Below are 136,484 nucleotides of genomic sequence, written 5' to 3' on the forward strand. Positions count from 1 at the left end.
CGCCTGTACGGCGGGTGGGTTCTTACGCGTCGCATGGGCGCCACCGTTTCGTGCGCCGCATCTGTGTACGGTGGTCAGAGTGGCCGGATGGGCGCACCACCTCGCGCATTCAAGGGCCAATAAAAACTGGACCTTGCCGTCCGCTACCGTGCGTTCAGTTCGTTCCAGATCGAGCGGAATGTTCAGCGCGCGTGCTATATATACTCTAATGGTGATGTACAGTACTTACTACTTCCGATCTTAAATATATGCCGTTTAGGACTTAAATTTCAAAATCCTAAATGTCGTATATTTAAGAAATTGTCTTGTTCACAGAAAAGAGGGAGGACAAATCATCTTTTTATGGAGAAAAAATTGAGGACAGCTGTGAATTTTCGAACCGGAGAAAAGTACACAAAAGCTGCATGGTTCTCCTATCCAATGTAAGGTGCCAAGAACTGGAAGCTTATCCCCCATATAGGAATAATAATCTGACGTAATTTTAGGTAGTGAGAGGAATACAGTTCCATTATTACACCTTTTTCACGACACAAAGGGTCGCAGTTGCTATCGAGATTTTTCACCGGATTATTCTCGCGCGAATATAAATCAAGGAACATTTGCAGATAATAATGCAAAGATATTCTTGTGTTCTGCACGATCAAAACGATTCCAAGAATTATTGCTGGTGTATATTTACCCCGTTGGGAGCAATGGGAACATCATACTCCAGGAGTGGCGATCTCCAGATAATGATCATGTGGTACACATAGGTTTTGCAAACCGGTCCATTGGGATCAATCCGGTTATGGCATTATACTCGGGGAAATTCTTCGTATCCTTACGTGCACGGCATGGTCCTGCTCCCTGATCGAAGACGATGCCTTACGTGGTGATGCCACCAAGAAATTCTCATCGTGATAATTATGACATCTTATGCACGGGGCCCTTGATTTTACGGCGCTGGATTCTTGAGGAATAGCATCCTCGTGTATGGTTCATCGGTCATCACTTTAGACCATGGCACACGATTCTTGAGGAAAGATCCATCACATGTTCTATACATACATACGTACCTAACTTATGCAAGACAATAATGTACTGGTCTAATTGCACAATAATATACCGTTCTAATTGCACTAAAAGAAAAACAATATCCATATAATCCTTGAATGAGCCACAACCTCCATCCCCACCGGACGAGGAGGGGGAGGGGGAGGGGGAGGGGTGCTTACATGCTTGTGGAGCCATGGCTTCCCGAATAGATATTGTGTTATTTTTTCGTGCAACGGTGATGGTGGTGGATTTTTGTGGTTGTCTACACTGAGAACCCATGGGTGGTTTGATGCACTCCTTTTTGTCAGCGGAGGGCGGGAGGGGAGATGCGAGTCATCCCCATTTGGGGTTTGTTATAGTTCAATTGCGGGCGGTATTACCAGATTACCCTAAATCTGATGTTTCAAGGAGGCTGATGTTCAACCAGCAAGGTAAATATGGATGCTCCACCATGTGTTTAGCTAGATACGTTTTATAGGGTGTTCCAGAGTGTTTGGTCTTATAAGATATCCGAAATTTATGATTGATCAACGATTCCTGTATGGGAATTGTTGCATGGTAGTGGTTTTCGCCCAAGGCAATCCAAAGTGCAGTAGAGTCCACAAGAGGTGAGAGCAAAATGAGAACGGGGTCTTTTTCAATGTAGCTTTTAAATTTTTTCAGGTTGATTCATGTCATGTAAGATGTGCTACTATTCATTTTTATAATATAACCCCCTTCCCTTTGAGGACCAGTGACACCGTAAATCACAGCTTCAAGAATGAGGAAAAAAAATGAAATAGCCACAGCCCACAATATCCTATTCTTTTCTCACCCAAATTGCAAGGTCAACCTCTTCTTGATGGTACCTACGGCCGCCTATCACCTCCTATTCCTTTATCTAGGACTTTATGCCCTCAACTCCAAAGATTTGCATGCCCTTGTTCAATATTGTCTCTTGTTGGATCAGCACCAAAAAGCTACACAACAGCACCAACTTTTTTTTTCCTTCCTCTTTCGTGCTCGCTTACGTTTTGGTTGCTCACTGCTGCTATGGATGAAGGATCGGTGGTGGAACAGTGAAGCGCAAGCTTAGCACAGAATAATGCCGGGAAGGATCGATCAGGCATGCGAGGGAGAGGATCCGGCGCGGGCGTGGATGTGGAGCCATCGGGTTCACAGGAACGCATGTGCCCCGCGAAAACGATGGGGTTTCATCCGATTCCTTCCTTCCGATGGAGTCAAACTGCAAAGGCTTGATCTGTGTTATGGCATCGAGGAAGATGATGACAGTAGGGGTGGCAGATGGTTCTGGTCCTCTGGCAGTAGAATACTTGATTCTGCCTATTATGGTAAACTAGTTTAGCATGGTGCAACCAGAACTAGCGCTCCTTTCCATTACAAATAATACTCCCAATGTTTTTATTTGCATATCGTACTTATCAAACTTTGATCAAAATTTATAAAAAATAATAATAATATTTATAATATCAAATTTATTTTATTGAATCCATCATAAAGTACATATATTGGATAGTATTGTTGTTGCTATATTTTTCTATAGATTTGGTCAAAGTTAGCTAATTTTAACTTAGGACAAACCTAATACGACGTGTAAATAAAAACGGAGGGAGTAGTTGACGTGTTGTTCAATGATGCATCTCTAGGTGTAGTTTTGAGCGATACTTTTATTTGATATTTTTGTAAAATCCAATAAATATGTGTATCAAAATTAAAGTGCTTTCCAGGAGGAACATATGGGTATGATTTTTGTTTTTCCAGTAACAATGTATTCAGCTCTTTGGCAGCCCAACATGATAGGTCGAATAGCACTGATATTGTGTCTTTTTGCTGAATTATTGAAATTAAAATTTTACACTCCATGGAGAGGATACCAGTCACTCAAAAAGCGAGCAGCAGGGTTCAAAAGTTTCGCTTTTTTTTTTGCAGATTCCGGATTCTCTTGGTCCCGAACTAAAGAAATTTTGATGCAAAATCTCATCTGAGTCCGCAGTTAACAACTCGAGATGGGCTGGTGTGGCCTCCCTGCAACGCTGCACAGCCTTCAGTGTTTTTTTTCTTGACACGGCACAGCCTTCAGTTGCCCTACCTTTCAGCCGTTACCTGCTCGCATTTGTCAAGTTTGTCTGCTCAAACTTGCAGCAACTCTGATCTGCATTGCCAACCGAGCTCAGCTCGAATTAAACACTGGATGGATGGACAGCTTACCACTGCATCAGTGGCTTCAGTATAGTTTAACATTACGCGTCATCAAGAACTTTTCAGCAGCACCATACTTTTTTTTTCAGGTGTCAGTCAGCAGAGGAACCTGATAAGCTACGCCCGGATGCTCCACGAGGACAGATCGCGTGGCACATGTGCACGCCCTCGTGACCGGAGATTTTTCAATTTCTTTTTCTACAGAGACTGGTCCCCGTGGGGCCCACAGCATCTTGTGGCAGCGTAGGGTACACGTGGTCGTGTGGAGCGGGATGGGCCTCAGGATATCTGCTTGGGCCTTGGGCTCCCTTGTCAGGCTGCAGAATAGAAAATCCATTTTTTGTCAAATTACTTACGAAATTATTATCATCCCTACGTTTGGATGAAATCTAGTTTGCCCTTTTGGCACAAACGACTGCTTATTCGTAGATGAAAGTTTTTTTTAGTATCGGAGATACAGGTGTTTTTTATAATGGAGATGAAGGTGTTTTTTTAAATAAAATACACCGCGGACCTTAAATTTGGTCTGAGATGTCATCTAGATCTCCAAACTTTTAAAATGCATATTCAAATCCTTAAATTTGCTAATTGTATCATATGAGGTTTAAATCATAGTTGCTTAAGCTAAATCGAAAGTTATATAATTTTTTTCAAATACAAAATATATACAAATATGTTCAAATACAAAAGATCTGTATAATAATTTTGTAGGAAAATAAAACTCATATTACAAAATTTGTAAAAAAAATAGAAAATAAAAGAAATAAATGTTGGAGGAAATATTAAAATAATATTTGGACATAAAGTTTTGAAATAAAATTTTGGAGAAAAATTTGAAAATATAAGAGTTAAGCGTAAAAATTCAAAAAATAAACTTAGGATCCACACGTAAGTTCCACATCGGTATAAATACTTCTATTTTATAACTTAAAATAATAATTTAAACTTCAATGATATAATTAGTAAATTTATGAATCTAAATATGTATTTTAAAAATTTGAGGATCTATACTACGAGATAAGTTTGAGAACCAGTCGCATATTTTACTCTTTTTATAACGGAGATGAAGGTTTAGACAGCTAGATCCGCAGTAAGCACAGGTATTAATGAGCCCTCTCGCAGCTGAGGGAAGGAGCACTGGAAGAGAATTAATAAAGAGCACTGCGCTGCGGTGGCCATGGCAGCGTTGCGTCGCCAAGGTTCCCCTCCCCGCATGGGCAGCACGGCCGCGTCGACGACGAGTGCCCCGGCCACGAGGGCGCTGCGCTTCCTTCCGGTAACTTCCGCCGTTATAAATTGCGCCGGGCGCTCATTCCCACATGTTAAACTGCCACACCCGCACGCCTCCCCAGTCAAACACAGCTCAGCTCAGCTAGCGAACTCCTCTTATCTACAGTCCCCGACGCACGCCCTGATCCCTCTGCTTCGCTTCCCTTCTCCCTCCTCCCGCTCGATCGGTTTCACCGTTCGGCGTTCACCGTCCGCGCTCTCCAGTCTCCACGGTCAGTCCGATAGCGCCGTGCTCCTCCGAGTTAGGCGAATTGTACTGGTGGGGAGACGGAGGCTAGCGACTAGTGTCGGGAGGTGAGAGAGGTGGGATTGATTGCAAGTGGGAGGCGGGGTGGGTGATGTACGGCTCGCCGGTGCCCAAGGACCTCAACCTGCCAGCAGCCCAGCCGCAGCCGACCAGGACGCCGCCGCCGCCGCCGCCGCAGATGAGCTCCCCGGGTCTGCTGCGGTACAGGTCGGCGCCGAGCACGCTACTCGGCGAGGTGATGTGCGGGGATCAGGACTTTTCCGGGGCGGCGGCGGCGGCCGGCGCGGCAGGGCACTGCCCGGAGCACGTCGCCGCGGACAACGTCCTCGCCCGCTTTCTCGCCGGGCACCACGCCGAGATCCCGGACTGCAAGCCTACCTGCCCCACCGCGGCCGCCCACTTCATGGAGGACGCCGCGTCCATGGCCGCCTCACAGCAGCAGCTCATGTACCAGTCGCAGCAGCAGATGTCCGCTATGGAGGGGCTGTACCGCAACGTCAGCTCCGGCGGAACGGAGCACGGCGCCGCTGCTGGCGCCGGCGGCAGCAGCCTGCTCCGTCAGAGCAGCTCCCCCGCCGGCTTCCTGAACCATCTGAACATGGACAGCGGTAATTGGTGCTTCTGCCTCCTGCTTCGCCCTGTACCTTTCGTTGGTCTCTCCAGAAGTAGTAGCATTCCAATCATGAGCTAGGCGCCTAGCTTTCCGTTTCTGGAACTGATCGTGAGCAATCAATGCGCCGCCGCGGCGCGCAGGGTACGGGAACATGCTCCGGGCGGGCATGGCCGGCGGGTTCAGGAACGGCGTCGTCAGTGACGCGCGGCTCAAGGGGCAGCTGAGCTTCTCGTCCCGCCAGGGCTCCGTGATGTCGCAGATCTCCGAGGTGGGCAGCGAGGAGCTCGACGGCGGCAGCAGCCCCGAGGCGGCTGGCAACAACGGCGCGGCGCGCGGGTACAGCGGCATCCCGGGGTACCCGATGGGCGGCTCGTCCGGCTCCTGGACGGACGAGCAGTCCCCGACGTCGTCCGGCGCGAAGCGCCCCCGCGACTCCGGCCCGGCGCCGCAGAACGGGCAGCGGCAGCAGCCGCTGGCGCCGCAGCTCAGCCTACCCGGCGGCAGCAACGGCGTCGGGAAGCAGTCCTCGGCGGAGATGGCGGCGATCGAGAAGTTCCTGCAGTTCCAGGACGCCGTCCCCTGCAAGATCCGCGCCAAGCGCGGGTGCGCCACCCACCCCCGCAGCATCGCCGAGCGGGTGCGTGTGCCCAGCAGCACTCCTGGCTGCAACTCCCTTCCAGTTCTCGCTTGGTTTTTCCAGAAAAGAAAGCTTGGAAAGAGATTCATGTCGCTGTCGTTGTCAGGTGAGGAGGACGAAGATCAGCGAGCGGATACGGAAGCTGCAGGAGCTCGTGCCCAACATGGAAAAGGTAACCAAACCGAACCAAAGTTCCCCAAACCCCAAGAAAGATCCATAGAACAGTGAACTGCCAAGCCTTTTTTTTCCTTTCCTCCCCCGGTTGATGCAATGCAACAGTGCAAGATGAAATGTTTGGTTTTTGTTCGTGACTGCAGCAAACCAACACTGCCGACATGTTGGATCTGGCCGTGGACTACATCAAGGATCTTCAGAAGCAGGTCAAGGTATATGCCCCCATCCGAAAACCGTTCTTTTCAAGCCACGACTGTTGACAGTAACTTGAATGCACGCACGATTGGGTCGCCGGGTCGCCCTGAGCTATCAGGATGCTTCAGTCAAGCAGATTTGCCCTCTGGTTGACGGCAGGGGTAACTTTGATAAGGCTTATCCAAATACATCCTCCGAAACAAGTCAATTCAGGCCGTGTTCCTGTTGGCATCTGCATTCTTGATTAGCTTAAGAGATACAGTAGCTCGGAACTTCGATTTGCTCATGGTGGTCTCTCGTTCGTCCCAGGTGCTGAACGACGGCCGCGCGAACTGCACCTGCTCCGCCGGCAAGCTGCTGCAGAACCAGTTCGCCAGCTGAAACGGCGGCCGCCTCTCACCGCAGTGCGCCATGGCCGCAAGGCCTGGCCGGAGGGGGGAAGCTTCTGCACCGGCAGCTCGTTCCTCCTCCTCCTTTGGTCCTACCGCTGTACTTGTCAGTGTATAATCGTATATGAGGAGGTGAAACCGTAAAAAAAATACGGAAATGAGATTAGTCTGTACATGCAAGGCTTAGCAGGCAGGGCCCCACGTGTTAGTGATAGCTTCAGGCTGGGTTACATGGTTGGTTCTTGCTGTAACTGTAAAGGGTGGTGAAATCACTCATCAGAAATGTTACAGGCCTCGTCTCGTCTTTATTTGATCGTTCGTCTCCGTTACGCCGCACGTCCATGCATATGCATGACCCCAAACAAGATCCTGCAATGCGACTGTGTCGTCCAATGCATCCATGCGTTTCCCGTTATGGCATGCCTGCAGGTATTTAACAGCAACCTACTCAAGTGCTCACCAATCATCCTCTGCGGCCGTTGTCTCTCAGCCAAAAATGAATTTCTCCTGGACCAGAAACATCGCCTCCTGTTCCTTTCTTTATGGCCAAGTTGTTCGCTGCCTTTTTTTCTTCTTTTCTGAAATTTTGGGGGCGACAAGCAGAAAAAAAAGGCTATTTCGAGTTTTACTCAGTCGAATGGACCAGAAAGACAGGTTCAGTGAACAGTTATAATTGCAGTTGCAGCCGACCCCTCCGTCCTGTCTCTACCGTCACTCGTCGCCGTCGCGTCTCCTGCTGCGGCAAACGCAAACCGCATGCCCGTCGCCGCCGCGGGAAAAACCGCGGGCGCTTGCGTGGCGGCGCTAGCCCGTTCCCACGTCAAGCCGCCTCCGCCGCCGCCACGTGACCTCGACGGGAGGAGAGGAGTCATGGAACGAGTCGTAACAAGTCGAAACGGCGGCGGGCCGGCGGCCCTGGCCCCGCGAGCTCTCTCGTCGCTTCCGCGCCGTGGCCCCCATCGTCGATCGTACGATTTGAAAGGCCATGCCGTAACGGTTTCTTCAGCTTCTCGCTGACCGGAGCCGGAGGCTCACCTCACCTCCTCTTCTTCGTCGTCGTCTCCTTTTTTAATTTCTCTCTTCTGACATGTAGGTTGGGTTCTGAATGCGCGGCTTCTTCGATTACGTACTTTCCTTGCTAATCATCATCGTGCAAAGGCAAAGCAAAGGGAAGTATGGCACTAGATATCATGGAATTGCTCGCTTTTGTTTTAATTGGATTTTGTATGGGTGCTTTTGGAAAGGATGGTTCCCTTTCTGAGGGGGTTGGCCCGGGATAGATACTGCATCTGTTCTGAATTACATTTTCTACTTAGTTTTTTAGAGATCAAAATTATAGTTTTTTAGAGATCAAAATTATCTAAGTTTAACCAAACATATTTTTATTTACAATACCAAATAAATTTAACACAATCGTAATTAATGGTGAATTTAACGAAATTTAAAATGTAGATGTTTTTTCTCTATAAACTTCCAAAGACGGAGAATGGAGAAGTTAGACTTCGACAAAGTTAAAATAGATGGGGAGTAGTGTGGAATAGAAGCACATCACAGCGCTTTGTCAATTGCTTCAATCCATCAGGATGACATACACGTGGATTGTCAACAGCCAGCGATCACGATGCGTTGATGCCGCTGTAACTTGCAATCCGTGCGGCGCGTGGCACTCTGGGCTGGTTGGTCCGTGGCACGCCGTCCCGCACCTGGTTGCTGGTGCTGCTGCTAGCTGGCTGCTAGCACGTACAGGTTTTTCCTGCAGGCGCTACTGCTCCCGAGTCGAGACATGTACAGTGAGGAAGAGGAGAGGAGACGGAAATGGGGCGAGCGAGCGAGCGGCGTCGATTAGATCCGTCAGGGCCTCAGGGATGATGTCCACGTTGCGTCGTCGTCAGAAAGACGTACGCTGCCACAGACCGACGACGGCTTTTCTGCCGCGCTGCGCTGCCGCCGACCATCGACCGACAGGCCGCCCTTTTTCGCCGCCCCCAAGGGGCAACGGGCGGGCGGGCGGCCGGCGGCCGAATCCCGCGCGTCCTCCAAACGTCAGCCATAGGGATGTCAACGGGTATAAAATCGATGGGTACCACTAAACTAAACCCATACCCATATGGAAAAACTTATACCCATATTCGTACCCATACCCTGTTGCGGGTAGAAAACCTACCCATACCCTTACCCATCTGGGTAACGGGTACCCATGGATATTCCATACCCGCCAAATTTAACTTTCAACGACAGCAAATAATTCAACAACAGCGAGTAATAGTATACATATTGTAGCAACTAGCAAGTCTTAAATCATACGAATTTATCAATACAAACATGTCCACATGTCTAGTGTCGATACCAACAACAACAATATTAATTGAGCAAAAAGGAAAATTGCTGAATGTTGATTGTCCCTCTCCGTCAGCAAAGTGTAAGTCCCTACAAAAGGAGCAAAATAAACATAAGCAAGTTGGTGATAAACTATTAATCCTTAATTGATGTTTGATCTTATAGAACATCACCTCAACTTTGTCCTGGATCTCTTGAAGCCAAGTCCAAAATAATTTAGATCTTTCACCATTCTCAATATCTACAAAAGGTAATAAGACAATAAAATTGAAAGTTGAATAGAAGAGTCTTTACAAAATTGAAGAATAAATTATATCTTGATACTTGTTTCGCAGCCAAGCTTGAGAACACATGAGCGCCTCCAATATGTCTGGAGTAAGCCGGCTGCGGTGCTCACTAAGAATTCTACCACTAGTGCTAAAGGCGGATTCAGAAGCAACAGTGCTAACTGGAATAGCAAATATATCACATGCTACCTTCCTCAGTGTAGGATACCTTGTTCCAGCCACCTTCCACCAATCAAGGATCTGAAAATTCTCTGTTTCAACTGGAATCAACTCATCCTCTAAGTACCTTTGTAGCTCACAATTAGCTCTCATAACTGTTGGCCGTCTTATTGCAACACGAGCACTAATTGAGGACAAAATCCAGAATTATCAAGTGGAGGAGTTGCTGATTCTGTGTTACCTAGATCTTGATCCTCTTCCACTTGATACTCACTCATCAACTCATATAGTGTGTTTTTAACTTCATGAACTCTATCCATACACATTTCAGTAGGTTCAAAAAAAATATCTCAAAGAAACCAAGAAGATAATCAGTTTTAAAAAGAGGATCAAGAATAGTGGCTATACCCATTGGTCCATGAATATCCTTCCAATACTTATCAAACTTCTGAATCATCTTTTCTGATATGCTTTCTATAATGGAATGGCCACAAGAGGACCAATCCTTAATTTTCATCTTAGCCTCACAAATTTTGAGGAGTTGAGCATTTGTAGTGACATAGTTAGTTCCAGAAAAAACAGCCGTTATATCATTGAATATCTTGAGCCTTTGAACCACATCTCTAGCAAAAGCCCATTTGTCGGAGGAAATCTCCAGCCGGGTGGCGGAATGCACCCGCCTAATCCTAGTTAAGGATGGGTTTGGAGGAGACTTAGGAGCGCTCGATCGATGGACAGATGAACACAGGAGGGACACGAAGATTTTAGAGTGGTTCGGGCCGCCGGAGCGTAACACCCTACGTCCACTTGTGAGTTGTATTGGCTGCGTGAGCTTGAATGGAAAGCAGCATAAGCTTGTGTGTCTGAGCCTTGGGTGTTGGAACCTATCCTCTAACGAGTGCACTCTCCCTTTTATAGTTCAAGGGAAGTGCTTACACTGAGTGGGGCCCCGACAGGTGGGCCCGGCCAACAGGAGCTGTTCTATGGGAGATGTGGAGATCTTCATCTCCACCTCCTCTCCGTAGTCTTCTCGATCGAGAAGTTGATGTGCGTATCTTTAGCCAGGATATGGCCGTGTACAGCCTTGTCTTGTACAGTGTCCGGCGTCAGCGCTGCATAACAGTGAAGCCGTGCTGTCACTGTTAGGATGGGACCTCCCGTCAGGCGGTGAAGCAGCGCTGACCCGTTGCGTGTGCACTGTTACAGCGCACGCCTTGGCTTTGCCTATTACAGACCATCATCACGCGCGCAGCGCCGTGACGGGACTGTACACAGTCCGCGCACTGTGCACGGTGATACGACGCGCCGCCTTCAGATTAGGCAGGCTTACCGTGGTGTCAGCCTACCTGCCCCGTGTGTCAGCGGCAGGCCGCTCTTTTTGACTTGGGCGCGCCCGGCCCAGCTACCGCATTAAATGCTGGTAGGTGGGTTGGAGACCCGCGAAGGGCCTTCAGCCGCAGGCACGTGGCAGGGCCAGCCCCGCTCCCTCTATAGGACGGCACATGGCGGCACCAGTCCCCTTCCCCGGGGGGATGGGGGTCCGGGCCCTCCGAGGCCGGTTGTAGCAGTCTGGCCCGTGATGGTCCGGCCTTCACACGTAGCGGCCCCGGACCCCCTGGGGAGTCCGGGTCCGCGGGGGCAACCCGTGAGCCCTCCTGCCCTCCTGGGTGCGCAGAGGCCCCGGACCTCCTAGAGCTCCGGGAGGGTCCGGAGACCGTGGTCCCAGCTGTCAGGCCCGGGTAATGTGCCTCGTCACCCAGAAGGCGAGGGGGAGATTATGGATTATGAGACGCCAAGGGCCTGGACACCATAGCAGGAGGTACCCCTGTCTGTATGTACCGACACCATTCTTCTCTACTTGGAGCACAATTATAAAGTTTCTCAACACGTGTTGCACGATTAAAAACAGCCTCATAAGGAAGAGCAATACTTAGCATTTGGTATGTAGAATTCCACCTTATTTTGCAATCAAGAGCTAACTTATGTTCCATAGAAACTCTAAGGTACTTGGCAATTTCCTCAAATTTTTCTACTCTTTTAGGTGTAGCTGTCCAAAAAGCAATACTTTCACGAATTTTGGCAATAGCAGGCTGTATTACCTCTAAACCATCCTTTACTATTAAGTTTAGAATATGGGCAGCACAACGCATATGAAATAGCTTTCCCTCCAACAAAAGTTTAGTCGCACCAATATTCCTAATAAGATTAGGAATTACCGCATCATTTGTAGTGCAATTGTCTAGAGTGACAGTTGAGATCTTCTCATCAAGATTCCATTCCACCAAAGCTTCATATAGTTGCTCACAAATCACTTCAGCAGTATGTGGAGCAGGAACATATATGAACCTGCTTGTTCCCATCAAAAAATGCAATTCAGTTATGCAATCGCCTCATAATTATTTGAATTTGATTGAACTAAAGAATTGAATTCAGATATGCAATCACCTTATAATGATTTTTCTTAAAGTCCAAGAATCGTCAATAAAATGAGCTGTGATAGCCATATAACCTCTTCTTTGGTTATCAGATGTCCACATATCTGTAGTAATAGCCACTCTTGATTTTGCTCCAATCATATATTGCAATGCCTTTCTTTTTTTCTCCTTGTATGCATCCATTATATCCTTCCTATATTAGCAGTATAAAGAGTCAAATAATGCATAAACAAGAAATAAAGTAAGTTGTGACTAATTAAAAACAAAGAATGGCTGTTCTTACCTAATAGTGTTCCTAGTCACCATCTTGAACAATGGCTGTAGTGCACTTACAAATCTTCTAAAGCCAATGTAATCAACAAGATACAAAGGATATTCATGGAGTACAATCATAGAAGCAAGGGCTTTTCTAGCTACATCTTGATCAAATGTGTAGTGTTCTATAGACATTTTTCCTCCTTCAGATTTCATCCTTAGAGACGATTGTGTTAAGGTCTTGTTTGTTTTCAGCCCACCCAACTTGATCTTCCTCATGGTGCATGTCCTCAGATGGGCATGGAGATGGTTTGTTCCACTACCTCCTTTAGCACTCAATTTTTTTTTACAGTAGGTACATTGGGCCATTGATACACCTCGAACTTCTACCTCTTTAAACTCCTTCCAAACAACAGAAGTACGTTTCCTCTTTGCTTTTCTGCAATTCTCATCTGCAGCCTCTACATCTTCATCGGTGCCTTCATCATCAACTTGGATAGGCTCATGTGATTCAGGAAGGCTACTACTCTCCGTCGTGGTGAAACTGAAATTTGAAACTAATAAGTTTCCAACTGAAATACTAACACATGAATAACACATGAATGCAGAATACAAATTATAACGAAACATACATCGTAAAACCTGTACCAACTGGAGGTGGAGGTGGTCTACATGCAGATGCAATGGGATGAGGTCTACCACCATCACCAGTTGATGGTACAACAGCAAGATTGTCAGTTGTAGGTGGTGGTTGGTTCAGGTTCGCGTTCCCAGGTGTTAGTGTGAGACTACGCGAATGATGGTGTTAGATAGGTTAGACAATAACAAAGAAGATATTAAGTTGAAGGCTACTACCTGTGGCTGTAATCCTCGTCGAATCGAATATGCGAATTGCTTGAATCCACGGCATCACTGTTCTCAAGGTTCAAATCCATGGGCTGCGGCGCCGCGGGCGCGGTAAGGGCAGCGGGGAGCGAGGTCAAGGGCAGCGAGGGTGGCGGGCGGCGAGGGCGGCGGCCGCTGGGCGCGGGGCGGCGCGGGCGGCAAGGGTGGCGCAGGGCGGCGGCCGCTGGGCGCTGGGCGGCGCGGGCGGCGGGCGGCGCTGGGCGGCGAGGGCGGCGGCCGCTGGGCGGTAGGCGGCGCTGGGCGGCAAGGCGAGGGCGGCGACAGGCGAGGGCACAACGCCAGCCGCCAGCCGCCAGGGGGCAGGCCCGCAGGGGTTGGGTTGGTCAGGGATTAGGGGAGTGAGGGTTAGGGTTTAGTTTTTCTTTTTATATTCGGGCTTGTTGGGTCAGTTTTTTTTATTTGTTGGGCTTGTTAGGCTAAATTAACATGTGGGCTAAAAATAAATAGGTGGATGGGTAAATGGGTATGGGTACCTGGTCCCCGTACCCATACCCATCGTACCCATTGGGTACAACTTCATACCCATTTTTATACCTATGGATTTAAAATTTTTCCATACCCATACCCTAATGGTATTTTTACCCGTCGGGTAACGGGTAACGGGTACCCATTGACATCCCTAATCAGCCAGCATCCGGACATCCGGCGCGGCAGGTCAGCGCTAAACCTGCCAGGCCTGTCCAGCATCACGTCCGCGCGCCGGAGGCAAAGCCACCGAGCACGCGTGCTACGACTGGGCAGGTGGCTGGCCAGCACTGTACCTGTACCGGCCAACCAGACCTCGTAGCCAACCGAGCCCACTGTACTCCCCCCCTTGCACTTGGTGTCGTCTCGTGCCGTACTTGCATTCTCCAATTAGGGAGGATCGGCCGCCATGCTCTAACGGTTTCCTTTCCCTTTTAAAACTTGAGACTCGAGATCGAGGCTGGGATCTGGACGCGCAGCTTCTTTAATACTCCTTCTCGGTAATCATCATCATCATGCAAAAGCAAAAGAACTGCAAAGAAAAGGGGGAAAGGACACGGATCGTTGGCACCAAAAGACACCACATCTGTGATTTTCTGATCGTTCGTGTCGACATCCCATTTCCTCGGCCAGCATGGAGCCCGTGAACCGATCAGTAGTAGGAACGCCCGGTACGGCCCGCGGCTGCCGAAAGCGAGCCCGATGCGTGCGCGCCCAACACGGCAACACCAGGGCCGCGTCGCAGCCGAGACAATCCGAGCCCCGTGGGTGCGGTGCGCGGTGGGGGAGTGGAGGCGGACGCCGCCAACCTCGTGCGCGCCGCGGCGGCTACGGCGGAGCGCCCCTAATCATTGCCGTACCCCTGCTTCCAGGACCACGGCACGGCAGCGCGCAGCGCCGTGCGGCCGTGCAGGGCCTGAGCTTCCACCCAGCGCGCGCGGCAGACGACGGGCGCGCGAGAGGGGTCCCCGTACGCGTGCCCGCAGTGCGCCGGGGCGCGTCCGTCCTAATGCGATCGCTGCAGTCGGTCCGGTTCCAGCCGCAACCGGCTCTGGGGCGCGACCGGCGGCTCCACCTGATCGTGGTGGGACTGAGCGCTCGCGGGAAGCCACGCCGTACCGGGGACACCCAGTGTCTGTATCCCCGGAACCGTCGGGGTTGCCAAGCATCCTGCGAGGGCGTCTCCTAGATGAGAACTGCAACATCGAGCTCGAGCGGGCGATCTACGTACCCTCCAAAGGCTTGCCAGGCCGATTCGTGTGGACATAGCACTACAAGATTCTACTCTTGCTGCTCTTTTCTCGTGTAGTACAAGCACTAGCACAAGAACCTCACCTTGCCTACTCGTTGGATAGGCTTGGTCTGGGGCAGACAAATAGTGGTGCTAGCTCCAGCTGAGTTGAAATGCGCAGCGTGGCAACCTGTCACAAGCGTGCTACGAGTGGGCAGAGCTGACCGAGAAAACCACTGCTACAGGCTACAGCAGCAGTGGAGTCCAGGTAAAAGGGCTCGTCTCCGCCGCATTTCGGCAGCAAAGTTGCCACGGCCACCACCGCCAACAAGCGACAGTGTCCTGCGATAGTCGCGATAGCTTAAACAGCAGTAGCACAAGAGCCGGATCCACAAAGATACCTTGGCTTGCTGGGTCTGATCGGGGAAGAAAGGGACTGCGACAGCGGCACGGGATGAAACGGCTCACCCGATGGAACATCGAAAACGCAATGGATCACGCATGGCGGCAGTGCCTTCAAAATCACCAATGATTGCCTCCACTCCAGCCCTCCACCATGGGATTGGGGATTCTGCATCTGAAAAAGATCGAGATTCCAGGCCGTTAGGTGAATGAAATCTGAAAAAAAAAACAAATCTACTTTGAACTTTGATGCGCACTTGCACCTGTGTCGTGCAAGAGCCAGAGAGGCCATCTTGCAGAGGCAGAGCGGCGTGAAGGCGAAACATCACCTTTGCAAGTAAAACATGAGAGATAGACTACGCCACGTTAACAAGGGGCTACAAGCAGAGGAAGCTGAGCTCTCTGTATAGGATTTCGAGAGCCTGAGCTTCCAACGGTATGGTTCTTCCTACCCATTGGCCTCTCAGCTCTCTGAATTTTCAGAGATCATAATTAGCATACAGTACTCAGAAAGAAGGCGCTATATCAGGAGCTGGCGGTACCTTGAGTTCGTGGCAAGGGGTGAAAAAGAATCTGATCAGCTGAATTCGGGAACCTAGCAGAGAACTAGGTAGAGAGGCAAGGGTAAAAGAAGGGAGAATATGCAGAATGCAATCCTGGACAAGCTGATTCAGGGATCCACCCCCAACCACCAAAATATTCTCCAGGCAGTCGGGCACTATTCAGACGACATCATTTCACCTTACCCTTCTCTAGGAGTAGGGCAACTCTCAACTTGTTCTTCCCATTACTCGCTGGTCGAATCGGTGCGAGTCAGTCACGTAATATTCATCCATCACGTGGCCTTCTAAAACTTGCCTGCTCATTCAGAGAAGAAATGACCATGTTTTATTCCTGATCAGACAATATCTGACTTGGAATGGCTACGGATCAGTACTGCAGTTCAGAGTCATCGAGTCACGATCCACGGACTCAAGTCTAGTTTGGCTAGCTTATTGTAGAGTGGAGTTAGCAGCCACGGTTCGAATCTCCTTGTGCACAGATTTAAACCATCTTATATGGTTGGGGTTTAGAATTCTATTTTTTAAAAAAATATTGGTCGACCAACCGCGAGAGAAAAAGGCTCCACCTCTGTACATTTGCGATTCAGACGGAAACAAGTTTTTTGAAACTTCCGATACAAGCGTCCATAAAAGTTATGCGATGCTCCTATAAGTAATCCGTATGCTTTCTTTTGCTGACTGTGGATGACCATGAACTTCTGCGCAGTGCTGAGTGCTGGCTTTTTCAAACTTAGAACATTCTCAAAATCTGTAGTCAACAACTTCATAGCAAATCTTTTTTTTTAAAAAAAAAACTTCATAGCAAACGATACTATACATAAAAGATAGGTAACTGTCAAAAGTGGCCTAGCGATGAGATGTATTCATCTGCAACGGGGCAGAAATTTTCTTTTTTCCTTTTATATGTGCCTTGCTATCTTTGGGCTCTGGTTAGATCTAAGCATTGGAGGAGTAAGAGAGCTTAGCTTATTCCTCCAAAAAGAAATATATAGCTCAATGCACACGGACAGCTCGAAACATGTCCAAGCAGCAGAAACAAAGATCGTAGAAGCTAGGACGGATCATCTATCCTATAATATAATGCCTCCACTAGTCCTCTACTGTGGGGATTCTGCATGTGAAAAATATCGAGGTTCCAGGCCGTTGGGGAAGTGAAATCCGAAGAAAAGAAGCCAGCTTTGATGCCAACGACACACCACACTTTGCACCTACATCTTGGCAGAGCGCGAGGCCATCTTCCAGAAGACCAGAATGGCACGGACACAGGGAAAATGTACCTTTGTAAGACATGAAAGAGCGAGTAGCCGAGCACAATACTCGACAGTAACAGGGACAAGCAGCACCAAACAAAGTTGTCAATGCAAGGTATTGAAACCCTGAACTTTGGACGGTATTGTTCTTCCCTTCCACGGCGCTCTCTCTGAAGTCCCAAGTTTCAGAACGAAAATGCATTGCCGAATGTACGTTCTGAGTGGTGTCTATCTGGACCGTTCATCTTGCTCTCTGCATCCGTCCCACAAGCTCTCTCTCCACTGCATTCAAGTCGTATTTCTTTTATTTTCATTGTATAGATTCAATGCGGGTCCCATGCATCTGTACTCTCTGTCTCCCGTCTCCCCCTTCCCCTCCCCAGCCTCTCGAACCATATCCTCGGTCTCCGCCCCCTCGCCATTACCGCCGCCGCACCTCCGACGAGCTGTTGCTGCCACTCCAGCGAGCTCGCCAGCAGAGGATCCATTGATATCTTCACCGATTCCTTCGATCTCGTGCACTCACTCCAGCGACCTCTGGGACATCGAATCCGGCTAGCTTCTCGTCCAATCACTCCGCCGAGCTCTTGGACAGTGAACTCCGGCGCCTCACCGCCGTACACACCCCTGCTCCCTTTGTTGAGATCTCTATTATCCTTTCCAACTCCCCTTTTATTTCCAAACAATGCAGATGCACGCTCTTGCAAGATATTCATATTTCCAGGTTTACGTAAAGAAAACATTTTAGCAGTGACATTCAATCGAACAATGTTTTCTCCACCAGCAAAGCAACTTCTAGTTCCAAGCCAAAATAACATCCACTGGGAACTAGCCAATGAACATCTACCTATCTACAAACAAGTAACCAGACATACAAAAGAACCCTTCCTTTAGAACAGCTACAAATCAGTAAAAAAAAAATGGAGTCCTCGGAAGGTCCAGAGACAGTAAAACTAGCATTAGGCCTTCCAGCCACCAAAATATTGCCACTTGATTCACCATTTGTATCAGCCTCTCCTGAAAACAAGCCACGTTCCAAACATCAGAGCTGTAGTACTGAATGGTAAGCTCAGATCAGTCAAAGAAATCGTCAGGGCAACTTACAAGCCATGCTGATCAGGTGCAGGCACAGCAATGCAAAACTTCCTGCTGCTTGCTGCAAGTGCAAGAACACCACCTGATTTGGAGGTTCCACTGTGGATGCCTTCAGAGTTATTTTCTGCACATTGGATCAAAATTCATGAAATAAATTGTATGTCAATTAAAAAGAAAGGAGTGGAAGCATTCTGTAATAGCGGTTTGATAAAGATTTTGACAGAGATGAGTTTATTGCCGTTTAGCATTTTAATTAATTTTATAAAATAAAGTAGTTCTGTCAAGTCTTGTTAATTCTATGTGTTGAAGTTAATTCAAATGAAAAACTGACCTCCTCTTCCGAGCTGCTGGGTTGTTGTCTCCTGCAATTAGCTGGGTCATGACATGCATGAATGGATTGCCCTTGATACAAGGGCGTTCTTCTGTCTCCGCACCTACATTAGAATCTGAACACCTAACCACAGGTCCTGAATCATTGTATCCATGATCATGTTCTTCAATTTCTTCATTGTTTTTGCTTCTTTTTCATTAGAATCAGTACCAACAACAGTGTCGCAAGATCTTTGAAGGTTATATTTAAAAAAAATTTATAAGGCATTCTACTTCCACAAGATACTTAAATAACTAACGAAGCAATACACATTATTTGGAAAAAAAAAAGACTCACCAAAGCTCTTCAACGTTATTTTGTTCAACAGTGTAATTCTCATCGTCGGATACAACGTCGTAGACAGATGAATCAGAGCTGATATAACCAGACTCATCTATATGATAGATTTGACTGTTTTGGTAGGATTCATGTTTCTCGGTTGTGTCAGGAGTACAAACGAAAGCAACACTGGGGTCATTGCTGAGCAAACTAGCATGGAAACCATTACCGTTGGGTGGTACTCCTTCCGCGCAGCTGCATAAAAGGGATGCTTTTAAAACAAGCTAGTATTCATCCTCATTGGTGCATAATCTGTGATTTAAAAGCATCCCTTTTATCTTGCTTTTTGTCTGATCCTAATTTTCGTGGTGATTGCTTTCTATTATGCTGGATCATGTCTTGATGTCCTAGAGTCATTTATCAATCAAATGACTTGTTTACTTTTCATCTACTTACATGCAGATAGCTGTTCTTGGTCAAGTTCTACTGAATTGATTTTGTTACTTATGGGACTGATGATAGAGGAAAAGGTATTTTTACCAAAATATGGGTGCATTAAATGTCGAAAAACTTGGTTCTCAGTTGGCAGCATTTTCATTGGGCACATTTTTGTCAGTACTACTTTGTAAGGCTTACTACATTTACCAAGCTAGTATATGCACTGTAGTGTTGCAGGTATGTTGTGTCCTTTAACTCGAAGCAAGAAATGGCTGTGGTCGATCGGGTCAACGGGCATGTGCTGTGTCACAAACCCGCCCTACTCCTTGTCTTTGGTACTTTTTATGTACACCTTATATGCCGTTGGAACTTTTCGAGCATCTTATTTGGGGCTGTTATGTCCCTAATCATGATCATGTCAAAAGTATACGCTCAGGTTATGGATAGGAGAACTTGCATCTTTATTTTTTGCTTCACGTATATGAATTTTGATTTTACATATATAAATCTTGACCGAAAGGTTCTATACCTTTTATTTTGGACCGCCAAAAAGTATGAAACCTTTCACTATATGCAATGTGAACTAGAACAAAAAATATAGTTGGGTGGTACAACTTTATAGGTACTAATTCAAACGAGCTTGTAGTCTTGTACTCCTGCGCAGCACAATACAAAGCAATCACCACGAAAATTAGGATCGCACGAAAAGCAAGATAAAAGGGATGCTTTTACAACACAGATTATGCACCAATGAGGATAACTGATCAATTATCTACACAGCATGTGCAGCAATACGAAGTTCCTAGGTATTATTCCACAGATACAAGGCATAGGAAACTCGACATTGAACTGAAAATGTTGTAATGGCTTCTGTTTCTCTCACTAGTCCAAAGCTACCCCATATTATATACCAGATAACAGTTGTACTTGCTTCTATTTCTCCTACTAGAGCCTTGATCTTCTTTTGTTCATCCAAGTCGACACTGAACTGAAAGCCAACATCAAGAGCTAGTACTAATCGAAATGTTCTGGTAATACTACAAAATGTGTGAAACAATGGTGCCAGTACCACATCACAAAATTCTGCACGATACTGAAACAAAATTGTTAATAGCAGGAGGCAAAGCATTGAACTGATCATAGCGAAAAGAAAGGTACAAGCTTATAATGCATGAAAGTCTGCACTATGGAAGCACATTTAACAAGATCAAATACAGTCATAACAAGCTCACATAAGGTATTGCATCTACTACTCATTTCATTGTGGTGCATTTGATAAAAAACACATGATCTATGCTGATGTGTATAAGGAGTAAAACAAAATTCCCAACCTATTGCCATGGCCTAATCATTAAAACAGGATGGGAATGCATTAAGACCAAAAGAGAGATGCATTATGTGTAAGCTCAGCAAGAGACTACAAAATAAAGCCGATTTGCGCAAAAGAGAGGTTGAAATGTTTTCATTCTTGAGATATGCGCTGACAACTAGAAAGTAATCTAAGAACAGGGAAGACAAGCTTGCACCTTGCAGGAAAGACTTATTGGTGAAGAAAAGAACCAAAATTGAAAAGAATCTATGTGCCTAACAAACTAGAACGTTACGACCATTTGATTGTAATTACCACACCAAAATGTCAATGTCAAACCAAATATTCCGGCTTAGCAATCAGTCTCATGTGTATGAGTTAAGAAAAAAAGGTTGCTGCGTACCAAGGACTGAGTCCAAAAATCAGGATGTGCCCAGAATTGGAAAAAATGTACTTCATACAGATAGCTAGACTGAATGAGCCTATTGGTGAACATATGATTCCAAGCTATGGCTAATTAATTGAGTTGGTGTAGGATAACTATGAGAAATCCATACTATGCACTACCACATACAGACCATTTTATAGATGTAACATCTGACTGAGGAAATGTATACTGCTCAACACTGACTAAACTTGAATGACAAGGCTGCTTGTGCAATGTAATTATACTGACCTGACCTCAACATGCTAGCATGGAAACCATTAGCGTTGCAAGTTTGACTGTTAATAGTTTATATATGTTCCAAAACAAGCTGCACTATGCATTGTTGGAGTAAAAGAATTAAGAAAATCTTGAAATGATCCAAATACCCCTACTCAGTGTTAAAATATCACATGAATTTCAGTTTAGCATTCATATATTTCTAAAAGAAAAAAGGTATGCACTAAGATGACAAAGAGATTTGTGTTCAATACCTGCTGAAGATGGAAATTTATTATTCTCCATAGACAAATTTGCAGGCTCATCTGCGGTGCTGCCATAAACTGCATTGAACATAACTGTCAATATAGAAAGATATGGAAAAATAAACATTTTGGTGTAGATCCAAGTGGGTAACAAAACTGTTAATTCCGCGTTTTCTGCTAACTGCAACACCAATAATGACAAGAGGGCAAACTTCAAATACTAATATAATGTAACACAGTGCGAAAGAGACGACAAGCAGGATAACTAGAGGATTAACATGGCGGCCATTAGAAGGAAACATATTTGAAATGGCGCAAGGAACTCACCTTTCGGAATGCATTATACTTCTGATTTAGCTACCTTCATTGAATCAAGCAACCTTCCTTCGCAGGGGAGCAGCACGAATCTGACCTGAAGTGCAGCCGAAAATGGGGGATTCGAAGGAAGGTTTGCCATGGCTGAAAGCGAGCTGACTACAACATACAGCCGAGGGGAAGGGAAGGGATGAAAAGAGAAGGAGAGAGAGAGAGAAGAGGGGGGCCACCGTATGTACAACTTAGAGATACGGTATTGCTTTTGGGGCAGGTGAGGGAAACGATAAATAACTGGTTGCTGCAGACCGAGCGGATCTGACGGGAGGTTGGATGGACGGCTCGGATAGTAACTGTTCAGAGCATTTGTGTAGGTAGTATGACTTTCACACATCATTCAGACATCATTTCACTATTCCCTTCTGTAGGAGCAGGACAACTCTCACCTTGTTCTTCCCACTACTCGCTGGTCACAGACATTCACCCATCAGGGTCTTCCAAAAAGGGTTAAATTGCCTGCTGACAATTAGAAAATGCCTGGAGGCTACGTATCACATATGCTACAAATTCTACATCATCTGAAGGATATTATTTAGAATGGCTTAGTTTTAATTCAGCCCAACAATTAATTTCAGCCCAAAAGTCCAACCACAGTACAAACAAGTCGTCGGGGGTTTAATTAGCCCAACATAGGAATTCGAATTCCGTGTGACGCGCTAGCTAAACCACGCTATATGCGTTGCTGTTATTTCCTGTACTGGAAGCCGAGTAGCAACAAATATCTTTTTATTTTATTTTTTTCTTTCATTTCATTTTTATCTTGTGTTTTATTTTTTATTTTTTCTATTCTTTCTTTTCTTTTTCTTTCTCTTTTCTCCTCTCTTCCTTTTGTTTTCCTTTCTTTTATTTTATCGTTGTATATTACCTTGTTTGTCGTGAAATATTTTTCTGTTGATGAACTACCGTGAAATATTTCATTATTTTCTTTCTTATTTCACTATTTTTTATTTAGTTCATATTTCTTATCTTTTCTATTTAGGTTTTTTTTGACTCAATCCGCTAATAAACTTCATTCTCCTTCCTTCCTCTTTTTCTTTTTGAGCCCTCATAACTTTTTTTTCTTTTTTCTATATTTATTTTGTATTCTTATTTTTTGTCCTTTCATAACTATATAGATATTTTTAATTTTTATATTCTATTTTTTCCTTCTAATTTTAAAATTTCCTTTTTCTTATAATTCTTCCATACATAAATATGGTTATTATTCCAAAACATAATTTCTAATTTTATCTGATTTTTTTTCTTATTTGGAATACTTTTCTCAAAATATTTTATTTTAATTTGATTTATTTGTATGTGAATATGTTTTGTTCACTCTTATAGAATAATTATACATCGCATGTGTGGTTAAAACCTTTTCTCCTAAAGCATATATGCTTTACGTGTGTATACTGTGGTGAAAATAGCTGACTAATTTATTTTCCATACGGACTCATTTAGTACGCATATATACTTTTAATTCTTCATGTAAAATTATTCATCCGTATGTAATTAATTTGTCCATAATTCCAAATTATTTGTTCCTATTGTAGACTGAATTATTCGATGATGCTGAATCATTTGTTCGCGATATTTATTTTTTATTATTTATCCTATACAATCAAATGTTCGTGATGTTTAATATTTTATTTGTTGTATATTATTATTTATTCGTTATGTTTAGTTTTTTTCATATAAAATAATTATTTATTCATGTTGTTAAAATATTTGTTCTCAGTAGCCGAAAATAATTATTTAGCACTTAAAAAATATTTTTTTAAAAAATACGTGCAAACATATGTAAGTATGGTATTATTTTGAAGTTCTTATCATAAGAAAGATAATAGTGCAATCGAAATTCAATTTGAATGCATGGTTTAAAATTTATAGATTTTTTTAGTATAAACTCCCTTTGTATATGGGTGATGTCATCAATTTATCTCCATTTGCATGCATTCATTTGTTAGTTTAACGGGCCTGACATACGACCAAAAATATTATCCCGTCCAAGGAGGAAAAATTAATCACGCTTCATGTGGTGATTTGCCAAACCATCACCTCAGATGACCTCAGAGGAGGCCTAATCGCATCCCAGAAAAATGATTGTTTTTTCCTTATCTGACGATACATGCGACCTGACTTGAAGTCAAAATATTCTTGAGCCTTACTCGGTCTGGGCTGGCCCAAGCAGGTTATTTCTCACGTTTGTTTTATTCTCGATAAACAGTTTTTACTTGGAACAACAGCTTTTATATTTTATTTCTGAAATAATATTGACCTACTACTTACCTAAAGGAATAACGTATATAGACTTAGGATGGTAAAGGGCCTACAAATTTAGTCTAAAAGTTTTATGAATTGAGCTTAAAAAGGACTGGACTCATATTCTATATAATTTTGAATCAAGAATAATTGTTGAGTTAGATTATGAAAAATGCATTAGAGCCATAATCCATTACTAATTGTAACGTACTGTCTTGTAACTTGAAACGTGACAAAAAAAATCCCAGAAGAAGTTCGGATCTAGGAAAACCCAAAATCTCAATAGTTTACCATGTATCTGGCCCATCCAATTATCGGGCTCCTTCAGCCATGCAGGCTGCCCCCAGGCCTGGCCCAAATAGCCTGCCTCACCGCCTCTTGGTCCTCTATCCATAAAAGGGCCATTACGCCACTCGAACCCAACCCACGCGACGCGACCTCGCCATTTAGGGTTTCTTCCCCATCCCCTCTCGTCTCAACCCACGCGACGTCGCCGCCGCCGCCGCCGCCCCTGCCGTCCCCGAACTCCAGGTGAGCGGTCGCCCTCCCTCTCCTACGTCCAGTCCATCCTTCCAGAACCCATCGCCCTCGTCGCGAATCGTCCCCGCCGGATCGGTGGTTCCTGGCGCCTTGCGTCCAGCGAGCCGTTCCTGTTCCCGCATCTCGGTTTCTTTCGACAGGGCCGAGCAATTCGTTCAATCTCGCGTATGTGGTTGTATATGCCCCTTTTTTGTCTCTTTGAATTTTGCCGGTAGATTCTTAGGTTACACTTAGATCCCCAAGTCCCGGAATCTTGTGACGTGTTAGAGGTTCTGAGGCGAATTGATTCGTGTTGGTTCTAGCCCGATGTCAAGAGTGGGAGCTCGGTTTGCTGTCCTCGTTGTTAACTTGTGCTGAAAATTTGTTTTTGGGCTACGAATCTGTCGTTCCATTTAACTCGGCGTATCACGCAGTGGTGCTAGGCTCAGAGCATGTTTTTATTGCTTGTATGGAGATCAGCTAGCGTAAACCGCAGCATTCTTGGCAGATCGATGTGTTTTTCGGTTGGGCAAGCTCCCTTTAATTGTCAAGTGTCTATTGCCGAGGTTATCTTCTGTTTCGTAGTTATTGTTTCTTCTGTAATTTTTGAAGGATTTAATGAGATTTTATTTCAAGTTTGGACTCGAGAATTGTTTTTGCTTTCCTTCACCTTAGAGTTCAAATGCATTTTTCATTATTCATTCTATTTTATCATAATTCAACCTCCTTGTAAACTTTGCAGAGCTTGAGCCAAGTCGAAGCAAAAGCAGCAGCAGCAACCATGCAGGGATCCCGTTTCTGGGGACAGGTACTTGCTTTCTCTCTTGCAATGACCCCAGCATGGCGGCATATATGTTGTGTCCATACTGCAGTTACTGGTACTTAGTGTCATCGTTGTCGTTGGTTGCAATACTTACTGCTTGGTTCTTCGCAACTTCAGGGGGACAGTGAATCCGAGGAGGAGGAGGAAGAAGTCGAATCAGAACAGGGCAGTGATAGTGAAGATGATGTAGTTCACGGTGCTGGGGGGCGTGGAGTCCAAAACCGCTACTTGAAGACCCAAGAAGACGATAGTGATGAGTCTGATTCAGGCCACCGCGTGATTCGCTCTTTGAGGGACAAGCGCAATGAGGAGATGAGATCTATTGTTGATCAGATGCGTAATGCTATGAAGATCAATGACTGGGTTAGCCTGCAGGAGAGCTTTGAGAAGCTCAACAAACATCTTGAGAAGGTTGTACGTGTCAATGAATCAACTGAGATTCCAAAGATGTATATCAAGGCACTTGTATTACTGGAGGACTTCCTTGCTGAAGCCTTTGCAAACAAAGATGCTAAGAGGAAGATGAGCAGCAGCAATTCGAAGGCACTCAATGTGATGAAACAAAAGCTTAAGAAGAACAACAAGCAGTACGAAGAGCAGATTCAGAAGTGCAGGGAGCATCCAGAGAGCTTTGAAGATGAAGCTGCTGGCAAGGGTGAAGATGAGGATGATGAAGATGAGGACAGTGACGCAGAGATTGAAGATCCTGAGAAGATTGTTACGTCGGAATCAGAAGCGGATGCAGAAGATGAAGGTGACAATGATGGTTGGATACAGAATAAGTCCAAGAAAGATAAGATGCTGGACAAGCAGTTCTTGAAAGATCCAAGTGAAATCACGTGGGATATTGTTGATAAGAAACTCAAGGAGATTGTTGCATCAAGGGGAAAGAAAGGTACTGGAAGGATCGAGCGTGTTGAACAGCTAACATTTTTGACCCGTGTGGCCAAAACACCTGCTCAGAAGCTTGAAATCCTTTTCCATGTGATATCTGCACAGTTTGATGTGAACCCTAGCTTACTTGGGCACATGCCGGTCAATGTGTGGAAGAAGTGTGTTAACAACATGCTTCTTGTGCTTGATATACTCCAGCAGTATCCTAATATTGTAGTAGACACTTCCCTGGAGCCTGATGAGAAAGAAACTCAGAAGGGTGCAGACTTCAATGGAACAATACATGTTACCGGTGACCTGGTTGCATTCCTGGAAAGACTGGACACTGAATTTTTCAAGACCTTACAGTGCTCGGATCCATACACAAAAGATTATGTTCAGAGGCTTAGAGAGGAACCCCTATTCTTGGTTGTTGCACAGAATGTCCAAGATTACTTGGAAAGGGTTGGAAACCTCAAAGCTGCTGCTAAGGTTGCACTGCGTCGTGTTGAGCTAGTGTACTACAAACCCCAAGAAGTATATGATTCAATGAGGAAATTGGCAGAGCAGCCTGAGGACAGTGTGGAGGAGGGTGATGCAGAGACTGGTGATGAGCATCAAGCGATGGATGCCAATAGGGGACCACCGCCATTTGTTGTGATTCCGGAGGTTGTGCCCAGGAAGCCTACCTTTCCAGAGAGTGGTAGAGCTTTGATGGATGGATTGATGTCCTTAATTTACAAGTATGGAGATGAAAGGACCAAAGCCCGTGCAATGCTTTGTGATATATATCACCATGCAATCTCTGATGAGTTTTCAGTGGCTCGTGACTTGCTTTTAATGAGTCATTTGCAAGATGGTGTTCAGCTTATGGACATATCATCCCAAATTTTATTCAATAGAGTAATGGCACAGCTAGGGTTGTGTGCTTTCAGGGCTGGTTTGATAAATGAAGCTCATGGCTGCTTGACTGAGCTCTACTCAACTGGAAGAGTTAAAGAACTGCTAGCACAAGGTGTGCAACAAAGCCGCTACCATGAAAAAACTCCCGAACAGGTAAATCTACTCTGCTTGGCATGTAAATGCTGAGTACATGGGCCCAAATCACAATTCACACATGCAAAACACTGATGGTTGGAAAAAATGTCAAATATGTTTTGGTTGTTAATATTCGCATAGTACTACCTTGCCTGCTATCTTTCTTCCGTTGCTCTCTATAATATGTTAATATGATACTTAATCCTATTTTACACAGCAATTCTTATGTTGATTCCAAACTTTGGCACTTTTTCTCCATATTGGGCTGTGTTTATATTTTGATAACATGGATGTAGTTGCTTCACAATATTTGCAGTGAGAAGGCTCTACTAATATTTAGAGTAAACTGCACTTTAGTCTATTTTTTATATTGATTTAATTATAGACTTCAATTGGGATATTTTATACAAGGATAATACTTGATTTGTGCTTTTGATTATCAGTGCTAATGATTTAGCCACTCTAATTCCTGCAGGAAAGACTTGAGAGGCGAAGGCAGATGCCTTACCATATGCATATAAACCTGGAGCTTTTGGAAGCCACACACTTGATCTGTGCGATGCTAATTGAAGTCCCCAATATGGCTGCCAGTACTTATGACAAGCGGAGGCCTATGAGCAAAACTTTCCGCAGGCTTCTTGAAGTGAGTGAAAGGCAGACTTTTGTTGGGCCTCCGGAAAATGTGAGGGATCATGTAATGGCTGCCACAAGAGCCCTCAACAAGGGTGACCACCAAAAGGCTTTTAGTGTCATAAGTTCGCTGGAGATCTGGAAGCTTTTGAGGAACAGGGAGCATGTTCTTGAGATGCTGAAGCTCAAGATCAAGGAGGAAGCCCTTAGAACATATCTTTTCTCGTACTCCTCTTGCTACGAGTCCTTGAGCCTGAACCAGCTCACCACCATGTTTGATCTCAGTGAGCAGCATGCTCACAGCATTGTTAGCAAGATGATGATGCATGAAGAGCTTCATGCTAGCTGGGACCAACCAACAAAGTGTATTGTTTTCCACAGTGTGGATCAAACTAGGCTTCAGGGGCTACTCTTCCAGATGGCAGATAAGCTCTCGGTCCTGGTGGAGAGCAATGAGAGGGCATACGAGGCAAGAACTGGTGGTACTCTTGAAGGGGTACCGCCCAGGCGCAGGGGCGACGGTCAGGACTCATCCAATTTGGGGAAGTGGCAGGACAACTTTGTGTCCTCACAAGGGAGGCAGGGTGGTGGCAACCGGTCTGGATATGCTGGTAGAGGTGGAGGTGGCCAGGGTGGTGGATACCAGAGGGACAGGGGAAACCAGGGTTCCCGTGGGGGCTATAGCGGCGGCTCACGGTTTCAGGATGGAAGGGGTCGCAACCAGTCTGGTTCCTCAGCGAGAGGTGGTGATGGTGGTGCACGGATGGTGAGCCTTAACAGGGCCGGTAGAGTTTAGGAGTGATAAATTTCAGCCTGAAGGTCTTCCATCAAGGTCTCCAGTTTTGAAGCGCTGCTTTTTCCATAATTTAGAAACTTGCAGTTCTAAACTTGGGTTGTTTGCTATATTTTGCTGTAGCCTATTGATTCAAGTGTCTGTGAGAAAATCTGAGACTTGGTACTCTGGTTTGTGTCATGAGAGTGAGGATTATGTATTCGTTCCTATATTTGATATCTACTTGCGACTATTTTGCTTTTACATGCTATTCTCTGCCATTTATGCTTATTCCCAGTGTGTGGAATGAGTTCGATGTTTGAGATGTAATCGTCGCACCTTTTTCACTATTTTAGCTACAACTTGCAAGTATATTTCTTATAACAAAAACGTGCAAGTATAATCCTTTTTTGGGCGCACAACACAATAAAATGAACGACAAAAAGAAAATCACTCCTCTGAAGTCCCGTTCCTACCATCTGCCCTCCCCGGGAGCGTCTGAGTGCGCGATCGATTGTAGCGTGGTTTCAATCGTTCATCTTCACCAGAGCATCCGCACCAACTTGGAAGCGTCACCACGCACGCCTTGCTACTGCTAGTAGCGTCTTCTGCGCTCGAGTACCGAAGCATCACATACGTGAGGTAGCTGAGCTGCGAGCAGAGGATGATCCATCACTGAAAGGCGAGCATGGGGTTGCACGGCAACGGTTACGGGCTTGCGGCACCCCTCTGCCGTGAGCAAAACATGAAGACAGAGTACTAGATTCCACGGTAACAGGGGCACCATGCAAAGGAAGCTGTCCACAGAGGCACAGACGATTTTGAAAAAACCTGAACTAAGATTAGAGCCCGGCCCATAGATTATTTAGGCTAAAATTTAAGGCTCCTTACCACCGCTATTAGCAGCTGATAGTATTGTGCCAAAATAGTGAGAAAGAATCTGATCAACCGAATTTTTGAAACCTGGCAGAGAACTAAGCAAGATTGCAAGAGTAAGATTAGGGAAATATGCAGTCCAGCACAAGCTGATTCAGGAATCCACTACCATCCTCCATTTGAGTTGTATGACCACCGGGCACTATTCAGACATCATTTCACCTTGCCCTTATGTAGGAATAGGATAGCTCTCAACTTGTTCTTTTCCAGTTTCCACTGCCTTCTGGTCGAGTACAATGCGAGTCAATCAAGGAATGTTCATCCATCATGACAATCAGAAAATAGCCATTTTTGTCCTGATCTGACAATAGATGACTACCTGACTTAGAATGACAATTGACATAGGTGCACACGAAATCCAAGAGGTTACTAGAGATCCACACTGCAGTTCCGAGTCATGCCACATGAATCATATTCACCAACCAAAAGCGGCAAAAAAGAGAGACCAAAGTGCGCCTCAAGCAACATAAAGTAAAAACAAGTTATATTTTGGCGAACCATACGAAAAGAAGTCTTAAAAACTTCTGATACTAGCATCTATAAAGGTTAGAGAGCTTTGAGAAGCTCTTATGATTAATCCATGTATTGTTCTTTTCTGAGTGTGTTTGACTACCCTGCAGCGCTGAGTGCTGACTTTTGCAAATTTAGTAAAATTTGCAGTCAACAATTTCCTAGAAGATGTTACATACAAGACAGCTAGCTGTCAAATTGGCATTTCAATGAGATGTTGAGATGTGTTCATTTGCAATGGGGCAGAAAAATAGTGGTCGTTTTTTTATTTATGTGTGGCTTGCAGCTTGCTATCTTTTGGGATCTGCTTAGACCTATGCATTGGAGGAGTAAGCTCTCCAACTTCATGCTGGGATTTGCCGGGAAATCACCCAAGCCTATGTTAATTTTGCTTGGCTTTGGAGAACTCGAGACATGATCTGTTCCTGGAAAGATTGATTACTCATCCTACTGGACCTTCATTTCTGTGTGTGGGTCCATGAAATGTTTCATAGGTAGTGAATGCCAAGAAGATGGTGAGATGAGATGAACTAGATGATTCTCTAGGAGGTATAGTTCGTTTTCTGTGATTAAATAGCTTCCTTTTTCAAGGCCTGAGAGCAATGATCCAAAGCATGCACAATATTCAAAGCCATGCTCAGTTGCTCAGACAGAAAAGGACATCATTACAGTAAAAATTGCTATTCATTTTTTAAATATCCTATGTGCTTGAAGATTGAACCTTGCTTCAAATTTTTCCAAGGTAGAAAGGTACAGACCTTGAACATGTCAGATATTTTGCTTCAATAAACAGTTGGAACAGAAATACTATCCATGGAAAACACAGTAAGACATGATAATCTATCTATAAGAGAATAAGGAGTGCTCATTTCACCGCAGCTGGATTCTGGCACAACCACCCTAGCCCTGAACATATGCATATCGCAGAAAAGGTTGGAGTAAGTACAGTTTTATTAAACAACTACTGAAATGTAAAAAGCAATCCTAAAAGGAACATTAGCTGGTTAATGTGCACTATTTGATTTTAGCAATGGAAGAACATTAGCTGGTTAGGTCTGTTTAACATAGCTTCAGCAGTAGTAAATGCACAAAATCTTTTCTTCCTCATCTTGAAAATCAGTTTAGACAACATTTTGACAGTCTTGCAAAAATGTAAATATCTTGAATGTATTTTTCTAAGTACACACAAATCAATGTGTGACACTAAAAGATAACTATTCTCACTATTTATGTGAAACTTTGATGCTCACACCGAACTCCATTGCATATTACATTCAGAAAGCTTCTAGGGAATAGACTGTAGGACCCTGAATTTTACATTAAGATGAATTATGTTCACTGCATAATGCGCATAATAGATGCACCCTCTAAAATCTATGAGTGCTCAACTACTGACACTGATCTTATCAAATAAAACACTACTTGCGTTCTATGAAAGTTTCATCATGCTCAAAGTCTCAAACCTTGCATAAACTCCTAGGTAAAAGGACCAAACTCAGGGGAAAAGAAAACTGCCATCTTTCTTGTTCGGGGTTTCCTTCTACTAAATGAAATTGAAATGTCATTCAGTATTACTCAAGGAGATGATTTGGAACTGCAAGGGATCTACAAGTAACTTCTAGTAACATTCCATTAAAATTGGACCGAATAAACGTGTCACACATCACACAATTATGTTGAGGTAATGCATTACAAGCTGCACCGATCACTAGCTCACATAGGCAACTACAAACAGTTACTCGAAGAAACAGGCGAACCTGCAGATCTTCCCCATCGCACATCATGAATCCACGAATCAATCGAAGACAACATAAACAGGGAGTGTGATCCGATAAAGTGGAACCTAGATCAGAAGTAGAGCCCCATCTGGACATTCTTCTCCTCAAAGCCGCACTTGGCGTAGAACCCCCTCAGCTCCGTCGTGCAGTTGAGTATGACCTTGTAGCAACCCCTCCCTCTCGCGTGCTCCACGAGGCGGCGCACGAGTCGCTCCCCGAGCCCCCGCCCCCTCGCGGCAGCGTCCACCACCACGTCTTCCAGGTGGCCCACGAGGCCGCAGCGCCGGATGAACTTCCGCTCAACCAGAACCGCCCCCGCAGCGGCGAGGCGGCCCGTCGCGGCTTCCTCCGCGACAAGCACCAGGTGGTCGGCGCCCAGCGCCGCGAGCTCGGCGAAGCGCGCGCGGAAGGCATCCTCTGAGAGCGGCGGAGAGGGGGAGAGCTGTGCGAGAAGCTCGCAGAAGCCCTTGGAGAGGTCGGAGAGCTCGAGCGGCCGGATGGTGTAAGCGTCGCCGGCGGCCTTCGCGCCGGCGCCGGCCTCCGCCGCGACTGGAGCGTGCGGCTGTTCCATGTGTGTGTTCGTGGAATCGTGGACGCGTCGGGAGAGGAAGGCGGGCGGGCCTGACGGATCGGACTATCGGACGATCCGATAATTAGATGGGCCGAGCAGATCGCGCGATTTTCCAATGGGCCGAGATAGTTGTGGATGAGATCCAAAATCAACCGTTAAAAATAGAACAATTTTGATTGTTTTGAACGCCGAATAAAAAAGATATTAAGAACCCCGCCCAAATGCACAAAAGTCCCCAACTCAAAATTCCAATCCCCGAACGGCCAAACCCTCTGCAGTCTCGTCGCCATGGTCGCCGCCGTCGGCGAGGCGACCCCGCCCCCAGATCTCCCACCTTCCCGCGTATCCGTCTCCTCGCCCTCGCCTTATTCCCGCCGCCGCTGCGCCCTCACGAGCCGCATCCGGGAGCCGGCGGCCCCGCGGCGGCACGCGTGGGTCTCCCTCCAGGGCCGCCTCGTCGGGGCGGAGGAGGCGTCGTCTGCTGCTTCGGCGGCCCCAGGCCTCCCGCATGATGAGGCGGTGGCGTGGGAGCTCTTCAGCCCGCTCCACCGCGTGCTCCTCGTCGCCACCGTCGCCGCCGCATCCTCCCGCTCCCATGCCGCCCGCCGGATCGAGCAGCTACAACGATCGATTAATCTTAGGGTTTGCCTCTGCTGATCTCCTCGATCGTGTCTATCTCTGGTTTGGTTATTTGCTGACCAGTCCCGGTGAATGATGTTTTTTGATGTGCAGGATGAGGTGCTGGAAGACATGCAGCAGAAGCTGGATGATCTGCTCGTCGAGATGAACTCCTTGCAACAACACTACGTTAAGTGCGATAGTTACATTTCCACTGAAAGGGGAAAGTATGAGATTGTAGGCAGCAAGAACATAGGAGATGAGGAGGGATCTAGATGTGTGCGCGCGAGGCCAGATGCTGCTCCCACTCCTCAGAAGGCAAAGGTACAACCTATTTACTTATTTCTTTTGAAAAAGAGAACGTGTTCACTGAAGAGTATGCACCAACTGTACAGGATCTCTGTGGGACGGATGATGCTAGGAGCGATGTCATTGATAGATCTAGTCTATCTTTCGTGGATCATGAAGAGCGCCGTATGTCAGACCTCTCAGACCTCTGCTGGAGTGTTGTATCATCAGTTGATAACCAAATAAATGGGGATAATCAGGTAGACAAGCCTACACTTTTCTGCGGTTAAAGCATCAGTTCACTTATACCTGATTGTATCCATGTCATAATTCTTGACAATGCATTCCATTTGGCCTTTTTAAGTTACTTGGAAACCTTTGATCAAAGTTCAGAAACTTTTTTTCTTACCTTCAATTGTGTTGTGTGGTGACACCCTGCTAAATTGTTATCCAGCTAAGTTTCTTGGCAGCAGATCAACAATTGTACAATCTTCAGAAGGAATGTGAAGAAAAGGACGCGACTATCAAGGAACTAGCTGCAGCTGCACATGCATCTAGTGCTGCTGATGCCAAGGTAAATAGAATCTCGTTGCATGCTAACATTTCAAGTAATATACTATTAGAGTGTTAGTAAATTCTTTGTTCCTTGTTTGCATGTAGAGAATTGTGGAGTTACAGGATGCTCTTAAAAGGAAAAACAAGGTGATCTCTAAATTGAAAAAAGACATGGCTGCTTTGAAGCAGATGGTAAAGAGTTCTTCCAAGTCCTTGCTGATTGTTTGTTGTCAGGCGAAGTGATAACTTATGTTCTTTCGGTAGGTTGTGGAATTATCAAGGGCTAAGAGACCATCTTCTGCCATAGGTCCAATCTGCACTGATCTGCCAGTGATGTCAAACAATGTTCTGTATGATATGAGCAATTCTAGCCCATCATCATCAGATTCTGAATCTCCTGTTGCACCGAGGGAATACCTTGATGAGTGTTTTGTTGATAGCGCTTCAGTAGGCAGCAATTCCAAGGGGAGTTGTGAAGTTTCTGTAGCAGCAACATCTCTTCCATCGAAAGTGTCATTCTCTCACAAGCTGCGCTCAACTAGCCCTTTAAAAGAGATCCGGATTAATCCGAAAGTAGAAACAAATGCATTTGGCAGACAGAAGCAACCTACATCCTCTAATGGAGATTTTAAAAGGATTAGAAGACAAAGTCAGCAAGATTCAAGGAATAAAGCTACAAGGAGATGGATGTAGTGTTTAGTCATCAAGAAGACATTACCTGATAGGTACACTTCTTGCACATTAAATTGGCCTGCTGTTCTTGTGCTAGCAAAGCAATCAAAGATGTTTGGTTCAGTTAATACCTGTTGAATTACTCTACCTATTTATTAGTTTTTGCTGCTTGGCTGGCTTCATCATAGGCATTGCTGCTTCTGTTCATCACTACTGTATTCAACATAAAAGTTCTTTTAAAAGAAAAGGGAACATGATAAGTAGAAACTAATGCACGAACTTCTCCTTCTAGGAATCTGAAATAAGGGTGAACTATGTGCTGAGATGCAGTTCTCTGATATGCTATATATTTTTGTTGTTCCCTGATGCTTGCCCCCTAAATCCATTAGAGATGTTTCCCAAAGACTTTTATGGCATGTTTATAGATTACACATGCAACTTTTTTGTTAGCTAGTTTCTAGGGATCAGTCATATCTCAGTTAGTGATGTTTGTTACGAAGTGTTTCTCTTAAAGGTATTATGTTGAGATAATCAGAAGCTTCATTCCCCCTTTGCTGCAACTTATGTGCTTTCTTTCATTTTTAAAAAAGTGGCTCACAATAGTGATGAAACTATTCTCTTGCCATTTCAGAGTTGGAAGAGATGAAGCTGATTGGTGTTGTCGATCTTGAATTCTTGATCGATGAACTGTCCAAGTGATGCTTCCTGGCTTCTGGCTCTTTCTGGTAAAAACAGTATTGGCTGCAAGTTGTTTCATTAGTCTTTTTAAGTTGTGGCTGTCATGAGATGGACCATGTCGTGGTACCTAGCTTCAACGTTGGTATCTTCCCCGATGTATAGTATGTCATTTGGATCTCAACTGTCAGCGTCTCCTCTCTCTTGAATCTATCGGTTATATTTAATCAGTGGACTAATTTATCCGGTGGAATCTTGGAGTGCATACTTCTGAAATAGTTTAGCATACTTTTCGTTTGTTCTATGACCTAGTATGGTCCCGCCTGCTCCCGTTCCCGTGGGAAAATTTGCCATGGCGAAATCATTTGCTATCAGCTTCTGTCCAGGAGATCACCAACTTGCAGACATTTACCAGTTGGGCACAGTGGAGATCAAAGCATCTAATTTGTTACGGTCTGATGGTGACTGAGAAACTCTCGGTTCTCCTCGGATGCAAGGTGCAGTTCATCCAGGTGACGTCCAGGCCGTCCTACTGGCTACCCGAGGTAGCAGTCGACGGATGTGCCAGCTATTTTCAACACAGCTGAGGCCAGCGTGAGGTTCTGGTCGTCCAGAACTATTAGCTGAAGTTGGGACCGGTTCCTCTGAACGGCGACTAATTTTTAGCAGGCGGTGGGGGCGTGGGCTATGGCCTATAAGGGGCCTTCGATCAACTTCAAGCTTCAAGAGTCGATGGAGACCTGTTTGCGGGCTGTACGGATCGCTGTCGAATGCCGGCGTTGGAAACTGGAGATAGGAACAGGGTGGGTGATCCACCTGTACGGATCCGGACAATCAGTGCAAAATTGAAAGAGAACTCTTGGACTGGACCCACGCTCTGCCGGCCAAAGCTATTTCAAAAATTCCCAAGATCAAAAATCCAAACGGTACGCTGTGTCCGCGGCAAGTACAAAGCGACGTTCACTTCAAGACCAGTGCGCTCCTTGTATTTGCTGTAATGTTTCAAATGGTTTTCTCGTGATTCATAAGAACTAATTTCGCTCTCCTTGCAAAAAAAAAGAGAGAAAAACCTACTTAGCTTTCAGAAAAGCGAAACAATCCGAGGAAAAAAAAAGAAACTGGCCTTTGTGCATGGGCTCGTGTTCGCCACATCCGCAATCGCGATGAACGTCGCAGTCCATCAGGTCGAGCGCGCACGCAACCGGTTCCGGTTCCCCACGCGGGCCCCGCATGGCAGCCGATTGACGCGCGCGCGCGCGGCTGGCTACTCCCTCCTTGGTTCGGCTGGTAGCCGCGCGCGCCACTGGACGCGACGCGATTGGCCGGCTTCGTCCACCGCGACGGCGACCTGCCCGCCGGCCCCCCTGTTCCTCCTTTAAACCTCCCGCTACGTGCAGCGAGGAGGCGAGGCGCTCCTCTCCAGCCATTCGCCAGCGCCGTGGACCCGAGCGAATAGAGTACGAGGAGAGCAGGCCGAGGAATCTGGGAACGTGCGCGCTCGCAGGTCGCTGCCGATCGATCGATCGATCGGGGGGCTCGAGCTCGGAGCCGAACCCGCCGCGCCGTTTTGTATTCGCCCCGTGGCGGCGCGTCCGAGATCCCCGTCACGAGCGGAACCCTGCCGCGGATCCCCGGGCGTCGCCTCGCGGTGTCACAGGCGGCACGTGGGGGCGCGTCCCCCCCCCCCCCCCCCCCCCCCCCCCGCCGCCGGCCGCCGCCCGCGCGATAAAGCAGCCCGTGGGAGGTGATCCTGCGCAGGGAAGGGAGGGGGGAGCCGCTGGGAGCCATGGCGGAGCAGGAGGACGGGAGCAGGAGGCGGCGGGAGGCGGAGGCGCCGGTCGTGGCGCTGGAGTGCGTGGCGGGGAGCTCCAAGGCGGAGGAGTGGGGCGGCGGCGGCGGCGTCGTGCAGGAGGGGGACGTGGTGGAGGCCGTCCGCGTGGGGCGCGGCTCCGGTGGCGGGGGCGCCGCGGCCGCGCTGGAGCTGGAGGCGCCGTTCAAGGGCGGCCGCGCCGGGTTGCACAAGGCTCTGCACGCGGCGTTCAAGCGCGGGGACACCTCCGTGGAGGTGCGCGTGCGGGGAGGCCGGGAGCTGCAGGCCTGCATCGTGCCGCACCATGGCAGCCCCGGCGGCGGCGGCGGAGGGGGCAGGAAGCAGTACGTCCTGCGGTCCCTGCACGACCCCAACTACTTGCTCGGATTCGTCGACCGCCTCGAGAGCGAGTGCCTCGTCCTGCAAGGTAACCAAGCACGGCCTGCTATGTCTGTCCACCACTCTGAACAATTGCTTCTTCATTGTTGCTCTGCATCCTCATGGAAGCGAGGGGCGCCCCGGTCATGTCCATTTTCTCTCATCTTCTGGTTTGAATCGTGTGCTCTGACCGGTGGCTGTGGTCCGAGACCGAGCGTTGAGGCGGGTGCTGAAACCTCGAGGTCTACGGTGAGGTCGAGTGTGGAGAGGGAGAGGCCGCAGAGAGACGACAAGGACTCAGGCCGTGGCCGCGTGGCCATGCTACGCTGACTGTATGAAAGAGGTAGACTATACACGTTTCACGCTACATGTGAAAGGGAAAGTTTCCTGTCAAATCTGAGGTTCAAACTAGACCCAGAATATTCTGATAACCTGATGTCTCAATGCATGATTGCAGGCCGTCATTCCTAGTTAATTTCTGCACATATATGCTTATTTCTTTTGCCTCTGCTCTGAGAAAACTAAGGAGCTTATGGTTATCAGTTATCAGAGTGACAGCTACATAACGACCATGAAAGGTAGCAAAGGAATGGAAACAGTCATAATCTAGGGAGAATGGAAAGACATCTCTGTAACAATGCCAAGTGCATTGCTGTCGTAGAAACTGGTAGTTTGTCTACGGTGGCGGTCAATTCTTCATTTCTTCCATAGTGATGTTCACTCGTTTTCTTGTCTTTACTGGGGAATATGGTATTGTTTAGTTTGGTAGACTATTGACATCACCCAAAGCCAAAGGACGCTAGAAACAGTCATCATGTGCTGCTTCCAATTTTGTTTGAACTTTTCTTCTGCAATCCTAAAAAAAACTTCTCTTCTGCTAGAAACTGGCATCTTGGTTGAAGCCATGAATTGCTTGTCTCAAACAATTCGAGTCATGAATTCCAGAGTTCGCACTAAAGATCTGTTTTTCTTGTGTAACTGTTTGTCTTATAGTTTAAAAAAAATGTTGTCTTACAATGGAAGCTTTTCTGATTTCTTGATGAGTCTTTTGACCATGCTTCTGATCACAGATGATGCTTTTATTTCTGAATGTTCTTTCCACATACAGTACGACTAAATCACGAGCATGCCAGGTTTTTTCTTGTCAACTCTAAACTTTCTATATAATCACAATTTGGCATCTGTATCTGCCTTTAGGCACGAGGAGCACAAGAGTTGCATCAGCATTGAGCAAGGCACAACTCCAGGATGGGTACGTGGCATATCCATGGGAGACGAAGATGCGTGACACACTGCGCTTGCCCAACTCTAGCTGCTACCTCTCGATGCTCGTCCTTCCCAAGGCTCTGGACTCCAACGCTTGTCGCTATGAGTCCTTTGACAACACACTGGCGCGTGCCAGTGCATGGCTCTACTCGGCGCAGGCCTCGGGCATCCCCGTTGATTTCATGAATGTGCAGAGTGAAGCTCTTCTCACCAAGGTGCAGATACAAGCTCTCTAATTCAACCATGTCACAATTACTAGAATGAACCTTCTGCTGGTTTGACTTTACCTAGAAACCTAAGCCTAGAAAATGGACACTCAGTTTGTTGTATTTCATTATGAAAGATCCTACACAAAGTTTAGCTTCACACTTTCACATTCTGAAATATGCAGATATCCGGAGAGACAGCGTCTTCAACTGTCAATTCAGGTTCATTATCTGATCTGTCGAATGTCACTAATGCGACGCTCTACGGTTTCGAGGATTACCATGGGGTGGACATTGGTGTGGTAAAGGCAGCACGGCTGTGGTACAGCTGCATAGGAGGAGAATTGCTGCTGGAGATACCACTTGAAGAATGTGACACGAGGCTTGGCTTTGCCATCAGCCGAACTGAAGAGGTCCCTTTTCACTATCAATTCTGCACAATGCTGGCAATTATGTTCCACTTAAGCCATTAGAACTATCATTGGAGCCTTCTGGTATATTTCTTTCTGTCAGGGTTTTATCTACATATCCTCCGTGGTTGTCGACGACAAAGAATGCGAGGCACCGTCATCGCGATCCGGGCTCCGTGATCTGTTCAACCGGGCCAAAGAGGCGTCGAAGCTGCTGGTCATCTCAAGGGTGTCCAACGAGAAAGTCCTTCCCTGGATGATCTCCACTTCAGGGGCAGTCCGTTGCTTTGACACCATCTCCCTCAGCCAGAAGCTCTCCTTGCACCGCCTCGCGGTGCGCCCTATCCAGCTGCATTTTCTCGCATGGGAGAAGCCTGCTGGTCCAGTGGAGAGGATCATTCGTTCACCGAAGCTACCCCCGCCTTCAACGCTGCTCCCTCAGCCACACCAAACCCTCATGGTGGAGAGCGTCGAGCCTAGACTAGATGCTGAACAGGACTATGTGGGGGATCTGTCGTTTCGGCTCGATGATCTCTCATTTGAGAGCAGCTGGGTGTGATTACAGATTTCAGTTTTTTCATACAGCCATCTGATGTGCATATGTATGTTTTGCTCTTCTCTAGTTCTCTAGGGCGGTATGCTCAGTTTTGTGCTGCAGGAATGCAGACGCCTCCTTGGAAATGTTCAGAACCTTTCTGGGTTCCTGGCCAAATCAGGGATGAGGCTTTCATAGCATCTGAAAATTATGTTGTGAGTGGAACACTTGTCGATTATAACACAACAATGGAGTAATCAATCACTTCCACTTTTCTCTGGGGAGTCTCACAATTTCACTTTGTTAGTTGTTTTACTGCAAAATCTACGGCAAACAAATGGTTCAGCATATCTGAAATTACTTTACTTTGGTCAAGACAAAAAAGAAAAAAGAAGAAGTTACACTTGGAAGTTGGCACCAGACAAGCTGTTGGTCAAATAAAGCTGAGATATGAGACATTTATGAAGCTGATCATGTAGTGAGGACTCTGCACTTAAGCACTCTATCTTGGACATAAAACCCTGGCATCACCATGACCTTCACTTGACACGGACTCTGCACCTGTTGCCTGTCTTGCAGGATGTCCTCCATGTACATCTGATCAAATGCGCGGCCGTCTTCGATGCGCAGGATCGTCAGCGGCGGGCCGAAGGAGAAGGCCAGCAGGTGGAGCAGCCAGACGCACTTGGCGGCGACGAAGAAGCACTGCAGCAGCTGCTCGGGCCACGGCCGGGACCAGCTCAGCGTTGCCACGACGCCGCTCATCTTCCGGTCGCAGAACCGGCTGAAGTCCTCGCTGTAGTACTTGGTGCCCTTCCTCAGCACCTCGTTCCAGCTTAGGTTGCGCAGCGCCACGAAGGCGGCGAAGCTCTGCCGGCGGTCCTCCGCGGGGTCGAGGCACCTCGGCGCGCCGTTCCGCTGGAACGCGGGGTTCTCGAAGTCCTGGTACATGGCCTGGTTCATGATCGCCTCGAGGTGGTACAGCACGACCTTCGAGCAGTGCTTGCCGACGCCGCCGGCGAGCGCGAGCTGGTACGGCCGCAGGAGCTGGTTCAGCTTGTCGGACAGGCCGTCGCCGGCTTCTTCATTCACCTGCTGGATCAGCGCCTTGCAGAGCTGCTTCACCGAGAGCCGGGCCTCCGACGCGATCTGCAAGAAGCCTTCCACCATCACGTCGTGGCTCACCGGCATCGGGAGCTCTCGGCTTGCCTCGATCGATCTCGTCGATCTCCGGGAGACGGACGGCGAGTTGGTGGCCTGCCGCAGCGCCTTCTTGAGCTCCGTGCAGTACGCTTCCACGCTCACCAGCTTGGTGGCCAGCTCCCCCAGCGACGACCTCACCTCCGCGGCTTCGCGGAGCGCGGCGTCACGGTGAGCGTTGGCCTCCGCGAGCTCCTTCTTGAGGGACTCGAGGGACAGCGCCCCCCACTCCGTCAGAAGCTGCGACATGTTGCCGCGCTCGATGGCGGTCGGCGACGTCATCTCCGGCGGCTTGGCTTTCTTCCTCGACTTGGGGAAGAGCCACGAGAGGATCTGCGGCGCTCTGTTCTTTGTCCGGGAGTGCGCCGACGGGGGCGGCATCCTGCTGCTGCTGATCGTCGCAGGCCGGATCGCATTGTTGCACGTCGCCGGCGGCAGCTTGAGCTCAGACGTGTGGCCCGCCCGGCCGGTGGACAGGAGGAAGCGGTCGGCCGAGGGCGCGGAGTGCATGAAGGCCGGGTGGATCTTGTACGCCGCGCCTCTGTTCCTTAGGCAGGGGTCGTTGGAGGAAGGGAAGAGCACCTCGCTGTTGGAGGACGAGAAGGCGTTGAGACCGTCGTAGTCAGACAGGGCCGCGTCGTTGCAGCCGCCGTGGTCCAGGGCGACGCCGGCCCAGTTCTCCGACCGGCTCCGGTTGTCCTGGCAAATATGGTTCAGTGCAGCCGCGGCCGCGCACTCCTCGTCGTCGTAGACCTGGCCGAGCACGGCAGCCAAGCAATATAAGAGACGCCATTGTCAGTGACGGTGAGCTTGAGGCATTAAGGCCGCACAGCCATGTAACCAACACTTGTTTTAAGGAAGCTAGCTCACCGGAGTAAACACGGGGTACTCCTCGTCCGCCGTCCTGGAGCGCGCTGGGGACGCGACCGGCGGGAGGCGGATGACAGCCGGGCTGCGGCTGGCGCCGGGCCCGGCGCGGGCATTGGGCGCGCCGCGCTGGAGGAGGGCTGCGTGGAGCTGGCGCAGCTCGACGGCCTTGGCGATGGCCGCCTGGACGTCCTGGCGCGAGGCCGGGGCGCGGGACGGGGACGGCGCCGCGGGGTCGAAGCACTCAGTGCCGGCGCCGGCCACGGCCATGGCGGCGGTGGCGGGTCAAAGGCTGGGATGCCCCTTTGGCTCCAAGGCTCCGCACGGGAAGAGTGAGGAGAAGGAATGGGCGAAGAACAGAAAACAGTAGCAGAGAATTCTTGAGAGGGGGGAGAGGTGGGTGAAGTGGTGGAGGTGGAGGGAACAGCACATTTGAAGAGATTGACAGTGCCTGCAGCGTCTTCTGGGCATTTTTTTTAATCTTTGCTACAATAGTAAACTCGACAGTTACTTTTGATTTGCGGCATGGCAGTAAGCCTTGTTTAAAAAAACCGAAACAGAAAGCTGCTGCCTGAATCTGTGGAAATCTAACTTCTTTTTTACGAAATTTCGTCATTACAAACTACTGGTAGCCATATAGTTAGCCGTGTAGGGTTAGTGCTTCCATAACTTTAGGAGTAGTTGGCAGTTGGGGGTGGGCCAAACAATGGTCGTGCTCTCTCTTCCCCATTGGTTATGAAACGAGCTGAGTTTAATGAACCTGCTGTGGTGATGGTGATGCCCTGCAGGCTTTCCTGCGTTGCTGCCTGCCTGGCTGGCCTGTTTTTGCTGATGCTGGGCGTTGGCCAATTACGGTTGCTGAAGCCCCAGAATTCAGAAGCTCTGGACGTCGTCGTAAAGGTCCCAAAAACTCCCTCTTCAATTTGGTACCTGGAGAAGCTCACCGCCCATGGTGCGTTCCCTAATTGAGAGGCCCCTGCAAATTGCGTTTCTCCCCACTGCTGACACCGCAACAATACTCTTATTTTTTCAGGATAAAAAAGGTCCGTTGCACAAAAACATTCTTGTTGTTCCTCATCAGTTTAAAAGAGCTCCAAAGTTCACTTTTTCTTGGTTGTCTAATGCAGGGGAGGATCTCTAGGAGCCTGTTCTTCCTGACACTGTCTTGAGCCAAGCGATTAGTCAAAAAAGGTTACCGCAGAAAGCTAACGAGATCCCAGGCCAGTAAGTTCAAATTAGAACCTTGGAACAAGGTTAGTTCGTAGCAGATGCAAAGCTCAAGGTCCTAGCTGTATCATATGGCCAATAATGCAAAAGAAGTTTCACGGATCACAAGTCAGGCCAGATAAGTTAAAGGGGTAGGTTAATCATGCTTACCTTTGGTCCCTTACCACCCAATGGAAAACTCTGATCAGCTCTAGGCAGCATTATCAGAGATCAGCGATTTGGAAAGGCCTCGGTTAGAGACGGCACAACCAACAAAAAGGTGATCTATCCTTTCGCTTTCTCTTTGCAGCTTTGAGAGCTTTTCCAATGGCGCCTAGCTAGATGGATCCTACTAGCGTGCATGGGGAGAACAGGATGGGACGTCTCTTTGTCAAGCCACAGTCCACAGGACTCTGGCGCTGGTAAAGCCTAGATACGGTCCTTAAACCAAAACAAACCCTTTCAATTATTTGAGCATATCTTGAAACTCAATTCACACCTGTTTGGAATATGAAGATTTGTAAAAAGTTAAACACACCATCCTAAAATTTTGCACCTTCAAAAGATTATGTGGAATATGTTTATATAAAAAAGATAAGTCTTAGGGGTCTAAACCAAAGACCTTTGAGCGTATCCTGCCCCTTTAAACTTTGATGCACACCTTTTCCTTTGTCTTTATGTCCCTTTTCTATCCTCCATTTTGCTCTTTTTTTAAAGGTATGTGCAGAGAGGCCAGTGAGCAAGAAAACGAAACCAGGTAGGCACCCCCCCGGGATGCCTTTGTCTCGGCACAAAGCAAGAACAAAATAACAGCTCGCAGAGCAGGCGGAGCCATGCAGAATGTTCAGAGCCTTCATATACCTGGAAGGATGTCTGTCTGTTCTAGCCCTCCAGGACGATGCATGCATATATGCTTGTACAATATACTAATCCCACTGGTCTCCTGTGCTATACCACCCACTAACCCATCCACTACACTTGGGCCCTGCGTCTGAATCCCTTGTTCTGGATGCAGCTAGGGGTGATGATGCTTTTGCTAATCTTTTTTTTACAAATCACAACAAGAACATGTAGGCCTAGAATACTAATTTCTGTATGGGCTGCTGTTCGGGATCACAAGGTGCCAATGCGGTAGTAGAAGGCTGGTCATTAGCTCTTAAACTAGTTGAGCATGTCAACAGATGCATGTGAACGCACAGTCCTTTCTGTCTACAGTGGGTCGGATTAGGTTACGTTAACCTGCTCCTTCAACCATCATTCATCAGTGTTACTTTTTTTTTGTGAAAGAATTCACCAGTGTTGCTGCAATGCTGCTGCCGGAACTACACCTGCTATGTGCTAAGTAGGAATTTTCTAAAACAAAACAAACAGCGGCCGAACATTGCATGAGTCACACACGAAACAAGCTAGAAAGTAGAAACCAAACGAAGTGCGCATCGGCCTGTCGTAGCAGAAACCTGTACCACTGCAAAGCTTGGACCAGATGGACCAGAGGCTAGTGTGCTGCAAGAGACGGTCCTAGCGATACGAGTCCAAAGCCGGATAGCGAAGAGCGTGCTCGGAACGTGCGGGTTTTGCAGAAATTTTGCAGGACTGAATAGTGAATACAGCTGCGGCCACAGGAACCCTACGAACAAGAGCAGCGTGACCTGACCACCCACTGCAGACCCTCCTGCTTCGCACGCAGCGACGCTGTTGCGCCTTGCGCGTGCAGTCGAAGAAAGGAAAGATGCGGTAGCGCGGGCGAGAAGCCAAGCGGCGGTGCCGCGCTGCCGCGGGTGACAACCGCAACGGCGCCGTAGGGCACACGGACACAGGCATCGGCGTCGCCGCACCGGGTGCTATCACAGCACCAGATCGACGGAGCGGTCAGGACGGTGGTGCCGCGCCGTGCAGTACGGCGCCATGGTGGGCACGCCGCACGCAGCGCCGCGGACGCATCGGCAGGGCAGGGGAGGCACGGCCGGGCTCGGGCAGCTTCTTTTCCGTGGCGCCATTCGCGGCTGTGGCTGGCTGGTGGTCCAGCAGCAGCAGCGACGCAGGGAGGGCACAGTCGCGGGAAGTTGCTGGGAGATCGACGCCAAAAGAATTTGACGTTGATGCCTGTCTTTTTGCAGGCACATATGCCTAGGCTGCTGCTACCGTGCAGTGCTCAAGGTACTGGGCTTTTGCTGTATGGTATGGGCCTCGCTTTGCTTCGATTCCATGTGTATGTGTGCAGCGTCTCTTTTCTTTCTCTTTCTCTTGCAGTGGTTGTGTGTCTCAAGGACAAGGACGAAGGTTCAGTGCTTTATCGGAAGCGGTGAGGGGATTGCAGGTAAACGCCGGAATGTCTCGCCGTTGACTGTTGCGGCTTCGCAGTTCTTGAGGTCACCAACCAAGATTCGCTCCTGCCCTACCAAGGTTTCATGTTACACAATTATCTTTAGGCTCTTAACCAGCGCTTTAATTGAGAGTTAGTACATACCTGACGGAAGTGTCGGGTGCCGGGTAGACTCATGATCCCATCTGAAATTCCGTATACGGCTATACGCTGTGCGCTTGTCCAAGCACGTACCCCATGCGAGCCCATGCCACGAACTATTGCAGGGTTAGCCTGGAGGGCACAGATGGACATTTTGCACAAGCCAGGGCACCGAGTAGGCGAGCACAAGCAGTGCCTGTGATTACAGGCAACTGACATGCAAATGGGCTCTTCGTACAGAAACGGGATGTGTGGTTGGTATTGGTAACGAGACAGGTGACACCAACAGTAAGGCAACCTAATTTGGAGAAAATGACACTGGGGAGTGGGGACTAGTGCACCCCTTCAACCTCAACTCTCATGAATCAGATGGTAGCGCGATGGTCGATCATCGCATTGTTACAAGCAGCATATGAGCAGTTTCAGTATCTGAATCACAGGTAAAACTAACAACGCCACATATGTGATGTGTGCCTACATCCATTAAAAGAGGATGTCACCTGAAACGAAGGGTCCTGTCAGGTTTCTTTAGTCTTCTGCAATCTGACTCCAGCGAGGGAGAGAGAGAGAATTGACGCTATGAACCGCCTGAAGGTTGAACTGTTGCACGCCACCAAAAGCTAACCGAGAAACTTGTGGAGAGAGATCTGACGTAGTGCCACCATTTTGGTGGGATGTAGAGCAGTTCACCGTCCTCCAGTATGCAATCCATGAATTCCAGGTTTTCGGCCCTAGGGAACTCCTTCAAATCGATGTTGTCAAGATCTACCTGCATAGACAATTATTAGCACGACAGCAGTGCATTCTAACTACAGCGAGCAAAGCCCAACAAGATTTGGAAACGAGAATTTATCAAGATAATTTGGACCCAGGAATAAGAATGAGCAGTCCCAGAAAGTAATCACTGATCGACTGGCAAACATACAGTAACTATCAGAAATGTACCGAAATAGAAAACAAATTTATAAAAATGCTAATAAGCATGAAGGAAACCAAATGACATAGAGAGTGGAAAGTGGAAACCTTTTGTATGCAAAGCCATCAAAATGCACTAGCAAGTTGGTCCAGTTTGCAATACCATTGCTTGGAGTAGTGAAGACAGTATTAACAATACAATCCAGAAATTCAGTATTTCAAACTTTTAGCTGCCAGAACTATATGTAAAATCATGACGATCTGCAAATGGTATCTCCGTGCCTTTCCTCATAAATACATATCTAACTGAATAGATATACGTACCTGACTGGTATTGCTTAGCATAGTTTCTGTGTGTGGATACAACTCTTCAGATATGGAAGCAGGATAGAGTCTAATATACTTCCTGCCCAAGACCTGTAAAAACAAGCATTAACCATTGCTGATAAAACTTACCTAATGAAACAGATATCACTATGAGAAAATGTTAAGCTACAAACATCTACAACCACTCAAAACAGGCAGTTGCCAGCAAAAGCCTTTTGCCAAGATCTTTACCTGGTATATAATTGAATTTAACCGGTGATTATGCCCAACTTTCTGATCTATTCATTATGAGCACTCGTAGATGTCACATTGAGATAGCATCTAATTCCAATGCATGAAAGATTAAATGGGCATAGCTAACTGATAACTAAAATAGAACATGGTTCACCCGTTAATAAAGTAAGATAACAGAACGCTGCCACATTACAAGATTTTTTTTTTAACTTGGCTATGTTAAAATATCTTATCTATTACAAGATATTTTAACAAAGCCAAGTAAATGGTTGGGGATATATCCTTTTTCAAACTACAGCTTAAAAGGTTTCTGGCATTTGTTCGCATTTTCTCAAATTGTAGGACCACCAGTTTTAAATTGATGCAGGAAATTGACACGGGAAAACATGCTTTACCTGAGCTAAAATGTTGTGATGTGGATCATGGTGCAATGGTGTAACTGTTCCGTGTGGGCCAAACCAAGCATTGAGTGACTGTAGTTCACCTCCACCAGCATAACAGTAGTCAGGAACTATTATGTCTTCACTGAGCTCTTTTATCTGCTCAATCGAATGAAGTGAAATCCACAACTGAACAAAGCCAATCTACTACAGAATCAACAGTGACAGATTGGCTACCTGCTCAAACAATGGATGCTGAGCTAGATATGTCAAATTTGATGGACAATCAGTTGACCACATCCTCTCGAGGAACTGAGAAAATGTGATAAGCTCCTGCTTCCAGAAACTACACACATAGTTTTTTCCAACCTGATGAAAATCAACTTTATAAGTGAACCAAAAATAATCATTACAAACAATAAAAAACGTTTGGACTGCTACTTTATTCAGATAACCGGCAATCCTAAATAAGAAGCAAGCAACTGTAATAACATCCACCAAAACATGTGTGTCTTGTGAGTTGGAATATCTCAGTGAATTGCAGTTTGATATACTTCCTCCGGTCACAAATACTTGACATTTTGACTAAGATCCAGACAAACTTTTGAAACTTTGACCATCAATAGCTTAAACTATTTAAGTTGGAAACAAAAAAAAAATGTGTTGATTACTAGATTTGTCTGAAAAATACTTTTATAGCCTCAAACATTTATCAGATAGTATAGCTATATTCTAATAAAAAATAGTGGACAACGTAGCATCTCAAAGACAATGACCGTGAAGAGTCGATGGTGCCAAGTATTTTTAACCGGATGGAGTAATATTTCAGTCCTTTGGATATTACATTATGCAGTGAGAGCAGTTTCAAAGAGGTTCAATTTACCTGGTGTTTTTTAAGGCAGTTTACCTAGTGTTTTGGCTGCATGTTAAAAGATCAAAGTTTCACATCTGAATAGCATCAATGGTACAACCAACACAAATACAGGCTACACTCTGTTTTACTGTTAATTACTGCTACTTGATGACAAGGCTGATTGAGATAAAAATCCGATTTGAACAGCTTATAGAAACAAGTAATAGAATGGAGCATCATGTTTAGATACACTTAAAAGGCCATGGAAATGAGTTCTACTTCTGTAGTTTATTTTCTTGGCCTTTTAAATGCATTTGTCAAGCACAAAAAAAGGCAAATACATACTCAAAGTGATAATGCGTTAAGTTAATGGAATATATAGTCTGCTTCCAAAGTCTTTCAGCATTTAGTAAAAGAGAAGCATTTACTTCAACAGGAACAGTCCGATCTCCAGCAATCTTCTTGAGGTATTTAATGTCCTTCCATTTTGTCCTTGCAGGCCAATGATCGATGGCGCCACTGATTATGACAGGGGACTCACGTAAAAAGTAATTACATATAAACTCCTCCAAGGAAATGTGTGATAGCCTCTCAACTTTCTTACAGGATAAAGACTTCACAGGAAGAATTTTGAGTGCCTGAAACAAATTATTTGTCAACAGCATTACAAGATGAGGGACAAGAGCTGAATTAGAAACCTTTCCATCAGCAAAACAAATTCAGTAAACAACTAAGCAATCAGTTAACTAGAGGAGATATTTTCATTCAATACAGCCTGCAATTATCCTTCCATGAATAATAGCCCCACAAAATATGAATGATCCTAGGTAAGTTACCCCCAAAAAATATTATGATAGGATTCACTGTAGCTTTGTCCAAACAATCAGAACATATATGTAACCTCTCATTTCCCATAGATTCTGGCATTGCATCACATGCCTGGTGTAGTTACACTGAGTTCTCAAAGAATCATGAATTATCCAATCACGTATTCTAAGCAAGCCCAGTTTCGTCTCAAATTCCCAACACTTACTGTAGTTCCAGTGTTCAAAAAGTGAATTCAGAAATGAAAAAAAAACTATTCATACTAGTACAACAGCCCCTTGAAATCTCAGCGCAATTCGGACACACGTGGACACCAATGAGCTCATACACAAACAGGAAATCTTACAAAAGCAATAGCGATCTCACATCAGCGATGTCTCGGTTCCTGTCGAGCCCGTCCCTCCACCTTTGGTCCTCCTCATCGACGGCCACCGCGCCGTCCTCGCCGCCGCACGGCTCGGCGGAGATGCGCGCCAGGGCGGCCTCGAGGTCGGCGCGGAGCAGGTTGCCCCCCATGATGAGCCCCATGTCGAGCGCCTTGAGCGCGGCGGCCCGGTCACCGCCCGCGCGGAGCCGCGCGACGTGGAGGCAGGCGAGCGCGTAGGCGTCCCGCCAGGCGGCGCCCACCTCGCTCCAGGGGCCCGAGTGGAGCTGCTCCCACGCCATCTCCCGCGCGGCCTCCGCCGCGCGCAGGTCCCCGGCCCCCGCCGCCGCCTTCTCCGCCGAGGCGACGAACGCGAACCCGCCCTCCCCCGTTATCTCCCGCAGCAGTGCCGCCACCCGCTCCGCCTCAGCCTCGCCGCCGGCCATCGGGGACGGACGGGGCGGCGCCGTGCTGGTGCGGGTGGGGGGAGAAGAAGAAGAAGAAGAAGAAGAAGAAGAAAAGGGCGCAAAAGCGCAGGAGCGGAGCGGAGATATTTCTGGCTCTGATTGCTCTGCTCCGGATGCGCGTGCCTTTGCCTCTTTCGGTGCGATGATGCGCTCGAAACCTTCCCCATTTGGCGTAACCGTGATTTCGTCTCGTTTCCCCGTTGGAGTTGGGCAACTTGTGATTGAGGGATGGGCCGGGTCGCCAAGCCCAACCCTTAGCGGCCGAAGAGGGGCTTGATTGGGCTAAGAGGCCCCCAGGATGAGGAGCGAATGGTTTTATTGAGGCCCATTTGTAGATACACAAAAGAATAGCCTAGAGATGTAGGCCGAGTTCCAGGCAGGGGCAACAGGCTTTAGGATCTCTAGAGTAGGCTTGTCTTAAGTCTCCAGAGAGCATGCTTGGATGGACTAAAATTAAACTGTAATCATGGCTAAAGTTTAGATGCTTAAATTTTAGCTGGTTAAAATTAGCATTCTCTTATTTAGATACTTGAGCTACACTTTAGTTGTATTATTATAAGGAGAAGTCACTCACACCCATGTGCCAAGCACGATGGAAGATAATAACGTTTAGAGGAGAGTATTTTGGTATTTTGCTATCTGTTATTAGAAATTAGTTCTTATTAGCTGGATTTGGAGAACCAATGGACTAATTTTTAGCCTACATTTAGCCTACCTCTTTGGATCATCTAGAACTAAATTTTAACCGGCCCTAAATCATAATACACCTAATCTACCTCACATAAACGAGCCATTCTTCCTTCAAGCACACGAATAGAACCCAAAAATGGATGACCCCAAATATATCTTCTAAGTCATAATCTTTCCTCTGTACTGACGGGAGCAAAAAATAAAGAGCCTCGAGTATTAGAAGAAAAGTGCCTAGACCTAAGTACCTAACAAAATTACAAAATTTAATCAAAACCTGAAATTGTATTGCAGTGATTTTACTCTTATTAATGGTCACTGTATTTTATTTGCTCCCAAATGCGCTTATTTTTATTGTCTTTCTGGTTTTATTTCTACCACCTCATATTCTTAGCTCTTTTTTCAGCATGGATGCCACCTTGGAAAGTTTATTAATAAGATTTTACAGATATTCCTAGGGCTTTCAAATACATTAGCCAATATGAGGCGTAAACATGTTAGTCAGCCACGTCTAAAATCCACTTTTAATTCAGTCTTATTGCTTTCTTTTTAGTCCTAAAACTTTTTGCAATACATAAATAAAAATAAAAACAAAATTAAGTGAATATTTATTTTTTATATTTGCAAACATAATTAAGAAATGGAAAATATTCTTCAAGAGTTTCGGTCGCGTGATAAATGCTACCGAAGCTAAGATCGCGGAGGAAAAGGGACATGCCTACTGTGAGCAGCCGAATCATCCTAGCTACTATCACACAGATAGATCTAATGGCCTAGAAAATGATTAAAAATCCACCAATAATCTCAACTCTCATTCTCTCGAGCTATACGTACAACACGCTGCGCAGTGTTGTCAAGCTGAGCTGGATGCTTGTTGGCGTTCGTTCAACAGTTCGACATGCATGAGGCGATGATAAAAGCACAACGGGGATTGCTGGCATATATGCAGTTAATTAAAACGCCTCATCATCTCCAAAGTCGATCATAAGCAGATTACTAGTTAAAAACATCAATCAGACGCGTCGACTGATGAGCAGCCGACGACCGACCGATCGATCACACCTAGCTATAGCTAAGCTCCTCCACTTGCATGGTCCAACGAGTACAGTCGTCGTCGCTAAGATTAACATCCTTTTTGTTGATGACGATTCCTCGACCTCACTCTCTCCCTCCTAGCAAGCTACTACATACGACTAGCTACCTGCAAGCTGGTCTGGGTCGTCGATCTGCTGGGTTTTTCACTTCTTGATGAGAACTGGCGATGAACGAGCACACCATGCATGCGTCCATGCATGCCCCATATATGCATGCATAGACGCATGCGTGCGCCGCCGCCGCGGCCACTAGCTGTGGCCCTGCTGCTGCTCCTGCGGCGCCCTGGGGCGGGTGACCCAGAGCGAGCTCAGCGTGCGGAGGCGGTGGAAGTAGTCGGAGACCGCCAGCAGCGACCGCGCCATCTGCCGCGTCGTCAGGATCTGGTGCAGCCGGTGCAGCGTCTGCTGCCGGAGGCTCTCCGCCTGCATCATCGTCATGCATATCATCCATCCATGTGTTCATCAGAAACAAATCTCGATTATATTGTAACTAAACAAAAAAAAACACCACACACAACACAAGCTACAACAAATTAAATTAGGAACAGATCATTATTGTCAGTACTATATCTGACGTTTTGCCATCGTCACACCAGAATCAGCCTGCAGCATACAATTTGCAGCGGCCCTAATCGATAACAACAGTCCACGCACGCAACTCCGTTTGTGGCAGCCATGGGCAGGTGAAGGCAGCCTAAACAAAGCCGGCATCAAGGTTCACCTACCCGACATGGAAAGCTGGATGAGCAAGCAAAGGGTTTGGCACTGTCCTATCTACTAGCATCCTAAAACAACTGTCTGCATCGATCGATCTGTTAGCCCTGGGAGAACGTACGATTTTTATAGTATACCGGGTCTCCATTTCTGGGATGGCGACAGTTGGGTGCTTTTTAGTAATGTTAACTCTGAACCTAATCCCTGCGTCTGCTCTGCCGGCCTGCACCTGGCGTGCAGTCCGTGCTAAACATATCCAACTAATAAACCATTTGTTTAATTAGTCGCTGACTAATCAGCCGCATTGTCGATCTCAAATTAATTAGGTGAACCATCCAAGCCGATCCAGTGTACCTTGCTTCAAATAATGATCGAATATGTATCGATCGATCTCGTTGCGTTGGTTGAAGCTCTAACTAACCCATTACAGCGACAGCGATCGAATTAGGAGGAGTAGTGATACTGAAGCGAAGCTGCTAGCTACCGGTGCTTGCATTGGTTACTTACTTGTCTGACGAAGCCCTCGAGGGTGGAGAGCTTGTTCATGGCGGCGGCCATCTGGCCCATGTAGTTGGCGACGTTGGAGGGGCAGCTGAGCGCGTCGGAGACGACGGTGTCGGAGAGCGACTGGTAGAGCGCGTCCAGGCCCTGGCTCAGCGCCTCCTCCGTCTCCAGCGCCGACTGCTGCAGCCCGTACACGCCCACGATCTGCTGCTCCGTCAGGGGCTCCACGTGGCTCAGCAGCATCTGCATGTCAGCATGTGTCAACAATGTGAAAACATTAAGCAAAGTAAGTAACATGATGATGTTCACATATACGTGACCAGGAGCATGCATGCTTATGCAGAGCACACTCGTGTCCGGTTTATGCTTAGGTCCACAAACATAATTGTAATCACATGCAAGTCCATGAAGTTAATAAGTTTTAATCAACAGCTAGCAGAATAAAACTTAGGGCATGTTTGGATCTGGGTGACTGAACTTTAGTTAGTTCCGTCATATCGGATGTTTGGATATCAATTAGGAGTATTAAATATAGGCTAATTATAAAATTAATTGCATAAATGGAGGCTAATTTGCGAGACAAATTCATTAAGCCTAATTAGTTCATGATTTGCCTATGTTGTGCTACACTAAACATATGCTAATGATGAATTAATTAGGTTTAATAAATTCATCTCGTGAATTAACAATTAGTTTTATAGTTAACTTATATTTAGTCTCTCTAATTGGCATAAAAATATCCGGTTTGAACTGGACTAAAAGTTAGTTCCTGGATTCAAACAGCCCCTCTTAAAGTTCTAATATATATATAACTTCTCACTTTTGGTGATAAAAAATTATGTATAATTTTGAATAATGTTTTCCACTCTACACTAGTGTGTGTGTTGGTTGGGGGGGGGGGGGGGGTTGGTTAGAGAAATGTATCAAACTCGTGAGATTTTTAGAAGCATCTACCAGACTACCAGTTCGTCCAAAAGTGTAGAGCGAGAAAAGGTGGGAAAAAACTCAATAAACAATTGATCGATCGACCACTAAAATTAATGCCTATTATATGTTGCCTCCTACGTTCATGCCAGTTTCAGAGCAGTCATGGCCCCCCATTTCCACAAGTGGGAGAAAGACAGAACGGCGGTTTCTCATCTCCGTCTTCAATGTGCCCGAGGCCGAGGGATTCACGCCTAGCTAGATCGCCGCCCATCTCGGGGGTGCGCCGCGAATATGGCGGAGCATGCCTGCACGGCGCTCGATCGACGGAGATCGACGAGGGTCCCGGCGCTTCAATGCCGCGGAGATCGCCTGGCCTGCCTCCCTCCCATTTCCATGGGGAGCCTTCATGGGGAGCGGCCGTGGAAGGCGAGGCTGCCCTTACCCATTTCCGGCAACCACCGTATCGGAGGATTTCGGCTGCTGGCCAGTTGCTACCCGAGGTATGTATGTGCACCAATTACCAACTCCACCTGCACGGCTTGTTGCATCACTTGCATGCTGCTGCCTGCCATGACTAGGATCAATTCTTGTGCAGTGGGACATTTTTTTTTGGTGCATGTGTACGTGTCGCAATCATGCTGCTGCTCTTAAGTTATATCTTGCTGATGAAAGCTGAATTTTTGGGGGTTTATTACTTTTTCTAACGACATCATCAGTAGAAAAGGAAACCTAACTTTTAGTGCATATATATTATTTTGCCATGTAAAAAAATTATTCACATTTTTTTCTATGTTTACATTGACATCCCCTTGCATATTCAGTTTCAAACTATTCTAATTATAGAACTTCCTTTATATATGTTTTTCCCCTACGGTAAACATATCTGCCTTGACCACCTAGAAAAAAAGTACCTGACAAAAATTGGGGATTTTTTTGCATTAAATTAATGCCATGAATAACTACAGTACTCCGTAGCAATTAAACCCAATCCTAGGTGGGGTAGAGTTTCGTAAATGTAGTCCTTGTATTTTTGCACGGACTGAAATTGCTATATCATAGGTTTTAGGGGGTTTACAGGGATAATACGGTCGAGTTTCTAGAAGCAGCAGTCTTCGTCACCGATGATGATCCACTGACGTCGCTGTAAGTGCCATGGAGAGGTGGCCGTCAATTACCGACGGCAGCTATTGACTCTCTCTAGGGTTAGGGTTAAGTCACGCGGGCTCCCAGGTCATGAAGGCCGAGAGAGATGAGAGATGACTGATGCAGCGCTAGCTAGTAAGGGAGGGACACGTGTCCGTGGACGACGCACCTTGATGACCTCGGAGGGGCGGAAGCCGCCGAGCCAGAGGAAGCAGCGCTCGGCGGGGCTCCTCCAGACGCCGGAGATGAGGTGGAAGACGTCGCCCTTGATGGCGCCCTCCTTGATGCCCATCATCTCGTCGTGGTGCGCCAGGCAGCTCTCCACGTACATCTGCAGCTCCCCCTCCGGCAGGTGCTGCTGCAGCGCCGCCCGCAGCTCGTACATCAGGCGGTAGTGCTCCTCCTGCCATCGCCCGTACTCCACGTCGAACATCGCCGCCTCTGATCGAATCCATGATCGATAGCTTAATCAGCAAAACAAGAAATGTCTCCGAACTTATCAATGGAATGCGAAGAGGTTCGAGAGCTGGTGTACGTACCTGAGCTGAGGCCGTCGATGCCGCCGATGGGGACGCCTTTGCCGGCGACGCCTTGGTCGGCGAGGAGACCGCTGTTGGGGAAGAAGACTCCCTGCAGATTTGTACATATTTGTGCAGAGATCAGTTCAGGTTCAGGCTTCAGAAAAGGCTCAATGGCTATGTGCACTGCATTTCAACTTTATCTTTTTCGTCTGTGGTGAAATCAGCTATATATCCAATTACCTGAGCTCTTGCAGTGTGCAGTTCTTGTTCGAGCTGAGCTAGCCTGATCCTGCTGGACTCCAGCTGCTGGATGTAAGCCTGTTGCAACCAAGAGAGGTTAAATTATTCTGCATTGACATTGGCATGATGGGCAAAAAAAATGAACAATGTTAATGTTTGGTTTTGATTTTTTTTCCTTGTATTTTTTCGTTTCATGTTGGTGTTAGTCAGCTGTCAATTCACTCACCTTCTTCCTTAGCCTGCTTTTCCTTGCTGCCTCCCTGTTCTGGGCCAGCCTTCTTAGTGTCTGCACGTGTTAATTGCAGCGTGATGCCAAACAGTAAACAAAATTAGTGAAAGAAATTGACTACTACTAGTGTTCTTTATCTGTTCCCACAATTAACTAATTCATCAAGAATTGAGGCTTGAGAGTATCATAACCCATTACTTTCGGATCGCGTTCAGAGGTCGATGTGCCCCTCCTGTGATCCTTCTACAACCACCAAAAAATGGGGAAAAATTAAGCAAGACCATGGAAAACAGCTACAAGCACAACGAAAATGAGCTTGTGTGCATGGACCAAGCCACCGAATTCATATTCAAGAGGAGCACTAGTTAACCACTCACCTTGGTCAGTGGCTTCACATCCTTGATCATCCCGGGCGCTGCAGGCTCCGCCCCGGCAGCGGGGAAGGGTTGGTGCTGCAGGTGGTGGTGCTCCTGCTGCAGCCTCCTGCTCCCCGCCAACTCCTCCATGGCGGCCTGCTGGTGATGGTGATGGTCCGGTGACCTAGGCTGCTTGGATCCCACCGGCGCCGGGGACAGGACTAAACTAATCTCCCCCTACCAATCGCATCAGAGAGATCATTGGTCAGTTAAACAACCAAATAAGTCGAAATCATCTATCGACGGCAGCAGCTGCAGCATCTGAAAAGACAATGAGTGCCTCAACAAATCTGAGATGCGTGGCTGCCTTACCTTCGGCGATGGCTCCACATGCATGGGCTGGGAGGGGAAGATGTTGAGTGTCTCTGCATCCATGAACAAGACAAGGAAACAAAGCAACGGCCTGGTGAGAGTCTGTAGCAAGCTGGAGCAGGGCAGCATGTACTCATCAGACATCACATATATATATATATCCACTGAGCTGAGCTCTGAAGAAGAAGAGCTTGAGAGAGGCTGTGGCCTGTGGCGCTGCATGCAGCACGCAGCAGGAGTTGCAGTCCTCAATCATGGCGGTACTAGCTGGGCGCCGGGCAGTGCCAGTATGCAGTACAACAGGCAGTGGCACGAGAAAGCTGGAGATACGGGACAGCAGGGATTCGCACAGCAGCCATAGCTAAGGCGTGCTTGTACTGAAACCGAAAGGGAAGTGGATAGGATCGAGTCAAACGTGCATGCATGTACAGATGCTGCTTGCACTGCTGTAGAGGGGAGAGGGGAGAGACCGAGAGAGGGAAGGGCATGTATGAGAGAGAGAAGAGAGGAGAGAGAGAGGGAGATCAGTAGCCACTAGCCAGCCACTGGCGTACTGGAAGAGATCGATCATCCCCTCTGCGTGTACTGTTCTGCCGCGGGCACATGGAGCTCGATCGCGGCGAAATCATTGAGCAGTCCTGTCCGTTACATGTCACAGTCCGACCGGCCGGAGGTAGGGGAAGAGAGAGAGAGAGAGAGAGAGAGAGAGAGAGAGAGAGAGAGAGAGGAAGAAGACGGGAAGAGAGAAAGGAGAGGAAGCAAGAAACAAAAAGGCAAAAAGCTAGAGGGAGAAGCTTTCTTGGCTCCATGCATGGACTTTGAGCTAGCAGCATGTATGTTCTCGCCGATTCCCTGGCCTGGCCCTCCAAAGCGCTGCAGATTTGCAGCAGATCCTGGTCAAAAGGGGTACCTGAGAATCTGCTGCGGCCCGGCCGGCCGGCCGCGGCCGTATCGCCGTTCTTGATCTCACATGCCTGACCCCGGAAAAGGATGCGCGTTTCTGCACTGCATCTCTGACTGCTGCACCGATCGAGACGAGAGCATCGTCGGATCGGAGGAATCCCTGCAGCTAGCTATCCAGTCCACACCACGACGCCTATCCATCCATCCATCGATCACATATATTTCTGGGCCTAGCTATGTTTCCATTACTGTTACTACCGCTACTAAATGCGGCCAAAAAGAAAAAAAAACTACTAGTAACTGATAGGACTGCCCTAGTCTACAAGCGTTACTACCGCTGATGATCAGTTGCATTTGACTTCCCGCAAGCAGAAAAGGCAGGCAAAAACATGGCAACTGCAGTTGAATTCCGGTCGGAGGGCTGCATGCATGCCTAGCTAGTACACACTTACGCCTTTGCTCCTGGTGCGTGGCGCCATGGCCGCTGCCGTGATCCAGGTACATGAACAAGGCCTGGTCCAGCTCCCCCAGATGGTCATACGCCCCTGACGCCTCCTTGCCGCTCCTGCTTGTGTGCGCAACAGAAAGATGCATATATATAAATATATATAAGTAACAAGTGATGACGCTGTAACATTTATGCAGCAGATGCGTTTGCACAGGATTTGAGGACTGATGAAACTCTGAAAGGCACCGCACCATACATCATCATGAAATCATGCTGCTATAAGCTTGGCCTATGTGTGTGTGACTGCATGGTGCTAGTCATTATCTCTGGTCCAACCTCTGCAGGATGGGAACAGGAGAATAATATGGAATCTTCTCTAGCTTGTAGCATTTATCTGGCAACCCAGAAAAATATGGCTAGCTACGTGTAGTCTCCAAATTTCATGTGTGCAGGCTATACTCACTGAAAGGGGAAATAAAAGAGAGAGAAAGCAAACAATATATCAGCTGCCATGCATGTCCTAATGTAAACTAATATTCTTGTCCTTGTTCTGAAAACATGCAATAATTAGTGCAGTTGGATCCAAGATTCAAAAGAAAGACAAACTGGTGATTTGTTAATCAATTCACAGCAATTCAACTATCTGGCACCAATAACAAATGAAAGCACCGGGTTTTAAATCCATAGTTGGTTTAGTAACCATCTACCACACTTTTGTCCTCTTGGGAGAAGGAAGGAAGAAGAAGAAATGGAAGAATCAAATCCGGTCGCCAGGCATATCAAAATCAGAAATACTCCAACAATCACACTCGCCAAATGATTTTTTAAGGGGTAGCAGGGCAGCGCTGCTAGCTATATGGTTTTATTGCGGAATCAAAAGAACCGCAAGATTTCAGAAAGGGAAAAAAAAAACAAGCTCGGTGCAAAGGCGATAAGTAGTAAATGCAAAATTCAGTGCAAACACATGAAGCAGAAGCACAGGAATTAAAATTTGCATCAGCTAGGCAAAGGAAAAATCACCAGCATGCAAAATTCAGTGGTGCAAAAGACTGCAACAAGACGGCCGGTACCCTACCCTTCCAAGCTAGCTAGAAACGGGCTTCCGGATTTGCCAAGAGAAAAGCATGAGAAGGAAAGACCGGAAAGCAAGCTCAAAACCAGGCAAAACCGAAGCAATCAGTCAATCAGCAAAGAAAGAAGATCAAACAAGGCACGAGCAACCAGATCAAATCAAACCCCATGGAAATGGAACCGATCATCGACCGATCGATGGAGAATTCAAGAACAAGCCACCAGAGCAGCACAAACAAACCAGAGCTGAAATCGAAGAAATCGACAGCAAGCAGGAAGAAGAAATAGAACTTTACATGAAGCTCGCGGCGGCCGCATGCATGGAGGATGAGGACGACGAGGACGGAGGCTGCTGGTGGTGGTGGCCGTGGTGGTGGTTCATCATCCCGAAGGAGATGTTCATCTCCTGCTGCTGCTCCCTGACGCTGCTGCCGCCGCTCGCCATGGAGGAGATGAGAGGAGCCCTGGCCGGTCGACCGATCACTGGCGAGGCGACCGCAGGCGCACGCCGACACGGCCTGCGCGCAGGCGGCGTACGTGTGTATATATCCCCGGCCGGGCTGGCCGCAGGGAGGCCCTAGGAATACGGTTTGACTCTAGGGGCCGGGCCGGGGGAGAGGGCTAGCGGCCAAGGCAACACCTCTATCCCTCCACACTAGCGAACCACCTCATGACCAAATCTTTCTAGGACGCTAGTCATTTGTGATGGACCTTGGAGCCTAGCTATCTAATACTAACAAACCACTAACTAGTAGTTGTGTTCTAGTGCTCTTCCTTCTACAGTTTCTCTGTCTATCTCTTGCTACAGTCTCTCTCTCTCTCTCTATCCCTAAAGCTCTCTTGCTGTTGATGATCGGTATGTATCTCTGGGCTGGATTTTGTGCAGATGTGCCTACGGATTCCAGGAAGGAAGGTGATGACCTATTAATGGCGAAACAGACTTTCTGTTTGGCGCCATGCTCGCTGCATCTAATGAGGGCGATGCAAACAGCCCGGCTTTTCTCCCTCTCTTCCTCGCCGTTCTTCCCTTTAGAGAGAGAGGGGGGGGGGGGGGGGGAGCAGGTGAAGAAGACGTTGCCGCCTTTAATTTCCTCTCCCTCTTTTGCACCGACACCCATCTATTTCCCTCATTTGCATTTTCCACCCTGACAGAAGCGTATCCAGTGTATTCTCTGCTTTTCTTTCCAAAAATAAGTTTTGACTGATTTCAATTTATAAATTCTACGGAACACGGAACAGACCGCATATTAGTAGATGGGACAGGGGACTGATATGCATATTGCTGTTCTTAAAGATATCGGGTCGATTTTTTTAGGAAGGGGACAGGACAGTTGCAGCCCGTCCCGTTTTAATTTTTCACTCCCGGTGAAAGTCAACCCGTGTTCTACGCAGCAGAACAACAGTTTTCAAGCCGGGCGGTTGCAAAAATGGTTGCCTGGAAAGCCAGTCATGGAAGGCACCTAGCTAGAAGACACGGTGAGGTAGGACCGGAGGAGTGAAAGAGCAGGGCAAGGCGAGTAACTGGCCTCGGCAGCTTGACCGGATCGAGTATGCCGGCGGGCCACGACAAGAACCGCCTGCCTGGCCGTGGCCTGGTCCAGAGCCGAGAGCACCTCCGGTCAGGCAGGCCCGGAGAGAGAAGAGAGAGAGGAGTGATCGGTGGGGAGTTTGTATGTGAATGCTCCTGTTGCGTGCAGTGCGGTTGCGGCTCTCGAGGCACGCGCACCGTCCCACCTCCCAAAATCATCAGCCTCCTGAGGCGAAGTGAACCCTCCCCTCTCCGAAATTTACGTGGCCGCATCCCCTTCCGTTCTCTCCCAAAATCCTCCAGAGATCAGTTCAAAAAAAAACCTCCAGAAATTGACTTGCCAAATGCCAAGGTGTGGTGCTCGGGGTACTAGTGCGGAATTTCACAAGAACTGGCGAGAATCGTTTCGATTCCGTCGAGGATTCGGGGAGGATTCTCACGTCCCGGAACGCGATCGGTTTCTTTTCGTTTTACCGTAGCTTCGTGCAAAGCGAACGGAGCTGTGCTTGAAGAAAAGTATGAGCCCCCCTGGCATGGCGCGGAAGGGGAATTCAGGACTGATGGGCGAGAGGGGAGGAATTCTGGAGGAGGAATTGAATGGGGGCGCATGCATGACATCTTGACATTGGCGATCTCGAGATGCCCAACTCTCGCCCTGCGACCACAATTATTCTTCTCCTCCACCTGGTGGTGCGGTGTAGATCGAGAATTGAACCTCTCTCCGTCGGCGTACAGAATAGTTGGCGCCCATGTCAGCTGGAGACCAGCGACGGAGCGTCGTCTCGTCAGTCCGGGTGGTGTGTGTGGTCGCGACACGATGCCTGGACTCGCAGCATGTGACCCCGGGTGAGAGCGGCCGTACGTCAAGCGCGGCTGCCCGACGCCGAGGAAGCAGGGGGATTTCTTTTCGTCAGCTTGCTACAAAACATCATCATGTATGGATGGTGTATCAGGAAGTTGTGTGTTCAGTGAGATCATTTTGGAAAGTTTGCAGTAGTAGTAGTAGCTCGTCTTAACGATAGTCAGATTCAGATATAGATACAGACGGGCCTGAATTTTAAAAGGAAAGATCATGTCTGCTAAAATGTTCAGTCAGCTTGGAGAAAGCAATGAGAATAAGTGATTCGGTGAAAAGATGGAGCAGATACAGAAATTTTGCGGACTAGGTCGTCGGCTATTTCTTTACCTGACGCACAAAAAGTAAGAAGAAGCGTTGACGCCTTATCCTGAATATTCAATGTCCAAACCGAGGTTCTTTTTTTTTTCCGCCAAGGTTTGGAAGAAAGAAGAAAGACCATTCAAAAAACAAAAAGAATTGGAAGAAAGAAATTTTGAAGAAGTCTAGATATATCTACTAACATTTATTATTCTAAGAAATACCCCATACGCTACCATTTCTGCAGTCGCCAAGGCACAGGGACTCGACTCGCTAGGAGGTGGGAGATGCCCTTTCGTCACTGGAGCGGAAAAGGTTCTGCTGCTCTGGTTTTTCCCTGCATCTTTGGGTGAACCTGTTTTCTTCATGGTAAAAAAAACACCATGCATGAAACTACGGCTGTCGACGCGAGCCAGTAGGCAGTAGCCCAGTACTGCATGTCCCGGTAGAAGTCAAACGGTTACCTGACATCCCGTTTCACGGCTCGATATTCTGCTCGCCAGAGGGCTCTTTTTCTGGTCCAGTCTTTCTGAATTCTGAATCTCTGATCGCTTGAGATGCTGCAGGCCTGCCATGCATGTGACAGAATTGCTGCAAAGGGATTATGATTAGAGGACCCCACAAGTGCTGGCTCCTGTCAATTTGTGCACAAGGAGGCAGCCCGCAGTCCAACAACACCCATGCTAAGAGATATGAATCTTGTATCTTTCACGCAAAAGAACATAGCAAAAGGAACAAAGCTAAAAACACCCAAATCAGACTGATCCCAAATAACAAACGAAGACAGCAGTGAAAATCAGAGGATAAACCCAAGGCTCCACGGTCAAGGTGAGATGCATGTCCTGAGACTTAAGTTGCTGAATTTAACATTGAGCTGACCAATATATAAATTGTGGAAAAGATGTATCATTGACTTCCAAGTACAGAAAATATCTCGTACCAGTGACTGCTCCAACATGGCCAGAGAATGAGTTTTCCTTATACCTTTCATGAAAGTAAGCTATTATAACAGTCTAAAAAGACAAAATGCCTCTATCTCAACACTCCAGTTGGGGTTTCAAAAGAGTAACAATCACAGTCATGGCATCGTTTGATCTCTACCCTTATTACTGATACTGAACAATAACAAAGCTATGCCAACTTAGTCACTGGACAGTGGTAAGCAGGAAAATCGAGTATTTTAAAACTCAAAATGCCTGATTCTCTGAAGAGTATAAGAGCTTACACTTAACTGATGATAATGGTAAAGCTTCAGTAGCAAACGTAAATCAATAAACGTATTTCTTTTATTTACTTGACAACAAAGCACAGTTGCAGGCCTTGCATTTTCTTTACAGAATATTTATCACAATCGTTCCAACTTCAGACAACTACTCCCAACTTAAGTGCCCTTATGTTATTCTAGCGTCACAATCAAAGTTGTTAAACGCTATCTGCTTATGTTTGGACTAATGTATATCAAAACTGAAGAAACACCTACTTGGTCCAATACAGTGGTTATTATTGGATTAGGTGCATGCACCCAAAAAGACGAAGACTTGAAGCAACACAGTTAATAAATTCTCATCTACAATATATAAGAAAGAAAATGAAAAGGTAAAATATACTGTTTCAAGTCTGACATGTACCCATTTAATTGGGGCAATCAGCACCATACGACCATAGGACGAAAAATGCTAGTAGCCAAACTGAACCAGGATCGTCTGTTGTGACCATTTTTAGCCCTACAATTTAAGATGTTATTGATACTGTGTTTCCACAATTCTGTTCTCTGTAATTAATGCAATAATGCTTGCTTATGGTAGTCTGACTTGCCAGTTGCAGCATAATTAATAGTTAGACATTCTAGCATAAGCTTGTCAATGGTAGAAAATGTTATCAACCATAAATCATATATATCTTAGTTTCACAACTGTTGATAGTTACGGTTTCAGCAGTCGTCCATTTCATAGTATAACTGGAGCTTCCACTAACACCATAACTCCATTCATCTGCAGGAGAGGACATGACAGAAAGTTACCAAGTATAACCAAATAACAATAACAAAATTAAGAGACCCTAATAACTCTAGTTTAAGCAGAACAGCTTAGATCCATAACCTGCTGTGCATACCACCAGACCTGGGAGAGTGGGAGTGCGTACAGATAAGCATTAGCTCTGTCAGCGAGACCAGTGGTCAAGAAATTTTGAGAAAACCTTCAGAGGAGACCAAAGCACTGAAAAACAATAGTATACTTACATTACATCACACAAGGAGGCCAAGATGCATGGTTCCTTATTATGTAAAACAACACTGGGACCTGATTTTGCATTTCTTCGAGGACTATATTTTTGTACAAAATTGAGACAACTCATGAATAATTGAACAAACAGCCCATTCAAATCAGTGCATACAAACAGAAGGTCATTCCATAAAGATACAGTACAGTTCATCAGTGTGAGTGTGAGTGTGTGACACAAGACAACTTAAATGACTGACCAATAAAAACATGTATTGGCAAAGCTGAAACCAATGTATTTACATAATGAGAGAATCAATTTAAGTTACCAGCTCAAGCTGGAAGATCTCTCATCTTAAATCTAAATCAGCTAGGTAACACTCTGACCAAGAGGTCAGCTGAAGATTTAGATTTTTTTTTAAAAAAAAAGAGCTCCGATTCTTATGTGACTGCCTGACTTTTACTCCCTCTATTTCCTTTTGATGGGTGTGTTAAGATCGAGAAGAAATTTTGTTTTGCAAGGCATTTCAGTTTACCAAGCAAGTATTCTCCTCTTTCTTCCCATTCTACCCTCATCTCGTCTACTACTAGCCAGGCTGCATACAGCCGAAGAGGCAGCATTGATTGCACTTTTTGTTTTCTGCCAACAGAATAGCAAGGTTAGCATTTTCCTTTTTGCTTGTTTGACAATAGTTAATGCTCCTTAATCTTTGAGCTGAGTGCTAAATCACCTGACAAAAAGAAATGATGGGAGTAACTATTAGTGAGTGTAAGATAGTGCAGGCACGTTATATGAGGAGAAACTGTTGATAGGGGTCCCAGATTGGTGGATTCAGCAAAGATCACACACTTTGATTGTCCAGTGGCAAGATTTCCTAAAAAACGATTTACCAAGTAGAGAAAAAAAATGTGAACTATATGTTGTTTATCACAAAAGAAAATTTATAGGAGAAAAGAAGGCACCTAGATACAGAGCATAAACCTAAGAAAGTAAGAGGCCTAAGAGCACACACTTTAAGTGTCCTATGGCACAATTTCCGAAAAAGATTTGACAAAAAGAGACAAAAAAGGTGAACCATATGTTGTTTGTCACAAGACAAAAATTATAGGAGAAAAGGCGCCTAGAGACAGCATGAGCCTAAGAGAGTAAGATGCCAAACTTTTATGCTGAATGACTGGAATCAGAAATCAACAAACAAAACTGTCTCAAAGACCTCTAGTAAAACATATAGGTCTCCAACACAAGAAACTATGTGTCCTAAATTCTTATTAACATTCGGATGCTTTGTTGCATGAACAATTTTGAAAATCACAAGTCTGGCAAGCAACTTCTCGCAAAGACTGAATCTGAACCACCAGTCACACCAAATGGTCAGCAAAGCCTACCGTATATACTTTAAGGGTTATCTATTGCTACTACATTGAGATACCTCTGAACTTTAATATGCAAAGGTGGTTATTTCAAAATTAGTATTCTTGCAGAGTAGCAACAACAATTTCCGCTTTGTAACTACAATCAGAAAACGACAGTAGCAGTGGAGACTTTGTTATGCTGCAACTGCAACACCTCTTGTTAGTACAATAAAATCAAACACAAAAGAAAGATATATATAGAGGGGTGCCTCAACTGAATTTTTTTTCATTCCTTATTGTATATACAGTGTTGGATTCCCGATGTTTATGTAGATGGCAAAAGGCCATAGAGAAAGAGAGGATGCAGAACAGCAAAACACTCATATCTCACAGATTCTAAAATAACAAAATATTTCCTTTCTTCACCAGAGATTATCAGACCATGTTCACCTTCCAAATGTACAACTCTGTCTCTATACGATACATTATTGCCAAAAAATGCAAGTCATCGCTCAGCATACTACAGATGGTTGGTCTCAAATAACAAGACTGGCAAGAAAATGAGAAGTTTAGCCTTCCATACTCAAGTTAGGATGATGATTCTGGCAAGACAAAATGGATGAAAAACAAACGTTATTGACCTCATCCTAACCTGAAAACGAAATGAAATAATAAACCAAATGATCAAAGAGAAACAAGTAGCAAGGAAAAGGATATGTAATGAAATTACCTAAGGTTATGTCCCCAAGTATTCCATTAAATCGTCATCATGCAGCAAGTCATCAATATCTGGGATTGGGCTACTGATACTGATATAGTCTAAAGGCAATCCCTCGAAGGAACTGCCAACAAACTTATCTTGTTCACCATAGAAAGGAAAATCTATAAGCTGCTGCATGTCTCCAGGAACAGAAGTTGAATTTCCACCTAGTATATGGCCACCATAAGGAATGTTATCACTGGGTGCCCTGATACCCATGGGAACCACATGATGATCCATCATAGATAGTGGTAGTGATTGTTTCAGTGGCAAGGTATGATAACTGCTGGGCAGATCATTTAAACCAGGATCAGCATCCACTGTAAAATTATTTTCAGATCTTGACCTGGCGCTGTCACTATTTTGATAAGGTAAATGCTTCGCTCCCACGTATATGCTTATAGGAGTGGCATCTGCAGCAGGGGCACCATCGAAGTTATTACCCTCAGCACCAGGAAGATGGACCTGTACTTGAGTGTCTCCTTTGTGGTGTAAAACTTCACTTGTGGTGCCCCCATGGTTGGAGCTGACAATCTGGGTAGCCATGCCTTGGATTTCTACTTGATCCAGTTGGTTCATATCAGGAATCAAATTCCTTGGGTTTTCTGGTGCCTCATCAACACTTTGTATATCAGGCTCAATACCAGTGGAGCTGTGACGCGCTCTTTTCCTCTTTGGTGGTTCTTTTCTCCCTGCCTTACTAGGAACAGTCTGACTAGGGCGTTTATTGTAGGCCCTTTCCCTCCCTCTTTTTGGGACATGCTCCTCAGCAGATTGTGCAACAGGAGACAGATCTTGTTCATCATCTTTAGATGATGTAGAAAGAGGAGCATCCTCAAAACCATCAACATCATACTCATTACTGCTGCTGATTGTTTCCCCATTTCTGTCTTCTAGCAAACTGTGGTTAGAAATCTCTGATACACCATTGTCAATTCTGTGAACAAGCCTTTCTTCTCTCTGCAGAACACCAAGCCAAATTAGGCTCTCTTTTGCGGTCATTTTATCCTGCAAGCATTTTGATTTGCGTACATGATTTCTGATCTTATCAAAGTTGGGGGACATGTGCTTGATTACACCTGTAAGCACACCAACCTTCCAAACCTTCTTAAGATCATGTGGTTTCTTATAAGGAGGTATTTGACCACTGGGAAGGCCCAAGGCAATCCACCATTCCTCATTCCCCGAAGGCCACCATGGGGGTGGAGTGCCCTTCTCCAGAGGGTACTTGCGCTGCGGTGGATTACAATGCTGCATCAATGATGAAAGTAGAGAACCCAGAGTGGCATCTTGGAGATCCATCAAGCTGTGCTGGTTCTTAATCCCACCGCTCTGCGCATTAGCAGAAACCAAGTTCTCAGATTCGTACTTCTCAATCGCCGCAGGCCCGTTCTTGTCAAACTTGACCTTCTCCTTCCACCAAGCTCTGATATTATCTGAAGCACCGCTGACAGGCTTCCCCTTATCAGGGATGATCCCGTACACGAACCCACGCGCATTGCACACCTCCATCAGCTTGAGCATGTACTTGAGGATCCCGTCCTGCGCCCTCGACATCTTTTTGCGCAGGGCCTGGTCGGATATCGGCTTTGGCCTCGACTTCTCCAGCGCAGCCTGCTGCAGCGCGAGCTTCTGCTGCCGCTCCTTGATCCTCCTCAGCCTGACCCTGTCCTTCCACATCCGCCGCGCCAGGTCCTCAGCCTCAATCTCCTCGTCACTGACGTCATTCTCTGTGAGGTTCTGGATTCCCTCGACCTCAAAATCTGACGAGTCAACCAACTCCGTCGCAAGGATGGCAAGTTGATCCATAAGAACTACCACTTTGATAGCCCGATTACATCAAACCCAGGAAACCTCCCGTCGCAAGCTGCACTGTGCCATTCAACAAATGATCACAGCAGTCAGCAACCTGTCCACCGGAAACCTGGGCCCCATCAATCAAAGCCCGAAAAAATGTTGTCAGTACTGCAGGCAAAAACAGACCGAAATGGTGAAACACTACAATTCCATCCACTCCGCTAGCCATTTGCTAATTTTGCATCCCGGAACAGGAATCCATACCTCACACGTTTGACCCTACCGTCGGTATTGAGGCGCCAAAACTAATCCGTACCAGAAACCAACCCTAAAAACGGCGACGAGAGGACACGATTAAGCGCAAAATTCTCTCACCCACTCCCTCTAATCCCCGAGAACGCGAGTATAGGAACCCTAATCAGAGCAGCAATCAGTAATCACAAACCGGGAGGGGCTAGTGCTTCGTACCTGGCGGCGAGCAGGGAGGGTGGAGCGGCGGCGATGGGCGAGAAATTATCGCCGAATAGATTTGCTCTCGCTGGAGTGAAGGAGGGATTTGCTCGGGGAGATGGAGGAGAAGATTCGCTTTTCTTCTGGTTATTTATTTCGGATTTGGGAGTCCAATGGAAAGTGAGAAAAAAAGGAAGGAAGCAGGAGGGGAGGAAGAAACGGGGCAAGCAGGAATGGACGAAAGCGAACACGAGGCCTCCGTTGGGTAATTTGGTGGATCCTCTGCTCCGTTTGTCCTGTACGGCATCGTGTGGAAGAGCCGCCAGGTGGGTTGGCTCCAGCCCGGGCTCTCAAAACTTTTGCATAAAAAATTACCAAACGAAGCCAGTTTACAAGGAAAAATACAAAAATATTTAAAGGTACTGATTTCCTGGCTCTTAGAATGATATTCCGGTAATAAAAGGTCGAATTGATTTAATCAATATATCATCATGGTTACGTGGTAATGATATTCTATTGGAATGCTCTTGAAGTACCATTGGTTTGTGATTCACACAACTGGCCAAAATATTCCTTTAATCTTGTTGCCACTGTCCACTTCACAGTATGTTGTTACTCAACTTAAAATACAATTATAGATATCAAATGGGTCCTTCCGCTCATCGGTCCAATCATAATTTTATATTTTATCGATAAGAAATACGTATGTTAAGATATGATGTGAAAGGTGATATGTCATAATATATAATATAGGTAAAGTCAAACGCTTACCTCTACCTTTTTTATTTTGACAAGGATCCACTTGTTGAGTCAAGGGTTCGAGGTATAGGAGGGTAAATTCAATTCAAATATGTTCCAGTTCTTGTAAATGTTGGCTTTGTATGACCATATAAAAATTTAATACATAATCATAAAAGGGACAAATTCAAGAGATGTAAAAATTTATCACTAAACAGGTCAAGTGCGGATAAAACGATGCTTAACTTTCTGCACCGTTTATATTTTATAAAAGAGCAGGCAATTGCAGATGTTCTCAACACACTTGCATCCTTTTACAAATATTCTGACTTTCGCCTAAAAACAAAAATTTTCGCCTCAAAAGAAAACAAATATTCTGACTTCTGTCTCTCTTTTTTATCAAACCGAGCAGGATGTTCTGACGCTTGTTACTTGTTCAATTATCCCCGTCAGTTGTCACCGTCACAGGGCCACGGCCATCTGCACTACTCTATCACCATCCGCACCGCGCCGCGCCCCGCCCACCGTCGCGTATCCTCAGACAGAGCATCTCCCGCACGCTCCGCAGGGGCCACACGGGTGCCCCCTCCACCACTCTCCGCAGAAGGATCCGGATCCCGGGTCAGCAATGATGCAGCGATGCTCTCTGTCTCACGAGCCACGACTCGCGGCTGCGCTTTTCCGCCCCCGTGCGTGCCGATCCCCCGTGTTCCCCCGAGGTGCGCCGAGCCTTTCCCGCCCGCAGCACCGCCCCGTGCGTGCGTCCCGGTCCCACTGCTCGACGAGGGAGCCACTGAACTTTCAGCGCCGCCGCACTATCCTCGGTACGCCGCGGCGCAACTGCGCAGGTGACCAGTCGCGTGGACGCTGCTACGAACATTCGTGCCCCGCCGGCGCCGGAGACCGTGGTTGCACTCTTGCACCTGATGCCAGCAGCTCACGGCAGTCAGGTCATGTCTTTTTTAAAAAAAATTTAGACGAGCCGGGAAAAAAGCTTGCTCGAGGCCAAGCACATGCTTGCGCAGGTTTATGGCGTGTTTAAGATGATAATCTAAGGGCTTGATGGGCGGCCCGAGCCTGCAGCGAAGAGCCAGTGTGAAGCGTTCGTGTCGTGCATGCAGGCCGCGCGAGGAGGCCAGTGGTGCTCGGGCAGGTTCCCTGAACGGGCAGGTTCATTGAACGTGGACCTCCTCCCCGTCAAACGCCACAAGCGTCCAGGTTCAAGGTACTGTAGGCACCAATGGCGAGTAAGCGTGATTCTGTTGCGGCCCAGCCCAGCTCTGACAGAATGGGCCCTCACGCTATCTTGTTGTTGGCATGGTGGGTGGGAGAGAATTGGAGAGGCCGTGAAAGAGGCAGACTGGGCCGGCGAACCTCTTCATTTTCCGTTGGAAAATTCCTCAATTTTAGGACGAGTCTGCCTCTTCGGAGAGTCCGCGTTTTCTTCTTATACAGTTAAACTGTCCGTATGGACTCTTTAAACTCACGATACCGGACACGTGACCTCTCTGTTTGGTTTCTCTCAATAGTTTGCTTCTTTTCATTTTGGTTGAATCTTTAAAAAAATCATAGTAAATAAAAAATCATAAAATGGAAATCCAATTTTGTCAGACTCCGCATGCTGCATGAGTAAATCTATACAGTGAACATATGATATGATATAATTTAGTAAAAAATTTTGTTGTACTTTTAAATATATATTTTTCTATAATTCATTCATAGCTACAGTTTCGTGATCCAATTATGATAAAATTTTTATGATGGACTAATCATTATATGCTTGAGCTGTAGTAAAAATTTTATGTTCATTTTTGCTTGAGCAACTAAATTCCAAGCTATACGAGAGATTCTTCGGTTGCTCAAGCATACATGATCCAATGAACATGGATTTTTTACTAAAGCTCAAGCATATAATGATTAGTCCACCATAAAAATTTCACCATAATTGGATCACGGAAACTGTAGTTATGAATTAATTACAGAAAAGTATATATTTAAAAGTATAATAAATTTTTTTATTAAATTATATCATATAATATATTCACTGCATAGATCTACTCATATGGAGTCCAACAAAATTATATTTTTTATTTTATGATTTTTTATTTACTATAATTTTTTAAAGATTCAGCCAAAATAAATATAAAAGAAAAAGAGCAAACCACTGGGAGATCATGTGTCCGGCATCGCGAGTTTAAGAAGTTAAGGCGGGCGGTTTTATCGTCTAGGAAGGAAATGTGGATTCATCCCAAAATTTAGGGAGGTAAAAAGAATATTTTCTTTTCCGTTTGAGTGCTGACCGGCCAAAACAAACAGCTCGGGCTTCTTCGTGCACAAGTCAGCCCAACGCAAGCCAACAGAGGAATGAATCCACTCAAATTCTGTTCAAATATGGCACCCTCAGTTTAACGGAATGCCAAATCGCTTGTCGAACATGTTCATCGAAAGACCCATCCCTGAAGGTGTGACTAACTCTCAGAACTGTTAACATGATCAACTATAAGATTTTAAAATTTCAAGCGCTTGCAATATAGGAGATGTGAAAAATATGTGTTTCTGATTGAAACGTGCACAGCACGTGTTGGTTTATTTCGCTTCAGAAGAATCGAATTACATTACCCAATTGAACTGATAATAAACTAGCTCGACCATGAGCTTTATTTGCACTCACTGGGCTCTCAGCGACAGCAACTAGAAACAGTAAAATACAGGCAGCAGACAGCAATCACTCTCTGAAAATTAAAATTCCCGGCCCCTCAATCACTCTTCTACGGATAAATTAAACACGGCGGGATATATATTGATCTCGAGGCCCAGCCATTCCCGGGCGCTGGAGCACCAACTAATTAAAGCCGGCGATGGAGCTCTCGATCATCAGTAATGCGTCTTCCCCCTCTTGAGGAAGCTCTCGATCCAGTAGCTCGACTGCTTGCGGTAGCGCTTGAGGCCGTTGAGGCGGTCGATGAAGATGAGGCCGAAGCGGTCGAGGTACCCGTCCCCCCACTCGAAGCAGTCCATGAAGGTCCAGGTGAAGTAGCCCTTGACGTTCACCCCGTTCCTGATGGCGTGGTTGACGAACTGCAGGTGCTGGGAGTGGAACTTGATCCGGTGCCCGTCCCTGAGCGCCTCCCTGAGCGGGATGCGTGCGCTGTTCTCCTCGGCGATGCCTGCAGGACACACGACGACGGAGTAGTAGAGCAGGTTAGATATCTCCATGGCGCGTTCTGCAACGGTCGGATCGAGCTCGATCGCGGCGGCAGCAGGGCAGGGCAATCGATCGCGTACCGTTCTCGGTGACGTAGATGACGGGGTTGTTGTAGCGCCGGGCGGTGTAGAGCAGGAGCTCGCGGAGGCCGGCCGGGGAGTTGAAGAAGATGGGCACGAACTCCGGCTCGCCGACGGGCACGCCGTCGCGGAACCCGGAGGTGTTGGCGCGGATGTCGCCGTCGTAGGACTGCGCGAGCCCGTTGGGCGCGGGCCTCGCCGAGGTGAAGTAGGTGGTGTAGTAGTTGACGCCGATGAAGTCGTAGGAGCCCTTGACCAGCTTCATCTGCTCCGGCGTGAACCTCGGCAGCCGGTCGCCGAGGAAGCTGGTCATGGTGCCTGGGTACTCGCCGCGCACGATCGGGTCCAGGAACCAGCCGTACATGAAGTCCAGGCTGCGCTGCACGGCCCTCCGGTCGGCGAGGGTGTCGGTGGCGGGCACGAACCAGTGCGACACCGCCGTGATGCCGATCTGCCCGCGCTGCGCCGCCTGGTACCTGGCGCGGTACAGCGCCACGGCCCTGGCGTGGGCGAGGAGGATGTTGTGCGTCACGACGTAGGGCTCGCGGCCGGAGTCGCCGGGGGCGCAGGACTTGGAGATGAACGGCGAGCACCGGCCGGGGGCGTGCGCGCCCGTGCCGTAGCCCTGCGACGCGTACGTCCAGGGCTCGTTGAACGTGGTCCAGAACTTGACGCGGTCGCCGAACTCGCGGAAGCACACCTCCGCGAAGTCCACGTAGTCCTGGCTGCACAGTGAACGTAGCAGTAATGAGCAAAGGTTTCTTCCTTTTTTTTCTGACAAGAAGCAACTGCCCGGTGACACGTAGCAGACACATACATGATGTTCTCGCTGAGGAAGCCATGGTACTTGCTCTCGAGGGCCTGGGGCGTGTCCCAGTGGAAGATGGTGACGAATGGCTTCAGCCCTATCACGAGATTAGTTTTTTTTTTATTATGTCGGTGTCATCGTTGACGATGGATATTTATATATACACATATAATACTAAGCTGCATGGATGGCAAGGAGAGTTAGTTAATTGATCAAGGACTACCATTTGCTATGACCTCGTTGATGAGGTTGTTGTAGAAGGCCACCCCTTCCTTGTTGATTCCTCCGCTCAGGGAGCCAGCTGCAGCAGCAAAGCAAAAGGATGTGGTGACAAACAACTCAAAGCGAAGAAACTCAGTGATCTGAATGGCCAGATGGAGCTTTATGTGTTCAAGGCTCGTCATTATTAGTAGCACACTCATTCAGTATGTACTCACTTGGCAGGATCCTGGTCCAGGCAATGGAGAACCGGAAGGCGTCCATGTTCATGTCCTTGAGGAGCTTCACGTCCTCCTGCAAATTGGTCAGATTCCATTTACCAATCATCAGCACATATACTACTAAATATACATAGCTCGACTCAGCAATGTGAAATTGATCGATGCGATCGGAGCTAATAATAAGAAGTAATCCAAGCAATCACCTTGTATCGATGGTAAAATTCATCAGCTACATCGCCGGTATCATTGTTCTTGATTTTACCTGCAGCCGTTCGCAGATTTTCGGCATGTCAGTTACTCAGTACCAGTCTATCACTTGTAGTAGCTCATATTCAGACATAGGGACTACAAGAGAGAACTGAGAACGCATGTAATAAATTCGTATAGACCTGGTATGTGACTGAAAGTGTCCCACACGCTGGGACCTTTGCCTCCTTCCTTGTAGGCGCCCTCGTACTGCAAACCAAAAATGCAAGGCACCAAAACTTGCTCAGATGCTTGCACACAGGGTCAGTAATAATGTGCAGTGCAGCAGAGATGAGCATCGATCATCACCTGGTACGACGCGGAGCCGGTGCCGAAGACGAAGCCCTCGGGGAAGCTGTGCCTGCCGAACTTGGCGTACGCGACGTCGCACGCCAGAGCTGCGAGAAGCAGCGCGGAGAGGGCCCGCCTCGCCATTTCCGAAGAACCGGAGCCGGAATTGTTGCCTTGTTGGTGATGAATTGGTGGTGCCAGCACTGTCAGTTCCGAGCGCTATTTGTAGAGGGAACGGCAGCAAGGCCCATCTCCCTGCTATCCCAAACGATTTCTTTACACATCTCCTGCAAGTACCACGGCTACAATTTTTTTCTAGATAGAGGGAACATGACTTCAAAATTGAGAGGTTGAGAGGATTCATGCGCTGCACGTTGCGAGCGAGACAGGTCGTCGGTCTCGAGTTCTTGATCCGATGAGCTCACATTCTCGCCAGGCAAAATAGCCGACATGATCCCTAAACTTTTATCTCAGGTTCAAATTCATCCCTCAACTATGAAATTGGCCAATCTAATCTTAAACTTTCTATTTGGGCTCAATTTCATCCCTAATCCTATGTGACATGCCATGTTGGCATGCCTAGTCAACATGCAACCTAAAGATGAATCAATAGATATAAATAAACTCTTGAACTTTTGATTTTTCCTCATGTTCAATGTCTCTAAAAAAATAAATATGGCACAATAGTTAATTAGAATGCACAATTAAACAAAAGTGCAAACCTTTTATTCATAGACATAAGATCAACAATAACTTAATTTTTGATATATTAATGAATTATAGGTTAATATAGCACTTAAATTGATACATATGTTGCACTGGTAAGGTACCGAGAACTTTACACGCATTTTGGGATGACTTAGCATGCCATATCATGCCAGAGTTGAAATTGGGCTCAAATGAAATGTTTGAGAACTAAATTAGTCTTTCTAATAGTTGAGAAATGAATTTGAGCTTTTGAAGAAATTTAAGGGAAAGAAATTTAAAGGATGAAATCGCCTATTTTATCTTCTCACTACGCGAGGTGCGCGCGCGCGCGTGTACGGGATGTCCAAATTGGCAGATGGGATAGATTTGTTTAGCTGCGTGAGGTACACGCCGTGACGCTGACACGGCGATGCGTTTCGTGTACGCGCGCAGATTTGCGTACGTACTTGATTTGATGGCGGGTTGACTCGGATATTGCGGGTGCGGGAGGTTCAGATGTGCACATCGATCGGAGTTCAGAGTTGAGAACTTAACCGGAAGGGACAATGATGGTGGATTTGATAATGCGGATCAGAGAGTTGAATTCAGGCCCACTTGCGGCCAGACCATTAATAAATAATAATAATGGAAAATGCCGCATGTGAGTGAAAACTAGCTGATGAGAGCGTACGAATAGTAGAAGGGTCATGCGGCCACAATTTGGTTCTTGTGCAAGGGATAGATGTCGTTAAATCCTACTTTGGCTAAGTAGTTGTCTCTGTGGTCATGGTTTAGCTTAGAGCTAGGATTTGAGCCGTGTTATTTTTGGGCGAGCTACGACACGATATTTTGGTACGACGCAAAGCACGACACGGCATGTAAAATTTTAGGCTATGCTATATCTAGGATTTCAACGTGATAGGTTGTATGGCATGGTCCGCATTTTAGGCTGTACTTGGCCGGCACGGGAAAAAAATGACCCATTGGCCCGCGCGTAGTTAATGTTGCTTCCTAATTAACAACAGTCACACGTAATTTTCCTACCATGCATAGTTTATGTGTTTCCTAGTTGAGATATGATGTCTTCCATATGCATTGTACTAATGTAAAATCAAATTAATAAAACATATTTTTCCTCAATTTTGTTTCTTCTCTTTTTTTCTAAAGGTTACTTATTTTTGGTTTGAACAATTTTTCTCATTGTTGGTAGTAGTAGCAACGTATACACGTAATAGGTTAGTCATAACCATCTCTTCTTGTAGCGACGAGTATATAAGTTAACTTCAAGTAGACAGAGGATCATGCTTGGACCAGCATGGAACCAAGATGTGTCATCGTGCCGTGGACTGTGTTCGGACTGGTAAAACAATTGTCGTGCCAAGCATAATATGCTGAACGTGCCTAGAAATCTAGGCTCGACACGGCATAAGTCACGAGAGGGCCGGGCCGGGCCGGCATGACACGGCCTTAAATCCCACCTCTAGTTTAGCCGGGTTGTCTTCAATTAACCAGCTATGGTAGGCTTTTGCATGCTTAGTCTTCTTAAAAACAAGACCGTTGACTTGAGGATATGCCACACTTATCAACTATCAATGCAATTCAAATGAGGATGCTCTCTGCTACTAAATATAAAAAAACACCATATGTTGATAGGGGTGGTAACGGATCATAGTTCTAAACTTCTAATGCTCTCTTCACAATCCAATTTGGCCCTTAATATTTTAGCTCAAAATTATATAAGATTAGAACCCTCTTAGATTATCTAGGCTAAAATTTGAGACCTTTTACCACTCCTAGCTGTCGCTGGTCGTCTCATGGAATATGGGTGTTATGATGGAACACTTGTTTAGGGTGGTTCGGTGGTCCGAGGCTTCGCCGAACAACTTGAGAATTAATGCCACGGCAATCGCCTCCTAGGATGAAACTGTGGATAGGAACTGATCCAGTTGCGCCTTATTAATTTTTTTCCAAAAGAACATTGTGACTATTTGGATTTGTGCTGAGTTGTTCGAAGTAGACACCTGAGATTACATTGAAAAAGGTTTGAGAAAGCATTTTTTTTGTCCTGAATAATACAACACATTTCTCCCTTTACATGGTTAACTATAAACTGTGACCACTTAGAACTGAGCAATAGATTATATGGTTACTGAAGGTGGCTGTGCCTCCAACCCACAAGCCCTAAGTTTGACACCTTGTGTGTGTTATCAATGCTATTTATTTCTATCAATGATAGATTATGTGCTCGTAGATTGAGAGGTGTCTGTGATAATTTTGTACATCTTAATATATGTTAGTGCAATCCTCCAAAGGCGTTGAGGGATTTCATAAGGCAACTGTGCGTACGTGTAAGCAACAACATCAGTATTATGTTTCACTTGCTGTTAAATGCTTGAAATTGGCTTATAATAATTTTGTACCTTGTGACTAGGCGCTGATTCACTCTTGTTTGCGATCCATAGATTTATTTTTTGGTCCATATCACAAACGGTTTCCTTTGTGCTAGGGCTTGATGTGTGTAAGGGGCGACACGAGGCTTTGGTTGTTGTCCACCGTGCGAAGTTGGAGCTGCTCGTTTCCTCTGGTGACGAGCTCGACTAACGATGACGAACGGGTGGGCTTTGTCAGTGTTGGTTGTCGTTGTGTTTTGCGTTAGTCGTTAGCTAGGGTGCCCACGCTTTAGGTTTTTTGCCAATTTTCTTTAATTAACCGTGCGTGTACGGTTTTCGGGTCCAGTTTTTCTTATAAACCTCTTTAAGTGAAGTGCAGGAGCTCCTTGCCCTTTTTGAAGGTTTTTCGAGAAAAAACAATGATTAACGTCATTTAATAAATACCGTATGCTGAAAGATAACAGTTTGCTTGTAGACGTTGTGCTTGAGTCGCCACTTATCTATTGTTACCTATGTTTGAGTTTTTTTTTCCATTTTCATACGTGCTGAGACATTATGTGGCTTCAAGGCATCCATGTTTGATACAGCAGCTCACACAATATTATTTCTTCACAGAAAAAGACACGACCCTCGTAGAAATAGGCGTCTTTGAACTTTGAAATAGTCACCACATGCACCAAACAGAGATTAAGTAGCAAATCAATTGATCAAAGCCTGCTCACAGCTGTACTTGGTTTATTCTGGTTGATGAGAGGAACTGAACTACAGTACACGTACGTTCGACTGACAGATAGCTCCGAAGTGAGCTTTATTTCCCTCTCTGCAAGCACACACGACGACAGCAACAGCAACCCATAGTAGACTACAGACCCACAAAACAGCAATCCCTCTCTGCAAACAAATACACCCCGGCCGGCCCCTCGGCAACGAGCTAGAAGATGCTATGGCAGCAGCAACGACGTGGCACCAGCAGCTAGTCGAAACTCGAAACAGGATGAGATCGACATGGACGGACCTCGTCGTGACCAGTGGGCTGCAACTCGTCTACCGCTTCAGGAACTTCTCGATCCAGTAGCTGGACTGCTTGCGGTAGCGTTTGAGCCCGTTGAGGCGGTCGATGAAGATGAGGCCGAAGCGGTCGAGGTATCCGTCCCCCCACTCGAAGCAGTCCATGAAGGTCCAGGTGAAGTAGCCCTTGACGTTGACCCCGTTCTTGATGGCGTGGTTCACGAACTGCAGGTGCCTGGAGTGGAACTCGATCCGGTGGCCGTCCTTGAGCGCCTCCCTGAGCGGGAGGGTGCTGTTGTTCCCCTCGGCGATGCCGTTCTCGGTGACGTAGATGACGGGGTTGTTGTAGCGCCGGGCGGTGTAGAGCAGGAGCTCGCGGAGGCCCGCCGGGTAGTTGAAGAAGATGGAGACGAACTCCGGCTTGCCGATGGGCACGCCGTTGCGGAACCCGGAGGTGTTGGCGCGGATGTCGGTGTCGTAGGACTGCTCGAGCCCGTTGGGCGCGGGCGCGGCGGAGGTGTAGTAGCCGGTGTAGTAGTTGACGCCGATGAAGTCGTAGGAGCCCTTGACCAGCTTGATCTGCTCCGGCGTGAACCCCGGCAGCCGGTCGCCGAGGAAGCTGGTCATGGTGCCCGGGTACGCGCCGTGCACGATGGGGTCGAGGAACCAGCCGTACATGAAGTCGAGGCTGCGCTGCACGGCCCTGCGGTCCTCGGCGGAGTCGGTGTTGGGCACGTACCAGTTGGTCACCACCGTGATGCCGATCTGCCCGCGCTGCGCCGCCTGGTACTTGGCGCGGTACAGCGCCACGGCCTCGGCGTGGGCGAGGAGGATGTTGTGCGTCACGACGTAGGGCTCCCGCGCCGAGTCGCCGGGGAAGCACGACTTGGAGACGTGCGGCGAGCACCGCCCCGGCGCGAACAGGCCGACGGCGTATCCACGCTGCGCGTACGTCCAGGGCTCGTTGAACGTCGTCCAGTCCTTGACGCGGTCGCCGAACTCGCGGAAGCACACGTCGGCGAAGTCCACGTAGTCCTTGCTGCACGCACATACACGATTCGCGGTTGCTTGCTTGGTTAGCTAGGGTTACAGTCACCCAGGCAATTAAGAACCTTATTATTACAGTGATGACAGGCACTTACATGATGTTTTCACTGAGGAAGCCTCCGTACTTCTCCTCCAGGGCCAGGGGCGTGTCCCAGTGGAAGATGGTGACAAATGGCCTCAACCCTGGCGATGAAAATGAAGTTCTTTTGTTAATGTTATCGGCTTGCCATTGACCAAGGGTTTGTATGGATGCAGAGGGTGATTAGCCTATGAAATACCTTTGGCTAGGACCTCGTTGATGAGGTTGTTGTAGAAGGCCACACCTTCTTTGTTCACTCCACCGCTCAGGGAACCATCTGTGGAAAGCACGTGACGGCACGTGACACAGATCAATGATAGTAGATGAGCATAACTATTACTGGCTCTGGTCAGAGATGGTTGCTGATTTTTTTTAATTGTCAACACTTTTATATTTTGAATGCCACAATTTCTTTGAATTCATTAAAAATAGATATTTTTTTCAAAAAGTGGTTTAAAATGTTTCATGTCATAGATCCTGACCAATGCTTCAGTATCCTGGGGACCATGCTGGGTTCATAAACAGCAGTTATTATTGGCAATGGGTGGCTGTTCACTGTTCAGGCAGGCTGGCATGCGTTGAGAATTCAACAGTGCTCACTTGGAAAGATCCTGGTCCAGGCGATGGAGAAGCGGAAGGCGTCCATGTTCATGTCCTTGAGGAGTTGCACATCCTCCTGCAAACAGTTTCAATCTGGTCAGTTCCCCTGGTAGATGGACGCACCGTTCCGTTCAGCTGATTCAGAAAATGCTCCGACCGAATGGTAGGTCAGTGTCAGTCACCTTGTATCGGTGGTACATGTCATCTGCCACGTCGCCGTTATCGTTGTTCAAGATTTTTCCTGCAAATCGATCGTTCACAAGTGTTTTCAGGCTGATGTCAGATAGTGGCCGGTTCGGTGTACTTTCAGAGACCGGGAAGAGAGAGGGAGCCGTCGAGACCTGGGATGTGAGTGAAGTTGTCCCATATGCTGAGCCCTTTGCCTCCTTCCTTGTAGGCGCCCTCGTACTGCAAGGCACCATGTAACTTGTTCAGCGAACAGTCCGTGACCGAACACGAGTACTTGCAGGCTTGGCAGTTAGGAAGGAAGGTAGAGTGGAAACGTGCTGCAGGGTCGGCGGCACCATCTATCACCTGGTACGCCGCGGAGCCGGTGCCGAAGACGAAGTCCTTGGGGAAGCTGTGCCTGCTGAACTCGGCGTGGGCGCCGCCGCAGGCGAGAGCCGCGACGAGGAGCACGGCGGCGAGGAGCCGCTTCGCCATTCCGGTCCCGACGGCACCCGATCCCCAGGAGCTGGCGGGCACCGGAACGGCTGGCTCCGGCCTACTGCTGGAGCCGGATTATTGCTGCTGCACTTCCAGGGGACTAGCCGCGGCTGCCATTTTATAGGCGGGACGAGCTGCAGGTCCCTGTCCCGGACGATCCCTTGCTATCCATTTACCGTCACCATATCGACGTACGTGGAGCAGCGGTCGGGACACCACACCACAGTGGACAGCCCCGGAAATCACCGGTCCCATCCGGCGATCTCGACTCGACGGGTGAAGTAGACGCGCCGGGGACCCTTTTTTTTATCGCCAATGAGGTCCACGTTGGCGCTCTGGAACAATTTATTTTGTTCACACGGCTGTGCCTGTACTCGTCGCGAGCTCGGTTCGTTTTCGTGATCCGGCCACGGCCACGGCCCCCGGCGAAGGCTACGCGCGACGTACCCCGGAGTCGCGAGCTCGATCGCGCGCTGGCCGGCCGCCGGGCCAGAGGACAGCGGTGGTGGTGCGCCAATGGATGGACGCTGGCGAATGATTGGTGGGCGAGGCTCTGGGAGATCGGGCAGCTACCGCGGTGCCGCGGTAGCGCCTGCGCTGCGCGTGACTCTGGGGAGCAGCCCGCCGGCAACCGGCATGTGGCGGGCGCCGCGCCACCGACGGGCGTCGACGACGCAGTGCGGGGTGGATGCGGCAGAATTGGAATGGAAAGGGCAGTGTTCTTGGATTTGACATTGCTGTTCTGACTTCTGAGACGGATATGGAATTGGTTAGGTGGTGAACTTGCTCAAATTGTACACCCAGAACGTACCGCCCGAATCGTAACCAAGTCGTCGCCGTCGGCGGCGAGGGGCCGTCCGACCGGACGCCGGCCGGCCATTCGGCCATCGAACCAAACAGTGCATCATCTTGCACTGGATCCGGAGGTTCAAGCAGGCGCTTCGCATGGATTAAGGCCAAGCGGAGACAGACGGCGACCACACGGGATTTGGACCTGACAATACGATTCACCCGGACAGAGAACGATCGATGCGTGCTGGCAAGTTGATCTCTCACATAGAAAATGCGAGCCAGCGACGGGAGATAACGGGGGTTTATTAGGTGGGGCTGCGTCGGATTACGAGCGCGGAGAGCCTACGTGCCTAGCCCAAACCAGGGCCTCGCCGGCCGTCGATGTCACCGGCGGCCGCGACGCGTCCCTGTCCAGCCCTGAGCTGCCGTTCGTCTCGCGAGCCAGCGTTGTTTTCCCTTTAAGAGAGAGGATAACGATAGCACAGTTTCTAGACGTACTAGTTCGTAGAGTAAGATGCATATCACCATCTCTATGAATAATGGTCCATTGTATTTGCTAATGTGTTTTCAATTTAGCCATTATACTCATGAGAAATATAAAATCATGACTATTATGCTCCGACTGCGCCTACACGGCCATGGACATCTTAATCCTACGTATGTGGATGATGTGGCGCATGTATGACTGATAATTGACAGTCCGGTATGGCCAAATCGCAACAAACATGCTTTCTCTCACATTTTCACCTTTCATGGATATTCCCCTTTCTGGTGTTTTTTTTACTACCTCATTGTAGATGAGGAAAATGGAAGAAAAAGGACAACGAGAAGATAGGAGACTGACTGGACAAAAGCAATGAATGGATACGATTAATTTTGGAGCTCCATGAGACATGGGAAATTGAACTATCGGGCCATCTACCAGCACGGTTAGGATCCATGATTTGGACGTGCCAGATGATGATCATGTTGGGACAAAGGCAATAACAATGCACTTGTTAAACCCTCATCTGTGGTGAACATGAAGAAAAACATCTACCAACAGAGATGCAGCGGAATAATAGAGAATCACATGCATACAAAGACACAAAGATTTATATGGAAAAACCTCCTCAAGGTGAGAAGTAAAAACTCACGGGATCAATCGGTTCACTGCAAGCTTACACTATAATCAACAAATACAAGGTGAGGAGTTGAAAGTCATCTAGGCCCCTTAGTGGGTTTTGGTGATAGATGACAAAGCACATGTATATTTAATCGTGTTCTTAAGCATGTGTGCAGGTGCTAAGGGTGACTGAGCAAAGCATATAACGAAGCATGAACCCTCAAAAAGGATATGAAAAGCGGTGTTCTCAAGTGTACTAAAAGACTAGATTTTATTTTTGAAATTGAGTATAGGAACGCCGTACTATCAAGAGAAACTTTGATCCACAAGCGTGGACGTGGTAGTTGTGCTCAAGAGAATCTACAAAAATCATGAGAAACAATTCTACCACTTAAAAAGGAACTTCCTGTGAAATTCGCTGTCTAACCCGGAGTGTCCGGGTTCCAGTCCGGAATGTCCGGACAGAGTGTCCGGAGTATCCGGACGTATACCCGGAGTCTCCGAGTTACTGTTACCGGTCCGCAAAACTCACTGGCCCAGAGTCTCCGGACACCTATGTCCGGAGTATCCGGACATATGCTCGGAGTTTCCGGGTACCTCTCTCCCAATGGCTAGTTTCTGTGAGAGGGGGTATAAATACCCCCATACCCCTTCATTTACCTCTCTCTTTCTCGTTTCGACTAGAAGTGCCTATAAGCAAAAGAGAGCCCTCTCACTTCCCATTTGCTCCATTCTTGAGTGATTTTCTTAAGGGATTGAAGTGAGATTGTTGCAAGAGTTAAGATTTGTGCAAGCAAGCCTTGATTCCATCTCTTGAGCACATCATCCAAGTCTAGCCTGTGGATTCTAGTTTGTTACTCTTGGAGCTTCAAGCTTCTAGACGGCTAGGCGTCGCTTGTGATTGCGTGATTGAGTTGTGAGCATCACAGCTAGACGGAGACGTAGCTCCTTTGGGAGTGAACTTCGAAAACAAATTCTGTCGCACTCTTGCAATTCTAGCTTGTCTTTGTGGTTGTTTGCTTGTGAGACTAACTTTTTAGGGTTTAAGGATGATCTACTATTACACAAGTCTCAGGAGTAAGACAACTGGTGAGAAACACTCCAAAGGTACCACTAGTCCCTCTAAATTTACTGGATCTAATTTACACCATCATTATCTTTGTTTTTGTGTAGCTTGTTTCATACCCGGATAATCCGGACATTATCTCCGAAAACTCCGGACTCGATATCTGGAGTATTCGGATATACTCCGGACATCTGTGTTACTAACCGTGTTCAAAGTGTTTTAAGTTTCAGATTAGCCTATTCACCCCCCTCTACGCATCTTGAGGTCCTTTCAATTGGTATCAGAGCGAGGTTCTCCGTCTTTGAAGTTTAACCGCTTGGAGAATCAAGATGTCAAGTGACACTTCTGTGACAGTTCGTGTACTTGTAATGCTAGACATATATTTTGTTAGTGTGAAGTATGTGCTTGTGAGTGTAAAGCTCATGTGTGTTTATGTGAAACTTTTAAAAATTTAAAGTGCAAGTAAAAAGGGTATTTTTATAATTACAGAAAAACCTAGGGTTGATTTGCAAAATGTAATTGGATAGGAGGTATTTTCAAAACAAGTGAAGGGTAGTTTTGCAAATATGTTTTTCTTACTTTATGTCTTGTAAAATTATATATTTATTCAAAAGTTTTATTTAAAATGTGTGTGTTGAAGTGTGTAAAAGTTTGGGTAAAGTGGTAAAAATAAGGGTATTTATGTAATTTTATAAAAGTACAAGTCCTTTTATGCAAGTATTTGATTTACAAAAGTAACTTTCAAAATTACTCAGGACTAAAGTGTAAAAGTGCAAGTCATCATGACATATCTATCCAATCATTATGACGACTCTATCCCGTCATCATGACGTGTCATAAATGCTTGCATTTAGGTCCTGAATTTTATAAAGTTTCATTCTTTGGGACAAAAGCAATTCAAATCCAACTTTTGTTCAAAACTTCACGCGTAAAAATATAAATTTTGAGTTTTTGAACTTGGGCCCTAAAGCAATGTTATAGAGTTTGAAAAACTCTCCAACTTTCGTTTTGGGCATTTCTTCATTAGGGTTTTAAATCAATGGAAAATTTTGCTTTACAAACAAATCCCTGCAGTTTTCTGAAATTGCGCATAAGTCCTTGGGAAGTTCTAATTCCCTTTCTTCCCTGTTCTTCTTCTCTCTCTGCCTTATCTCTTCACTGGCGTCTCCTTTCTTTCTTCTCCACCAAGCGGCGCTCCTTTTCCCTGTCTCCCTCCCTTTGCTGCTCTGGGCCGGCACGGAGCAGGCGGCGGCATGCGGCGCGTGCGCTGGAGCGGCGGTCCAAGCGCTGGTGGCAGCGACGCGGGCGGTGCGCTGGCGCGGGCTGGGCGGCTAGCGGACGTTGGTGCACGGCACGCGAGCGGGCTCCAAGCGGCTCGCCGGCGGCGTGCGGGCCCGGCGCAGGTGCTGGGCAGGAGCGGCAGCAGGCGGTGCGGCTCCAGGCAGGCGCGGCTCCAGGCAGCGAGCGAGCCCGAGGTGGCCGCAGGCGCGGTGGCGACGGGCGCGCAGCGGCTCGGCGCGGGCACCGGGCGGAGGCGAGCGGCGGGCTGGCACAGGCGGAGCGCAGGTGCGCGGTAGCAAGGGGCGAACGCCGCGCGGGCGGAGCGGGCGCTCAGGCTGGCGCAGGCGAGCGAGAGCTGGTGAAGCGCGCGGGAGCGGCAGCAGCAGCAGGCGCTGGACGGCCGGAGCAGAGGCGCGCGGCCATCGGGAGGCAGAAGGAATCGGAGGACACGGCGACATTGGGGCCTCAGCAACTATGACAAGCTGAAGGAGTTGTTGCACAGAAGTGCAAATCGCATTTGTGCTGACTGCAGCGCGCCTAATTCCAAATGGGCGTCAGCTAACAGTGGGGTATTCATTTGTGTAAAATGTTCTGGCGTCCACAGAAGTCTTGGTTCTGTCAGCAACACTAGATAAGTGGACGTGTGTGTACAGCAGAAGCACACGCAAAGGAGCAGAGGAGCGGAGAGGCGGTTATGGTGTGACGAGCTCGGAAGGAGAAGCGGCGAAACGAAGGCGGTGGTTATAGCGCGATGAACTCGGAGGGAACAGCTGCGCAGCAGCAAGACGGTCAGGGCAGGAGCAACGCGGCGCGGGTTCGACGCGCAGTGCAAGACCGGCGACGGTGGTAGGCCGGCCCTGATGGCGTCACAGCAGGTAGCTGGTGGAAAGGCGACGGAGTTACAAGACCTGGAGGTCCGAGCGGAATTGAACCGGCACATTCGCGAGTGCGAGCGGGAGTGTTCTACCGGTGGCCGGCTTGACTCGTTTCCGCAGGTGTGAGCGCGTGCAAGGCAACGGACCACGCGCAAGCAAGTTGAGGGCCAGTGGTGTGAGAGCAGAATCGAAACAGCGCAAGAGATGCGACTAGGCGTGGCGATGGTCCTGCCGGAGGCTACGCAGGTGTGCCGACCATGTTTCTGCAGCACACGCGCGTGAGCAGTGGAGGTTTAACCCGTGAGCAGGAAAACCCTGAGGTTCGCGAAGGTGTTGGCATAGCGAACCAATCCGGCTGTATCGTCTCGTCCCAGGGGTCCACGACATCCAGCAGCCCCTATCTCTCGTTGATCGTCCGAGCAAGACCACAACACCTCAAGAAAGCTCGTGAACCCTCTCATCGAGCTCTTCTCATCGTTGATTCTGTTCATTGCGGGAATTCACTTTCCGCTCATTCTCCTCCACAACCAAGGCTACCCCAAGGTTTGCCCTGATCCACTGAATCTTCCTAATGCCGGCGATTCCTTTGCCGCAATATCATCGTTATCTTCCTATTCTTGTTTTCCCCAACCAGGGACTTAATTGCTTCAATTTAAAAAGTTTAAGGGTGTTCCTTGTAAAATTTCCAAAGCCTTCTTTGTTTTAAATCAGTGAACTTCTACATTTCATAGAATTTCGTAAGAAGTTCATAAAAGTACAAAATCAGTTTTGTTTGAAACTGTAGGTCAAAATCTACAAGTTTTATGTTGTGATCTTGAGTGAAAGTCTTTGATTTGTGGTCTAGGTTAAATGTTAGAGAATGAATACTTTATTTGTACCTTGTGTTATATGCATGTACTGTAGCTGAAAGGTAAATCATAGGATGTATGTCTCAAGTATAGATGTGTGATACTTAGTTAATCCCTTCACCCGAGTGCTCATATCCCTGCCATCAAGGCATTATCCTCGTCTTGATTGCAGTTTCCTTAAGGTCCTTTTCATATAAAGATTCTTGTTAGTTCGTTTGTATCTGCTGCTTAACCAATACATCTCGGCAGCTATGCTTCAGCGTCGGCTATCAGCTCAGCCGCTAAGCATCTGTCTCCTTTGAGTCCGTGATGTTTCTGTGTAACAGCTGTCAGCCGATGCATTTCTTTTGACATGTTTCTACCATCGGCTGGTTAGCCGATACGGTTGATATCTCTCTAATATCGGCTATTGCCGATACAATTCTTTTGTTCTGTCCTACGTCGCTGCATATAGTTGATGTATCGGAGATGCACACACAATCTTAGAATTCTTGCTATCGGCCGATCCAAGCCGATTCTAGTGGTTTTCCTTATCGGTCAAACATGGCCGATCAATCCTTAGTTTTCCCATCCTTATCCATACACTTCTATCAGTCAATTTATCGGCTGAGCAATCGGCTATCTACTTATCGGTCACATACCCTCAACCACATTCTAATCGACTATACATCACTCAAGTGTTGTGCTGACGTAATCGAGCCGACACAACCACACCTAGTTACCTAGGATAACACTTAAGCACATCTCAGTTAAGACACAACTGCTTTAGGAATCATCCCTCTGCTAAAGTAACCGATGCTTTCATCGATCAATTAGAAAACCGATGTACCTTTCTATCGGCTAAACCCCTTTTGTTTCTAATCGACTCTGCTGGAGTCTTCAACAAATAGCCGATCTTAATTAGTTGTCCTCCTAAAGCTCTGTCTAAGTTTAGATCAGATCTTCTTGATTGTTATATGAGTAATATGTGAAATGAGTATTGGATTGCAACTTTATTGTGAAGTAAGATAGTTTTATGTGCATACTTTGAATGTAATGTTGCATTGCATGTAGATACGATTACTTCCGCAGACGGTACCTACAAGATCTCCCCGGAGTCTGCAGAGGATATTTCTGAAGACCAAGTGAACATCACCAAAGGATTATCTGAAGCCCCGAACCAAAGTTCGGAAGATAACAATACTAACATCCCTGACTTCAGTCCCACCAATAAAGGCAAGCCCCGATGCATATCCCAGTATTTCAAATTATTACCATTTCACTTATGTATTATATATTTTGCATTATGTCTAGGAGTTGAAATGAAACCCTAGTTGCATAAGATCTTAGGAATCCAATGTATTGTACCCGAGTCCTTATCGCTTAGATGCTCTGCTAAATAGGGCCGGTAAAAGTCGGGTGATTTCTTGTCACTCGCGCGATATAGGAATTGCATGTTTACAATTCTACAATCACTATAAGGATGATGGACAGGGTCATGTGTTGTACCATGATCTGAAGGTTTACCCTGTCTGTTTTGTTAAAAAGTGACTAAGGTCGCAGCATGTGGTAGTGGTGGCTAAGCGTTTGAAAGTACTAGCCACATACCGCGAAATATGGTAAGCGGTAAGCCTAGTACCCGAATGGCCCGGCAAATGGAACACGTCTCCACCACTCGATCTTTATTTTATGTTCACACGCACCGACGTGTGGGAGTACGTTCTGCATGGCAAACAGGAGTACGGGTTTTGTAGTCGCGCTACAGACGTATGTCCTGCACAATTGGTGTGCGTACGGTCCTGCAGTCGCTTGTGGTGGCCCTGATCCATAACCCGGAATATGAGGGAAACGGTTGCTTCGGAACGCCCTGTTGGTATTCCAAGCGTGTGTGTTAGGTTTACCTTGCAAGGTTGAATTTTGATTCAGGAATCGTCCGCCTCTCACGATAAATGAGACTGCTTATCTCTTTTACCACATAGAGTAAGAAGTGTAACTAATGATGGAACAATCTTGATGGTTGATAATCTCTACCTTGCTTGCTTAGTGTAGATGCCAACCTAGAATGGATAATCAACTAGAATGTGAAAGCTAAAATTTGAAAGTAGTTCATTCTCTTTGTTGCTTTTCAGCTGAAAATAAACCCAGAACCCTTGAAATGCCTTCATGAGTCTAGTTATGGGCTAAAATATACCCAAACCCGGGAAAGCCTTGCTGAGTATTAGTATACTCAGCCTTGCTAGTGTTATATTTTTCAGGTAAAGTCTTTGAAGACCATACTCTTCCCTTGCCTTGGCCCTGTGCCTTTCCAGAAGGTTAGTCCGTGGAATGGGATCCGTCCCCGGCCAACACAGATGATACTGAGTGATGTCGTGCCCGGGCTTAGCATGACATCCGTCTTGACGACGTATTGTAAATCATCGCGTATGTTTTCCGCTGCCAAAAAAAACATAACTTTAACAGTTTGTAATGTACTACTTTTGAAAACTCTTATAATGTAATTCCTTGTGATGTAAAATATGATGGTGATTGTATCTCTGGACTCACCTTCGTGTGAGGTAACCTTATTTGATCCTGTGTATCGGTGGTTTATCGGGACGTTACCCGACAGGCCAAGGGATTATACCGTTTGAAGCACGTTGGAGCCCTCAGGAATGGACTCGCGTACTTGAGCCGGTATAATTCAGGTTGGTTCTGCCACAACTTCATCCAAGGCTCGAGTCGATCCGATCGTTGAAGTTGAGAAGGAGAAGTCGTTTGAAGAACCTGAGGATACGAAAAAGAATAGGCAACAAGAAGAAGAAGAAGATTTGGAAACAAAAGATGATGAGATGTCATTCCAAGAATGGAAGGCATGGAAGAAGAAGAAGAAATTGCAAAGAAAGAAAGAAAAATCCAGCACCAAAATTATAATCAAGTCAAGTGATGACTCGGACACCGATTACAAGAGAAGATCCTCAAGCTCATCAAAGGGAAGAAAAGAGTCAACTATCATCGAGTGGGTCATGACTACACCTTTCAAATCCCAAGTGAACACAATGCCTCAATACATATGGGAAAGCCACCTCATTTTGATGGAACGGGGTATAATCAATGGAAAACGAAAATGTTCGGTTATTTGAGTGCAATTCACAAGGATCTTTGGAAGATTATTGAAGTAGGTTGTGAAATCCCAGAAGATGGAGAAGCCACAACGCCGGTGCAAGCCTATATCTTACAAAGAAACTATCAAGCATTGAACATTCTTCATTCATCCGTGAGTCCGGAAGAGTTTGAGAAGATTGAAGATACTCTCACCACCAAGGATGCTTGGGATACATTTCAAGTAAATGATCAAGGGTCAAGAAAAGTCCGAGAGTCAAGAATCAAGACTTTGGAAGATGAACTAAACCTATTCTCCATGAAGAAAGATGAAACCGTCAAGGAGATGTATAACCGCATGAAAAAGATCACCAATCAAATCAAGTCTCTTGGTGGAGATAAATGGGGTGATCATGAGATAGTGGATAAGCTCTTGACCGTCTACATGGCTAGGGATGTCACATTACCTAGCTTGATAAGAGCGGAGAGGGGTTTCAAACATTTCACCGCCGAAAACGTTCTTGGAAGAATTGAAGCTCATCATGATCAGTTAAAGAGAGTCAAGATAAATCAAGATTTGACCGACCTACAAGAGCAAGCTGCAAAGAACAATGGGTTGGCTCTTCAAGCTAAGTTGAAGGGTAAAGAAAAGGCTACCAAATCTTCAAAGAATGATGACTCTAGCAATAGTGAAGATGATGAGCTTGATGATGAGCAAATGGCCTTTTTCATCAAGAACTTTAGAAGAGTTCTAAGGAAGAGCAACTTCCGAAACTTTGGCAAGAACAAGCATAAAATAAGAAGAAGGTCAAGCAAGCCATGTTTTGGTTGCAAGAAAATTGGGCATTTCTGTGGTAGAACCAACCTAAATTACACCGGCTCAAGTACGCGAGTCCTCTCTTGAGGGCTACCTCGTGCTTCAAACGGTATAATCCCTTGGCCTGTCGGGTAACGTCCCGATAAACCACCGACGCAGGATCCAACAAGGTAGCTCGCACGAAGGCGAGTCCAGAGATATAAATGCCGTTACACTTTACATCACAGGCAGATATATATTACATAAGGATATAAAAGTAACTTCAGTGTGCAACGAGGGACATTATTACAAAACGGTTTAAGTTACAGCAGCGGAGTTTGAAAACACGAACACTGTACACGTCATTATTACGGATATCATGCTAGCCCTGGCACGATATCACTCGGCGGAATCTGTGTTGGCCGGGGACGGATCCCACTCCACGGACCAACCATCAGGCAAGGGGTAGGGCCACGGTGTAATGAATGCTGGCTCATCAGGGAGATTACCTGAAGTAGATCAACAAAAGCAAGGCTGAGTATACTAATACTCAGCAAGACTTACCCGCTCATGGTATACTTAGCCATGTATCTAGACTTATGCAGGCTTTTCAGGTTTTGGTAGGGTTTTCAGCTGAAAAAGCAACAAAGAGTAGATTCTTAATTTCAACTTTTAGTTTTCAGGTTCTAGTTGATTAACCATTCTAAGTAAGCACCTATGTCTACTCAAACAAGGTAGAATCTTTAATCAATCATCATCTTTGATAGTCACAAAGTTGCTCTTGTTACTCTATGTGGCAAAGGGATCAAGCAGTCTCAACCATCGTGAGAAACGGACGATTCCTGAATCGAGTTTCAAAACCTTGCAAGGGTAAACCTAACACACACGCTTGGAACACCAAAGGGTCGTTCCGGAGCAACCGTTTGCCTTTCATTCCGACTCGTGGATCAGGTCCACCACAAGCGACTGCAGGACCATACGCACTTCCAAAGTGCAGGACGTACGTCTGTAGCGCGACTACAAAACCCGTACTCCTGGTTGCCCAGCAACACGTATTCCTACACGTCGAATCAAGTAACCAAAAGAAGCAAATACATGTGGTGGGGGGTATGTCCACTCCTCGGGCCGATTGGTTACTAGGCTTACCGCTTACCATATTTCACGGCATGTGGCTAGTACTTTCAAACGCTTAACCACTGCTACCACACACTGCGGCCTTATCAAATTCCACAACACAGACGGGATATCATCTCAACCATGATACCTCCAAAACTCCCGTCCGTCATCCTTATAGTGATAACAGGAATATAAACATCACAATTCCTATATCGCGCGAGTGACAGGAAATCACCCGACTTCTACCGGTCCTATAAGCAGAGCAGCTATTCGGACTCAAATTCTAGTGTTCAATACATCGGTTCCTGGAATTATGCAACTAAGGTTTCCAAACAATTCCTAAGAACTTAATACATATAGATATATATAAATAGTATAGTTTGCAGTGTAAATAAAGTAAGGGTTATGTCCGGAGCTTGCCTTCGCTGGTGGGGCTGGGGTCAGTCAAGTTAATATCTTCCGAACCTTGGTTCGGGGCTTCAGAGAATTCCGTGACGAGGTTCCTGGGGTCTTCAGAATAAACTCCTTCTGTTTCCGGGATTAGCTGGTAATCTCCGTCGGCGAGAGTGGTCGAGTCTACATGTCGTGCAAAAGTATAAATTATGGAATGCATATACTTTTAATTTAATTCACAATAAAGTTGCAATCCAAATAAAAGAATATTACATTTCGACAAATAACCTAACTACCCTGCACTGGGCAGTCATTTATTGAGTATTACTTGTTTTATCTAAACCCATTAAACAACAGGGTTGATTACACTAATCTTCTAACTAGTGGCATAGGGTAACAGGTTGGGGTGTGTTTCTAATAATTATATTAAATAACTTTAGTTATTTGTTATATTAATTATTTATATGAAACTTATGTTACTATTACATTATGGACTAATTAAACTATGTCCAATTTGTTTGACACCAAATCTTTGGTTGGAAATCTAATAACAGGTTATACTATTAAAGAAACAGTACCCTAAAATATTTTCAGAATATTTAGTGCAATAAATAAATCACAACAGTTAACTTAAGTAAACTACATAGATAACTTGAATGAATTTTTACAGAGCAAGATACTTCAAAACAGGAGCTACAAAAATTACTGAGCATAGATTGATATTAGATACATTTACTGCAGTTTTATTAGAATTTTATTCTAAAAGGAACTAAGCAACAAAATTAAATAAGATCAAAATTGAGATTTCAAGATGCAATTATAACTGTAGTTTTATACTAGAACTAGGGTTCCAAATTTAAGGACATCATAAACTACTCAAAACTAGTATTGCAGAAAAGTTTCATAATTTTTCATGCATAATAATTATTATTTATGAATTACCTTTAAATTTAAGTTTGAAACTTATAACTCAAGTTATATTAGGGTTCTGATTCTCAAATTTTTATGATGGATCATACTTATAAAGATCAAGTTATGGTAGAAATTTCATCCATAAATATGCACAGATGCTTTTGAAATTAATTTGTGAAGGTTTCATTAATATATAACAAAGGTAGCAAAATATCCTAGCTAGATGGCTGATCTAAGCCTCAAAAATTTACACAAGGCTACTCAAACCATATGCAATACATGTTCCAAAAATTAACAGCAGCAAGACTATAGATCACAAGATTCAATTAAAGCATCCCTTTAATTGTATTTAAAATACAGAACAAACTATGCATTTTCATAGTATGATTATGAAATAAAAGTTGTAGAATTCATCACAAGGATTCTAACCCAACAAGTTTGGTATGTTTCTGATTTTTCTAGGATTTTCTACGCATTTTTGAACTTCACTGATTTGAAAGAGAGGGAGGGACTGAAACTTTGCATAAAGGACCCTAGAAGAATTTAAATGCTTGCAATGTGGCCCTTGGCCGGAGTCAGAGCGGGGAACACAACTTTGACCGTCGATTCTGGCGAGGCTCGTCACCGGTGGCGGGGAAGAAGAGGGGGAAAAGCACGAGGGAGTCGAGGGCAACCTTCTGGGGGTTTTGGATGGAGTTGGGGAGGTCTGTGTGGGCCTGCCCACGGCGAGGCAGAGGCGGCGGCCGGGGAGAACGGCGCGGCGGCGCTCCAGTGTCCGCGCGGGGAAGGAAATTGGCCGGACAGCTGCGCGAGGATGAGGTGGAGCTAAAGGCGGGGTCAGTGCAGGCGGAGCAGCTGTGGAGGGGAGGGGCGACGGTGAGCTCAAGCTCGCCGGCGTTCGGGCGGCAATGGCGGCGGCGTTCCGAGGCGTGGGAGTGGGAAAGGAAGGGAAGAATGCGACCATTAGCTCCGTGGGGTAGTTGTAGTGCTCAAGCACGCGCAAACACAAGGACCGGGCGCTTGATTTGGAGCTTGCCACGGCGACGGCTCGGTGGCGGCCGAACGGCGGTGGCGCGCGCGTGGCGAGCGCAGGAGACGCCAGGGAGGGAGGGGAGCAGAGGTGGGGGAGGCAGGGAGCGACGCGTGGGCATGTGCAGGAGCTGGAGGTGGAGCTCGGGGTGCAGCATCGGCGGTGAACGGCGGTGGCAGGAGCGAAGCAGAGAGGGAAGCGGCGGTGGCAGAGGAAGAAGAAGCAGGCAGTGTCAGAAGGACTTGTTTGCAAATTGAGAGAATTCCAGGGACTCCTCTGTAAAGAAAGAATTCCCATTGATACAAAAATCCTAGTGAGAAAAATGTTTAAAGCAAAGTTGTAAAGAATTTCAAACCCTACAATAATGCTTTAAGGTTCAAGTTCAAAATCTCAAAGGATACAATTTTATTTTCAATTTTTGAACCCAACTCAAATTATAAAGCTTTTGTTATAATTAAGCAAAATACTTTAATGTTTAGGGTCTTTTTGCCAGATTGCATGCAGTGTAATCATGACTAACCTTTTTACACTTTAGCCCTTAAGTAAATCTGAGTTTTTACTTTTATCTTTCAACTATTTCACATGTAAACCCTATACCTTTGTGTTAATTACACATAAGTCCTTAGTTTCATACCAAGTCTATTTCTCTTAGGTTTTAACTTAATATTTGTACTTTTCTTCCCTATGGTCATTTGAATTTGACATTTAATTGCATTTTTATACAATTGCACATAGGGACTTATAAGACTCATAATTTACAAATATACCCCTAGTTCTCTGTACAACTCATATACACCATAGCATGCATACAACTCACTAATACCTAGTGTCTATATCTCTAATTACCTGAATGTTACAGCTTCATTGCGGATTGTCCAGAAGAAAAGAAGAAGAACAAGGACACGAAGGAGAGCTCATTCAAGAGGGATAAGCCAAGATACAAAAAACATGTCAGTGAAGCTCATCTTGGTCAAGAATGGGATTCAAATGAAGAAAACAACTCCGACAATGAAGATATTGCAACCATGGCATTCAAGATCTTATCCTCACATCAACCAAGCTTGTTTGAAGATCTTACCGATGATGAAGATCAAGGTCAAATCATGTAAATGAGGGCAAAGAACTCAAAGGTAATATCCCCAAACTCATCGGATGATGAAATATATGAGGAAGATGAAATTGCTAGTCTCATTAAACAATATGGTAAAAGTGCGGCAACTAGAATAATGAAATTAATAATGAAACTAGATGACCTAGATGAGACTCTTAAATCACAAGAAGAATTGTTTAGGCTTGAGAGAGAAAAATCCGAAACTTTTGAAAAGCACCTTACCAATGAAAGGAAGGAAAACAAGAGACTTGAGAAGTCTCTAAAAGCCAAGGATAGCATACTTCTTGAGGTAGAAGAGTCATTTAATACGGAAAAGAGAAAAGTGAATGACTTAACTAAAGAACTCTTCTTAGTTGAAGACACTCATGCTAACTTGAAGAGAGACAATGAGAAACTTAAAGAAAGCTTAACAAGCTTGCAAGCCAGTAATACGGCACTTGAAGTTAAAGTTAATACTCTCTTGGAAAGCTCCTCTAACACTTGTAAATCATCAAAGTCATCTAGTCTTTCAACTAGTAATGGTTGTGCACGGTGCTTTAATATTGATATTCAAACTTGTGCTACTAACCATGCCGAAATGCAAGCAATGAAGAAAGAGATTAGTAGACTCACTCATTTAGTACAAGAAGAAGAAGCACCATCTCACAAGCAAGTATTCGAGACAAATCTCTCACCAAGGGTAGGTGAGTTTGAGAAGCATACCAAGGAATTTGGATCAAAGTACTTGAGCAAATATGGATTTGAGAAAGATAAGGGACTAGGAAAGAATGAAGATGGTGTATCTCAAACTATCTTTTATGTCAAGAATAACAAGAAGGCCGTCTTAGGGGCAAAAATAGATCTAGTGAACATGACTACTCCCATCCACAAGAGAATTAGTGAAAAGTAAGGGATAAGTCATATCAAGTTTATCAAGAGAGGCACAACATGTGATGAAGGTGCTAAAATTATTGCATCCTCATTAAAGCAAGACAAGTTCCAAGCACCTAAGACACAAAAATCATTATCTCAAATATCATCTTATGCGGATTATGTTTTAACTAGGAACCATTGTGGTAAAGTGGTTGCTATATTTGTGGGTCACCGCTCATGGAACACTAAGGTGAAAAGCCATGTGTGGGTACCCAAGGTGCTTTTGACTAACACTCAAGAATCCAAATATTGTTGGGTACCTAAAAGGAAGGAATAATCTTATTTTGTAGGAATACTTCTCCGGTGGATCAACATGGGTGATTGATAGCGGATGTACAAATCAAATGACCGGAGAAGGAAGTATGTTTGAAACTTTGAAGGAATCCAATAATGCTCATTACATTACTTTTGCCGAAATCAAAAGGGAAAAGTTCTTGGCACCGGTAATATTGATCTAAACTTAAAATTTTCTCTTTCAAAGGTTCTCTTAGTCGAATCTCTTGGGTATAACTAGTTGTCCATATCACAACTTTGTGCGTCGGGTTTCAATTATTTATTTACTAATGAAGGTGTGACCGTCATTAGGACAAGCGATGGCTCCGTTGCCTTCAAGGGTGTACTCAAGGGAAAGCTTTATCTAGTGATTTTTTTACAGAAAAGGCTCAACTTGATACATGCTTGGTGGCAATGTCTAGCTTGGATTGGTTATGGCATCGCCGACTAGCCCATGTTGGGATGAGAAATCTCAACAAGCTCCTAAAGGGGGATCACATTCTAGAACTAACCAATGTTTCTTTTGAGAAAGATCGTATTTATAGTGCTTGTTAAGCCGGAAAATAAGTTGGTGTTCCTCATCCATCAAAGAGCATCATCACCACCGTCAAGCCATTTGAACTACTTCACATGGATCTTTTTGGCCCGGTGGCTTACATAAGCATTGGTGGTAACAAATATGGACTTGTTATTGTTGATGATTATTCTCGTTTCACGTGGGTATTCTTTTTGCATGACAAAATTTTAGTGCAAGATACATTCAAGAAATTTGCACAAAGGTCTCAAAATGAATTCGAGACCAAGATCAAAAAAGTGAGAAGTGACAATGGCACCGAATTCAAGAACACCAACATTGAAGAATTCCTAGAAGAAGAGGGCATTGGCCATGAGTTCTCCGTTCCATATACTCCACAACAAAATGGAATTGTTGAAAGGAAAAATAGAACTCTCATTGAAGCCGCAAGGACAATGCTTGATGAATACAAGGTCTCGGATCAAATTTGGGCGGAAGCAATCAACACGGTTTGTCATGCCATCAACCGTCTTTATCTACACAAGATCTTGAACAAGATGGCTTACGAGCTTCTACTTGGTAAAAAGCCCAATTTATCTTACTTTAGAGTTTTTGGAAGTAAGTGTTTCATTCTTAACAAGAAGCCCAAGAACTCTAAATTTGCACCTAAAGTTGATGAAAGTTTTCTTCTTGGTTATGTCTCAAATGCTCATGGCTATCGTGTCTTCAACAAAACCTCCGGGTGTGTTGAAGTTGCGTGTGACGTGACATTTGATGAATCTAATGGCTCTCAAGGAGAGCAAGTTGATGATGTTGTAGGCATGGAAGAATCACCAAGCAAGGCGATAAAGAAGCTAGCCACTGGTGAAATAAAACCACAAGATTAAGAGGATCAAGATGATGATAATGTGTTGATGTTCAAAGGGTGATCTACATCCACTTCCGTAGCGCAACCCGGAAACTCCGGTAATATGTCCGGAGACTCCGGATCCCCTGTCCGGAGTATCCGGACAGAGAACCGGAGTATCCGGGTAACTGAAGATGAACCTTCATCTCCACATTAAGATCAATCTCAGGCTGAACAAGAAGTTGAGCCAATACAACATGAAGCTCAAGTTCCTCATCCAAGAATCCATCAAATTATTCAAAAGGATCATCCCGTAGATAACATCCTTGGAAGCATAAGCAAAGGGGTAACTACTCTTTCTCGTTTGGCAACCTTTTGTAAATATTACTCATTTGTTTCTTCCTTGGAACCACTTAAGGTAGAAGAAGCTCTGGATGATCCGGATTGGGTGATGGCCATGCAAGAAGAATTGAATAACTTCACACGGAATGAGGTCTGGTCCTTAGTAGAAAGACCCAAGCAAAATGTTATTGGAACAAAGTGGGTTTTTTGAAACAAACAAGACAAACATGGCGTGGTGACAAGAAACAAAGCAAGGTTGGTTGCTCAAGGCTTTATACAAATCGAAGGTTTGGATTTTGGTGAGACTTATGCACCCGTAGCTAAGCTTGAGTCAATTCGTATCTTGCTTGCCTTTACAACTCACCATGATTTCAAGCTATACCAAATGGATGTGAAGAGTGCTTTTCTTAATAGACCAATCTTCGAATTGGTATATGTTGAGCAACCACCGGGTTTTGAAGATTCTAAATTTTCTAATCACGTCTACAAGCTCCATAAGGCGCTCTATGGGCTTAAGCAAGCTCCTAGAGCATGGTATGAATGCCTTAATGATTTTCTCTTAAGGAAAAGCTTTGAGATAGGCAAAGTCGACCCTACTCTCTTCACTCGTAAAATTGATATGCCAAATATATGTCAACAACGTTATATTTGGTTCTACTAATCAATCTTGGTGCGAGAATTTTAGTAGGATCATGATAAAGAGATTTAAGATGTCCATGATGGGAGAGTTAACTTTATTTCTGGGCTTTCAAATCAAGCAACTTAAAGAAAGAACTTTTATTTGTCAAACCAAGTATAATAAAGATATGTTGAAAAAATTTGATATGGAGAATGCCAAGCCTATCAAGACACGCATGCCGACTAATGGACATCTCGATCTAAATGAAGATGGCAAGGCCGTAGATCAAAAGGCACATCGCTCCATGATTGGATCCCTTCTTTACCTTTGTGCATCTAGGCCCGATATCATGCTTAGTGTGTGCATGTGTGCAAGATTTCAAGCTAATCCTAAGGAATGTTATCTTATGGCTGTTAAGAGAATTTTAAGATATTTGGTTTACACTCTGAACCTTGACTTGTGATATCCCAAGGGCTCCACTTTCAATCTACTTAGCTACTCCGATTCGGATTATGCCGGTTGCAAAGTAGATAGAAATAGTACATCAGGGACTTGACAATTTCTTGGCCGGTTCCTTGTGTCTTGGAGTTCTAAGAAATAAAATTCCGTTGCCTTATCCACTGCCGAAGCCGAATATGTTGCTGCAGGTGTTTGTTGTGCGCAACTACTTTGGATGAAATCCACCTTGAGCGATTTTGGTTGTAAGCTTAGTAAGATTCCACTCTTGTGTGACAACGATAGTGCAATCAAGCTAGCTAACAACCCAGTAAACCACTCAAGAACCAAACACATTGATATAAGGCACCATTTCTTAAGAGACCATGAGACCAAAGGAGATATCGTTTTGAGTCATGTAAGCACCGATAAACAACTAGCCGATATCTTCACTAAACCACTTGATGAGCAAAGGTTTCATACCTTGAGGAGTGAGCTAAATATTTTGGATTCTCATAACTTCGTTTGAGATTATGCACATGTTTGATTGCTATAGAGAAATCTCTTTTGAAAAACTTACTAGAATTGCTAGGAGTGTGATTTTCAAAATAATTTGTATCTTTTCTTGCTTACTTGAGACTATCGTTCCCATTGTTAACTGTTGGCTAGTCTCAAGTTAAGTAAGCCTCTCACATCACTAGATTTCTCACATCGAAATTCAATCCTATCTTTCATTGAAATCCTTCTCTGATTAAGGGGGAACCGGATACTCCGGACATATGTCCGGATACTCCAGATGGTAAAACCATCTGAAAGGATCGATGGACCAAGAGGGGGGGTGAATTGGGCCTTTTTCAATTTCTAAAACAAGATAAAACAACCTTAACCTATGCAAGAACTAGAAAGGCTCCAATTCACCAACCGGATAACTAGACTACCTACACAAGCTAGATAAGATGAAAAGAGATAAAGCCTAGCAAGGTAGAGCTAACTAGTGATTCGTAAATCAAGCACATGAATGAATTGCATGAAAGATAATGCTTGAAAAAGTAAAGTGGACAAGGGACAACCGGATTTTTTCCCGTGGTATCGATGTGTTGGCACACACCCCTAATCCACGTTGTGACACTCACAAAGAGTATTGTCACCTCCCAAGTCACCAAGACGAGGGCGCTCACTAAGAGTCTCCGTTCACCATCCCGGTGTGGTGGAGATCAAGCCACGTACAAATCTCTTCTCCGGGCTTCCACAATCCTTGGCAAGCTCCGCGAGAATCACCTCGATCACCAAGATCGCCTAGGTGATGCCAATCACCAAGAGTAACAAGCTAAGGCCTTCACTTGAGTAAGAACCAATCACAAAGAATGGATGCACATAAGCTTCTCTCTACTCAAGTCCTTAATCTTGCTTCTTGAATGATTGAATGAACAAGTGTATGAAATGTTGAAGCTCAAGGTGGCTCTTGACTATAGTATGTGTGTTTGGATGTTGCCTGGTGTCAAGAGTAGTAGAATGACCCATTGGAGGGGTATATATAGGCAGCTCACACGAATAGAGCCGTTGGAGAAAAAGCTGCCAGAAAACTGCGTAGCGCCGGTTAATCCGACGTCGCTCCAATAGTCATCGTCGGTTTAACCGGTGAATCTAAACTGCCACTTCTGAAAACTAGCCGTTACAGCTTGGGCAGATTAACCGTCGTCGCATCGGTTTAACCGGTGAGTGTAATCATCCATTGATCAACAGAAATACCAAGTCACTGGACAACTGCACCGACGTCCAATTTCAAATAGCGTCGGTTTAACCGGTGAGTGTAGTTGTCCACTGATCAACTGAAAACCGAGTCTCTGGACAACTGCACCGACGTCAAATTTCAAATAACGTCGGTTTAACCGGTGTATTGACTCGTCCAGTCCTGCTGACCTCGTTTAACCGACGTATAGAAAACTTTAGACGTCGGTTAATCCGGTGATAAGGATTTTTCTTAATTTGCCTTTTCTGACTTGAGTCTTGAATGAAATCCAAATATTCTTGAGATATAAGTTGAGAACCACTTATTTGAGCTTCTAGAAACCTGAGTGACCATTGTGTGCATCCATTTTCAAATGACCATGTCCATGCTCAAGTTACTAAGCCTAAACCCCTCTTAATAGTGCGATCACTTCAAAACTATAAAACCTATACTAATCTAAGTGTCCTTCTCAACCTTATGACACTTAGGACTAGAAAGATCCTTAGTCTTGACACATTATAGAGTTGAATGCCGAGATCGCCTTTTTGAATAATGAAAATTAGGGGCCTCTTTTGACATATAACCAAATGAGCAATAATGATCTATAAAGCTGCACAAACTCATTAGTCACAATAATGGTTGTCATTAATCACCGAAACATACCTTAAGGGCCTAGATGCTTACACCATCCCATATATACTGTGGGGGGTCGGTCAAAACACTTCACTCTTCTTTTTTTCACCGCCACCGACCCCATCTCGCTCTCCTCTGCCTCCCTCTCGCCCAAGGGGCGATTTCCACCATCCTCGCCCATAAGGATTGCAAATCGTTAAAGGAAGTGCACTCTCCCGTCCGGAATCTCCGGAGAACGCATTGCATTTGAAGTTTCCCGCGTTTTCAACTCCATTAAGGTTTTCAAACTTCAAATCGCCTGATCTCTCAATGTAGTTGATGAAATTAGATATCCTTTAGGGCATTATCTTCCCTCATGTCTAGCAGCTTGTGCCCCAAATTTCATTCAAATCCCATGGTCAAATCTTTTGATTTCTTGAAAGTAGGGTTTAACATTCGATGCCCGGAGACTCCGGATATTCTGTCCGGATACTCCGGACAGTATGGCCGGAGTATCCGGACATATACCCGGACTCTCTAGATTCTCAAAATTCCAGCCAGCACAATTCTTCTCTATTGTTTCTAGATTGATCCTAATCACTCAATCCTGTGTCTAGGCAATAGGAAGAGACCGTTCACATGCTTCTACTGGGCAGAGGCGACAAAAACGTCGCCATGATCCTCAACATCAAGTGGAAGAGGACTCCCCTCCGAGTCCTCCTCCAAGGGAACTTCGACCCAATCGTCGCCACGGCAAAGAACCTGCCGGCAGCAGCCAAACTTCAACTCGTGCAGCTCGTCAAGCTCCCTACATAATGCCAAGCATGGCGGTGCCTCCTCCTTCTTGGGAAAATCCATCAAGACAGGGAATTGCTTGGGATATCTGCCCTCGCACACCTCCACATATTCAAATCGACTATCAAGAAGATCAACGTCAATATCCTAGGTGCCCGAAGCTTACCCGTCCTCAAATTCTGTCTGAGTTTACTGTTTCCATGAGAAGAAACTACTTCAAGCAAACAGTGGCACTCACCAATGCACGCAAGAAGGACGTGTACAAGTATGAGAAGGTGGAAAACTTGAAAAGGAGATTTTGATGTCAGTTGCATCAAGATTTCTACTCCTCTGTTATCATGCGCAAGGGCAAGGCCCCTATTGTCTCTAGCAAGTATGTTGACTGGGTATATTTTGAGAAGATCAATGATCCATTCTTCAATCAAGCCATTGCAAAGTGAAAGGAATTTGGTCTCTATGACATCATGGGGATTAGGTACGATTGGAATGAGGAGATACTTGCTCAATTTCACTCCTCTCTATTTTATGATGCAAAGCAAGTTGCTTTCTTTTGGACAACTAAGGGAGTGAAGTATGGGGTAGATTACATGATATTCTCTAGGCTTCTTGGACTTGGCTCAGAGGATGAGAAGAGAGATCCAATTCATGTGGAACATCAGTTGAAGCCAAGTCAATTACCGGCTCTTTTCTACAATCCTATTCTAGCGGAAGCCGGCAATGCAAGCACCCTCCAACCCTTCTACTATACCATGAATCAATTCTTTCGCGCCACCATTGATGCTAAGGATGGTGATGCTACTGCACTTAGATACTTTGCTTGCAATCTTCTTGCCCGTGTCATGCCCGGTGGGAGACCCTTCTCCATTATGGATTTTATTTGGAGTGAGTTAAGTAAGACGATGAATGATCCCCAGAAATTTCTACCATCTGCTCCTTATATCATGTATATGATCGAGAGGGTTACCAAGGTTACTTTTCTTAAGGATTGCAAGCATGCAGCACTTCACCTTCATCCTCGGTCCGGTGATGCACCGCACGCGCCTCCTCTTCATGCCGGTTCTACAAGGAATCCGAGATTTGATCCCGCCCCATCTCATTCCGGTGTATCTTCTTCCTCTCGCCACCGTCATCATGATTCGTTCATCAAGCGGGCACTCAAGAGCATCTTTAGCATGTGCAAGACCGCTACTCATGAGATCAATGAAAACCGCCGTGACATTATTGAGATCAAGGGTCACTTAGGACTTCCGGCGGATCCCTATCATGAGTTGCCCGAGTTTGATGACCCATTTGCCGAGTGGGATGCTGCGGATGAGGCCGCCACTGCTGCTGCTCATGCTCCACTTCCTCGCCCACGTCGACGCACCCATGTTCCTACTCGCTCTCGTCGCTCTCTTCCTCGCGGCCAAGAGATTTTTGATGAAGAGGAAGAGACCGAGGAAGAAGAACTTCCCAACTACCGCGAAATCCCCAACTCGGATGAAGATGAGGATACCTCCGATGAGAACGCCCAAGATGATGATGAGTAGAAGACCTCCTTGCTCTCTTTCATTACCTTTTTGGCACTTGATGACAAAGGGGGAGTGAAAATGATCATTTATGTACTAATTTGGGCTTTGTATCAAACTTAATGTTGTCTTATCGTTTCGCTTGAACAATCTTAATGTAAGGACTATGTGGTGTGAGAAAACTTGTAATGTGTGTTACTCTATGTTGATTTTCAGTTTGATTTGTTTTTAAGGCTGAAGTGATAGTGTGGCTTTTATTTAGATTATGATGCAATATTATTTTTCTGGGTTCTATGCTGATGGTCCGAATACTTCGGAAATTCTTCCGGATACTCCGGACACGTGGTCCGGAGTCTCCGGACATATACCCGGAGTCTCCGGGTTCTGATTATCAACTCAAGTTTTTCTAGATTGAATGACATGACATTTGCATTACACATTATCTCAGCACACACTTGCTCACCCCACTGTAGAGTGTATAAAGAGCTTTCATATCTTTTTCTAATATGCCAACCTTGACTTTAGAGAAGTCAATTTGAAATTCAAATTCATGGCATACATTAAGGGGGAGCTCTTTACATGCTTAAAATTATATCTTTATGGTTATTAAATGAGATACATGCGGGTTGTCATCAATCACCAAAAAGGTGGAGATTGAAAGACATCTAGACCCCTTAGTGGGTTTTGATGATAGATGACAAAGCACATGTATATTTAATCGTGTTATTAAGCATGTGTGCAGGTGCTAAGGATGACTGAGCAAAGCATATAACGAAGCATGAACCCTCAAAAAGGATATGAAAAGCGGTGTTCTCAAGTGTACTAAACGACTAGATTTTATTTTTGAAATTGAGTATAGGAACGCCGTACTATCAAGAGGAACTTTGATCCACAAGCGTGGACGTGGTAGTTGTGTTCAAGAGAACCTACAAAAAACCATGAGAAACAATCCTACCACTTAAAAAGGGACTTCCTGTGAAATTCACTATCTAACCCGGAGTGTCCGGGTTCCAGTCCGGAATGTCCGGACAGAGTGTCCGGAGTATCCGGACGTATACCCGGAGTCTCCGAGTTACTGTTACCGATCCGCAAAACTCACTGGCCCGGAGTCTCCGGACACCTATGTCCGGAGTATCCGGACATATGCCCGGAGTTTCCGGGTAACTTTCTCCCAACGGCTAGTTTCTGTGAGAGGGGGTATAAATACCCCCATACCCCTTCATTTACCTCTCTCTTGCTCATTTCGACCAGAACTGCCTGTAAGCAAAAGAGAGCCCTCTCACTTCTCATTTGCTGCATTCTTAAGTGATTTTCTTAGGGGATTGAAGTGAGATTGTTGCAAGAGCTAAGATTTGTGCAGGTAAGTCTTGATTCCATCTCTTGAGCACATCATCCAAGTCTAGCCCGTGGATTCTAGTTTGTTACTCTTGGAGCTTCAAGCTCCTAAACGGCTAGACGTCACTTGTTATTGCGTGATTAAGTTGTGAGCATCATAGCAAGTTTGTAATCATCATTTCTCTCCGAGAAATTTATAGTAAGTGACCTTGGGTTTGAGCGTTGGTCTCACCCTTGGGAGAGGAGCATAGGGGTTCTTGAGCACCGTCTCTTAAATTCTTCCTCAACGGAGACGTAGCTCCTTTGGGAGTGAACTTCGGGAAACAAATTCCGTCGCACTCTTGCAATTCTAGCTTGTCTTTGTGGTTGTTTGCTTGTGAGACTAACTTTTTAGGGTTTGAGGATGATCTACTATTACACAAGTCTCAGGAGTAAGACAACTGGTGAGAAACACTCCAAAGGTACCACTAGTCCCTCTAAATTTACTGGATCTAATTTACAGCATCATTATCTTTATTTTTATGTAGCTTGTTTCATACCCGGATAATCCGGACATCTGTATTACTAACCGTGTTCAAAGTGTTTTAAGTTTCAGATTAGCCTATTCACACCCCTCTAGGCATCTTGAGGTCCTTTCAGGAGTAAAAACTCACGGGATCAATCGGTTCACTACAAGCTTACACTATAATCAACGAATAGTTACTGGGAGTCTTCTCTAGAACCTCTAGAGGATTACACCACCAGCAACAAATTAATCATGGTGCAATTTGGCATCAATAACAAAAACCACAACTATATGACAACTAGAGAAATTCATCATGATGCAACTTGGCATCAATAATAAAAATCACAACTATATGACAACTAGAGAAGCCACAGATTATGCCCTCTTGATAATCAGTTCATATCTCACAAACTACTTCTCCATTGTGCACAAATATTGGTAGAAAATTAGATCCACGATTCCCCTGACAAAATTTCAGCTCAATCGGACACTGTTTCACCAAACCAAACCGGTCATCTACCAAAACTGCTCTGTGCTGAAACTGCAGTCACCCGAACTGATGAAACCCCCTCAAATCTGATGCTCTGCTCAACCAAAACTCAAACTAACTGATAAGATTGAAGTACTCTAATTGTAGAACGAGCTCACCATATTTGGCGCAAATACAAGCATGTTTAAGTCTCCAATCATTGAGTTGAAGCAGATAGGTTCAAAGCCACCAAATCTGGGCAGACCTCCTTCTTCTTCCTCTCTTCTCCCAAATTGTGTTGTGTGTATTCTGCTCTCCCCTCCCACAAGTGATGTCCAGAGCTGGGGTTAAGAGGAACTAGGATTTTCTTGTGCTTTATACTTCCCTTTGACGTGATCTCAACTGTTGGATCTAGCACTATAAAATCAACGGTGCACAAGCACTGGGCTTGTGATATGTTTTGATGAGTATGACGCGCTCCAAATCATCCTTCTACGTGGAGGGATAGCCCAACAAATCACACATGGTCAAACTTAATCCACGTCATCGAAATACATATGTGGTTAAGGGACAAATGACCGTATAAGTACCTTCTTATCGCTGAAGAAAAAGAGGGACCGGAGACCCATTGGTTACTGTTACTTACTGATTTGCTAATACGCTGCAGGAATACTGCATTAACACGTGTCATGCAGTAGCAGTTGTTGTTGCACGCTGTTGCACAACGCTAGCTTGGTCGTACTTGCTCTTTCCCCTCGGCACTTATACCTGTGGGGCCATATCCTTGTGCCTCCAAACAATGTATCTCCGCACGTATACCGTGGGGCCACGTTCTTGTGCCTCAAAAAATTCACCTCCAAATTTAGGGCTAACAAAATTATAATATGAAAAGTATATTCATATGAACAGCTAACACTACTTAGTAGGATATTTAGTCCGAATTCCTAACCTGCTTTAGTCCCGCTTTAGTTCCGCGTGTGTAAACCGGAACTAGGAATCCAGGACCAAAGATCAGGATCATTTGTTTCGGTTGCGATACCCAGGACTGAAAGGCATGTGCAAAGAAAAAAATATTCTGCATCTAGGAAAAGTACAATTCTGCGTTTGAAAAAATTCTCATAGAGAGTGCAATTCTAGAGGTTGGATCAACTACCTACCTAATTAAGTGGTCAGATTTAATTTGTATGTTAAAACTAACCGCATCTGGCAAACAAATGAAGGTACGATGTCTGAAAAAGATTAGAATTGCACATTTTATGGGATGGAGGGAGTACGTTCTCTAGTATTTTGATTTTAAATAGCAAGTGATTCATAAGATTGAAAAAATGAAGAGAACCAAAAGCAGCACATACGACTACAACATGTGACGTTGGTATATTGGCGTAGCAGTTGTGCGACGAAGCACGCCGGCCCTCCTAGTTTCCCATAGTCGGTAGAGAAATTCATATATTTTACGTGAATTCATTCATTCACATAGTTCAAGTTTAACATCGAGGAAAACACCGTATAAGTAACCAAGTATAGACCCACGACGGGTTGAAAAGCACAAATACCACTCGGCCTTGTTGTTTGATGCTTAACACTGGAGGCCTACTCGCTCGTCGCTCCCCCACGGGCCGACCCTCAAAGCCTCAACCTCTTTCTGGGCTTGGTGAGTGGGCTTGTAAACTATAAGGCCCGATCCCCTCAAAGGCAATAGAAATAGTACTTTATTCATTCTCATTCTTTCTGCCAAGCCTTATAACGTGCAGAATAGCGCACTGGTGTATCAAAAATAAATTGTCACTTACCACGGCAAGTATTTTAAAAATTAAATAGTAAAATTATTATTAAATCTCTATCCATTTGCATCGACATCTCCATGATGAATAATACGAATACCGAGAGGCAAAGGCTATCAAAGTTGTCGATTTTAAATCAGATCGAAGGTCATTCTTTTTTTGCGAAACAATCAGATCGAAGGTCTTTAACTATGATCACAGTTACAGGATCCTAAACATAAAATATAGGTTTTGCACAATTATGCCACGAGCATAACGATAAAACAACATCCCTATTTGTGTTCTATACGAGCATACATCAATACAATGGCTAAAGAGTAGGAAAAACTAGGAGGAGTGTCAGAGCAGCGCTACGGGCCCGACGATGGCCATCAGAATCTCTCACGCGCCCTCGATCACAGGCCGCCTAGCTACCATGGCAGCCAGCCTTTCCACCTCTCCTCCGCGTCCGCCGGGGGGTCGCGGACCAGCGGCGCCGGGTCGTGCACAACAGCCCGCCGGCCACAGACGCCGCAGACAATGCCCACCTCCGGCATGTCCACCACGGCCACAACGCTGAAGTTGCAGCCGCAGTAGGCGCAGGAGCCTATCACCTCGGCGCCCATCGCGTCCAGCACGGACCAGCACAGCTTGTCATCCTCCAGGCCCACCTTGCGCCGCTGGGCGAACTCGAGGGCCATGTCCAGGTGGTCGGCGGCGCGCCGGCGGCGGTACATGGCCGCCGAGAGGGCGGGGCGCCCGGCCTCCGCGCGGACGCCTTCCACCCACGTCTCCACCAGCACGCGGAGCTTGTCCATGCGCCGGAGGCACGCCGGGTCGTTCGACGGCGGCGCCTTCACGAACGCCTCGTCGTCGGCGTCGATGACGTCCCGGACGTGGCGTTCATCGCCCGTCGTGTCTTCCGCCAAACATGCAAGCGAACCGAGGTCCGCGTGACGGTGGCACGCGGGGTCGTCCGGCGGCGGTGCCTTCACGAACGCCTCGGCGGCGGCGGCGTCGACGACGTCCCGGACGTGGCGTTCATCGCCCGTCGTGTCTTCCGCCAAACATGCAAGCGAACCGAGGTCCGCGTGCCGGTGGCATGCGGTGTCGTCCGACGGTGGTGCCTTCACGAACGCCTCGTCGTCGTCGGCGTCGACGACGCCCCGGACGTGGCGTTCATCGCCCGTCGTGTCTTCCGCCAAACACATCGCGAGCGAACAGAGGTCCGCGTGCCGGAGGCACGCGGGGTAGTCGTCCGACGGCGGCGCCTTCACGAACGCCTCCTCCTCCTCCTCGTCGTCGTCGCCCTCGACGACGTCGCGGACGTGGCGTTCATCACCCGTCGTGCCTTCCGCCAAGCACATCGCAAGCGAACTGACTCGCTGTGCTTCGATCGACCGACGCAATCCGGTGCAGCTGGTGGTCGGCGGTCTCCGTGGCCGAGTACAAAAACACTTTTATGGAGCTACGAGTTGCTGGATCGCGAGCGTGGCCGACGTGGTCTCGCAGACGAACACAGGGACCTGCCGGAAATAGAGTCTTGGGAGTACGGAGCGGAACGGCCGACGGCGCAGGTTAAGTTTGGAATCTTTTATAGACCGTACCGATACTGCCTACTTAATCTGATTCAAAATCTGACACGCCTCGCGCCCTCGCCACTACATTTCTCCGATGGGGATTCGGACTCATTTCTGCCCCTGCGAAATGCATGACCACAAACTAATTTGGAATTTGGACCTCCATTCAAAGATCAAATTTGGACACTTGAAAAATCATTACAGGCAGACACGAATAGGATGGTTAACTAAGGTGGATAAAAATCATCGTAGATATTTGGGTTACAAACTAAGCAACAACACGAGAAACAGTAACAGGTCCCTTGATAAGCATCATCATAGTTGAATAATCCAGGTTACGGAGTTCTAGAAATCATAGGTTCATCAGGTGTTCGATCGAGTTCATGGACGCAACGGGCTACACGGGGAAGGGAACTCGCGACGATTTACCGGTTAGGAATCCCCCGTTCCACCCTGAAAACAGAGTCGGCGAGGTACGGCGCGCAAAACCAGGGCGCCCAGGCGCTCCATGTCTCGTGGCGTGGCGAGCGGCGAGGCCGGCAGGTGCTGGTGGGGGGGAAGGCCCCGTCCCTACAGGGACCAGTTCATCGCGTTGCTGGAGTGGCTGAAGGTGCCGCCGGAGCTGCCGTGGTGGGCGTGCGGCGGGTTCGACGGCCCGCTACCCTGCAGCGCGAGCTCGAGCTCGCCCGAGAAGTTGCCGTGGTGGACCGAGCCCGGGTGGACCAGGTGCAGAGCATCCTCGGGGTGCTGCACGCTCCTGGCGCCCTCGGCGGCAGGGCCCCGGGAGCCAGCCCAGGCGCCGGCCGCCGTGTAGCTGCTCGCCATGACGGAGGGCGCCACCGGGGTGCCCTCGAAGGCGCTGGCCTCGGACATGGCTGGGGACCGGTTGTGGCTGGCACTTTGGGCAGTATCCCATGGCTGAGTTGTTGACAGAAGAGAGAGAGCACAGCTGGAGTCGGTGGCAACTCCCGCGACACATCCGCCGGGCGGGAGCTCGAAGGCGGCGGGGAGCACCGAAGGCCCTGCCACCGAGCCGCCATGGCCGATGTACGCGTGGTTGCCGTAACCCACAACTGTACTGCGGTGAGGGTGAACTTCTTGGTTCCCTTGCCACTGGATGGTACCTGGCATCGGGTCGCCGCCGTGCTGAATCGCTGGCCACGCATCCCTCACGCTGCTCGGAACCCTTGGGTACGAGAAGTCCAGCAGGAAGCTTCTGAACCTGCCAGGCTCTGAAGAAACAAGAGGTTACAGAAATAGCAGATTAGCATATGCATTTGAGGAAGAACAACTATGGTTTCTTAACAAGATGTGGCACTCGATAGTCGATACCTTGAAATGATGCAGCAAGCCGGCCATAGCGTGAAGTGAGAGGTCCAGGTGGTGGCTTCCTCCGGCGCTCATTGTGACCAATAAGGCGACGGCGACAGCTGCGTTTTCCTTGGTCAAATTCAGGTAATTGGTGGAACCTGTGATTAGAGTGAGCAATGTATGTTTACTAACTGCACAGACTTAACAAGTGATTTTACTGAAGCAGGGTCAGAAGACAACCTATATAGCATGTCAACTACTAGGACAGCATGACCAACAAACAAGTGTCAATAAAATAGGTAGCACTGGCAAATCGGACGAGCTATAATCTAAGAGTGGAATAATGTCACGAACTCAGAGTTCTACACACATTATGGCCACAATGGCAGCATCATTAAGTTTTTACATAGCAAAAGCAGACCAAGGAATATCCGCGGATCAACGGCAATGTAGAAAAAGAAAATTTGCTTGCACATGGAAGAGGGAATTGTTTAACTGGGTAATCAAGACTCTGCTACTGACTTGTATCTTAATACCAACTTGCATCAAATGAATAAACATACAAAGCATGCCACATGTCATGTGAAAAGCTGCGTTGATACAAGCAGGGTATGTGTTTTCTAATCCTCTTTAACTAACATTTTTATTCGAAGTCTATAGAAGTATATGTAGCGATATTAACCAAAGACACGCCTTTCATGATTAGATCCACACATCAGGGCCCCATGAAAAAGATTTAAAAGGTTACCATGTGGGAAGAGCACCTGCAATCATTCATGGGGAGCGGACACGCGTAAAGACTTAGTAAAGCGATGTGTTTATCAGAGAAACAGCAGGTTTATCTATCAATGAACGGTCAGAACCTTCTCTTTTTTCCGGTGATGCGAAAGGCCACAGACAGTATGAGTCGGGCCGTTGCACAATCCCCCCCCCCCCCCCCCCCGCGCCCCCAAAACCCCCTCCAAAGAGTTCATCATGTTCAACGAACAGCAGCATTTAGGACTATGATGTGTGCGTGTAACCTTACACTTTATACAAATTTGGATTAAACAAAGTTAAACAACATTGCCGACCTACAAGCAAGATTACCGACCTGGAAGAAAGAACTAGATGTTGTCACCGGTGAAGTTAAGACGAACTACAGCATCAACAAAGATAGTACTGAACTCATTGCATTTTCATCTGTCCCGACCCTGTTCCCAACTTCTGTTCCATTTCATTAGGGCATTAAATAGTGTCGTACAGGTGCTACTGTACCGTGCTACCCAATAGCCATTCGCATAGGCTACCTACAGTAGAATAAGAAAAAGAGAAATCTAGGCTTCCTATATATGTGCTGCTCAGACAAGATACTCTGGATGTTCACATCTATGTCCCTTACTATTCTGGTCAGATTGCACTTGCCCAAATTTTACATCCAACTTGACGCCCACCAAACAATTGCGCACCAACGGTACTCCCAGTATCCTACCCTGTGGATGCCATGCTACCACACGATTCCACGGACGCATGAGCGCGCTGCAGCAGAAATGGATGTGTGGAAATCTTCAGACAACCGTTGCGTTTCAGTTAAAAAGAGAGTTAGATGAGCCAATTGCAGAGATTGGCTTCTTTTTTGTTGTTGTTATTGTTTTCCAAAGATAATCCAGGGCTGAAAGGATTTTTGTTTTCTTTTTCAAAAACTGCTGACAGGAATGAACAAGTTTCCGAACCCAATTTGGGGCGGTACCGGGAGACGGAAGGAGTAAAGAGTTCAAAAATGTTTTTACCTGCTGCACTGCTGGCAGAAGCGCTGTTCCATGCCGGCGACGACGACGCGCGGCGTCTTGGTGTGCATGGAGCACACCTTGTGGCGGCAGTGGTACGGCTTGGCGCCGCTCAGATCCACGCCGCAGCCCTCCACCTGGCACCTCGGCGGCGCGGCGGCGGGGGCCGGGCCGGAGGCCACGCCCTTCCCCTTCCTGCCGCCAGCCGCCGCCCCGCTCCCGCCTGCGGCCGCCGCCGCGTCCTGCTCGAAGTAGATCTTCTTGCCGAACTTGAGCCCGCGGACGTCGTCGCTCCCGCCGCCGTTGCTGCCGCTGCCGCTGCCGCCGGTCTCCATTGCCACCCGCTGCCGCCCTACTTCAGTTTTAGTTCTCGTCGGCGGGCGGCGAGGGCGTGGCTTTCTAGCCCGCCCTCCTCCTCTCTAGCTACTAGAGTGAGGAAGTGGCGAGGGGGGCGAGGGACTTGAGGGAAAGAGAGCTGGGCGAGAGGAGGGTAGGAGGCGGCAGCGGGGGAGCAAGAGAGGGGGGAAGCGGAGCAGGCGACAACAGTGGTGGCGCCGCCCTTAAAATAACGCCTGGGCGTGTGTGGTGCAGTGTGCGCGCGTGTGCGCCTGTGTGGTGTGCCGCCGCCGTCCCTTTCCTTTCCCTCCCCGCTCAGGCGCTCACCACCAGCATACACGCGCACTCCCACTCCCACCCGGCTCCCTCCCGAGTCCCAGAGTCCCAGTCGGAGCAGCAGCTGCCACTGCTAGGCTGCTAGCTCCAGCTCCCCGCCACTACCGCGCCACCACGCCGCGCTCCTCTTTTCTCGCGCCGCTGCCACTGTTCCACGCGGCTACGCGGCTCCTACTCTACTCGACTAGTACTCCCATGGCGTGCCGCGGCCGCGCCGGCCCGCGCGCCATATATAGAGCGCGTGTGCTGGGGTGGAAAAAGTCCATGCCCGATCGAGCCGTCCTCATAATTCGGCGTACAGTGGCTGCCTCCGGCGTTCCGATCACGCGCGCACCACAGGGGGGGCGGCCGGGACGGGAGGGAGGGTCCCGTCAGGTGCCGTCCACAGTGGCGCGCAACGGGGCGCCCGCGGCCGGCCGGGGACGGGGTCGGCCCGGCCGGCTGTGGCCTGTGACATGAACAGCATCGGCAGCGCCCGAGCACTGTGCCGCGGCAGCGCTGTGCGCGGCCACAGTGGCTGACCGCTCGATGGTGTAGGCGCGCCGTGCCGTGCCGTGCCGTGCCGTGTGCCTGCCCGTGCTGCGTCTCTGCGTCGGCTTCCCGCATCGGGGGCGCGCGGTGCGCAGGGGCCCTCACCACTCACCCCCCGCGCCCGAGGCGCCTTGCTACGTCCACACCGCACGCACGGCGGCGTGCGTGCGATCAGGGTCAAGTCTTTCAGCCGGGCCGACGAATGAACAGGCCGGCGGGGGCAGCTGGCGCGCGCGGCCATAGGCCGGCGCCAGCAGCTGCCACTGCTCACTCGCGCAGCGGGCGTGGCGGACTATTGATGGCGGGTGGTGGCGGTGGCGGGTCCGGCCGGCCGTGAGCGAGCAACGGTGGCTCCTATTATTGAGGAGGTGAGGGCTGCCCGCTCAGCCGCTGGATATTTTACGGTGCTACATGGGTTTGCGGTGGATCATGCATGCGCTTTCGACTTGATCTAGACGTGGAGATAGACAGAGTACGACCTTTTTATTCCGGCTAGAGGGCTAGTACAGTATTCAATGGCATCAGGTACCATGCTCGTGGTTCTTATTGTAAGACTCCGATGTGAGATTTGTCATTATTTTTTATCTAATTTGTCACCAAAGTACTATTCTTAAACATCACATCACATGATTGCTGCTCTATAGCTATTCTTTTCCTACAGGAGTACTTGGCAAGTACATGAATTTTTCTTCACTATATTTTTTCTTAAATGGGATAGAAAGTATGTGTTCTAAAATGGTACCACTTCTTAAGCACATATAAAAACTATATCGTGCTTATGAAACGGTCTTTCTCATATAAATCCTTTTCTTTTTTTACAACCGTGAGTCTTTTAAATACGGCCAATTGTAGCTTAATAATGTCTTAAAAGTAGCGTCTACGAGCGTCTTGTATGTAACGGCGATTGGCAAACGAGATCATGGGGAAGAAAATATGAGATGAAGCCTAACGAGATTGTTTATAACAAACTCAATTCAAATATTTCCAACTTGCTTCTTTTTCTAAAATTTCTACATCTTTCCTCATGTTTTACTTGTCTTTATTCCTCCTATCATTCCATGAGAATCTTGTACATTCCACGGGCAACATGTCGCTGATAGCTTTTGAACCTTGATCCGGATTTGGAGTTCGCTCAACTGGAAACTTGGGAATTCAAAATTGTCCAATGGCAATACAACCTTGATCCGGTCCCAAATGCCGCTGGTTTCTCACGCCATGTGCACGTAGCCTCGCCCACAAAAATAAAAGGAGCAGGTACCATTAGCACAGTCCTCGGCGAGACAACACAAAACGGGGGGGGGGGGGGGGGGGGGGGGGGGGGGGGTTACATGGGGGTATGCGTCAATGGACGTTCTTGGCCTCTAGCCTCCCTTCCCTCCCCGCTTTTGAGCTCGACAAGACTTCTCTTGCCATAGTTTAACCGCTGGTCTAGCCCCGGGCCAGGGCGTGCCTTGGCGTGTTCGGATTGGTGGAGAATCTCTTTACGAGCGCGCGAGCTCCCTTTGCTAGGGCTCAAAAGCTCGCAGCAGGGAGCTTTGGATTTGCCTCAAAATGCCCCAACTGATTGCCATGGGGCTCCGTGCTCGCCACCCTCGCTAGTAGGAGTAGGGGTCACTGTTCTATGCAACTTGCTTGACTCTTTTTCTTTTATAATCTCTTGTTGCTTGCCTCTTTGAAAGCCTGAACCGCTGGCTTGCTGCTGGTGCCCATGCATGCCACCTATCTGAATCTGAACTCTGAAGACTGGAGTTCACAGCAGGGGGTATTCATGTACAGGAGCACGCCGCCCCAGGTACCAGCATCTACTAAAAGAGATGTGAAGTACACACATGAGTGTACAGGACCATTTGCACAGAAGAATTAGAACAGTCGGAGGCATTTTGAGATTTAACTAGGACAGGAATGCATGGTAGATTAATGGTTAATCTGGGATGGAAGTAGAGAGCTATCGGATCTATGTTATCTTCGGGGGTGTTTGGTTCGAAAGGGCTAAACTTTAGTTCCGTCATATAAGAAAAAATTTTATTTAAAAGTATTAAATAAAGTTTAATTATAAAACTAATTGCAGAATCCCTAGATTAATTCGCGAGATGAATTAATAAGGTATGCTAATTAATAATTAGCGGATGGTTACTGTAGCATCACTGTAGAAAATAATAGATTAATTAGACTCATTAAATTCGTCTCGCGAATTAGCATCCATCTATGCAAAAGATTTTGTAAATAGATTTATTTAATACTTATAGATAGCAAGATTTTCGTTTGATATAACAAAACTAAATTTTAGCCCTGGTCGCTCGGCCAACGAAGACATATCCAGGCTAGTAAACGGTGGCTGTCCTTGCTTAGCTGCTGCAACTCCTGGGGTTTCTTTGAAAAAGCCATTGCCTTGTACAGAAGCGGGAGTGTGTATCAGTTACCATCATCAGTTCTCAGTAAATACAGGAGCACGCACAAGAAATGTAACCTTATCCAACTTTTTATCCAAGCGGCAGGCACTGGCCATGTGCTCGGCAGCGGCGTGACGATTTTTTCTCGGAAGAAATGATTCAATCAGGAGCAGGAAAGAGGCAGTGGCACCACACCGGCATTGTGTCCAAGGATCGGCGACACAACAAACGCAGGTTTTTGGCAGCTGTGTCCTTCGCCTTTTGTCCCCCGGGTCGGCCGTCTTTGTTTCCGGCAACTGGGCCGGCTTGCCCGTACTTCGGATCGCGCTTGAGCCGGCAGCAAATCCGTTTGGAACTTGGAGACCCACAGTCGCCTAACCTTCGTCGCTAACGTTGTCAGTTTTGTGTGGAAACAGTTCGAGCATTCGGTGGTGAATTCGTTAACCTGATGTGATCCTGCTTAACGGCTTGATTAGTCCCATTGCTATCCTTACTCGCCGTCGCGCCGCAGCTGCTGCCATGGCCGCACGCGCGCCGATGGGCTTCGGTCACGAGCGCCCATGCGCGCGTCGCATTCGGCAAGTGCCCGGGTTTCCTTTCGCATCGCCGTGACGTCGTCTACACCGCCGCGGACAGCAGCGGCATGCACCCAGCACCGAATCTCCCGGCCGGCTAGCTAGCTGCCGCTGGTACCGGCAGCGGCCGGGCAGCGCCAGAGCGGCCGCGACCGCGCTGGCCCTTGCCTCAGCTACAGAGACCCGACGGCGACGGTGCGCGACCCGGGGGGTGGGGGGGGGGGGGTGCAGAACGGCCAGGCCCGTGGCGCGCGCGCGCGGCAGCGCCGTGCGTGGCGCGAGGCGACTACACGAGGCGGGAGAGGAGGGGCCGGACGGCCGGCCGGGCCGACGCTGCTAACACTGGCGCCGGCACTGTTGCTGACGCTTACCGGTGACTGTGCGCCGGCCGGGTCGCTGGCGCACGTGGGCCGCCTCAGGGCGCCGTGCGGGCCCCCGTGCTCGCCTGCTCGCGGGCGTTACTGTGCGCCTGTGAGCTGTGCGCGCGTGTCGTGCGAGATGGGCCGGGGCGGGTGCCTGGTCTGGTATGGCAATGGCCGCGTCGGAGACCTGGCGCGGATATCCGGATGGGTATTGCGTAGCAGGAGAGCAGGAGCAGGCGAGGCGCAAGCAGCTAGCTACGGTCCAATGTACGCAGGCAGGTACGGTCCAGGCCGGCCCTTGTACGAGCTGTAGAAAATACAGTCCAGGTGCGGTTCCTTCGTGCCGGGCTCAATGGCGAGTCCAACCAATGTGTGTTGACGATGATTTCACGGCTCCTCAGATCGTTTCCGGCGATGGCGAGTCGCCCGGCGCTCTCGCAGGTGAGCGCAAACCCGCCCGTCGCGTGGGCGAGGCGAGGCGGACGGACGACGCGGCCGGCCGGCGTTGCCCCCATTTGTGGAGTTTTTTAAAAAAAAGTTTAAAAAATTAAAATTCGAAAAGAGGTACCGATTTGGAATATTTCGAAAAATGGGTGCCTCAACGGGCGGGAGGGGACATCCCGCCCAACCAGAGGGTGGGATGTTCCAAAAAGTTTTTTGCAGGCCCCTCCCGAGGGCCCCTTCGCGAATAAGAAAGTTTCTTATTCGCGAAGAGGTTTCTGAGGCAGGGATCCCGCCCGGCCAGTGGGCGGGATGTTGACTGTCTATTTTTTTTGTTATTTTCTGTTGGAATTTATAATTTACAATCTATTTGAAATTCAGACTATTTTCAAATACAATATTGATTCGCCATACTCTTTTGTATACATTTAAAATTTTAATTTAATTTTACGAGGAAGATTGCTCTATCTAAAACTCGTATGAATATGGTTAAAACGATAACGTTTTGCAACGTCGAATCCAAATATTACGATACTACGATATATCAACCAATTAAAAAAAATAGTATCATACAAAAACAGTTTAAATATAAAAAGTCGACGAATCAGGAGTATCTACCCCGCATGTCCCGGACCTCGCGCTCTCTTGGTCCTCCCCTCCTAGTCCTAGCCCGTCGGCGTATGTGATCCTCCGAGTACGTAAATGCATCTGGAGCACAGTGAGGACGAGGCGGAGGAGGTGCAGGCGTGAAGGGGTCATACTGGGACTGTGCACTTGGAGCGTCATACGTCTGGGATGGACCAATGATGTCAGGCTCGGCGCCGCCGCCCACCAGCTCTGACCAAGTGGCGGAGCCGCCCTCTCAGTCGTCCCAGTCCGGCACACTGAATGGAGCACCGTATACAGGAGCTCCCGCCGACCATGCATGCTGAGCGTAGCCCTGAGAGTACGGTGCAGCTGGTGTAGCTGGCATCGAACCTGACGGGAGAGACGTTCCTGGAGCATACGCACCAAACGTCTGAGGCTCCATTCTTGCAGGAGGAGGTCCCATTGCCGTCGAGTGCATGACTATAAAAAGAAACGAAATTAGTCGTGTAAATCAAAGGTGATCGAAATGGCAATTATAAAAGACTTACAGCTTGAACTAGCGGCAGTACCGCTGGACGCTGCATGCGGTGCTGCAGAGGTCGACGGACCAGCTGTGTACACATGGGCCGACGCATGAGATGAACTAGAGGCCCCCACGTCGTCTCTGCCGCGACACGTCAGTGCACGCAACACTCGCGTCAAGTTGTCTTGAATCTTACGCAAGGTGTCCTTGTACTGTGACTCCGGTACACGTACTCCACGTTCAACCAACGTGATCTGAGATGTAGCTTCGACCTCCGCGTAGTTGATCAGATCAATCTGCATACATAATGTGATGCAGAGTAATATTGTTATCGATCTTTTATAAAAAAGATTAAATAATTCAAGTTGCGAAAGACGTACCGCGCCACGGTGCTCCTGATCACGGTACGAGGGATACGTGTCCGAGATGGTCGGCTGGTGCTGATGCTCCGCGTCATCAATGCGTGAAAAAGTGACGTAAGGACGCGTGCGAAGGAGGTACCAGCGGAGGTATGCGGCATATGACGCCTCCGTGTGTGGCTGCTCCTCGTCCCACACATCCTCACGTGCGTCAAGCCACCCTTCTACGTACTCCTGCATCTTGACGACCCAGTTGATCTCGTTGGCATGATATCCCCTGCGCGAATGTATGTTGCAAATATTTCAAAGACAACATTGCTTTATGGTAACGAATATATAATTAATACAAAACGAGTTATCACAAACTTACTCGTGTACGTTGCGCGGCACGGCCTGGAACGCTCGAGGTAGGAGAGGAAAGTGCTGTAGTCGCTCGAACTGCCTCATCACACGCTCGACGCAGTACGGCTCGACGAGAATATCGAACACTAGGTTCGCCTTTGTCAGCCAGTACTCCTCGTCACACGTGCAGAGGGAAGATAACCCATGCGGCGCACGTGTCTGGATAGCCGCAGTGGTGTACGGTGTCCAGATGACATCCTGTGGCCGCATCCGATCAAATTCGGACACGAAATGAGGGTATGCTTTTCGGACCTGCCGATGTGCCCAGCTCATCTGCAAAAATTACACAACTGCATCGGTACTCCTTATATATAGAAACGTACAACAGTAAATTAAAGAGATTAAAAGAACTTACCCGTCGATCGATCCAAAGCGAACCCATCGTGGGGCTATCCTCGTCCCACGTCCCATACATCTTGGGCGGATAAGGCTCCTCGCTGATTAGGGGACGTGCTATGGCGAATCGCTCGTACGACCATAGCTGCAGCAGAGGTGGGCAGCCTGTGATGACGGTGGTCCTCTCCGTCTTCAAACAGGCCAGGCAAAGGGCTCGGTACGTGGCAGCAAACACTGCCGATCCCCAGCTCCACCCAGGTACCTGGCCCGGCTCCGCATCCGCAATCGCGCGCGCGTATTACATGAGCACCTTGTCCACATAATTGCCGGTAGAGTTGCAGAAAAGAGTTCAGCCGAACAACCACAACAGATATACCTCCAGGTATCGTGACACCTCGTACTGCCCAGCCAGAGGGTGCAGATTCTGAGCCTGTAATATATTTGTTCAAAACTTAGAGGTACTCACATATGATTCAATTAAATTAAATAAAAAATAACTGGACGTACCCTAAATTGTATTACCCAATTTTTGGCTAGGCCGGGCAAATCAGGTACGTTCACAACAAGTGGCGGGTTCGCTGGAGCAAACCGCTCCTGCAGCTCCGCCCTCCAGAAAAGTGGCACGGCATCCGGGCCAACAGCTTCACCCGCAATGGGAAGCCCGAGCAGGTACGACACGTCCTGCAACGTGGGGGCCATCTCCCCGCACGGCAAGTGGAACGTGTACGTCTTCGGACGCCACCTGTCCGCCAACGCTGCAAGTAGAGAGCGGTCCAGCTGCATCCGTTTCTTGGCGCCACCGTCTTGACCGTCGCCGGCCTGAAGCATATGTGCGAGAGGCAGCAAACCAGCCTCACGTAACCTGTATATTTTGCATTGTGGTTACAATTATCGTACAAGCTATACATTAGTTTCATAAAAAAATATAAAGTATCACCTGTCAAGCCAGCGGTCGTCCAGGTGCAACAACTCTTTTGCTACACGAGGGCGCAACTCGTGAAGCTCCTGCCCCTCCACCGCTGCCAGGTACGACCTGTGCCGTTCGTCGATGTGCGCGTCAAGGAGCTCTGGTGTCTGCGCCATATCTGCATGAAAAATATAAGTACCGTAAGACATATTCCTACAAATAATTGAAAATACTAAAAACTATTTATAATAGAACTAACCTAACAAATATTTCTAAAAGCTATTCAAAATACTGAAACCTATTCGAAATATAACTACCCTAAAAAATATGTCTAAAAACTACTGCAATTATAAAAACTATTCAAAATATAACTACCCTAAGAAATATATCTAAAAACAATTGAAAATATTAAAAACTATTTATAACAAAACTACCCTAAGAAATATTTCTAAAAGCTATTCAAAATACTGAAACCTATTCGAAATATAACTACCCTAAAAAATATGTCTAAAAACTACTGCAATTATAACTACTCTAAGAAATATATCTAAAAACAATTGAAAATACTAAAAACTATTTATAACAGAACTACCCTAACAAATATTTCTAAAAGCTATTCAGAATACTGAAAACTATTCGTAATATAACTATCCTAAAAAACATATCTAAAAACTATTGCAATTATAAAAACTATTCAAAATATAACTACCCTAAGAAATATATCTAAAAACTATTAAAAATACTCAAAACTATTTAAAATAGAACTATCCTAACAAATATTTCTAAAAGCTATTGAAAATACTGAATTCTACGTGTCACTCCTAACAAATATTTGTAAAAATAATTAATAATTATACGATTATAATACCTCCAAACCGACGTGTGGACAGAGCTTCGCCGCTTCCTCTCCTCTCTTCCTCTCCTCTCCTCTCCTCCTTTTCTTTTTTGTTGATTTTTGATGAATTTCATGAGAATTAGGGGGTGGGTAGGGGCTTAAATAGTTGGGGGGGGAGACATCCCGACCGTTGGAAGGGCGGGTTGCCCCTCGGTGGAACGTCCCGCCCTCCCAACGGACAGGAGGCAACTCGGAAGACACCCCGCTCGTTGGAACGGCGGGATGTTGCGTAACTTTCGCGAAGAGGCCCCTGCGAAAAAGTTTTCCTCCCCCCGTCCGTTGGATGGGTGGGATGCGTCATCCCGCTCTTTCATTGGGCGGGAGGCACCCATTTTTCAAAATATTCCAAGCTGGCACCCCTTTTTCGAATTTTAATTTTTTTAACCCTTTTTCAAAAAAAAAAGTCCCCATTTGTGGCCGCGCTCCGCTCGGCTCCGCGCCCGTGCCAGCGCGATCGATGCGGATCCAGGCGGACAGGCCCGCGGGTTGGCCCGGCGCTGTGTGCGTCGCGCGGCCGGCCGGGCGGGGAACAGTGCGTGGGCCGCGACCGCTGCGCGCGCAGGGGAGGAAGGGAGAGGTCGCTTTCGTCTCTCTCTCCCTCCCGGCGCCCCGTCTGATTGGGCTGGCCCGGCGGTGTTGCAGCCCGTGCCGGACTGCGGGGCGCCGCCATTGCCATCTTGCGTGCCCGCAAGCAAGCCCCAAACCGAACTTGCAGTCCCGCGCATCCAGCGTACTCGGCGGCGCAGGTTCTCCCGACGCAGCGGCGCGGGAGCGCGAGGCGGCGGTACGCATCGGATTGGACGGCACGAGGCAGTCGTCAGGCTCAGGCCGGAGCGTACACACACTGCAAAGTGGAAAAGGCTGCGCCGCTGAGGGCAAGTAAAACGGTTTAGATCGCTGCTGTCTTTTTACCATGTATAGACAGTCAAATAGGACAGCTTGTACAACAATTTAAATAGCTGCTGTCTATTTGGTTGTCTGTAAGATATTTAATCCATCCTTTGCATGTAAATCATGATGATCTGGTACATAATTTGATCTTTGTAGCTATTTTAGTGCTTACATGAGAAAACACATGATATATTCAAATAATTCGCATGAGCCTCTTAGAGAAGGATATATATTCATATAAAAAGGTTCTTAGGAATACACGGTATGATCATAAAAGTAATAATTTGATTAACACATGCAGCTCTAATTTTCCTTTTGCGCAGCGCTCAACCAAATTATTCTTGAGCTGCCGCCCGCTTCTCTTCTTGCCGCGTGGTGTGGCTGCCGCCGCTTAGCTAGGGTTGGCTGACAGGGATTTGGGGGATATTTCAATGGTGCTTGGAGGGGGATTCGAGGGGGAAGAATGGCGCGAGATTTGCCGCGCAAAGGAAAAATCGTCCGCGCGCGCATCGGATCCGCGACGCCGACGACGAACGGCAGCGGGTCGTACAACGGGCGCGAGCACTCGTCGATTCACGTCGGAGCACGCGCCCCTGCCGTAGTCGAACGAGACGATGGCTGCTCTCTTTTTCTTCAGCAAATGAGGGCCACGTTGGACGATTTGGATGTGGTGGACACAAGTCGACGGCTGCTGTCTCGCCGTTGTACTTGCCCTGAGGAGAAGAGACGCCTTTCTTGCTCGTTTTTAGGCTCCTGCGTCTGCTCTTTCTCGACGTGATTTCAACGTTGCCCTCCCAATTTTCTTACAGCGACACCGTGTTACAGTTGAGGCCGGTTTATCCTTTATTAAAAAAACACCGTATTACAGTCACAGAGTCACTAGTGCAGTAAGTAATAATCTAGCACTCGCTAAAGTTTAGAGCTAACAAGTGATTGATCTCGCAGATGATGGGTCGTATGCCTTAGTCTCGATCACCTGCTTCACCATGGACCCCATGGTAGCACAAGTTTCCAATATAATCCTGCACATCTCGGACTCCACTGCAGTCTGTACACCATACAGGCAAGCCTGTATCTCTGAATCTCTGCATACCAGAAGATAGGGATGACAACCGTCGGAAATGATAGGTGGAAGGCTCCGTCACTTTTATTTTTATATTTTTTTCATCGAAAACAAAAATGGTATGATATTATTGGAAACGAAAACGGCATGGGTATTAGGTAATTTCGAAAATGAAAATATACGATCAAGAATACATCGATAATGATCGAAACCTATCGAGATGATATTTTGAAAAAAATGATATTTTAAAAAATGATAAATATATTAAACCATAGAGCACAACTCTAACCATATGACTTTGACACATTTCATGCACAAGTACTGATGGTTAAGATGTTAATCCAAGTATTCATCCATCCATGACATGTATCTCATTTCATAGTACTAAAAATTTAGACATTAATCCCACCATACAAGAAACTATTCATAGTCCTATGAATTCAGATCGCTAGGTTGTTATTTAGGGTAATGACAAATGAGTCATGACTCTCGAAAAATATAGATAGCAGGCGTGCGGCATTGTACGTGAATATAGTATTTCTATCGGTAAAGTATGGTAGAATACTCCAAAAATACGATAGTTCTCGAGAACGATCAGATGATGCTTAAATTATTTTTGTTTTCACTTTCATATTATTTTACCATTTTCGTTTTTGTTCTTTTGATAATTATTTTTATTTTTGTTTAGCCTTAAAAGTTGATAAAATCTCAAAAATGATTCTTAAAAATTGGAAATTACTATTTTTGTTTTCATCCTGAAGTGGATTCCGACTGTTACAATCTGTGTTTTTAAGTGTATACAATTCTTTTCTCCAGTTGGGTCACAACGTGGCTCATCATACCATCTTCCACTCGATGGTCCTAGAAAAAGCATGTGTCTCCTGAGGAGCCATAAATATAGCTATATTATAAGAGAGAAAAAAAATCTTATTTGACATCGGAAGTTGGTGAAATTTTTTCCTTGGCCCTAAATTTATTTCCCTCCTTATACGACACTGACTTGTGACTTTCATTCTTTATTCGATATTTACATCACTTCTGTCAGTTAAGTTGGGCGAAATGACATGGAAATCACTTCCAAAACTCACGAAATTTTTTTTAGTGATAGAAAAAGTAGAGGTGAACACATTTTGCTGGAAAACAAACATGTAACCTTTCCAATTTCAAAAATAAATTCACAATATTTTGCTACTTTTAAAACTTATCTGAATTTTTATTGCAACAAAATACTTTCCAAAAATTATGGGAATATAACTAATATTCTTCACGTGGGATGTGGTCATTTGTAAAAACATTTTCCGTCATAAGTTACATAGAGAATTGAATGATGGAAAATAATTTTATAAACTAGCACAAACAATAGATGGTGGCATACAATCTCCTTTGCTAAAAAAAGAGAGAAGAAAAAAATACACAGTATATAGTATATACCAAATATAATCACCATTTTTTTATGACGCAGGCAGCCTCATTAGCCAGCTATTCAGATACTCAGTTGGACCGAAAGCTAGTTTTTTGAAACGATTTTATTTTTTTTCCTTTTGGACCGAAAGCTAGTTGCGGAACAAGAAACGGCACGGCCAAAGATCGAAGCAGAGTCCTGGGCTCTTGATCTATACAACATGAAGCATGACCCCCAAAAAACTAAAAAAAATTGCAATCCGTCATGGCTCGCATAGTCGCATAGCTAATCCGCTCCAATCCGGAGCCTCACTTGCACTCCACCCCCGCCTCGGCAGCTCGCCGCGGGGTGCTCTTCCGCCGGCTCCCATGATGCCGGAACCCGCTCTGCTTGACGGCCTCGTCCTTCCCCGCCGCCGAGTCGCAGCCTCCCTTGTTATTCGGTTGCCGCCGCCGCCTCCTCTTCTTCCCTCCGTTCTCGGTCGAGCCCTTGCTCGGCACGACCGGTTTGGCGCCGTCACTGTCCTCCACGTGCTCGACCTTGGCACCGTCCTCCTCCTCGTCGGTGTCTTCAGCCTTGAGGTGCTTGTGCGGCCGTCCCCTTCTCTTGTACGCTGGCATCACGGCCTCCTCGTCGCCGCTGGCGGCATCGGCCTCCTCGCTCTTGGTAGCTTGGGGCGTCGGCCGTTTAGCCTTTCCTCCTCTAGGCCTGCCCATCCGGGAATGGAGAAACCCACTCAAAACTACGCCAGTCAACAAGGGAGTTGCGAGATTCTTGTTCTGGTGCCAGTTCTCGGTCAATCACACAACTGCAAGTAGGCACGGAAAACAAAAGGTTTATCCAGGCTGTTTTCATACGCATGCCATGATGCCAATATGGCAGTATGTTTTGAAAATTAGGAAAATGAATTTTTTGAACTAAAAGGAAAGGGGAACAGTGGGGCAGAAGTAACAGGAAGAATCTGAAGCAGAAATGGTTAACAGGACTACAGGAGACACACCAAGCAACTATTCTTTGCCTATTCGATGTGCTGTTAAAATGACACCCGGATTATTTTTTTTAAACTAAAAGTGGGATTCAGATATCGGGGGAGGGGGATTGTAACCCTAAATCTATTACTGAAGCGATGAATGAACTAGCTATAAATAGGGACTGATACTGTACCATACTACCATCCAATGGAAAAAAGAAACCTGAAACAAGGGCAAGAAGAATGTCCGGAGGTAGCCTCACATCTCCTATTTTGACCTCCAAGACACTCACCAACACAATAAGCTCCGAGGCACAAGATCAATACATATGCTGAAGAAGAACACAAACAGAAGGAGAGCAAAACCTGCTGCTGTGGACCCGTGGTATCATGCAGAGGCCGGCGAGCTATCAACTTCGCTGTCTGAATAGAAACTGGCGGTCAAGAGGAATCCACGGTTAAGAGATTTCTACTTGTAGGATAGCACTATACTATATCATAAGAGATCTTGAAGGTTGAGCAAAAGAAACTACCAACAGGGGGCAAGAACAAGGCGAAGCACGGAGGACGCACGGCAGATGATGATGCTGCTGCCGGCGCGATGGACTTCAGAGCACGGCGGAGTAGAGCTGCGACCTGCGAGCGTTCGCTCGAGGTCGCGCCGCAAGAGCTCCGATGGCTTTATTCGAGCAGAGGAGGCGGCCGCCGGAAGAACTGACTGCCCACACAGTCTGTTTTGCAGAGAGAGAGAGAGAGAGAGAGAGAGAGGGGGGGGGGGGGGGGGGGGACGGAGGATGCTTGGCTTGGCCGCCAGAAATACACTCACTACTCCCTGACCCGTACGAGCAAGCACCAGCGCGCGCGGACGGACGTACCAGGGGGGGGCCATCGGCAAGCGTCACAGTAAAAGCCGTTCCGCGCACTGTCGCCGGCCCGCTCCTACCGCCGGGAAGAACAACCGAGCCGCCGAGGAAACGGGGACCAGGGAGCTCGTAACCTGCGAGCGACACGCCAATGTGCAATGTCCCCCGCTGCCGGCTCAGTTCGCGCGCGCGCACTGCTCCTCCCCGGACGGAGGCGGAGGGAGAGAGGCGACGAGACGAAACGGAGTTACGGAGGACGAGACGGCCGGCGAACAAACGCGGGACCTCCTCCATGGCTCAATCCCCTCCGGCTCTCCACGATTCCACGGCCGACGAATGATCAGCCGGAGCCGGGTGGGGCTCCGTCGACGGTTTGAGCCAAAACCGTGTGTCGCGAAACCACCCCGTATCGGCTCGCAGATCTGGGGCCACGCGCTCGAATTTTGATTGCTCCGGCCGGACCGGCTGGGGTCTTTGCCTCCTGCACGGGACGATGCGATACGCTGTCGCCTCGTAGCTATAGCTAGCGCTGCCGGTGCAGTATGGCAGGGGGCTGCCGTGCCTGCTGCTGCCGGGAGGAGCGCCGACGTCTAGGGCGGAGCCACGAAGGGTGGCGGCGCCGCCGTGCTGGACGAAGCTTGCAACGCACGACGTTGGCCCTCGGCTGACCAGTCGGTGATGATCGTGCCAGGCGTGGTGCTGCTGATACCGTCTTTTGGGCGGCGAAAAATCGCAGCGTACGTCCGACCAAACGCCCGCACTCGGGCATGTCGAGATCCCGCGAAAAGGAAGCCCCGCAGCGGGCGTGAGGTGGAGAGCCGTGGAACGGAAGGCGCCGCGCCTGGAGCGGCGGTCGCGTCCTGCGCAAGAAAAGCGGCGGCTTCCTACCTGCCCGCCACCGTCTCCTACCGCATCATGGAAGCAGCGAAAGTCGCAGCAGCCTCACAGCTCGCCGTCGGTGTGCCGTTCTTTGGTGAATTCGCGTGAAACTTTTTCACCCTTTTTTTCCGTTACCTCTTCGGTCAGGACTCTCGGGAGAGGCTAGCGGCGTCGATCGGGAGACAAGGGAGTACAGCGAGTGGGCGCAGCAAGGCAGCAGCGGCGTTGGTGGTGTCTGGCGAGCGCTGGCCGACAGCCTCGTGCCAAGGCCTGCGGCCGCGCTCGTGCCCCGACTGCGGCCTGCCCCGCGCCCGCGCCCGGTTTGCCGGATCCAGACCCACAAAGACCACCACCACGCCGTCGCGGATGGATGGATGAAGGGCAGCGAGCGCGGTCGCCCGTGTTCAAACACGCGCGGGTCAAGGCTCCAATGATCCCTTGGTCGCCACGGCGCGCGGCAGTGGACGCGCGCCAGAAGCGTGCTGCTGTGATGCTGCGTTGCTTCCTTGCTGACCTCCCTTTATTTTCCCTTCTTTTTTGGGACAGAGAGAGGCACCTAGTCGTGATGTCTATGTTTATTTGAATTTTATCTTTTTTTTCCCGAGAGGATGCGTCGCAAAATTTCTCATCTGTGTGACGCCGTGTTGTGCTTTGAGTCATGGGCCCTCATGTAGGCCGAAGAAAAGCCCATGGACTAGATCGTACCTAAAGATGAGAAAAAAGCCCATGGATTGGGTCGTAGAAAAGGCCCATTTATTGGGTCCACTGTTCCACACAATCAAAGGCCGCATTTTCACTCCCGACCCATCGTGCCGCGGGCTCTCACGCAACAAGCTCCACGCGGCTGCTGCACGGTGATGACTGATGAGGTTGAGGTCTCGCTCCATGACCATCACTCCGCCAGGGTATGGTTTGTGCTTGTGAATATGATGGTCCAGTGGCTCCGAGCAGGGACCCGCGGGAAATGTTCAATATAATTCCAGGCGTTAGAAACATCGAGGGAAAGATTGCACTACCAATTTCTTCGGCCAACATACTCCGGGTTTTATTTTACTGACGAAAACCCTGCAGAAATTAAACCTGAGCTAGGAACTATCGTCCCCTACATGCCCGTGCTGCAGGGAGGGAGCGGCGCGCCGCACAGGCACCTGTTGTGCGCGTAGCACTCGGCCCCGTGCGCCGACATGAACCTCCCCGCCGGGATCTCGCCGCAGAGCTCGTTGTAGCTGACGTCGAAGTGCTCCAGCCTCACGTCCATGAGCGACTTGGCCACCCTCCCCGTGATCCGGTTGTGGCTCAGGTCCAGGAACCTGAGGTGGTGCGGGAACCTCACCCCCGTCATGTCGAACTCGAGCGCGTTCCACGACAGGTCGATCTTGGCCGCCGGCCTCGTGATGCCGAACAGGAACGGCGACGGGTCGCCCGTGAGCTGGTTGCGCGAGACGTCGACGGTGTCGACGTCGCCGCCGCCGACGTCGGCGGGGATCTCCCCCGTGAGGCGGTTGTTGGAGAGGAGCAGGAACCTGAAGCTCCCGTGCAGCAGCCCCGGCGGGATGGCGCCGGTGAGCAGGTTGCCGCTGAGGTCCAGGTACCGGAGGCTGGGCAGGGACGCGAGGGACGCCGGGATGGGCCCCGCGAGCTTGCTGTTGGCGATGACGAGCGTGCTGAGGTTGGCGGCGCCGGCGAGGAGGGCGGCCGGGACCGGCCCGGAGATGGAGGTGCCGTTGACGTCGAGGTCGCGGAGGCGCGTGAGGTTGGCGAAGGAGGCCGGGACGGGGCCCGAGAGGCCCGGGACGGAGCCGACCTGGAGGATCTCGAGCGCGGCGAGCTCGCCGAGCGCCGGCGGCACGCGCGCCGAGACGTCGGGGAGGGAGTAGAGCGCCAGCGCCGTGACGCGGCCGCCCGCGCCGCCGCAGACCACGGCGGGGTCCCACGCGCAGCAGTTGGGGGACGACGGATGCCACGCCGAGAGCCGGGCCGGGTTGCCCAGCTGCGCCTTGACCCGCAGCAGCGCCGCGCGGTCCGCGGGGTCGCAGTCCGCGGCGGAGGAAGGGGCGGTGAAGCCGGACAGCAGGAATAGGAGCAGGGGAAGCAACGTGGAGGAGATCAGTGGTGTGCTCGACGACATTGCCCTTTGCCTTAAAAAGTTGCTCTGTCCGCCATTGCACAATCTGTGGCTCGCGCGCTAGATATATGGCACGGCTCAGGCTCAAGCGGAGGGGGCGATGCGTACCATCGGAGCCGCTAGCATGCATGGCGCGTGATTTCGAATCGGGATCGTAGCCTAGCACACGACTCTCTCTCTCTCTCTCTCTCTTACAAACATTATTCTCTTCTTACAAACAGATATATTTTGAAGCATGAAACCATAACACTAAACCTAGTAGCTAGGTCGTGCATGGCTCCACAAAAAGATGCCTGAGTACGCACCTGGAGGACAGCAAGACCGGAACATGCATGGATCAGTTGCCGGGTACAGACAGTTCAAAAGCCTCAGCACTTTCTGATTTTTAGTCTGGTGTTCGTACTAACAGAACCCAATGATTGCAGAAACGGCCTTGGACTGGTACCGAGTACTACGAGTTAGCTGGCGCGTGAAGATCACGGAGGACGGAGGAGCGAGCCATGGATCGTGGATGCCAGATTACCAGTGTTCGTTCAGCGGCGGCGGCAGTCCGGAGAGGAAGCAACGCGATCAGGGCGTCGTGCCAGTGCAGCACCAGGGGTGTTTGGATCTATCGACCAATTTTCAATTCGGATCACATAGAATATTTGAATGAAAAATAGAAAAATTAAATATGAGTTAACTAATGCATAAGCTGGTGCTAATTCACGAGACAAATCTAGCCTAATTGATTCATCATTAGTGTCGGTACATACGGACAGGGTACCTCCTGCTAGGGTGTCCAGACCCTTAGCGCGTCGCTGCCGCCTCACAGGTAAGGGCGCGATGGTGCCCGGCTCCGGCGTGCGCGCCAAGTGCATCGTGGCGGACGCGCGCCACCGCATGCTCGGCCGCCTATCCTCCAAGGAGCTGCTCAACGACTAGAAGGTCGTGGTAGCCCGCTGCGAGGAGATCTGCCTCTCCGCGGGCCCCATATGTCAGTAAGTCGTCCGACAGGGTCTCCAACTAGATGGGCGCAAGGCTATCCGTGACCTCGCCCTTGTCCTATGGGTGACGGTGCGAACGGCCCGGGCCTGACAGCTGGGATCATGGTCTCTGAACCTCCCCCGTGCTCATATAGGTCCGGCGCCTCACGTGCCCACGAGGATAGGGTGCTGGAATGGCCTTCACAGGCCCGGACCCCCCAGGGGTCCGGCGCCGCCACGTGTGGGAGCCAGACCCCTCTGGGCCTGTCCATCTGGACTGGCCTCGGGGACCCGGACCTCTCTTTCCCCCGAGAAGGGGTCCGATGCCGCGACATGCCACTTCAAGCTGCCAAGGAGGCGGCCGCCGGGTCGGCCCTGCCACGTGCCCGTGGCAGAAGGCCCTCCGCGGGACACCAGCCCAACTACCGCATTAAATACGGGTAGGTGGGCTGCGCGTGCCCAGGACAGGGCATGGCCTGCCCACCGACACACCGGGTAGGTGTGCTGACACCACGGTAAGCCCGTCTGTTTTCAAGGCAGCGCGTCACTGTGCACTGTGCGGCGGGCACGCGGCGTACAGTCAACTCACTGCGCCGCGCGCGTGAGCGAGGAGTAACGATGGTCTGCTGCAGGAGAGCTGAGGCGTGCATTGCCACGGTACGCGCGGAGGCGACGGCGCGGCGGTTTAGCGCACCTCCTTCACCTGTCAGAGAGTACTAGCCCAATAGTGACAGCATATCTTCCACTGTGCGTAGCAGTGGCAGCAGGCACTGTACCGGTAAGGCGGTACAGGACCATACCCTGGCTGCAGATACGCACATCAACTTCTCGATCGAGAGGACTACATGGAGGAGCTGGAGAGAAGATCTCCATATTTCTTGTATTACATGTTCCAATCGCCGGGCCCACCTGTCGGGGTCCCGCATAGTGTACGCACTCCCCTTAAGTTTATAAAGGGGGGAGAGCACTCGTTAGAACAACAACTTCTAAGTTCACGTTCCAGGTTCCAAGCTCATGCCCTAGGCTCAAGCTTCTTGTTCTAGGCTCTAAGCTTCTCTCAAGCAATACAACACTCAAGTGGACGTAGCGTATTACGCTCCGACGGCCCGAACCACTCTAAATCTCTGCATCTTTCCTGTGTTCGTCCACCATTTGATCAAGCGTTTCTAGATCTCCCCCAAACTCTTCCTAAACTAGGATTAGGCAGGTGCATTCCGCCACCCGTCTGGAGATTTCCTCCGACAATTAGCATATGATCAAATCATAAAGTAATTAAGCTTAATGGATTTATCTCGTGAATTAGCCTCCATTTATATAATTAATTTTTTAATTAAAGAATATTTAATATTTTTAATTGGAACTAAAATTTAGTCGGGAGGAACTCGTAGCTAGCCCACGGGCCGAACAAGACACGAGCCGTGGGGCCTGCCACAGCTGCGGGCTTCTTCCTTACGGGCCCAGAGCACACCCTTAAACTGCGCTGCGGCCCAGCTCCACCAGCTTCCCCTCGTGCTTCCAGTCCCACGCGGTTGCCGCGGGCAGCACGTCGGCATCGACGGGCCCCGGCGGTGTAGAGCGCTGCACGCGGCCACTGGCTGTTCGGTAGGGCGATGCGCGGAGGCGCAGCGCCGCCATCGCGCGGTGGCGGCGCCCGTACCCGTCACCGCGTCACGGGACCGGACTCCCGATCCCGAGCTACCACGTGACGGACGGCTTGCCCGGGAGCCTGACGCCGCCGGTGATTTGGAAACTGGAAGGTCCAATCCCGGAGACCCTCGCGCTGCCTTCGACATGCTTGCCCCTTCCATAGCGACGCGACATGCCGGAAAGCATTGCCGCCACTGATAGGCGTGGTAAAAAAAAATTTCCTTGACAAAGAGGAATTCAATACGAACTGTGTAAATTTTTGTAGGAAGGATTGGCATGAACAAGTCAATTCGATGGCGCGCGCGATCTGGCTTCGTACGCGATGACATCACCCGGCTATAAAAGCGCATACGGGCATAACCGCCTCGTGGGATAGCGGCCCGGCTGAACCGGAAGCACACAATATACAGGGAACCCCCCGAGAAAACTTCCCGGCCTCGAAGCGGGGGCCGGAAACACTGCTGCTGGAAAGCGGAATTTTCCAGGGGTGTAATAGCAAAACACGCTTGCTAATTTGCCCGATCGCCTTGAACCCTAGCCTCTCCGCCCCCCTTCGCCCCCCGCGTTCCCCAACCCTCATCCGGCAGCGCCCGACGCCTGATTCGGCCCCGGGACGCCCCGCTGGTCGCCGGTGAGGAGCGCAGGCGCGCCGGCGCGCCCGGATCCGGCGGAAGCGGAGCGGATTTTGGCGGCTCGCCCGTCCCGGCGGGGGTATGAAGGCGGCGGGATACGGCCCCTACGATAGTAGCGGTGAGTTTCCCGAATCGAACCGGGGGGTTTAAGGCCTATAGGTTTTTCGTGGTAGGAAATACAAGATTTGTTGGGCCGAGTAGTAATTTTAGCTTGGTTGTATGATGCCCCGCTTCGGTAATAATGTGCGAGGATGCTGGAAAAAGAATTGTCAATTCGCCACGAAATTTTTTGAGGACTATAATGAAATGAAGGCCGGTCATTTGAGTAGTTCATTGTGGTCGTTGTTGCGAAACAAGGCATCAAACTTAAATAAGAAGATTTTGAAAGTAGTTTGGTCTCCTTTACTACTAAGCAATGTAAATGAGCAGCAGGAGACGTCAGTTGCCTTCTGTAAAGATAGGGAATGGATAACTTGCTCAAATTTTGTCGCTTCTGTGAAAAAGTGCCAGGGGCTTCTTCGTAGTGATTTCACAGATGTAATATATTGGCTATGGAAAAATATATACTGGTGTGGTAGTAGTTCTGCTTTCTATGTTGATTTCTTCCTTACAGTTATTGGTATCCCAGCTTTGGGTTGATGATACCATGTCAGTCGCCTTCCCTGACTAGTAATGGGCTTCTGGCACGACATCCAAATTTTGAATACAAGCTTTAAGTTTAGTTGGTGTAGTAGCCATAGGATTACATTGCCCATAAGTCTACCTGCTTGACTTGCTATCACGTTGTATGTTGCATATACTACTACCACAGTATTGATTCCTCTCCCTTTGTTGTAGGGACTGATGATGATCTTCCCCCGGCACAAAATAGAGGACTAAGAGGGCGATCATTCAGTGCGAATGGTCGAGGATCTGCTGGGGCTTTTCCTTACATGAGGGCAAATAATGATTTGGAGAGCGAAATACATCGTGTCGAGCAAGATGCATATACTGGTGTTCTTAGAGCATTCAAAGTGCAATCCGATGCAATATCATGGGTATTTTAGGCAAATTGGTTTTTGTGTAACAGTTTCAGCAATATATCTTGGCCTGCCTATTGTGCTGAGAATAAAATAAATGCACTTTTGTACAGGAAAAAGAGAGTTTGATTACTGAACTCAGGAAAGAACTGAGAGTTTCTGATGAGGAGCATAGGGAGCTATTAAATAGAGTCAATGAAGATGGGGCCATCCGTCGGATGAGGTATTCCATAAAGCATAACAATTTTTATGTATGAACATGTTTTGCTCTGTCATCAAGAGATCATGCTTTGTCGCTTGTACCAAAAAAAAATGCAGGGAGTTAAGGCAGGCTGGTGGAACCCCAAGTGCTCTGCATCGTGGTAGCAGGGCTCTATATGATGCAGAACCTGGGCCCACTGCCAAGAGACAAAGGACATCTCATTCGATTCCTTCACAATCTGCAGGCCTCCAGTCCCCTGTGATGCCCTCCCACTCTGTTCCATCTGCAAAATGGGGCCCACTATCTGCCAGAGGCAAGAAGCCAAAGACGGTATGTTCAGAATATATACACAATGTTTTTCGCTTGTTGAGACCAATTTTATGACGGTTTTTTGACTTGTACAGCCCATGCCATTGGCACTGCCATCTGCGGATCCTAACTCATTAATAAATCACAAAGTTTATACAAGGTGGCCAGAAGACAACAACTTCTATGAGGCCACCATAACCCGTTATAACCCCGTAACGGTTGGTTTGAACTTTTTCTACTATTGCTCCTTTGATGCAGATACGCATACCTGTCTAGTAATCTTCTTTCATGATCCCTTTTAGGGTGAACACGCACTCGTTTATGATATGGGCACACAAGCTGAGACTTGGGAAATGGTCAGGCTTTGTGATGTAAGAACTATTTACCTGTAATGCTTCTATTGTTTTCGTTTACCCCTTTCCTCCCCCTTTTTCTTCTGATGCCGCCTGCACTATCTACCATTAAAGAGTTTATTTTTTGGTTATGCTTCCAGTCCATAGCTAATAGTTTCTTCTCTACCCTTTTCCATGAATAGTTGATTTTTCTGTATGTGCCTGCGATAGTATCTTCTGACTGACACCAACTAATCACTGTCTGCTCATGTAACCCAATAAGGTTAAATTTAAAGGGTAAAGGATTTGTCGCTGCAGCACTTTTCTTACCCTAAATATTATTACCTTTACTGATATATAGAGCTGTAATTTACTGCTCATATGATATAGTGTATGGAAATCTGTTGAATTTTGCTTGTTTTGCAAGTGAATTAAAGTTTGCTTGTTGAATTAGCCTGGCTGATTGCCACCTTTCCCTTAATTATTCCATTGAAGATTATATGAACACTCCTTTAACAGATGCCACCTGAAGATATAAGATGGGAATTTGATGGACATCTTTCAAATCGAGATGGTTGGGGCCCTTCTGGCCCTATGTTGACTAGGCACCTCAGCAGCAATGGTGCTATGGCAGGCCCGATCAGGGGGAGAGGCAGGTTATCAATAAATGAGCCTATGAAGGACTACGCTCCACCTCAAAATGGGACCAATAGGAATTTCAATAACATTGACATTCCAAACACTGAAAATGTTGTGACAGAGGTAGGTATATTTTATTCAACAAGTCAGGTGCCAGAAGGTAGTCAGATATAATTTTGTCTCACAGTTGTATGTTCCCAATACAGGTGGAGAGGGTATTGTCCAATCCGAATACGCGTGAAATTGAAAAGGCAAGGAAACTGCTGAAAGTGAGTTAGCTCTTCTGCTCCCATGCCGTTCCCTTTAGAAAATATTTGTGAACGACAAGGCCTAGTTATCATCCTTTCTATCCTTTAATTGAGATATGTGAAACCAAACAATATTGTCCTTGTAGGATCAAGAGCAGTCACTACTGGATGCAATTGCCAGACTTGATGAAGCATCGGATAGTGAAAGTGGTAAGTTCCTGGTCAGCTCTACGGTTGGAGTGCTCTGTAGACTGTAGGAGTAATAGTAATATTGAGGCGGAGATAATATTGTCCAAAATGGTGTAGCATTTAAGAATGGTGTATAGTAGAAAATAGGATCCTTGGATGAACTTTATGTGAAATATTGTTGTTTTAACTTGAATATTGTAAGCTTCCTAGATACTGGTTACTTGTAGACATCAGGGATATAGGGGTGAAGCATCATACCTGGTGTTTTTCAACTTACTGTTTCACCAACCTGTTTTTTTGTGTAACAGAAGATATGGCCACGGAAGGCCGAACGGGTCCTGCTGGCGAAGGGAATGGAATTGCTACTTAGTTGTTGCTGGCATATTGTTGAAATTGGAAGATTAACATGCCTTTTGGGCCTCCTGCCTGAATCACTGGACAAAGAAACCATGTTATGGCGAACTGGCATGCAGAAAGATGGGCAGTTGGTGCCTGAAATGGGATTCTTTGGTAACTCCTACGAGGGGCAGGGAGACGTTGATGGAAAAAACAAAGCTGTTTGGGCGCCATCTCTTCTGGTGATTATGGCGGTGGAATATTTCCAATGTAACTCTAGAAGTAACTTGATAC

General features: G+C 47.3%; 15 protein-coding genes and 1 pseudogene across 29 annotated transcripts in view; 5 read left to right on the forward strand and 11 right to left on the reverse strand.

The window, feature by feature from the left end:
- Positions 1-4,327: 4,327 nt before the first annotated feature.
- LOC112882558 (transcription factor bHLH130-like) lies at positions 4,328-7,092 on the forward strand. Of its 2 annotated transcripts, XM_025947641.1 has the most exons (6): positions 4,328-4,510; positions 4,631-5,379; positions 5,525-6,021; positions 6,128-6,193; positions 6,339-6,407; positions 6,700-7,092. In XM_025947641.1, exons 2-6 carry the CDS (start codon positions 4,863-4,865, stop codon positions 6,769-6,771), a joined length of 1,221 nt encoding a protein of 406 aa, XP_025803426.1. In that variant the 5' UTR covers positions 4,328-4,510; positions 4,631-4,862; the 3' UTR covers positions 6,772-7,092. The 2 variants fall into 2 exon arrangements, with proteins under 2 accessions (XP_025803426.1, XP_025803424.1); XM_025947639.1 differs by lacking the exon at positions 4,328-4,510 and having other exon boundaries at positions 4,543-5,379.
- A 2,096-nt stretch (positions 7,093-9,188) lies between these two features.
- On the reverse strand, positions 9,189-12,390 carry LOC112881141 (zinc finger BED domain-containing protein RICESLEEPER 2-like). The gene is made up of 7 exons (XM_025945837.1): positions 12,281-12,390; positions 12,008-12,190; positions 11,779-11,908; positions 11,570-11,727; positions 9,466-9,746; positions 9,290-9,357; positions 9,189-9,206 (listed from the first exon to the last, which is right to left on the reverse strand). Exons 1-7 carry the CDS (start codon positions 12,388-12,390, stop codon positions 9,189-9,191), a joined length of 948 nt encoding a protein of 315 aa, XP_025801622.1.
- Positions 12,391-24,489: 12,099 nt separating this feature from the next.
- Positions 24,490-29,001, forward strand: LOC112880117 (eukaryotic translation initiation factor 3 subunit C). The gene is made up of 4 exons (XM_025944603.1): positions 24,490-24,613; positions 25,344-25,409; positions 25,542-27,353; positions 27,811-29,001. Exons 2-4 carry the CDS (start codon positions 25,383-25,385, stop codon positions 28,759-28,761), a joined length of 2,790 nt encoding a protein of 929 aa, XP_025800388.1. The 5' UTR covers positions 24,490-24,613; positions 25,344-25,382; the 3' UTR covers positions 28,762-29,001.
- A 1,956-nt stretch (positions 29,002-30,957) lies between these two features.
- LOC112882265 (glucosamine 6-phosphate N-acetyltransferase 1-like) lies at positions 30,958-32,573 on the reverse strand. Of its 2 annotated transcripts, none has more exons than XM_025947278.1 (2): positions 32,027-32,573; positions 30,958-31,089 (listed from the first exon to the last, which is right to left on the reverse strand). In XM_025947278.1, the coding sequence occupies exon 1, from the start codon at positions 32,530-32,532 to the stop codon at positions 32,032-32,034; it is 501 nt and encodes a 166-aa protein (XP_025803063.1). In that variant the 5' UTR covers positions 32,533-32,573; the 3' UTR covers positions 30,958-31,089; positions 32,027-32,031. The 2 variants fall into 2 exon arrangements, 1 of the variants encoding a protein (XP_025803063.1); XR_003226633.1 differs by having other exon boundaries at positions 30,989-31,089; positions 31,941-32,573.
- A 206-nt stretch (positions 32,574-32,779) lies between these two features.
- LOC112882561 lies at positions 32,780-35,583 on the forward strand. Its single transcript, XM_025947643.1, has 7 exons — positions 32,780-33,174; positions 33,265-33,474; positions 33,546-33,698; positions 33,893-34,012; positions 34,099-34,185; positions 34,258-34,718; positions 35,297-35,583. Exons 1-6 carry the CDS (start codon positions 32,821-32,823, stop codon positions 34,684-34,686), a joined length of 1,353 nt encoding a protein of 450 aa, XP_025803428.1. The 5' UTR covers positions 32,780-32,820; the 3' UTR covers positions 34,687-34,718; positions 35,297-35,583.
- Positions 35,584-36,690: 1,107 nt separating this feature from the next.
- Positions 36,691-42,619, forward strand: LOC112880433. 3 transcript variants are annotated; one of them, XR_003226322.1, is made up of 6 exons: positions 36,691-37,577; positions 38,726-39,009; positions 39,186-39,413; positions 39,514-40,160; positions 40,253-40,423; positions 40,525-42,619. XR_003226322.1 is itself a non-coding variant. In XM_025945059.1 (4 exons), exons 1-4 carry the CDS (start codon positions 37,127-37,129, stop codon positions 39,967-39,969), a joined length of 1,419 nt encoding a protein of 472 aa, XP_025800844.1. In that variant the 5' UTR covers positions 36,691-37,126; the 3' UTR covers positions 39,970-40,218. The 3 variants fall into 3 exon arrangements, 1 of the variants encoding a protein (XP_025800844.1); XR_003226323.1 differs by having other exon boundaries at positions 40,253-40,420; XM_025945059.1 differs by lacking the exons at positions 40,253-40,423; positions 40,525-42,619 and having other exon boundaries at positions 39,514-40,218.
- Positions 40,239-42,282, reverse strand: LOC112880436 (annotated as a pseudogene).
- Positions 42,620-45,995: 3,376 nt separating the features above from the next.
- LOC112880435 (lysine-specific demethylase JMJ30-like) lies at positions 45,996-50,177 on the reverse strand. 4 transcript variants are annotated; one of them, XM_025945062.1, is made up of 7 exons: positions 49,583-50,177; positions 48,820-49,029; positions 47,776-47,907; positions 47,554-47,697; positions 46,922-47,014; positions 46,706-46,765; positions 46,310-46,451 (listed from the first exon to the last, which is right to left on the reverse strand). In XM_025945062.1, exons 1-6 carry the CDS (start codon positions 50,024-50,026, stop codon positions 46,724-46,726), a joined length of 1,065 nt encoding a protein of 354 aa, XP_025800847.1. In that variant the 5' UTR covers positions 50,027-50,177; the 3' UTR covers positions 46,310-46,451; positions 46,706-46,723. The 4 variants fall into 4 exon arrangements, 3 of the variants coding, with proteins under 3 accessions (XP_025800845.1, XP_025800846.1, XP_025800847.1); XM_025945060.1 differs by lacking the exon at positions 46,706-46,765 and having other exon boundaries at positions 45,996-46,451; positions 49,583-50,172; XM_025945061.1 differs by having other exon boundaries at positions 46,218-46,765.
- Positions 50,178-51,650: 1,473 nt separating this feature from the next.
- Positions 51,651-60,274, reverse strand: LOC112880305 (transcription factor TGA2.1-like). The gene is made up of 11 exons (XM_025944858.1): positions 59,553-60,274; positions 58,190-58,302; positions 56,835-56,887; positions 56,484-56,699; positions 56,305-56,349; positions 56,104-56,163; positions 55,878-55,955; positions 55,656-55,746; positions 55,286-55,557; positions 53,050-53,289; positions 51,651-52,251 (listed from the first exon to the last, which is right to left on the reverse strand). Exons 1-11 carry the CDS (start codon positions 59,699-59,701, stop codon positions 52,078-52,080), a joined length of 1,491 nt encoding a protein of 496 aa, XP_025800643.1. The 5' UTR covers positions 59,702-60,274; the 3' UTR covers positions 51,651-52,077.
- A 1,655-nt stretch (positions 60,275-61,929) lies between these two features.
- On the reverse strand, positions 61,930-68,759 carry LOC112880304 (ETHYLENE INSENSITIVE 3-like 3 protein). 5 transcript variants are annotated; one of them, XR_003226285.1, is made up of 4 exons: positions 68,538-68,759; positions 66,243-68,196; positions 64,040-64,156; positions 61,930-63,931 (listed from the first exon to the last, which is right to left on the reverse strand). XR_003226285.1 is itself a non-coding variant. In XM_025944856.1 (3 exons), exon 2 carries the CDS (start codon positions 68,079-68,081, stop codon positions 66,249-66,251), a length of 1,833 nt encoding a protein of 610 aa, XP_025800641.1. In that variant the 5' UTR covers positions 68,082-68,196; positions 68,538-68,759; the 3' UTR covers positions 61,930-64,156; positions 66,243-66,248. The 5 variants fall into 5 exon arrangements, 3 of the variants coding, with proteins under 3 accessions (XP_025800641.1, XP_025800642.1, XP_025800640.1); XR_003226286.1 differs by having other exon boundaries at positions 61,930-62,295; positions 62,405-64,156; XM_025944856.1 differs by having other exon boundaries at positions 61,930-64,156.
- Positions 68,760-71,797: 3,038 nt separating this feature from the next.
- LOC112881730 (beta-glucosidase 30-like) lies at positions 71,798-74,608 on the reverse strand. Its single transcript, XM_025946564.1, has 8 exons — positions 74,346-74,608; positions 74,180-74,246; positions 73,994-74,052; positions 73,788-73,863; positions 73,574-73,651; positions 73,360-73,447; positions 72,543-73,267; positions 71,798-72,424 (listed from the first exon to the last, which is right to left on the reverse strand). Exons 1-8 carry the CDS (start codon positions 74,469-74,471, stop codon positions 72,132-72,134), a joined length of 1,512 nt encoding a protein of 503 aa, XP_025802349.1. The 5' UTR covers positions 74,472-74,608; the 3' UTR covers positions 71,798-72,131.
- A 3,483-nt stretch (positions 74,609-78,091) lies between these two features.
- Positions 78,092-80,879, reverse strand: LOC112881864 (beta-glucosidase 30-like). The gene is made up of 7 exons (XM_025946763.1): positions 80,673-80,879; positions 80,480-80,546; positions 80,321-80,379; positions 80,139-80,214; positions 79,738-79,815; positions 79,555-79,642; positions 78,092-79,451 (listed from the first exon to the last, which is right to left on the reverse strand). The coding sequence occupies exons 1-7, from the start codon at positions 80,799-80,801 to the stop codon at positions 78,449-78,451; spliced, it is 1,500 nt and encodes a 499-aa protein (XP_025802548.1). The 5' UTR covers positions 80,802-80,879; the 3' UTR covers positions 78,092-78,448.
- Positions 80,880-109,619: 28,740 nt separating this feature from the next.
- Positions 109,620-113,048, reverse strand: LOC112881970 (squamosa promoter-binding-like protein 17). The gene is made up of 3 exons (XM_025946904.1): positions 112,502-113,048; positions 110,754-110,890; positions 109,620-110,653 (listed from the first exon to the last, which is right to left on the reverse strand). Exons 1-3 carry the CDS (start codon positions 112,831-112,833, stop codon positions 109,992-109,994), a joined length of 1,131 nt encoding a protein of 376 aa, XP_025802689.1. The 5' UTR covers positions 112,834-113,048; the 3' UTR covers positions 109,620-109,991.
- An 11,760-nt stretch (positions 113,049-124,808) lies between these two features.
- On the reverse strand, positions 124,809-126,542 carry LOC112882915. Of its 3 annotated transcripts, none has more exons than XM_025948111.1 (3): positions 126,343-126,542; positions 126,172-126,239; positions 124,809-125,643 (listed from the first exon to the last, which is right to left on the reverse strand). In XM_025948111.1, exon 3 carries the CDS (start codon positions 125,549-125,551, stop codon positions 125,144-125,146), a length of 408 nt encoding a protein of 135 aa, XP_025803896.1. In that variant the 5' UTR covers positions 125,552-125,643; positions 126,172-126,239; positions 126,343-126,542; the 3' UTR covers positions 124,809-125,143. The 3 variants fall into 3 exon arrangements, with proteins under 3 accessions (XP_025803896.1, XP_025803897.1, XP_025803895.1); XM_025948112.1 differs by having other exon boundaries at positions 126,172-126,228; positions 126,339-126,542; XM_025948110.1 differs by having other exon boundaries at positions 126,339-126,542.
- Positions 126,543-128,533: 1,991 nt separating this feature from the next.
- On the reverse strand, positions 128,534-129,675 carry LOC112879474 (polygalacturonase inhibitor 1-like). Its single transcript, XM_025943730.1, has one exon. The coding sequence runs from the start codon at positions 129,673-129,675 to the stop codon at positions 128,650-128,652; it is 1,026 nt and encodes a 341-aa protein (XP_025799515.1). The 3' UTR covers positions 128,534-128,649.
- Positions 129,676-132,666: 2,991 nt separating this feature from the next.
- The window catches only part of LOC112882920 (protein EMSY-LIKE 3-like), a 3,996-nt gene continuing 178 nt past the window's right edge, over positions 132,667-136,484 (forward strand). Inside the window, exons 1-10 of one of the 2 annotated variants that reach the window (XM_025948117.1) lie at positions 132,667-133,034; positions 133,754-133,953; positions 134,049-134,158; positions 134,254-134,467; positions 134,542-134,664; positions 134,749-134,817; positions 135,298-135,540; positions 135,624-135,686; positions 135,812-135,875; positions 136,166-136,484. The exon at positions 136,166-136,484 is cut by the window's right edge and continues 178 nt beyond it. In XM_025948117.1, coding sequence (XP_025803902.1) covers positions 132,998-133,034; positions 133,754-133,953; positions 134,049-134,158; positions 134,254-134,467; positions 134,542-134,664; positions 134,749-134,817; positions 135,298-135,540; positions 135,624-135,686; positions 135,812-135,875; positions 136,166-136,224 — 1,182 coding nt within the window. In that variant the 5' untranslated portion in view covers positions 132,667-132,997 and the 3' untranslated portion in view covers positions 136,225-136,484. Of the gene's footprint in view, positions 133,035-133,753; positions 133,954-134,048; positions 134,159-134,253; positions 134,468-134,541; positions 134,665-134,748; positions 134,818-135,297; positions 135,541-135,623; positions 135,687-135,811; positions 135,876-136,162 lie in introns of both variants that reach the window. The other variant, XM_025948116.1, reaches the window with a different exon arrangement.

This window comes from Panicum hallii, chromosome 2 (genome assembly GCF_002211085.1).
Source record: "Panicum hallii strain FIL2 chromosome 2, PHallii_v3.1, whole genome shotgun sequence".
Lineage (NCBI taxonomy): Eukaryota > Viridiplantae > Streptophyta > Magnoliopsida > Poales > Poaceae > Panicum > Panicum hallii.

Coding starts and splice junctions, on each gene's coding strand:
- LOC112881730 (XM_025946564.1), bottom strand. CDS start 74,471: ATGGCGAGGCGGGCCCTCTCCGCGCTGCTTCTCGCAGCTCTGGCGTGC. Junction 73,864..73,993: donor AATTTTACCATCGATACAAG/GTGATTGCTTGG, acceptor ACCAATTTGCAG/GAGGACGTGAAGCTCCTCAA. Junction 72,425..72,542: donor CATCTACGTCACCGAGAACG/GTACGCGATCGA, acceptor TGTGTCCTGCAG/GCATCGCCGAGGAGAACAGC.
- LOC112882561 (XM_025947643.1), top strand. CDS start 32,821: ATGGTCGCCGCCGTCGGCGAGGCGACCCCGCCCCCAGATCTCCCACCT. Junction 33,475..33,545: donor CCACTCCTCAGAAGGCAAAG/GTACAACCTATT, acceptor CCAACTGTACAG/GATCTCTGTGGGACGGATGA. Junction 34,186..34,257: donor TGGCTGCTTTGAAGCAGATG/GTAAAGAGTTCT, acceptor TTCTTTCGGTAG/GTTGTGGAATTATCAAGGGC.
- LOC112880435 (XM_025945060.1), bottom strand. CDS start 50,026: ATGGCCGGCGGCGAGGCTGAGGCGGAGCGGGTGGCGGCACTGCTGCGG. Junction 47,908..48,819: donor ATCGGACTGTTCCTGTTGAA/GTAAATGCTTCT, acceptor GATTTTCATCAG/GTTGGAAAAAACTATGTGTG. Junction 47,015..47,553: donor ATCACAACATTTTAGCTCAG/GTAAAGCATGTT, acceptor TTGTTTTTACAG/GTCTTGGGCAGGAAGTATAT.
- LOC112879474 (XM_025943730.1), bottom strand. CDS start 129,675: ATGTCGTCGAGCACACCACTGATCTCCTCCACGTTGCTTCCCCTGCTC.
- LOC112882915 (XM_025948111.1), bottom strand. CDS start 125,551: ATGGGCAGGCCTAGAGGAGGAAAGGCTAAACGGCCGACGCCCCAAGCT.
- LOC112881141 (XM_025945837.1), bottom strand. CDS start 12,390: ATGATTGTACTCCATGAATATCCTTTGTATCTTGTTGATTACATTGGC. Junction 11,909..12,007: donor TTAAGAAAAATCATTATAAG/GTGATTGCATAT, acceptor GGGAACAAGCAG/GTTCATATATGTTCCTGCTC. Junction 9,358..9,465: donor CATATTGGAGGCGCTCATGT/GTTCTCAAGCTT, acceptor TACCTTTTGTAG/ATATTGAGAATGGTGAAAGA.
- LOC112882558 (XM_025947641.1), top strand. CDS start 4,863: ATGTACGGCTCGCCGGTGCCCAAGGACCTCAACCTGCCAGCAGCCCAG. Junction 6,022..6,127: donor CCCGCAGCATCGCCGAGCGG/GTGCGTGTGCCC, acceptor TGTCGTTGTCAG/GTGAGGAGGACGAAGATCAG. Junction 6,194..6,338: donor TCGTGCCCAACATGGAAAAG/GTAACCAAACCG, acceptor TCGTGACTGCAG/CAAACCAACACTGCCGACAT.
- LOC112882265 (XM_025947278.1), bottom strand. CDS start 32,532: ATGGAACAGCCGCACGCTCCAGTCGCGGCGGAGGCCGGCGCCGGCGCG.
- LOC112880304 (XM_025944856.1), bottom strand. CDS start 68,081: ATGGATCAACTTGCCATCCTTGCGACGGAGTTGGTTGACTCGTCAGAT.
- LOC112881970 (XM_025946904.1), bottom strand. CDS start 112,833: ATGGAGACCGGCGGCAGCGGCAGCGGCAGCAACGGCGGCGGGAGCGAC. Junction 110,891..112,501: donor TTCTGCCAGCAGTGCAGCAG/GTAAAAACATTT, acceptor CTCTAATCACAG/GTTCCACCAATTACCTGAAT. Junction 110,654..110,753: donor GCTTGCTGCATCATTTCAAG/GTATCGACTATC, acceptor TTGTTTCTTCAG/AGCCTGGCAGGTTCAGAAGC.
- LOC112880305 (XM_025944858.1), bottom strand. CDS start 59,701: ATGGCGAGCGGCGGCAGCAGCGTCAGGGAGCAGCAGCAGGAGATGAAC. Junction 55,747..55,877: donor TGCACACTGCAAGAGCTCAG/GTAATTGGATAT, acceptor ACAAATCTGCAG/GGAGTCTTCTTCCCCAACAG. Junction 53,290..55,285: donor GCCCCTCCGAGGTCATCAAG/GTGCGTCGTCCA, acceptor GCTGACATGCAG/ATGCTGCTGAGCCACGTGGA.
- LOC112880117 (XM_025944603.1), top strand. CDS start 25,383: ATGCAGGGATCCCGTTTCTGGGGACAG. Junction 25,410..25,541: donor GATCCCGTTTCTGGGGACAG/GTACTTGCTTTC, acceptor TCGCAACTTCAG/GGGGACAGTGAATCCGAGGA. Junction 27,354..27,810: donor ATGAAAAAACTCCCGAACAG/GTAAATCTACTC, acceptor TAATTCCTGCAG/GAAAGACTTGAGAGGCGAAG.
- LOC112881864 (XM_025946763.1), bottom strand. CDS start 80,801: ATGGCGAAGCGGCTCCTCGCCGCCGTGCTCCTCGTCGCGGCTCTCGCC. Junction 80,380..80,479: donor CAACTTCACTCACATCCCAG/GTCTCGACGGCT, acceptor ATCGATTTGCAG/GAAAAATCTTGAACAACGAT. Junction 80,215..80,320: donor ACATGTACCACCGATACAAG/GTGACTGACACT, acceptor AACTGTTTGCAG/GAGGATGTGCAACTCCTCAA.
- LOC112880433 (XM_025945059.1), top strand. CDS start 37,127: ATGGCGGAGCAGGAGGACGGGAGCAGGAGGCGGCGGGAGGCGGAGGCG. Junction 37,578..38,725: donor CGAGTGCCTCGTCCTGCAAG/GTAACCAAGCAC, acceptor ATCTGCCTTTAG/GCACGAGGAGCACAAGAGTT. Junction 39,414..39,513: donor CCATCAGCCGAACTGAAGAG/GTCCCTTTTCAC, acceptor TCTTTCTGTCAG/GGTTTTATCTACATATCCTC.